At 32.7% G+C, this 144,179-nt stretch overlaps 1 protein-coding gene across 3 annotated transcripts; it reads left to right on the forward strand.

The window, feature by feature from the left end:
- Window positions 1-4,506: 4,506 nt before the first annotated feature.
- Window positions 4,507-111,283, forward strand: LOC124364469 (facilitated trehalose transporter Tret1-like). 3 transcript variants are annotated; one of them, XM_046819984.1, is made up of 7 exons: window positions 4,507-4,544; window positions 6,213-6,300; window positions 84,098-84,249; window positions 106,418-106,746; window positions 107,742-108,017; window positions 109,169-109,477; window positions 110,815-111,283. In XM_046819984.1, the coding sequence occupies exons 3-7, from the start codon at window positions 84,135-84,137 to the stop codon at window positions 110,965-110,967; spliced, it is 1,182 nt and encodes a 393-aa protein (XP_046675940.1). In that variant the 5' UTR covers window positions 4,507-4,544; window positions 6,213-6,300; window positions 84,098-84,134; the 3' UTR covers window positions 110,968-111,283. The 3 variants fall into 3 exon arrangements, with proteins under 3 accessions (XP_046675940.1, XP_046675942.1, XP_046675941.1); XM_046819986.1 differs by lacking the exons at window positions 4,507-4,544; window positions 6,213-6,300 and having other exon boundaries at window positions 84,020-84,249; XM_046819985.1 differs by lacking the exons at window positions 4,507-4,544; window positions 6,213-6,300; window positions 84,098-84,249 and adding an exon at window positions 100,353-101,128 and having other exon boundaries at window positions 110,815-111,282.
- The last annotated feature ends 32,896 nt before the right edge of the window (window positions 111,284-144,179 follow it).

Raw genomic sequence — 144,179 nt, forward strand, 5'->3', positions numbered from 1 at the left:
TAAAAAAATTGTATTACATTTTTATGTACGGAACTACCTTTAAAACTACACATTTACTACATGCAGTTATGTTTTTGACAGATTAAATGTACATATACAGTTTATACGTTCAGAATTATTATTGTATGAAACAATTCTAAATCTTATAAAACTATTTGTAACTTACAAATTATGATTTATTTTTACTGTAAATAAGCTTTAGTTTTTTCCTCACAAATTATTATCGAACGTGCGATATCTCATTGTTATCAGAACAAATTATTGTTACTGTCACTTTATTAGAAGGAGGGATAGCCACAGCCATTTTAACAGTCCATATTTAACCAGCAGCTATCCAGTTTAATCTACATGGCGAAGTGTTGCCACTGTCAGTTGTACAATCGGCCCTTTTTTAGATGTCTTCTGATAAAGTAGACTGCAGACTTCAGAATTAGATGATGTTACACGGTAAAATTTTAGATGCTGCATTAGGTTAGCCAAAGTGATTATACGTAATATTCGCACGAATAGTACATAATATAACCTGCAGTTCTGGAGATAGTATGAATATGCAAGTCCTAGTACTTTTCGTTAATTTATGAGTTCCAGAAATATCTGGTTTTAGATATCATAGAGAAGGTCCCCTTGAATTCGTATATTAAACTTACATATAAAATGTAATATGAATTATTTAAAATCATGACATTCAGTTATAAATTTCCTAAAATTCATTTCAAGAAGAAATGTTTAATTATATTTATTGGTTAACGTTAAATAGAGTAAAATGAATAATCTGCCCGATTCTATGGAATTTAGTGAAGAGTTTCCAAAATTTCTTTTTAACGCAATTCACTTTATCTATAAAAGGTTAAAAATACAACTAGTGTATTCAAACTTTACTTCAACTACTTTAAAATCCTAAGCTTAATGTTAAGATCTTTAATGCACATATTATTGATTGTTGTTCCTAATATTTTTAATTTAGATTTTAACCCAGTATATTTATATAATATATTTTTACTAGCCAAAAATTAAATTTTTATAAAAAACCAAATTTTATTCGATTAAAAACTGTACTTTTATAATTATCAATATAGCCTCGATCACAGACTGGATCGGAGTTTTTTTAATTAAGCCGGACGATGACGACAGCAATTTGCCTGTAACAATATAACACTCATAGAGAATTTAATTAGTGTGGATGTTGCTCGTGTTAAATTAAAATTCTGAAAAGTTTGGACAAGCTATTAAATAAAACTTTGTTTATTGCTGTTTTCCAGCTGCCAAGTTTTTATATGGTAAATAGTAAATTAGTAGTTAAACAATACTCTTCATGGATACAGTTTCATACTATAAGTTTCATAACCTAAAAAGGTACCGTATTATTTGGTTACAACTACTATACTGAATAAGTTTTTATCTAATAAAAATAAGAGTTTAAAAACTCAATTTAATTCAAATTTAATAACAAACAGAAATATCCTTTCCGGAAGAAACGTTGATTTTCTCGTATGGCTATGGTACCTACATTTAAAACCAAAGATACAATACAGTTTGGATATTTGATTTAGAAAACACTGATGGGACATTAATTCACAATGTACTTAATATGCAGGGTGAACCAAAGTCAAAACCACCCTCTATTTTGTTCTAAGATTTATATAATGAGATATCTTTGGGATAGTTGTGCAATGTGCATGGAAGTTTCTTTTGATGATTCTTAAAACTTTTGTGTCCTCAAAAAATTTGCGATTTTTGGAGTAATTCAAACATTTATAAGTAAACCCCTCGCAAGTGTTTCCTCATTTTGAACAACATAATACTAATGATTGAACTGTGAAAAATAGAGGTTTCTATCTCTTTCCCGTTCAAAATAATAGACAGAAATACATGAGCAATATTTTAAATAAGTCACCACTTTGCTAAGCCATTTCAATGTTCAGAGTGAAGTCCTATACTATTTGGCAGTGAGACAAGCGTAGGTAGACCTCCTCTCTGACATCTTGAAAAGTCAGAAGTTGTATTTGGTTTCAGGCCTTATCAATCCTGTTACTTAAATCTTCATCTTTGTTGCTTTTTATACTTTTTGATTTCATGTGACTCCATAATAAAAATCCCTCACATAGGTGTGTGTGTGTGTGTGTGTGTGTATGTTGGTTCAATAATACAATTGTCAATCATTTGTAAGGTACAATTATATCTCGCTATGTCATCATCATCATCTGACGTTTCCGTTATCACGGGTCGTCGTACACAGCCTCCTCCACTTTTGTATGTCATTCCAGGTGTCCTCTTCCTCCACCTGCATTTTCTGTAGTCCCCTTCTCTCTATGTCTTTCCACACTTGGTCCTCCCATCTTCCTCTCGGTCTTCCTCTTGGTTTTCTTCCTCTTTCCTCCTTCTCCTGTGCTATTCTAGGCATTCTATTATCTCCCATCCTCTTCACATGCCCCGTCCACTGTATTCTTCTTCTTTCCATTATCTCTTGCAGTGAAACTACCTTCAAACTTTCTCTGGTTATTTCGTTCCTTATTCTATCTCTTATTGTAGTCTTCTCTATCCCTCTTAAAAATCTCATTTCTGCAGCTTGCAATCTGCTTAAATCATTTTTAGTCCACGTCCACGTCTCTGCTCCATATAATAAAATTGGTTGGATATAAGATTTATACATCAATACTTTTGATTCTTTCCCAATGTTCCAACTCCACACAATCTTCTTCACCATACTGAAAAACTTTCCACTCTTCCATATTCTGTTTCCTATCTCTTCTCTTATTGTGCCCCTATCTGTTATGATACTTCCTAAATAACAGAAATTCTTCACCTTTTCAAGTCCTTTTCCTTCAACTAACACGTCTTTGTTATTTCCTTCCCTTCTCTCTATTTTCATTACTTTACATTTTTTTATGTTCATCTCTAAACCATATTTCTTCGCCACTTTTGCCCATTTGTTCAACTCTCGTTCTAACTCTTCTTCCCTACAATTATATCTCGCTATGTATTTATTTAAATCTTATCAGGTCAGATGGAGAAGTTCAGCATAGTTATTTACATTCGTAGTGAACAGTGACGAGAACAAAAAGGAATATATATATTTTAATTTATGAAACTGTTAATTTTGTTGTTAATCATGTCATAATACTACCCTCCACGGAAGTATTGTAGCCTAAGGTTTATGTAAATCGAAGTTTGCCTGCCGATGCCTAACAGTGTCGAATATATATCACGCCTTCCTTAACTAAACTGAATAAGGTAACGTACCGTTTTTCGATATTAATTGCAGATCACCCCTAAATGTATATCAAAGTTCTACTGCGGTTGTAAACAGAAAAAAAATTATCAATTATGCATTAAAAAAAGTTAGACTTTAGAATTCTCTGGTGTTTTATTGGTGAAGGGGATTTGCGTTAGTGGATATTGAGAAAACGAAGGTAGTTGAAGGATGACACTCATAGTTTGTAATTTTGTTTAGAATAAAATTTCTATTGCCTTGTTTAAGAGTGAACTAAATATTGATATATATAATTATATAATGAAAGTTAGTGTATGAAGGCTGAGACACTTTACCAGGCATAAAGTATTTGGGGCTATAGGCGCCATCGAAGCATTCTTTATCTGTAGTACCTTTATTTTTATAGATGTTTAATGTAATTGATGTACACACACTTAATGATTTTAGTTATTTAATTTGTACTTAAATATTTCATTAAAAAAATTTTTTCCGCTTCATCAGTTAGTTAGATTACTTGCTCTATTGTATTCATTCCTAAACAGATACTCGTGATACAGGTAAAGTTTGTTACTACCTTTAGTTTTTTTAGTGCCTATACATTTCAATGCAGATACTTCACATAAACACATGTATGAACAAGATAATATGTAGTAGATACAAGAAATTGCTTAAAATATTCTATACTATTGTAAAAAGTTCTTTTTATGTAAATTTTATTCACAGTACTCAGTGTATCAGTTCAGGAATCTGTCAGTTAAAATGCTTTTAATGATGTACTAAATTTCAGATACTGGATGATAAATTTAATCACATCACTTATTTACTAAGTTTAAAGTCTACGAGTATAATATCATTATATTATAATTTAAAATTGGACCATACAGTAAGTCCAGATTAACCCCTATTTATTTCTTGTTTAATAAAAGGTATTAGACTACAAATACGCTTTGTAAAACTATCACTTTTTTCCTATTGACAGAATGGTCTAATTATTGAATCGATAAAACCTTTTATTTTAAAATTAGTTAGGTCTTTTTAAATTTTGAATACCTAACTTAGATAAAATTATATTGAGCCGGTTCAATACCTATATCTCCCCGGCTCATGTGTGTTTTATATAGTGTATGTGTGTGTGGTTTATTGGCTGCAGAGGCCACTGACCATTTGAAGGCGTTTGGCCTTTCCGGTAGAGTGGCAAAGACTCCGAGCCGTGGTGTACAAGTTAGGAGTAGCTCCAAGTTAAAATTTTTGTTTAACTAAGTGTTTTATTTAGTTTTGCTGAGCTGTTCTCCTTCTAACATGTGCGGCTAAGTTTACGGCCCCTCACTGATGAGTAAGTTTTGCTTTCTTTTAAATTTTAGTGATTATTTTTATTTTTCAAACTGTGAAGGTTAAGAGCACATGGTTTTCCAAATTGTAGTTTTGCCTTTTATTATATTTTAGTACTTCTGGCTGTTAACTAATTTTTAAATTGGCTTTCAAATTATTTCTCTTACACTTTTATTAGTTTTCACCCTTTCTATTCGGCTTAAATTAATTTTCTGTCTCTCAGTGAGGACCAGTCCTAGGCTATATGTTACAGTTCATTTTTATTCTGCAGCCAATATTGTTTGTTATGTGTCACTTGTTATGTAGTTTTTGTAAACAAACCCAGAGAGACTGCTGAAGGTTCATTTTACTAAATTTTTAAGCCTTTCTGAGAGATGTAACGTTCTTCGGGTCTTTTAGCCCATAACTCCCCCTTATAGCCTACTTGGTTAATTTAAGGCCTTCTGCCATCAAATTTTAAATTTAGATTCCTGTTAATAGGCTGCTACTTTTGGCCATCAGTTTTTATTTCTAATAATTAAATTTTTTTTTACCAAGAGTAAAACGCTTAAATTTTTGTTCTGTGACAGAGGGGATTTTCATACTAACTTTCTTTGGGGTTGTTGTTTTGAGTTGGGAATTTTATTTTAAGTGCAGAATGCCCTTCCCCTGCTTTTCACCAATTTTGAGCCAATTCTGTCAATAAATGCCTGTTTTAAAAATGTTTGAACCAAATTGTTACGTATGGTAGGCTACTGCGTATACCTCAAATAAATTCCTTTATAACTTATTGTTTTAGTCTTTTAAATGGAATATCTTGTTTATTTATTGTTTTCTAATGTTACCAGCTTCTATATTAAGGTTTATTTTAATTTTTATCAGTAATTGATTGGTCTGTGATATTTTGAAATTTTGGTAATTTAACTTAACTTAAAATTCTTGATAGATAACTTTTGGCAACTTTACTTTTATTAAAATCTATATTGTTTGGCAACTATTTATTAATTATTATTAACTTTAAAAGGGTACTAGGCTGAAACCTGGTTTCAGGGTCCAGGAGATGAATTGATTTTCTGCTGTCATCTCTCCATCATGCGTGGTCGCAGAGAACCTTCGATTTTGCGCTCTGCTGAAGGACGGCCACCATGATGGACATTTCTACTAGTCAACATCTGTGATACCCTGCTCATATTCTTTATTTATTTGTTATTGTTATTGTTGCCATTTATATAGTTTATATTTTGTTATTTAATTTTAAGTTAGTTTTAGATATTATTTAGTTATTTCTTGGATTTCATTAGGAGCCCGCCCTTAGCCGAAGGATACCGGGTGGAATTGGCATTTCTTGTTTCAAATTATGGCGTTTCTAATTTTTGTATGCAGGTGCACCTGATAAGGATTGTTTGAGGTATATACTACTGCAGGCACTTTTTATTTTTTTTTTATTTTTTTTTTATTTATAGTATATATACTTATATATTTATATTGACTAGATAGGCCTATATTGTGTCTTAGTAAATGAACCTGAGTATGCTGACCACGGTGTTCTTTTTTTTTACCTAGTTTAGTTTTGATCCGGCATCCCGTTCGCCACCATGGGCGCGCGCTTCCCTGATGGTTTGCTGTGGGTGTGCGAGCGGCGATGTACGGTTTCAATATACATAAATGAATTAGTTTATTATTTGGTTTTCAGGATTTCGCTAGCATTGGCCTTCTGGCCATCAATGACCCACATCGGCTATTTGTACAGTCGGCACAAGCAATTCTGGCCCTCATCGAAGGTAAAATGTAAATAAGTGTTTATAGATGTAAACCATCCTAGTGATTTTAAATGCAAATGATAAATATATACGCCAAACATAGCTAACAACATATTTACTCTAAACACACGTTTATCGATTTAAAATTGCTGGCATAATCCAAGGTGAAAATTGGGTAAATCAGATCAAAATATAACCTACTTAGGGTTATTAAAGAGATTAGGTATAAATTTATCATTTCATAGTTATGAATGGACATATAAGAAGACAAAGACCAAACAACTTTTTTTTGTAAAACCGCAAAGCAGAAAACGTTTATCATCAGCAACCTACAGTACAGAATTTTGTACCACGTAGATAGAGCCTTAAGTGGACCAGCAAAACTAAGTACTCACAATCGTCAACAGCCACAACTTAGAATTTGGATCTTAGTAGATGTAGTCCTGAGTGCAGCTGCAAATATGACTTCCAAAATGAACAACCATCTTGAAATTTGACAGCAAGAGTTGTGTAGTCCATTCAGTTTTGAATCAGGCGTATTACATTTTATGAATCTTGTTATTTAAAGTTGTTACTTTCAATCTTCAAAATTGTAAAATCAATTTAAATAAAAATGTTAGAATTACTATCTCACTTGATAACAAAAATTTCCTTTTACTCAGGAGTTTCTATTTTGTAATTTAAAATGATTATTCATAAGTTTATTACCATGACTACAACACTACATTATCTAATTGTTCTCTTAAAAGCGGAATATCAATTTTACTTATTTAGTTGTAACACTCTACTACACCCGCAAAATCTTGGTAAGGGTATACTTCCATTTATTTTAAATAAAGAAAGATGCAAGGCCCTGAAAGTTTTAAACATAATTTGTAGCTCAAAAATTCCCTGATGACGTTAAAATAAGTTTTAAATATACACCATGAAAACACCATGTACAAACTTTTTGGTGTATACACACTGCAAAGTTTGTCTTTAAGAACATAATTGTGTAATTTAAATATAACAAAGGACCAAGTTTTTCAATTAGAGTATGGCCATAGTATAAACTATATTTGAGACTTTTTCATTAACTTTAATCTGCAATATTATACTTCCTGTGCTCACGATGATTTATTTTATTTATTCTATATAGTATAATGTAAAATTAATGTAGTCCTCTAAATTGGTTGAACAGGAAGGTTTCCGGTTTAAGATAATTGTGCTGTGTGTAAGTGACGTCTGGAGCTATACTGTAGAGCGAGTGTGTAGTTGTCTCACCCTCCCCTCAACCAGTAAATTTACTCCAGTACACCTTCAGACCAGTGTAGTGGCCATGTCTTGAATTTTTTATTTGTTTGTTATACCCGACCTTACACTATAAGGTTTTACATCTGAAGAAGAGGCTAGGTACTCGAAGTTCTCGAAGACTCAAGTTTCTATTGCTGCACCTCATAATATTTTTAAATGTTTGTAAAATAAACATCCCTTTGGACTCCTTCATCGTTAATTATGATATCAAAACTGAGAGATTTCATCTGTCTATAAGGTAATAGGGATATTGTAACGTTCGCAGATGAAAACAATGTAACCACCGTTGCAATGATTTGGAAATTGAATTATATGTTGTAATTTATTTTTAGTTAATGCGTTATTAAAGAATGATTAATTATTTGTTTGTTAGTTTAAAAAGATTTAAAGTATTTAAGTTACTACACAACATAAATACTAATACAGTGTTTGACAATATTTACACTACTACTTTTTTGTTTACATATTGTAAACATAAACATACATTTGACATTTCACAAATTAGACATGCAAACACAAAACACCTGATTACTTAGCGCTGAAGATAATGTATATGTACTCTATGTTTTATTGATTATAGTTTTACATAATATTATTATATACTAGCTGTTGCCCCCGGTTTTGCATGCAATCTTTAGAACCGAAGTCCTTATATTACTTAGTAGAAGCAACTATGATGTAATATGATGGAAGTCCTACAATTATTTTAAAACGTAAGTAGGCATACATCAGGCACATATTATTTAAGTTCATGGTAAATAGTATCATAGTTTAACTCAATTATTATATCATGTTTAACACATCCAGGAGCATTTTTGGTTGTAATTAATTATATACGTAACGTCACAGTGAATCTGCCTTGTCATCCCGATTAAAAAAACACAAATCTCGGATTACACAGGTCTCGGAAACTTACTTCAGTCAAAAAGCGTAAATTTCCAGTCATTGTCATATATTTCAGGTCCAAGATATTTCCAGCACCATAGTAGTGTTTCCCATGTTGTACTGACGAAGGAAATATATATACTTACGTAGGACCGAGATGCATACTTCGGTTGAAAAGTGAACACTCAAGACCATTTAAATTCACTTACCTACTCTGTCACAGTTTAGCTTCCAATATTGCCTGGATCAAAATAATATATACGTTCAGTTATATAGTTCTCGGAAATGTATTTTGGTCAAAATCGTGTTGACATAGTTGGGTTTTGCCTTGTCCTGATGAAGAAATTACACACAGAAGTAGGACTGAAAAACCGTTTACGACCTAGGAACAAGTCCTATCTACTTCTTATGGTTTTCCGGTATAAGGGGGAAATTCTTATTAAGGTTATGCAACATTCCAAAATAATCGTTATTAAAGTTTTGCGTTACACCAGTCTTACTTTTTGGACTGTAGCCAGAGAACCATTGAATAGAGGCATTTTAGTGTTCATTTATCTGTTTTCAATAATCCACTGTTAAAATGAAATATCACAATGTCAGGAAAGCCCACCAGTTCAAAGTAACTTATGTGAAAACATTCAAATTTCGCTCATTAAGGTTGGTTACATAACAGTGTTTAAATAATATTTAAAATGCATTAGATTATTTAAATCCATCACTGTCGCAATCTGGATTACAATTTATATATTAACTTCATATTTATTATCTGCATTACACTACTGATCAATCACTCTTTACTTAATATTTTATCAAATTTAAATGTAAACAGATGTTTCAGCCAATTTGTCGACGTAAAACTGAAGGTTTGATTAGCCGTTTAGTGCCAGTTTAATTTCGATTATGAAACGTTGAAACTACATTTTGTCTGAATTTCAAAATATTCAAGGTAACTTTTCTTATATTTTGCTTCATAAGAACTCCATGGATTTCAATGAACATTTTCAAAAGGAATTAACCGAATTGGTCCAGTCGCTCTCAAGATTTGCGCTTAGCAACACATTTTTTATTCAATTTTATTTATAATATTAAATTTCCTGAATTTAATTATTATACTGTAAAATGTTTATAAATGAATCCCCATTAAGTTGAACAAACTCTATATTCTAAAAATATTGCATTAATTTATGTTTCTACTACGTCCCCGAAATATAATATACTCCGGAATCATTTGATTTCAAATAAATATATGAAGATCTAAAACGGCAAATCAAACTGTCAAAATTATATTTACTTCATTATTCCACTTACAAACTTTAAAGCCTAGAGTTTGTAAAAAATATATCAAGGTCAGCAAGAAGGAATCACATTATGGACATAGAATGAAATTATGGACATTTATTTTCTTTATTATTCCATTTTCTGACATTGAAGTCTAACGTTCATATCTATAAAACCACAAATTCAATAATAACACTCGATAAAATTAAACATAATGTATTTAACATTTCATCTGGTTTGAGAATATACTACACAAAAACAAAAAAGTAAAATACAAGTTCAATATTACATTTAGTTTTATATAAAAAAGATAGTGGGAACGCAGACCATATAAAGACAGACACCGCAGAAGCCCTAACTAAACCTGATTCGTCCTTTATACACTTTATCTTTTGGTATTTCGGATTTTCAAATGATACTTGGCTTCGTCCTTGTGACATAAAACTTATTTACTTACTTGCAAATAGCGCAGTGTAGCGGATATGACGGTTATCGCAAGAAAACCAAATCAAGCATGTTGAGCGTGGCTGCTACTTGGACGAGTGACTGCTAAGCGATCCTATCCTTGCAAGCAGTCCGTATGTCCGGCCATTGGTGGTGGTTCGAAAGTCACGTTTAAGCCGTTGGTCCTCAGGTTGTATTAGAGTTGGCTTCATAGCCTTAACTTAGCTTGTTAATACATTATTCGTATATATAATTTAACTTGAGTTTCCCTGTCTCATTTATAAATTACTTCTACCCATTACTGTGTTTCATTCAGAATAACGAGTATTAGGTAGACGAAAATAAAATTTGATCAATAAACCGGCAAGTATTATAACGGTATATTAGTATAAATGTTGATATTAATGTAAATTCTCAGTAATTTTTGTTTAAAACATAACCTCCATCATAAAATTATGATTGTTAAATAAAAAAAAATTTGATACATATAAATACAATATATTTTCTTGTATTGCAGATAGACAGATTTCTATAAAATTTACCTTTAAGGCTAAAGTTATGCAAAGAACATAAAACTTTTTATTGCAATCATTTTATACCAATAGTAAAACTTTACAGAAGTCATTCAACATTCACAATTACTGGTTTGAATAACAGTAATACCGGTATATACAAACCATATACCATACCATATGGTTTGCATGTTTACCCTATCTATAAAAATAAATATTATTAGCACATAGCATTTCATGGAACAGCTTTGACAATTTAATGTTTATCAACAATATTGCTTCTATCAGTCAAAATCCTCCTAAAAAATTACAAATATCCACTTTTGTTACAGGTAATGTATATAACAAATTTAACAGTGACAGTATAGTTTACTTAATTAAATCAGATTGTGGAGCTATAAGTAATTCTAGTGTACTGAGTGCGACCACAATAATTGTGTTTACTACATAATATTAAACATGATAACGTGTAATGACCCACAGTGCTTGTCACTAAAAGTACACTTACTAGGCATCCACAATGGTGGAGTTCTTATATTTTCGTTTGTCTTTGCACACTGTGTTTACTAAGCTCTACTGTAAGCAACAGAGGTAGGTCGCAACATCTGTTGCCTCATTTAGTGACTGTTACTCCACGTAACTTACACAATATTCCTGTGTGATGCATTGTATGTTCAACATAAAGTCCAGCACGACATTTTACGAAATATATGTATTTTATATTACTGACCTGTATGAACTAAGCTGTCTCTCATACACAAAAAGAGACTTTGGTATACAACTTTTATTCATTTATTACATAATATCACAAATTTATGTTTCAAACAATATATAATTCGTAATATGTTGTCGTTATATATTCACAATTTATGCTTTAAATTCAATGACAACTTGTAATTTGTATTTATCATCTCGTTGTGCCTGTTAAGAATATTAGCAGACTCCTGCCATTTGTCGTAATATTCTCATATGGCTTGTGTATATTGTTCTCACCGTTGAATAAATTAATATATCCGCCTTTATTATTTTTACCAATTAAAATTTTGCCATATGAAACCCATTTAAGTATATTTCCAGATGTAGCCAGAGAAACGCTGTGTCAAAATTTTATAAATATTTATGTCTTATTGTTATACAACGTAGGAATGTCTCTACCCCGTGTTAGTTAGGTGAGGTTGGATAACAAATTTTAAGTCTATAGCTAAATGTCTTACTATGTCACTTGTTGAGATATATCATTTTTGTACTCGGTTTCTTTAAATAAGTATTATTCAGTAATTTTCTTGTTGCCAAAATGCATCATCATTGGACTTGATACTGCCTGTATAGTGACGAAGTTTATGCAAAATTTTGGGTTCAATTGAAAGTCTATTCATAAGTTTGTTCTCGTAAAATCGTGAGGAAAGATAGACATACGGACAAAGATACAATTATTAGAGCCCTCGATTAATGAGTTTTGGTAACGCTCAGCCAAATCTATATATGTTTACTAAATGTACTGTCAGGAAAAGAGGTACCGGTACCGGTAGCTCACAACTTACATTGTCTCATTTAGTGACTTAAATTTTTCAATCAACTCGTTCTTAACATTAACTTTTCAATTATCAGGATTTACGAAGCAATATCTTTATTTTTTATGAGATATTAAAAATGTTCCCTCACTACATGCTAAATTTAATATTCATGCCAATGTCACACAAGATGTAATTTTTAGAACCATTAGTTTCCAGTACTAGTCGTATTTTTGAACAGCTGTTTTGATTCTTTAGTCAGTCCACGACATTATTGTCTTTCGTTACTAACAGGGTAATTTATATCAAATAAGACATTTCCTTGCAGACCTGTTATACACGAGCGAAACGTTGTGTCAAAATTTGATAGACTTTCCATTAAATTTGAAATATTAGCAAAATTATTCAGTATTTTACGATAGTCAGGCAGTATTTATTTACACATTCAAGGCTGGTTCAATTGTTTAATTCAATTAAGTGGAATCACTTTAATGTAACATATTATTTAGCATATTATTGCACTCAGTTTCCGGCGAGCACTAAAATACGGATACCGTAAATATTTACCGTAAATACGTAACGTAGTTGGGTCTTAACTCGGGCTTCTCAGCTGACAGAACTTATAAAGCACAAGCCTTTGAGAATAAACCTGCTACAACTAAGACAAAATGTAATAATCCTTCATCTCTGAAAAGCATCTAACTTTCTCAGCCACAGTAGAATGTAATTAGCTTACATGGCAAGTTTATGAACAAAAATAGCAAGTTTATGCCAATAATACTGGTATTTTTTGCAAAAATGTGGCTTTAGAAAATTAATTTACTAATTGTATCTAAAAATTTAGGGAAAATTTTGTCAATATCAGTTGTTGATTAGTTTAAAATTTGTATTCTCATCAGTATAAAAACTCTATTCAAGGTTGTGTATCTAAATCCTGTACTTTTACAAATAAAGAATTAGATCCTTTTGATAGAATGCTACCATGTATTTGGTGTCATCGTTTCTCATTGTGCTTATTAAACTTCTTTTCTCCAGCACTAATATTTCTAAAATAATAAACCTATATTATATTTAAAATATATTCAAACTTAATAGCTTGTTGGTAATCTGCATAATTTCCTTTTTATTATTGATAAATCCAATTGATGAATTAAATTATAACTGTAATATATACTTAACATAACTTTTAAGCAAAGTAATCTTTTAATTAATTATTTATATCTCTTCTTTTATGTGTTACAATACATAGTATAATATAATAGAAACTAGCAAAGTTCTAATATCTCTCTAACTTTAGCTACTGGACTTAATACAGGATGGTGTGTTGAAGATAACACCGTTTTAAATGTTTAATGTTATGTAACATATAAATAAAAAAAAACTCATTAATTTTTTTCGATTAACCATAAAACACAGATGTTAGTAAATATAGATACTTGTATCCCTGATGGAGGCAATGTAAACTTCGTACTAGAGCAATGAGACAGGATTGAGTGTGGAGATCGGAATTTGTTTAATGATGTTATCTCAGAATTAATGTAGGTAGCACACCACTGACATTAGAGTTCAAAACGATGCTACTCTATTTATACTAATAAACGTAACTTGGAGCAACTAAATAATATTAATTTGTGCGATGTATTTTTATTTCATTGATTAAAAATAATTTACCTTACTGATACAATGTTTTGTATCAATATTCTGATTGTAGTCTTGTTTGGTGGTAGTGTACATTTTATCCTTGACCAATGAGGCAAGATTCATTAAGAGAACAGTGATTTAAGTTTCCAGAATACATAGCTTTCCTCAAAGGTACCGGAAGGAATTTCCTTATCAGCTGAGCTTTAGTGAGGACGCGAGATAAATTTAATATTTCTATCTGCCCGAGAGATATCTCAAAAAGGAAACTAACTTTGCATTATTGTGCTTATACAAAAGCTACTGTGGTTGCCAGAAATACGAGGACAGGAATTAAATGCTTTTTACCGGAAGTAGTCGTTTTTTGAGACGATTTTTAGGAACTTTTTATGATATATGTAATTTATAGGGTTAAAGATACATACACGACTAAAATCAGGCCTTGAAAATACGTTAGACCAGAAGTACATCAATATTCCAGGAAGTAGACCGTTTTTATTGAAATAGAATTTTCTGGTTAACGTATGAATTCGTGTATGTATTTTCTTAATTGGAGCAACAATTCAATCAGTACTGAGGCACTGTAACTATTTTAGGGAGGAAAAATATTACAAAGAACAAAGATGTTAAATTCAGTAGGCCTCTTGGAACAAATATCTAAATTTGTTTTTCATCGTGACAACTAAACAATTCTTTCATAGCGTCTAAAAGAAATAATTTTAACCAGAAATGCTTCTGTAAAGTTATAGCCAGAGCAATGTATATTTGACTTTCAAACCTCCTCAAACAGTGAAAGAAAAATTAAAGGATAGATATCGTAAAAATGCTTCAAAATTCATATAAAATTCTATTATATTACGTCATAAGTACTCTCACTAAGATTTCTGTAGACTTAGTATTCCTCCAATCAGACCTCAAATAGTGTAACTGTATGTAATTGTTGGAGATAATCATTCCTATATTATAGAATTATGTTCAGAAATAGATGCATTTAAATGGTGCACACAAAAACCTTTTTTAGTCTCCGAAATCAAGGTCCAAACAAATTTGTCAATAAACTAAAAGACTAATTATATCTTGAAATAGATCAGGATTTTGCTATGTCTACCAGTAATAATAATTTATTTTCAATTGTGTGAACTAAAGACTTTAAAACGGATATGCCTAGAAGGAACCTGTATTACATAGTACTTAACGTGGAAAGCCAATGCTGTTAGTCTCAATAAAAATGACATTTCAAGATCAAACAAAAGTGACTGAGTTAGAGTGATAAGTTAAAATTAAACATATTTTCAATTTTCACCTTCAGATGAATTTACTGTATTCTCGTTAAAATGCTTTTGCAGAGTGACCACGAATAATTTAAATAGCCTCTTTGACATTTTGTAATATTTGTCTAATAATATTAGAGGAAAAATATGCATTAATCGTCAGATATGACGTATTGGAATTCTAAATGAAAAAGTCATTGAAAGAAAAAAATGCAAGTATAACACATTGTTATATTAGTACGTGTTGTAATTTAGACTTGAACTTGAAATAAGAGAAAAAGTTCGGAATTTTATGATAAAGGAAAGGATACGACAGTGTAAGATACGATTGGATTACATGTGATTTCAGTAGAAAGGAATGTGAGTGAATCAATCATGTACAGAAGAGTTGGCAGCACAGACATTCCGCTAATGGATTGAACTAAGTGAATATTGAATATTGATAATGTTTATGGGAAAACAATTATCCTTTTTTAACACGAGTACAATTATTAATTATGTGTTATAATTTAAATGTTAATAAACTTTCAGACGGTAATACATAGTTATAACTAAACCTGCAATTGCCTATGGTTGACTTACCTGTACTTAGCAGACTAAAACTATACTGTATTATTTGTGGTAATATGTGCTTCGGATATAGGTTTGGTTCTTTTACAATGATTACGAAGTTGTAGCCTATAAATGTATGTTACCATACAATTTTATTTAATAGGACTTTTTGTGCATACTAATAAGCACGTTCCTTTATTTTATCCAAGTTTCTAATCTATTCAATTTGATTGTCACAAAGGTTTTTTATATTTGTATAAATAAGATAGACTTACAATAAAATGTAATATAACATACAGCTACGCAGGGCTAAAAATTAATTAGCAGTCGTAAATCATGCTTTAAAAAGGACGTTTTTTAAATTTCTTCTTATTAATAAATCTGTTGTAGAATCAAATTATGTTGGTCCCATTACATTTTATGGAATGAGAGGCTAACTGACTTTTTAAATTGTAAATGCGTTCTCTTATATATTGCAGGATTAAACAAGAATATACAGATAATTCCTATTAATAACACTGATACTAAGAAAAACCATTTACAATTTTACTACCAGCTACTCATGGTGTTACCCGCAATTTAATAATGGGTTCCACAAGCGTCATATACAAATGTTTTTAATATCATAAAAACACTCCAAAGGTAACTGTTAGTCACCGAAAGATATACCAAACTCCGAATGTCTAATATATTTAAGAATAAATGAAGTTTAAATTAAAAGAAGAGTATTTTGGAGCTCTGAGTTCACAATTTAATATTTTAACTGAAATTGAATTGTAATCCGCATACTAAGTAACATATACTACTAACTATAGAAAGTTTTAAAATGATTTCTAAATTATTCATTGTGAGAGTCTGCAATATCCATGTTAATGAATGTTTTTAATTTATTTTAAAATTACCTCGTCATTGATATAATTGCAGAGCATGCGATATATTTAAGTATTATTAATTTTTGTTCCTAAATTTAAAAGCAATGGCATCTTTAAGTTAATGATAACTGAGAACGTGAGTTTAAATTTTCGTTGCCACAAATAACCTTTTGCGTAGTTGGAATATCTGTAAAATCTAATTCACCAATGCTCGCATATTAAAATAATCTAAAATTTCCTTCTGTACAATATTGCAACTACTCATTTAAACATATAAATATAAAGGATGATTTAAATGAATAATTATATAAATTTATTTCAGCGAGTCCTTGGTCACAAAATGTTTAGAAATAGCAGAGAAATTATATCAAGAATTAAACTTGGCATCTCATCTAATGTATGTTCTGCCCCCGTTATCTTTAAGGTTTTCTCTGTTTTCCAAATATATAACTCGACTGTGGATGTGAATATAATTAATTATTATGTATATTATTTATCATTCAGTGTATTTTCCATTAGGTTCATGATGTATCTGGCAGAGAGAGAGAGAGAGAGAGAGAGAGACAACAATTTTTTTATTTCTCCTGCCCTGGTTTAGACCTCAGGTCCACTCTACCACCAGGACAGGCCCAAAACGTTTCACACATTATTATACATACAATTGTGGCTTAGTACGTTATCACTACAACAGATGCAGTTACATTCTCTTTGCACCAAAAACTAAGGAAATACAATTATTTACACTCTTAAATGCTAAGTTGTGTATATATATATATATATATATATATATATATATATATATATATATATATATATATATATATATATATAAAAACATACATTATGTTATGTTTTGTACTTACAATGCGAAAAAAAACAAGTATACAGAGATACTTTGTTTACCATTCGTTTGATTTATGACACATAACAACACTAACTATAAACTATATTATAATACTATTTGTTGTCTACATAAAAGAAAATGCATTGCTCTTTAGTAAATAAAACTGCTTTCTCTTTCTAAACGATTATTAACTTATAAAAATATGTACATACTATCTGCCATTACAGTTATGTGTTTACAATATCATATCTTTCTAGTAGTATTTTTTTCAACTGTTTCTTAAATTGTAATTGATTGCTTTCTTTAATTGAATTGTCTAACATGTTCATCAGCCTAATTGATTGTACGTGGAAAGATTTTGTATAAATAACAGTACGATGAATTGGGAACTGAATCATTAAATTACTAAATCTGGTTATTCTTAGATGCACATCGTACATTCGTGTGTATCTCTCATACAGGTATGTAGGTTTTTTACTATCTAACACTTTGTACATCATTGACAATATGCTATATTCCTTGCGCTCTCTCATTTTTAGCCAGCCCAGTTCCCTATAATATCTAGTAACATGATCATCTAATCTAAGGTTAAAAATATATCTAATGCAAGCGTTCTGAGCTCTTTGTAATTTATTTGTCATTTCTACATTTATATCACAGTAAGCAGCAATTACATAATCTAACAGGGGAAATACCAAGGATGTTACCAGCATCTTTCTGATATGAAACGGAGGTTTTAAAACAGAGATTTCTAAATTGATACAAACATTTATAAACTTTCTTATGTATATAATTAACCTGGTCAGACCAAGTGAGGGAGGAGTTCATTCTAAGGCCAAGATTTGTTATTTTATGTACATATTCTACTACTACACCATTTATTATTATAGGTAGAACTGCATTATAATCTAGTTTGTTTAATATACGTGGTGTTCCAAAAATAATGGGTTTACATTTTGAAGTGTTTAGGCTTAATCCATGGTCTTTACACCAATCGAAAATATTTGAGAGGTCTGCATTCAAAGAATTTATTGCATTGTTTATATTCTTAATATCACACTTAATGTACAGCTGTAAATCGTCTGCATAGAGCATTGTGTCACAAAATACAATATTATCGGTAATCCTATTTATATACAGTGAGAACAATAATGCAGAGAGAGTCGAACCTTGAGGCACACCTACTGGGTTAATATCCCATTCTGATAAGGAACCGTTTGTTGTTTTTACACACGGATAACGATCACTCAAGTAAGAATCAAACCAGTGAATGACTCTCTGACTAAAATTATAGGATTCTAATATTGATAATAATAGTCCGTGATCGACGCAATCAAAGGCTCGGCTAAAATCTAATAACATTAAGATTGTCACTTGTCCCTTGTCCATAGCAGCCCTGACATCGTCTGTTATCCTTATCAGTGCTGTATGAGTGCTATAATTAGTTCTATATCCAGACTGAAATTTACATAATATATTATTATTCTCTATGAATGTACAAATTTGTCTATATACAAGCTTATCTAGAATCTTACCTAGAACACACAGTATATTTATGGCTCTATAATGTTTACATTCTAATGGATTGGCTACTTTTGGTAAAGGCAAAATCATTGCTTTTTTCCATTGCTCAGGGTATATACAGTTCGATAAAGATTTATTAAAAATATGACATAAGACATCTTTTATTTCATGAAAAATTAATTTAATAAATTTTAGCTGAATTCCATCATGCCCAACAGCATTTGATGAAATTGTAATTAATTCCCTGTGTATCATATCATTATTTACACTGTGAAATGAAAAAACATTATGTACATCCAAATTTAATCTTAATTGCTTATAATAATTTATTAATCCAACATTGATCTGATTATCTATACCACAAAAATACTTACTTAATTCATTAAGATTTATAACAGGATCAGACAAACATTTAGGTGCTTTTCCTGCACCCTGACTCTTTACTACCTTCCATAAATCCTTATTAGTTTTATTAGGATCCAACAAAGATCCAAAATGCCTATTTCTGGCGTCTCTCAACATACGCTTAATTCTATTTCGTAATAGTCTATAATTATTCCAAACCATAGGTTCTTTAGTTCTTAAATACCTTTTATATACAATATCTCTGTCTTTCATAAGATTTTTCAATTCATCATTTATCCACGGGCAAGAATTTCTTTTTTTTGATATTTTTCTTTCAGGCACATATTTAATATACAGTTTGTCTAACATACTACATAATAATTCAACTTTAGTGTTAACAGATTCACTAAGATAAACTTGATCAAAATTCAGCTGTGAACATTCATGCTTTAATTCGTTTACATTAATGTTTTTAAAATCTCTTATAACTATAACATCATTATTTTTATACAGTTTAACTTTTAGATTTAGTTCAATAAATACCAAGTCATGATACAAGATTCCAGATACAGGTACCTGACCAAATGTTTTAACTCTATTGCAGTCATTAACAATTAATAAATCTAACAAGGTGTCTGAATCAGGTAGGTGGTACGTTGAATCCAATGGTAAAACAGATAAATTTAAATTGTTCAACAAATTTAACAATACAGTTTTTTCAGGAAATATTCTGTCTGTATTTAAATTTACATTAAAATCTCCTACAACTAACAAATTATTATATACAGGTAATAAGTTTGCCAAACATTCAAAACATTCATTAATAAAGCCCAATTTCGGAGGTTTATATACAGCACATAACAAAAGTTTCCATCCCATGGATATTTCTAAAATAATAAATTCTGGCTTTTTACAATAGACAGGATTAGACATTTTTATTAATTTGTAACTTAACACATTTTTTAAGTAAATGGCCAGACCACCACCTTCCTTTTCTTCCCTGTCATGCCTTATCATATTGTAACAATTAATTTCATATGGTGGAGATGGTATTTCTGGTTTTAAAAACGTTTCTGAGGCAACTATGATATCAAAAAGGCTATCTTTAAATAAATTAAAACAGGATTCTTTATGTACCCTCAAATTTTCAACATTTATATGCGCTACTCTCAAAAAACCTCCTAGACTGATCAAAATTATCTCTTAGATCAGGTATTCCATAAACTCTCAACTTACTGGTAATTATGTTATCGACCATGATAAGTAGAAAAAATTAATCAAAACAAACCAAAAATCATTCCTTATTGACAACAAAAATATGCACTCTAGCATCATATATTCAATAAAACTAAACAACGCAACACAAAAATGATTCCTGCACTGTAAGTAAACGAATGTCATTCAAGCTTACCGAGGTCCTTCTCACTGTCGATGATGACAAAGAGTGAGAGAGAGAGAGAGAGAGAGAGAGAGAGAGAGAGAGAGAGAGAGAGAGAGAGAGAGAGAGAGAGAGAGAGAGAGAGAGAGAGAGAGAGAGAGAGAGAGAGAGAGAGAGAGAGAGAGAGAGAGAGAGAGAGAGAGAGAGAGAGAGAGAGAGAGAGAGAGAGAGAGAGAGAGAGAGAGAGAGAGAGAGAGAGAGAGAGAGAGAGAGAGAGAGAGAGAGAGAGAGAGAGAGAGAGAGAGAGAGAGAGAGAGAGAGAGAGAGAGAGAGAGAGAGAGAGAGAGAGAGAGAGAGAGAGAGAGAGAGAGAGAGAGAGAGAGAGAGAGAGAGAGAGAGAGAGAGAGAGAGAGAGAGAGAGAGAGAGAGAGAGAGAGAGAGAGAGAGAGAGAGAGAGAAGAGAGAGAGAGAGAGAGAGAGAGAGAGAGAGAGAGAGAGAGAGAGAGAGAGAGAGAGAGAGAGAGAGAGAGAGAGAGAGAGAGAGAGAGAGAGAGAGAGAGAGAGAGAGAGAGAGAGAGAGAGAGAGAGAGAGAGAGAGAGAGAGAGAGAGAGAGAGAGAGAGAGAGAGAGAGAGAGAGAGATGAGAGAGAGAGAGAGAGAGAGAGAGAGAGAGAGAGAGAGAGAGAGAGAGAGAGAGAGAGAGAGAGAGAGAGAGAGAGAGAGAGAGAGAGAGAGAGAGAGAGAGAGAGAGAGAGAGAGAGAGAGAGAGAGAGAGAGAGAGAGAGAGAGAATTTGACAATATCTTTATTTACCCTGTCCTGATTCGGTCCATTGTTCCGCTCTTCCATCAGGACAGGCACAACATTTACAACTCATTTACAAATTGAGCAGTGGCTAAGGCTAACAGAGTTCCAACAAAACACTGCACACAAAAAACATTACACTACATTACATACATACATTAAATATAAAAAATGTTAAATACAAAATATAACAATGCACACAAAACTGCACAAAAAACTAAAACTAATAAAAATACCACACAACTACAATTTTTCAATATAGTTATAAAAGAATTGTATTTAATATATCAATGATATAAATTTATGATTCACTTATAAATGATATATTATCAACTATAATAATATTATAAGATCTTGGTTCAGGCTGTTTTAGTTATACCTTAATAAAGATTTTTGTTTAAGTCTTTTGTGAAAGATACTTTCACCAGATGCTTGTTTAATATCATTATATAGGGTATTCATTAATCTAATTGACTTAACATGAAAAGAATTCGTATAAAACACAGTTCTATGTATAGGATATTGTAAAGTTATATTTCCAAGTCTAGTCTGCCTAGAATATACATTTTGCATGGTTATGTATTTTTCAAACAGATATTCAGGTTTTCTTTTAGCTAACAATTTATACATTAAAGACAAGACACTGTATTCTAACCTTTCATTGATTTTTAACCATCCTAACAATTTATAATATGGTGTAAAATGTTCATCTATTTTTAAATTAAAAATATACCGTATGCACGCATTTTGTGCTCTTTGAAGTTCGTTTATTTCATTATTCTTTAAATCGCACATGGCTGCACAAATATAATCTATAAATGGAAAAACCAATGTTGAAATCAGCCGCTTTTTTATTTCAATTGACGGCTTGAAACACATATTTTTAAATTGGTATATACATTGGAAAACTTTTTTAATTATATAATTAACTTAATCAGACCACTTAAAATTATTACTTAATCTTAAACCTAAATTAACAACACATTTCTCATAATTTAATGATTCCTCATTAATTTTTACTGACACTATATTATTAAAATCAATGTTATTTAAAATTCGTGAATATCCAATAATTATAGGTTTACATTTTGATACATTAAGATGTAAACCATGATTCATACACCATCTATACAAAACTTTTAAATCTTCGTTAATTAATTCAAGAGCATTATTAATATTGTCACAATTACAATGAATATAAAGCTGCATATCATCAGCGTACAACATGGTTTTACTAAACACTACTGAATCTCCTATTCTATTAATATAAATGGAAAACAACATTGCTGATAAAGTAGACCCTTGGGGTACACCGACACTATTCAATTTCCAATCCGAAAAATTGCCTTCAGCTGTTTTGACCCTTTGGTATCTGTCACTAAGATAAGCACCAAACCACTTTATTTCATCAAAACTAAAATTATATGACTCTAATATTGACCGTAAAAGTTCATGATTTACAGTATCAAAGGCTCTAGAAAAAATCAAGTAACATTAACACAGTCAATTGCCTTTGATCCATTGCTCTTCTTATGTCATCGGTTACTCTAATCAAAGCTGTTTGTGTGCTAAATAAGGCTCTATATCCAGACTGATATTTATATAAAATATTATTATCATTTAAAAACTTATATACTTGTTGATACACTAACTTATCTAATACTTTACCTAAAACACATAATAAGTTTATTGGTCTATAATGCTTACACTCTACTGGATTTTTTATTTTAAGAAGTGGTAGGACTAAGGAATATTTCCACTGACTAGGATATACACATTTCTCCAATGGATAATTAAAAATATGACACAATACGAGTTTTATCTCTTCAAAAATTAATTTGATAAACCTTACTTGAATACCATCATTACCAACGGCATTAGATGATATATCCATTAAAGCTTTGTATATAACTTCACTATTAACTTGGTCAAACTTAAAACTACCACAATTAGCACTATTTCTTTCTGATTTGTAATAATCTATTAGATCAATATCAATGTCATTGTTTATACCACAGAAATACTCATTAAGGCTATTTAAATCAACTACAGGACTTGGATTACTTTTTGGTTCTTTGCTACTTCCAAAGTTTTTTAAGGCACCCCACACTTTTTTACTACTCTTATCTGGCCCCAACACACTTGAGAAATATTGATTTCTAGCATCTCTCATTACAGTCTTTACTCTATTTCTAATAATTTTATAATTTTCCCATATTTGATAATCTTTAGTTTGTACATATCTTTTATAAATTACGTTCCTTTCTTTCATCAAATTTTTTATTCTATCATTTAGCCATGGGCATGGATTCCTTTTATTTGACACATTTCTAACACATATATGTTTATTAAATAAGTTATTGAGATTATTTTCCAAATATAGTACTTTATCATCTATGAATTCACTCGTAAAAACATCATTCCACTCTAGAGAATTACAATCTTGTTTCAACTGTTCTAAATTTACATTTTTAAAATCTCTTATAGCAATACTACCCTTACTAGCTAACAGTTTGTTCTTTAAATTTATCTCAACATATATGACATCGTGATAAGACATTCCAGATACATGTAACTGACCAAATTTCATTATTCTAGATTCATTATTTGTTATTATCAAGTCTAATAAAGAATCAGTATCAGGTCTATGGTAAGTCGAATTCAATGGCAAAATATACAAACTTAAATTATTTACAAAGTTTAACATTTTTTCTCTTTCTGAAAAAGATCTATCAGTCTTCAAATCAATATTGAAATCTCCTATCAAAATAACATTATCATAAGAGGGTAACAAATTTCCTACTAATTGATAAAATTCACACATATAACCTGCTTTAGGTTGCCGGTACATAACTCACAATAACAACCTCCAATTACAACACAATTCAATTAGTATAAACTCAGTTTTCTTACTATATTTTTTCTCAGATGAGGCAACAACTTTATAACTAATATGATTTTTTATATAAACAGCTACACCTCCTCCTTCCTTATCCTCCCTATCATGACGTATTAATGTGTAGTCATCCATCAAGTAAGAGAGAGAGAGAGAGAGAGAGACAGAGAGAGAGAAAGAGACCAATTTGACACCAATTTTTTTATTTTACGTCTTGCATTCTAACAAATTTTTCATACAAATAGTCTGGCGTTTTATATTTCAAAGTCTTAAAAGCTAAACTCAATATACTTAACTCCCTCCGTTCTTTAATCTTTAGCCAATTCAACTCTTTATAATACCTAGTTACATGATCATCCAATCGTAGATTGAAAATATACCTCATGCAAGCATTTTGTGCAACTTGTAACCTATTACTTAGTTCCTCATTTCATCACAATATGCTGACATAGCGTAATCAAAATGTGGGAAAATCAATGACATCACAAGCTGTTTTTTTGTATGAGTTGGTGGCTTGAAACATAAACGTTTGAATTGATACAAACTTTGGAAAACCTTTTTACAAACATAATTTACTTGCTTTTCCCATGACAAGTTACCCATAATTCTAAGTCCTAAATTTACAACTGAATTTTCAAACTTAACAGTCTGCCCATTGATTTCTATAGGCGTAATATTGTCTTCAGTAATAGTATTCAACAATCTAGAGGTTCCTAATATTATCGGCTTACACTTCAATATATTTAATTGTAACCCATGATCACTACACCAAGAGAAAACATTAGTTAAATCTACGTTTAATTGATTAACAGCATCATTTATTTTATCAGGTGTACATTGAACATATAACTGTATGTCATCCGCATACAACATAATATTACTAAAAATAACACATTCATTAATTCGATTAATGTACAAAGAAAACAATAATGACGTCAAAGTTGAACCTTGTTGTACACCTAGAGGATTAAGTCTCCAGTCAGATTTCTTACCTTCGACAGTTCTAATTTGCTGTAGCCTCCCTTCCAAATACGACTAAAACCATTGAACAACATTATCACTAAAATTATAAGATTTAAGAATTGAAACTAACAACTTATGATTTACACTATCGAAGGCACGGCTAAAGTCAAGTAACATTAGTACAGTAAGGCACCCTTTATCCATACCTAGTCTTACATCATCAGTTATTTTTACTAAAGCAGACTGTGTACTAAAATGTGTTCTATAACCTGACTGATATTTATTTAGTATATTATTGTCATTAACATACTCAATAACCTGCTTATACACCAATTTGTCTAATACCTTTCCCAAAACACATAATATATTTATAGGTCTATAATTCTTACATTCTATAGGATTTACAACTTTAGGTAATGGTAAAATCATTGAACTTTTCCACTGATCAGGATATTTAGCACACTGCAGAGAGAAGTTAAAAATATGCGAAATTACAGGTTTTATATTTTCAAACACCAACTTCACATCCCTCAATGAAATACCATCACTACCTACTGCATTGGAAGATATCTCATTTAACACTTCAGATATATTTTTATAACTAACATTTGAAAATTTCAGAAAAGTACGATTATTATCATCAACGTCTCTCAGAGCTTCATAATAATCTACTAAATCCCTATTAATTACATTATCTATACCACAAAAATAATATTTAAATCATTTAAATCTACAACAGGTTCACTTAATTTAGTACATTGCTTTCCCGCTCCTTGATTTTTTATAACTTTCCACACATCTTTGCTAGGCTTATCTACTCGTAACAACTTATCAAAGTACCTGTTTCTACCATCTCTAGTCAATCTCTTCACCCTATTTCTTATCAATCTATAAGATTCCCAAATAAATACATCTTTTGTTCTTATATATTGTTTATATAACCTATCTCTTTCTTTCATTTGAGTTTTAATTTCAGAATTAATCCATGGACATGGATTTCTATTTTTTTGAAATCTTTCTTTCTGGAAAATATTTATTAAGTAATTGTAATACTTTATCTGAAACAATATCAACTTTTTCATCTATAGTAGTTTTCAAATACATTTCATTAAATTCTAAATTACACTCATTATTAAGTTCATCTATTGCAATATTTTTATAATCTTTAATCACTATTAATTTCTTATTATTAGCTAATCGTACCTTCAAATTCAATTCAACATTTATCATGTCATGATATGAGATTCCTGGTACTGGTATTTGACCAAAATCTTAACTCTATTAAGCTCATTACATATTATCAAATCCAGCCATGTGTCTGACTGTGGTAAATGAAAAGTAGGTCTTAAAAGGTAAAATAGACAAATTCAAATTACTAACTAAATTTACAAGTTCATTTTTATCAGCAATAACTCTGTTTGTTGCTAGATCTGTACTGAAATCACCAATAATTAAAATATTAGTGTATAAAGGCAATAAATTAGCAATAATCTCAAAAAACTCATTAATAAAACCAATTTTAGGTGGCCGATATACCACACAAAGAAGAAGTTTCCACCCTAATGACATTTCTATAATCAAAAACTCAGGTTTTCTGCAGTAAGAAGCCTGCGAAAACGCTACTACCCTAGTATTAAAACTTTTCTTAAAATAAATAGCTACCCCTCCTCCTTCCTTATTTTGTCTATCGTGTCTTAAAATATCATAACCGTTTAACATATATGGCTCTGAGGAAACCACAGGCTTCAAAAAGGTTTCTGTTACTGCAATGACATCGAATACACCGTCATTAAACACATTAAAAAAAGATTCTCTATGAACCTGAAGATTCTCCACATTTACATGTGCTATTTTTAAAACTTTTCTAGAACTATTCTGATTAGCAATATTAAAAGTACTATTTGTCATTAATTTTAACAATTTTGCAAAACACAATACATTTTCCATAATGACAGTTACAAAATTTATCCACTACAATACATGTTGAAAACAAATAGTTAAACCTACACACAATATCGAAAAAGACCTTTTCCTTGAGATTCGTATGAAAAACCAATAAAACAACAAAACACAGGGGTATAATTAATTTAACATTTAACACATATCCCTTTTAAGTACGTTTTCTTGACTGCTTGATAAAACACTTTTCCCCATGACATTTCTCACTCTTCATACAAGTTTATCAATTTCATCTTGACTGTTGATAATCACATACCGATCACCTTGATTTTTCCTCATGTAGATTCGACTATTTCGAACCCACAAATAAGTGTATTGTTTCTCATTCTTCACAGCACGTGCTGCATTCAATAACTTTCTTCTTTCCATCGTCAAGCTATCATTGAAGTAAATGACGGTCGCCTCTCCTTCCATAAATCCAATGTCACGAGAATTAAGGTTCCTTTTTTCTCCGCGTTTTGTCACCATTGCTTCCTTGTCCAACTTGCGAATCGAACAACAATACTTCCAAGTTTTGTACCGGCTCCTTTGTATCTGAACACATTATCAATCATGTTTTCATTAAAAGTGAAGCCAATAACTTCTGAGATTCTACTGATCAATCCAATGAGATTCTCTCTTTCCATAAAAGGAACTCCACTAATTTCCAAATCTTTATCTCTATTTGCCTGTTCCATTGCATTTAATTTTACTGTCAAATCTTGCACAATTTTTTTAAATTTGCATTTTTCTCTAAATTACAGAAATATCCGCTACAACTTTTTCCATACTCTTCCCAATATCATCAATTTTCTTTCCATTCTCAATTATCCATTCAGAATATTTTTCCATCTGATTAGCAAACCCACTATTTGTTTTCCTGACCTCTGATCTAAATTCTCTCATTTCATTCAACAGAGCAAGGATCGTTACGTCAGGCCGCTCGACCGTTATCTTATCTTCGGTCAGCTGTGTAACTATTTCTGTATTAGTCAAACCCGACTCCTCACAATCTGTACAAGTCCACGATCGAGACTTCCCTGTATACTCCTCCTTCGACATCCCAATACATTTGAAATGAAAACTTTTGTCACACTTAACGCAAATTGCTCTATCCGAATTATAGGAAAACCCTTTTTTACATGTAAAGCAAATTGATTTCTTTGTCGTACCTGTAACAATTGTAGTACTGGTGTCTGAATCAGCTTCCGATCGACTTTTCAATTTAAAACCAGACATTTTCTCACTCAGCGCTGTTACAGGAGTGTTGTCACCACGACAAGGCTTCACACGGTTGCAGTTTGAACATTTCCAATTAACTTGTGAATCAAGAATGTATTCATAATCGGATTCCTTCAAATGCTGAACACATTTCAAATGGAAATAACCATTATATTCTATACATACTAAATGTTTAGAGTCTTTTTGCACAATTAAATTACACTTTTGACAGTTCATTGTAAACAGCAAAATCCACGAAGCAATAAAAAATTAACTGAAAGAATAAAAATAAATAAAAACCAATAAAAGCACAGTATAAATCACTAGCTAGCAGCAGCTAACCTCAAAATACTCGGAGCAGCTACGGCGAGCTGTGTACTGTACCGCGTCCGTCCCACGAGAGAGAGAGAGAGAGAGAGAGAGAAGAGAGAGAGAGAGAGAGGAGAGAGAGAGAGAGAGAGAGAGAGAGAGAGAGAGGAGAGAGAGAGAGAGACCATGAATGTACAACTGCAGATCATCTGCATATGCCATGGATTTACAAAACATCAAAGAATCACACATTCTATTTATATACAAAGAAAACAGCAAAGCTGATAAGGTTGAGCCTTGCGGTATACCGACTGTGTTACTCTTCCAGTGTGAGTATCGGCCACTTCCGGTTTTAATCTGTTGCAACCTACCATTTAAATATGAACTAAACCATGTTACTACATTATCACTAAAACAATAGGAACGCAATATTGCTAACATTAACTGATGATGAACACAATCAAAAGCACGAGAAAAATCTAGTAATATTAACACCGTTAATTGCCTATTGTCCATTGCTCGTCTTATATCATCTGTTACATTTATAAGGGCCGTTTGAGTACTAAAATTAGGTCTATAACCAGACTGATATTTGTACAATAAATTGTTATCACACACAAATTTACACATTTGTTGGTACACTATCTTATCAATTATTTTTCCAAATACACACAGGATATTTATAGCTCTATAGTTCTTACATTCTCTTGGGTCTGGTATCTTAGGCAAAGGCAATATAAGAGAAAGTTTCCATTGCTGAGGGTATACACTATTCATTAAAGAAAAATTAAACACATGGCATATGACATCTTTAACTTCGTTAAAAATCAACTTTACAAACTTCAAGTGTATCCCATCACTTCCAATGGCATTTGAAGATATTTGTGAAATAACCTTACATATAATATTTGTGTTAACCTGACTAAAACTAAAATAATAATCAATTCTCATATCAAATTCTCTTAAACCATTATAAGAATCAATCATTTTAACATCAATATCATTATTAATTCCACAAAAAAACTAATTTAATTCATTAATATCAACAACAGGATCACTCAATTGTTTAGACTCTTTACCCGCACTCTGTTCTCTAATTGTTTTCCACAGAACTCTACTCGAAACGTCTGTTTTGAAAAAGTCATCAAAGTGTTTATTTCGAGCGTCTCTGACTTGTCTCTTAATACTATTTCGTAACACTCTGTAATGCTCCCATGTAATAGGATCTTTAGTACGTACATAGCGCTTGTACAGAGAGTTTCGTTGGTTCATTAATGTTTTTAAATTTCCATCAATCCAATCCATCTCTTTGTACAAATACGCCGTTCTGGAATATACCTATTATACAAAGATAACAACCTTTCACATAAAATATTAACTTTATCTTCAATTGAATCGTTATTATAAAGGTCCTCCCATTTTAATGCTAAACATTCATCTTTGAGCTTATCCTTATCAATATTTTTAAAATCTCTTAACATTAAACAGCTTTTTTCATTTCCTCGCTTAAATTTTAAGTTTAATTCTACATATATTAAGTCATGATATGAAAGCCCTGACACAGAAAATTGACCATAATCAATAACTTTAGACAAATCATTACACAGAATTAAATCTAGTAACGTGTCCGATGTTGGTAAATGATACGTTGTCTCTAGTGGCAACAAATGTAGGCTCAAGTCATTAACACAACCCAAGAACTGAGTTTTGTCATAAAACACCTTGTCACTACTTAAATCAATATTAAAATCACCTAAAATTAAAACATTATCATAAATTGGTAAAAGATTAGATAATACATCAAACAATTCTACAAGAAAGCCCACTTTTGGTGGACGATAAACAACACATAACAAAAGCTTCCAGCCTGAACCCACTTCTAAAACAATGAACTCCGGTTTTTTACAGTAAATCGCCTGAGAGAGGGCAAGCACTTTGTAATTGAAAAAATTTCTTAGATAGACTACAACACCTCCTCCCTCTTTGTTCTCTCTATCATGTCTGATGAGGGAATAAGCTACTAACTGATATGGCTGAGACAATATTTCTGGTTTCAAGAAGCTTTCCGTTACCCCTATAATATCATATAAGCCATTCTGAAAATATGTAATAAAACTTTCACGATGAACTCTAAGGTTTTCTACGTTAACGTGTGCTACTTTTAAACCAATAATTAAATTACCTCGTCTTTGACCATTATCAATCGCAACATGTTGAGAATGATTAAAGTTATCATTGGAGGCCATCACTTATATATATGTATACAAATAACGAAATGGAAACTACAACAAGTATTAACAATAAGCCAATTAAGAACACCACTAATAAAATTTAAACGCCATGAGAGTAACACATTAATATTTAACAATTGGCAATTATCAAACACTTTTACAATAAAAATACAAATTGAGACTTTCAGTGAGATATGTAGACTTAACCTTATATTACTTCCGTAGCTAATAATAGATCGAAACCATACTCCTTCGTTGACTGCGCATCCTCAGGCCAGTTTGTTGACATCCTCAATGCTGTCAATTGTAACAAAACGGTCACCTTGATTTTTTTTTTAGAGAGAGAGAGAGAGAGAGAGAGAGAGAGAGAGAGAGAGAGAGAGAGAGAGAGAGAGAGAGAGAGAGAGGTTCATTCTAAATAATGCATACTTCTTATCCACAATAGAAAAATACTATTGTGTACTCTATATATCTACAAAGTGTTTTAAACATGTTTCCATTATTTTTTCAGAATTGATTTTAACGTTACATTAATAACTGATTAGGAAGTTTTTAACATTACTTAATCAACTAACGCGGATCATTGCTAGTTATAATGACTTTTGATCATTGTAAATATATATGATTATATAATTTAGTCAACATATAGTGGCTTTAAATAACTTGTTTCTTTTAGAATCTTTCTGTGTGGTTCAAAGAAGAGATGTTAGCTAATATAGAGCTATCATGGTACCAATATGAAAATAAATAAAAGGAATGTTAAAAATGTAATCAATGTAAACAGGAAATCTATTAAAAATCAATAATATGCCAACAATTATTTCTGCTTTTAACTGTTTTCTGTTTTAATTTGTGAAAACTTAGAAATTGTGTAATGAGATTTTAATAATTATATGAGATGGTAAACTCGCGTAATATTATGAATTATTCAATATTGCATATATCTTACATATCAAATTTAATTGTGTTCATATGAATTCCTTATCAACAATTTTTGTCTCAATCATAACTATAAACTACATATCTCCTTTACACAAATTATAATTTAACTTTTTGAAATACAATGCTGGCATACACAAAGGTAGACAAGATTTTTTTTAATATTTACTCTCTATAGTAACGGCCATAATATTTTATTTAATACATATACACTATTTGGATACATAATTGTCTTATGTCTTACATAAAGTATTATTTTATATAAAGAAAAACAGGCTTTTAATTGAAAAATGGTTTATTTAACGATGTGACACAGCCGTTCATGGGCGTTAGCTGTAAAGAGAGGGCAACATTTACGTTTAATATTATACCCTTTGTAAACTTACACTTTAATAAAGTAAACTAACCCTTAAATTGACATTTAATTAACTTATATAAAATACTTTTATTTATAAAACTCCTCAAAATAAATTATTATGTATAAAATTACTATTTAAAAATAGATTTTATATTTTTAATAAAATTAAATACAAGCTTTATGTAATTGCTACGAAAGAGATTGATATTTACCGAATGGACAATACACATGGGGTTGGATACCGCTGAGGTCGTAGTAAAGAATACTCGAAATTCAAAGTTTACGTATAGGTTTAATATATGAAAATGAACATAAAAGCATCACTTCTAGTTGGTAAATTAATATAAATTATTGCCACGTTGCTGCCAAATAGAGCATGTATAAACTAAAATATGATACCATGGGATAGGCCTAAATATTCCAATTTTCTATGGATTGTACCTTCGAAATTATTAATTACAAAACTGTAATAATAACTTCCCTTCACTATGAACTTGTCTTACAAAAGCGGGCGTCAGCATTCTTGGCTCGACAATGCAGCTGTAGTCGGAAAAAAGGAAGATTAGTAGACTGGAAGTCTAAAACATGAAGTAATTGTGCTTGATCCCAATAATGTGAGGTCAAAGACCGAACTGTAATTCGCTTAAAACAAATTCGCGACGGTATTAGCCAGCCATTTATCGAGACTTATAATCACGACAACGTGGTATCGTTAGAAGGACATCGCTACAAATGTTATCCAAGTTGATCTGCAAATAAAACACATTAAAGTTAAGTTACTTTACATTACATTCGAACTAGATGCCTAGCATGAGAGGTCTAACTTATGATACGAAAATATAAATTTTTACTTACGGGTAAGGCGCGCGAGGTTGCTTCGGTAGCGAGGTTTGGAAGGTAACTTTAAATATCATAGCTGAGGGAGATAATTTATTATGCTTGTAAATTCAAACGATAAATACATTTTGTTTGCTCAATATTTGTTTTATATATTAAGATGATGGTTTATGTTTAAAAAGAAAAAGCTTTTAGCCATACAAGAACGTATATGTAGATTCATGACATGCATTACTCTGGACTAAGTCAGACCCACAGCCAGAGAGAGGATATTGGAATTCCAGCGTCGGCTGTCTGATCAGAAGTATACGTAGTTTTATTGTGTTTGTATTTACGTGAGATTATTCAGTCTGTAGACAGTACAGTAATATTAATGTTACTTTGGACGGTGATATTGTTATCTGCCAGTTGACGTCAATTATTACATGAACTGTTTGTAATGTGAGACATTAGTTACAGGATTTTTACTGACAGCTTGATGGGTCATATTAATGAGTTGTGTTATTGCATTGTGTCAGTGATGCAGACCAAATAACTTTTGGATTTTCAGAAATGGAGACCATAATATATATGTTGGTTTTGTATTTTATAATTCAAGATTTAATCACTCTCGGCTACCCCATATTCATGTGACTTAATACTCTTATCTCATGGTTTTATGAGTACTAAACATCCATTTGTCTTTTGCTTTCTATTAAAAGTGTGATCAAATCAAATAACGTATTGTTAGTGACCTGCATCTTTGAGGTTTGTTATCAGCACAACACTAACACACACAGGTCGTCATCATGCATTGAGAACAATTAATTATTTTTTTCAATCTGTCATTACAAAAACAGACGTAAATATTTTCATGCTATTCATTGCATTTTATATATTTTTTATTGATAGCCCAAGCATAATGTAAACAAAATAACACATGCATAATGGAGCACAATTTACAAACGGTTTCTGGTAAGTTATATTATTTATTTTCACCGTCATGTTAAAATATTTCCAAAACGCAAACCAATGAATTTATGGCGAGAATGATTAAATGAATTTTTGCATAATTATACCACATTTTTCTAACCGCTTCAATTTATAGTCAATATTTTCACAAATATTGCATAAGAAGATGTAAAGATTAAATCTAAAAATAATCTAAAATATTAAATATGATTGTAAAAAGATTGAAAATAGTGATTGATGTATTTGAATAGAATATTATAAAATATATACATCTACGTATTGACGAGATAGTAAATAAATTTAAGCAACTGACTTTTATATGTAAAAAAAAAACACCATTTTGTAATATTAGTCTTTTTACGTTTAAATCATTGTATTTTCGGGGTTATTTTACTAACACAAGGGGACTTGAACGCTCCATATAAACCCATGTTAAATTAGGTACTTTTGTGTCCCATTATCTTAGAAAGTAATAAAGATACCAACCTGATATTTTTATCACTTACTATGTGGTCCTATAAAAAACTACTGATCTATTTTTATGAACTTATAACTCTGTTTGGCCAAGTTATGATTTTTTTTATCTAGCGAGTTCAAAATAACCCTGAAATATAGACTATTTTTCAGTAAAATGAGGCCTAATAAGTCAATACTTGTTATAATTGTTTCTTTGTAGATCAGTAGCATCATAGATAAGTACTAAACATCCTGTAAAAATTTCAGCTTGTTATCTTTAGTACTTTCAGAGAAAACGGGTCATTTGTGTGAAAAATCAAAATTTTCGGGAAAACGCAAAAAAAAACCAAAAAATTTAGATAAAAAGTATATTTTTCACAATACTTGAGCTCTAAAACCCTCCAGAAACATAATGTTCATCATTCTCCTTTTCCTCTACAAGAGCTCTCCTTCTTTTCTTCACTCGACTTTCCTTGGTCATCACTACTACCTAATTTCTTCTCAGAAGAACTGGGTGGCACTACAAGTTTTGGAGTAGTAGGCCGAGGCCTAACTGTTGAGTCTTCTTCTGGTGAAACTGAAGGTAACCTTTTATAAAACCTATTACCTTTATTGGTACGTTTTTTAAAGATTCCTTTAGGTCTAGTCATTATATTATGAAAGATCACTTTGAAATAAAAGTCTATAAACACTGAGTCAACTTCCAATAATAACAAAATATTGTCAGAACAACAAAGTTTCTAGGTTACAAACAATTGACAATAACAAAACAAGCAGACATCTGTCAAAACTGCTAAGGTCATAGAGAAACAAAACCTAAGAATAAGTAAATAATAAATCAGTAAAATCAGCACTATAAGAAAGCTCAACACTGGATACAGCCGTCATTGGCGTTGCAGAGGCAACTTCAAAAATTTATTTGAAGCATTTAGAAATTTTTGTGAGTGATAATATTAATATCATTGTATTCCGAAAATGTCAAACTACAATAAAAAAAATATGTTAAAAATAATTTTTTTTTGTCCAAGTCCCCTTATGTATAATTATAAATAATTTATATATATATATATATATATATATATATATATATATATATCAAAATTTATATATATTTATAAAATATATCAAACTTATCTATAATTTTATGATATTAGTAATAAGTAAATAATCTGGATTCTAGTTTTAGACGTAATTGCTTTGTAATACCATATTAGCGTTTATTTATAAGCTCAAACTGCATTGGCCAATTTAGAAATTCTCAAATTTCGAAATGGCTGTTTATAAAGAAAACGGAATTAAAAAAGTGTGGTCATAAGCCATATTTAGGTGATAGGCTGTTAACTCTATGCACGATGAAAGAAAATATGTGCTCATGACTAATAAATTGTGAATGTATACATTGCGTTTTGAGTGCCAATTCATTCGAATTTTAATGGAGTTGCAGGATGTAAAACATTTGTGTTAGAATTTGGCTAAACAAAACATGCCAACCACAAATTACAATACACCACTTTTGGATTTTCAGAAATGGAGACCATATATATGTTGGATTTGTATTTTATAATTCAAGATTTAATCACAACGGAACAACTGAATCAGGATAAACAATTGATATTTTTCAATTACTAGGTGTAATAATGTAAAAGTACAAAGTTGCATATTAGTTGCACAGTAAAATTTTATGTCATATACTTATTTTATTTTGTAAACATTTATAGTTTAGCTTTTTTAAGTTTTTCTATTTTTATTTGTTACATCACATTTTCTCCAGTCTCTTTTATCCATATAAAACTATTACGATTTGTAAAGAGATTTTATATATTATTTATGTATGTACGAATATAAGTATACGATCTAAATAAGTAGACCCATCATCGTACAAATCGTTAGTTATCTTGACCAACGAGCTGTGGTCAAGATGGTGAGGGCTGTGGTGAGGGCTGGTTATACCTATCGCCATTACCACCAACACAAGTACGGTAGAGGTGTCACTGCTTGTGTTAAGTCTCACCCTCCTAAGAACATCTTACAATCATGAGAAACCACGAGAGAAGGGCGGAAGGAGTATCTGCTTCTGGACGTCAGTATCAACGGATCACACAATCTTAATTGCAATGTGTTATAAAACTCCTAATTGAGGTTTTCTTGCTGAATTCGAATGTGCTTCTGGGCTACGTGGCCGTTACATTCGTGTCATGTTTATGAGGGATTTGAACACAGACTTACTCGATCCTGCTACTTACGACCAAACTTACTATGTTTAAATCTTGAAATATGACTTTGCTACGACTGAAAGTCACACACCGTACTACAACTTCACTTGTAATCATTGTTGCTACTGACCCGAACCATGTCGCATACCACCGATAACTTCCTGTCTCCAGCCATTCTAGCACAATATGATGTTTTGTTCCTATAAACTCCTCTCAACTAAAGCAAAAGCTAAATTTAATAAGTATAGAAGTTATAGGGACATGGATCATGCTTGGCATAAGATAATCTCAGCTGCCAACATAAATAATATGGTTATTATATTAAATTCATTTCTTATCCTTTGATTCAATCGACGAGCACCAGTATCACAAAATTAGTTAATAAAGCTTTTGCTTCATGGAATAATAATTTTATCAAACGGCTTCAGAAATAAAGAGACTCTGCTTTTCAAGTAGCTAAGCGCTCTAAGGCCGCTCTTGATTGGGCTGTTTACAAACAGCTAAGGCCCCAGGTCCGAGCGTCAATATGCTAAATCATTATGGATTACGGTAAAAGACATTGGTATTGGAAAATCTCAAGATAGTACACCTGTACACTTTGATTTAAAAATAAAATGATTACTTTGTGAATTGCTCAGTTGATTCTGAAGCTTTTACCTATACGTCCTAATTTGACTAAGTCACCTAATAATAAGAATCCTGATCTCCGGCCGATCAGTATCCAAGAATTTCCGGACTCTATTTCAATCTGGATTTCGTTAAAATTATAGCAACACCACCGCTTTATTTAAATTAATGATTATACAAGTTTAGTAATGGACAATAGGGAAGCAAAAATTTCATCTCTTTTTAAAAAATTTTTCAAGACCTCTGACTGTATTAATAATCATTAAATTAGGGAATTATGGTTTTTCCGATGGTTGCATTGCCTTGGTTGACTACTATCTTACTGGTGAACAACATATTAAGGAGAGGAATAAAACAACTAACTAGTGGGTTTTTACTCGTTGCTTTCCACAAGATTCTGTTCTAGGACTCTGTTTTCTCTTTACATTGACAACGTAACGTCAATAGTTACTCATACAAATTTCCATTTTTGCCGACGAGTAACAAATAAGTGCATTGAGGCAAATTATGATAAAGTGAAAGGATAGTCTAGAGTAGCAAGAAAGAATAGACTCTAAATATAAATACATTATATTTTTATAGCACCTCGTTTGGAGTACCTGAGGAATATATATCATGATTAAGTAACGAGATTTGATTACATAAGTACTCTTCAATCTCACCAATCTTTTAGGAATTTCTCATTTTTAAAGAATATTCAGTACCTATATATTATGGACTGTTTCAAATTCTAATTGACTAAACATTAATAATGAAGCACAAATTAAATGTGATTCAATTTGAATATATAACGCAAATATGCAAAACAAGTTTAAAATAATATAACTATCTTGTTAGGTTTATAACGAATAATTCCAACCAAAATGGCTTTCTTAGAATCGTGTTGTGATTTATCCCTCCGTACGATGTAACTCTTAATAGAAAGTTCTTATTGACTGGAAACTTAGTTCCTCTTGGTCCTTGAAAGTGCTCATTTGATTTTGGGTAATATATAAATATTGAAGCGAAAACTGAAATAGGACATTAATTATAGGACCAATTTACATTTGTCGTTGTTAAGGGTTATTCATGATAGCAACAAGAAAGTCGCAGAATAAACCAAGTTTCGTCAGGTTGCATGGCTTATCAATTATCAATGGCTTACAGATATAGGTACTAGTATATTGGATTAATTGTACTATATATATATATATATATATATATATATATATATATATATATATATATATATATATAATTAAGATAATAATAGAAAAGCGTAACATATAATCTAAAGTAATATAAAAATACTCCTAAATTTAAAATATCACGAGATTATTACGTACTCCTTAAAATATTTCCATATTTATGAAATCTTAAACACGTAATTTTGTACGATTATTTAAACAATAAAATGATGAAAAAATTATTTTCTTTCATACCACTAGAATAAAAATATCTTAGATAGCATACATAAGCTACCCAGCTATGATACACTTGGCATCACTGAATCGCATATTGTGCTCCAGATATGGGAATTCCCGTCTCGTCTCTTTGCCCCGACCTAATATTAAACCATGTCCTGCAGCCGTTCTTGTCTCTTTACTTTGGTAATGTCAGAGGTATACTGTTATTCTTAGTATTTTTATAAACGGTATTATAAATGTTGACATTTTGGGAATTACAAACATCTTCTCCATTTTATATGGAATCACTTCTTTTGAAGCCGAAAGATTGCCAACCACTGTTACGGTCGTAGAACATGTGAGTTGCAAAGGTAGTGAAATTTTTTAGTACGCATTTTAATAGTTTCTTCATGACTTTACAATGATATTTACCCTGAAAGAACTAACTTTATGTATATAAAACTAATAAATATAGCCTACCAATCCAATATAATTTCTGTACAAAAAGTACAATTATATAATAATTACAAAATTATTATTAAATACAATTTTTATAGTAAAATAAAAATAAAATAATAATGACATCTTTCCGCACTGACGAAACACGGACGTCACCAATTGAAACAACCCCAAACCAATATTTCCTATCTACTAAAAATTAGTGGTTAAAAGGGATTTTAATCTGTGCTATTTATTAACGTTACCTTTTACCTTGCTTGAAAAATTTGTTTCTTCCGAGATTGTAGTTAGAATATTAAGATAGATAAATTCCAAATTATCTATTTCAATACAAACGCTAAGTTATTATTGGTTTTACAAAACCATAAGTTTATGATATAGCTCCAATCTTAATAAAAACTCATATCTATATTGTTCCAAATAAAAATGATATACTCCCAGAACAATTTTGTAAAACAAATTGTAAAAAATATTATCAAAAAAGTCACATACCGTATAGGAACAGTACTTCCATATGCATTTGATTCGCTAGATATATATTAACTATTTTCATGTTAAATAAAGCGATATTCCAACTTGTATTACATTTTGTTCTTAAAAATTAGGCAAAATATATCTTGAAATTCTATTCAGTATATTTTGTTAAATTACATGCTAAATACACAACAATTCATTTACAGCATTCGGTATGCAGTTTGTTCTCAATATATTAGTAAGGAACAACAGAAATTAAAAGAATGTTTACATATTTCCAATTTTGTATAAAATGATTGCCTATATGCCAATATTTACAAATATTTTCAGAAGATACTGGTCGTTTTCATTTATTTAAAGTTATCTTTAGTATACAGAATTTTATTTTTAATTGTATGGGTGGTTTTACAAACTGAATTATGTTTACTATAAAAAAATCGTGCAGGCATGTATTTATCATTCAACTTTTATGCAGGCAGAGGTTTAAAAGTAAGATGTCTGAACTTTTTTACGAAATTAGTTATGTTTTGCGTAGAAGGAGTTGTGGGAGGAAATAAAAAAATATGTTTATTTTACATACAATTAACATAAATTTTGCTATAGTTCTCTCCCTTTTGGTCACTTTTGTACCTTTAATTATTTCCAAATTTTTTAATCGTGCTACCAATAAAAGAGCAAAATATATTTATAAAGTTACCCCTACTACTAACAAGTATGGGTGCGCTAGATTACGTGTCACGTCACAGGCTTCACTGCGGTGCAATGCGCAATTTTTAGTCTATAATTAATTACTTTAGTGACAGATTTCATAACGACTGACATAGGGGGTACAAAAATTTAAATCACCCCGATTTGCCATCTCTCCTATACAAACTATACATAAAAGTTGCATTTGCACTTAGTAAATATCCTATTTTTATAGTTTTGTTCACGCATTACTTTTATTTACTCTTTTATTTTCACTGGAATCTTTCTACGTATTGGAATTCTTAAATTATATCCATAATTTATTCTACGTCAGATTACTTATTTCATTTAAAATTGTATAACATTACTCTACACACTGCTCAAGATATAAAATCTGAAACATTAACACATGCACTAATAAAATACGACTATTAAGAATTATACACATTTGAAGTCCCAATTTTATGAAAAGTAAAACTTTTATAGTTATTCCTTGAAAATGTAACAAAATATATGAATGTGGAAACTCCAGGATTCGTAGATCTCTCATCCACCAAAATCATCCTGCCTTGTAAATACCCGGCGTTTGATAAGGAGCTATATAGGTTGTCCTTTGAAAGTTCTGCGTGTATCATTAATTAAAAAATATGAAGCTTTGATCAATGGCAGTTTAAAAAAATAATAACTGCCGTTATTTATTAATATGGAATTATGCCTTTCCAAACTGAAACATTACTTCATATACAAGAGTACCTAGTTCTATAAACTAAATTATGATACTTTAAAGTAAAAATCAAATTCATAATATTACTATTATATAAATATTATACATGGCTATGTTTTATTAATTGAAACAATATCACAGTACGTCATAGTATAATGCACTGGAATTTAGGATTTATTTACTTTGATGAATCACTATTAACACAAAAATAGCTATACGTAGGATGATAGTTGGAAGGTTGGAAATTAACACAGATGTATTAAAATAAATTAAAACATTACTGAACGGGATAGTTTTATTATGTTGATAAATACATTGCATTATAATGGATAGAATTTGACACTTGGAAAAGAGCGTTACAACGAGATAAACTATTCCAAGTTCAACTAATACAAAACTTAGCCTAACTCTAACCAAATTCAAAACTAATCAAAGCAGTTCCTGTATCTCAAGCAGTTTCATGTTAGTTACGAATTATATTGAAACAACTGTCTCTATCAGGTATTGCAGCTGTGGTTTATTTTACAAAACTAACAGCTACTATTTGGAATCTAAATAACTAAATAGGTCTACGTAAATCAGAGCTCTGGGGATGAAGACTGAAAGAAACCATAAAATTTTTTTTTAAATATTGAATAAATTATCTAATGTTGACACATAAGTTTACGTACATAAGCTAAATCAGTTCCGTCCCATCCTAGAACTGCTTAACGGGGGCCCCCACCCGGTGATTCCTTGATATTTTAGAATTCCATAACTAATAATCCCTCAAAAAGTAATATATAAAAAACTGTTTTCACTATTTTATCTTGTTTTATAGCGTTCGTTTACTAATCCTCATAAGGTTAAATTATAAGCTTCCAATCAATAATGAAATCTCTAACCTTGTAAAAATTTAGAAAATACCAAAATACATACAGGTAAATGTCTGATGTGAGCAATAAATATAAACGTAACTTATTTTAGTGTACTGGCCTAAACTATTAAAATGATCTATAGCAAATAATGAAATGTAAGAAGCTACGCAACTAAATATCATTAAAGTGTGCATTGATATTTGTGTGGTGTGTTATATATTGATTAAGATTCGTAATATTAACCCACCAAACTAATGGCTCCTTGATACCGCCTTTACAAATGTCATTCAAATTTAGAAGTAGTGTCCGAAATAATTGTCTTGCATATTTTTGTTAAGGCAACACCAAACTGTAACTTGCAATACTTCAGTAAGGAACTGTTAGAAAACACATCTTAATTAGATCAAATCCATCCATACAGAATGATTCATATAACATTTAGTGCTACATAGGAACACTTTGCTTTAGTCATTACTATGTCTTTAGTTTAACAGCTTTTTTAAGATAAGCTTTGCTGTATGGACAACCTGAATGAAAATGCTCAAGAAATCACGAAACCCAATGTTCTTTATGATTGATTTCTATGAACTTATTCTATAAATGCTAAATACCGCATCAGAATATAACGATCCAGTCAGAAATGGCAGCACATAATGTACTTCACAATGTGTACCTAAAACAACCCGCCATTTCTGATTGGATAAACCTTTTGAGATGCGGTTTGCGGCATTCAACTCTACTAAGTGAGCTCTTTCAAATGAGGTATCACTCGACCCATGCTTTCATTTAAGATTTCCATGTTTTCCTCTGTGGGCCGTCACCCCATGGTTGGCATGTCATGGTAATAGCAAGGAAAAATAGTTTACATAGCCATATGACACTGTGCAAAGTTTATAGATGTTATCTGCTATGGTTTGTAAAATATTAAGCCGTACCCAGACTTTTCAAACACCTTGTATATATAATAACTTTTTCACAGGTCACAACTTTCTAAATATATGATTCTCAAGGAGTCAATCACCTTTTAAAGCCCAAACGACTGAAACATTCCAGCGACAGGGTCGTTCCGGGAGATGGATCCCTCCAGAATTTTGATATGATCACAGAGAATTACTGTACATTAAATCTCAAGTTAAAACTTGTTTTGCACATTAAAAAGTAAAACGAGCATCTAATGTTAAAACTATTATATTTATCCAAAAGCAAATAGCTGCAACACGGTGCCGCATATTTGTTTGGGATCAGAAAACAAAACGCTAACCATACTTTATACAGCAATGTGTTCCTTATGTAACACCGGATGTTGCAATGTAGCCTATATCTTGCTTGCTGGCATTGTTGCTCGTACATCTCATTTCATAAAGGCAACGTATGTTACTAATATTCACAAGTTAGTATCTTATGTCTCTTTCACAATTTGGCCTTGGAATGAATTATTATTTTAACAAATAGCACTGGCGTATATATGAATTTAAATGGATAGATAATAACTAACTAATTATTTAGGGTTAAAATATAAGATCTTAAACCGATCAGATTTCATTTACACGCATAAAATGTATTTACTATTATTGCTATATAACAGTATTATAAATCGTTTATATTTTACAATAGGAAATAATAATAAGGGAATTCTATTTTTATAAAAAAGTAACGTAATTGTTTTGACAGAAGACAAAACATTTTAAAAATAAATAAGATGTTTTACTATTATCAGTTTATTACTTGCACACAAGTTTAAAAATGTTATTGTTTGTTAATATAAAGTAGAACAATATAAATAACATAAGAAGAAACAGTATTTAAATATAACCAAAAAAAAGAGTTCAAGGTAGTTTTATGATAATAAATACATTTAAGTGACTTATAAATACATATTTATTCCTTCTACAATACGAATATTGCTGCTAGCCTAAGAATAGTCGTTGAAATTCCTATAATATTATATTATATAGGCACCTGAATAGCTATAATTATTACATAGCTTCAAAGTAAGTACTAGAGTAGTTTGTCGCAATTTTTTGTATTCTTATTTATTCATCAAAACCATTAAATTTATTTTACAACTAATATAAAACGATGCAGAGTTTTCTTTTATTAGCGCGTCTTGTTCAGTTCCACTTTAGTTTCTAACGTGTACCACATGGAAATGAAAAGAAGTAATAAAACCTAAAACGTCTGTCAAACTCTCCAGATAAAAATGTACAATTTCATATAGGAATAGTTTTATTTCGGGAAGTCAAAGACAGTTAGAAGTTCACAAAATATCCTTACGTTGAGACGCGAGATAGATCAGGAAAAGCATGTAGATAACCTTTTTTTAGAGAAAGCCAAGGAATTGGTCTCCTCTCATGGGTGATCTACGCAACATCCGTATGACTCCTAATCGAGCCTCATTAGCTACGTTTATGGACTATGGTGACCCTTTCTCTATAAAAGACTTTTCAACATTCATTAATTGAAATAAATTCACGAATACGTTTCCGCTATGACGGATTTTAGAGCTCTTATTAAAGTCTCCTTAGTAGAGAATTATTATCCGACTTCCTATCCATCTATCCGCCTGACGGTGTAAGATGTAGCCGCCCGTACGTGTGATAACTCTTGGTAGAAAGGTTCTCGAGACTTGAAACTTGGTATATAGATTTCTCTCAGTAGAACTGTATTATTTTAGGTTTGAGATAAACGAGACGTCCGTCCACCTGTCTCTTTGTACGATAAACCTTTGTGTGAAAATGACGGAGATTTGGAAACTAGATCTATTCCTGGCCCAAAGAATAACTTAATTGGTGTTAGAAAAAGATCAAATAGAAGTAAATCTGAGCGGGACTCCTGATAGAACATTTCTAAACACTTAAAATTTAGTAAATAGATTTCTCTTGGTCCAAGAACGAACTGCATTAATTTTGAGATAAAACGTTTTTTCTCAATCCGAGCGTGTGAAGACTCTTTTGTTACGTTTTATCCGGTCGTTCAGCACTCCATTTTCTTTCAGTTCCAAGGAGTAATAAATCATTTTTGTATTATTATATATCCGGAAATGGCACATGATTTATAGCAATTTGAGGCAATTTACGTTGGTGCCATAGATTAATGCTTATTTATGAATACAGATGTCAAGGGCATGGATATCCCATTGTTAAAATTGATTACGTTACGAAATTAAGTTTTTTCTTCTAGAAAGAATCAGAATGAAAATGGAGTATAAAAATATTATAAACATATGTATATATGCTTTTTATAAACATATGTATATACAAGGATTTAACGTTTCTTTAAATGTTTCGTATAGAGTACCGTGTTCTCAAATGAGTGCTAGAACCTAATAATGAAAATTTATGTAATGGAATATTCTGATAGTTTTACCACGTGTATGTAGTTAATAACGAAACGGGTTTCTTAGTGATTTAACAGTTTGCAATTTGTTTTGAATTCTGTGAACTACTAAAAGTCGTGGATTATTATGCACACATTGGTCGCAGGGTCATCCAGATTACCATATAATAATTTCTTAACCTAGGAGTCTAGCATTAGTGTTTGCTGTGTCTCTTGCGTATATTAAGTACCGCTTATCTATACAGACTGTCAGAAATGAGGTTTATCCATCCCCTCTTGTAGTATACTTCCCTAACGCTAACCCAACAAATTACAATATAAAAATATTAATTTATTGTTATTTCAATGTTCTTAAAAATCGTGGTAAAAGACATAGTTGTGCAATTAATTGAACATCAGGAGAAATATTAAGTACTTATTCGCCAGGTGCACTTTACAACACTTCTTGATTTATCGAAACTACCTTTAAAGTGTCGCAGTTTAGAGTGCAACATTAATCACAGCTTTATATTGTAGAAGCTTTTATAGCAACATGTTGGCTTAAAGACAACGTTTTATGAGCAATGTCTTCGCTGTGAAAAACAACTTCTGGCAGTTTTGTATTAAGATTCGTACTACGTGGTTTCTATTGATTAGAAGGAGTTGTTATTAGAAAATACTTCGTACTATTTACACTGTATAACTGGTAGTAGACACTATCATTCCTATATAATATGCGTATTAAAAGATTCCTGTCTCCCTACTACACGACATAGCCACAATGTCGTGCTATTTTAAACTCTTTCATTGTATTCGCCATACCGTCTTTAGGAGAAAAAAAATGAATACTATGATAAACGTTACCTACTCGAGTTTTGACTAAATATAGGATAGGTAGCGTAGTTGTTAGTTAAAACCCAACATATGCTGTTAAGATATTTTATATTACTTCACAAACATTAGTAAAAAAATCAATTCGTATACCTATGTATTTAATACATAATAATATCACGTGTCACGTAACATACTTTACTGGCGTTACTTGAAAAGATTAAGTATATGGCTAATTTCATTCTCGAGATGACATGCTTACAGACATGAAATCGGACAGAAAATACAATTTTTCACCCCCTAGGAAGGCATAATAAAAGACTGAAATGACGCAGAAAAATCCTTAGATAGAGATTCATCTGTACTGTTTCTCGTATACAGAGAAATGAAGTGGTATGCAAAATTCTAAGTCTATGGATATAATCGTTCTTGAGATAACTTGCATATAGTTGAGCTAAATAAAAGGTCAGTCAAATTCCATAGAGGAACTTGTGTATAATCAAACACCTTGCGTCGTTCCCCAAGTAGATAAATGACGTTTTGCATTAAAAGTCCATAACTCTTTTAGTTCTTGAGACATGCATTTTAAACAGACACATAGGCAGATAGATAGACAGATGGAAGACAAATTTGACTTGTAGTTCTAGAAATAACTATATAACATTTTAATTTTATAGTTAAATTCGTTCTTAATATATTACTCTAAATTATTCATTTTTCAGATTCTTAGCCAATTTCCATGGAGAAATATGGAACCCTATCATGTATTTAAAAAAATATATACAAAAATGCAACAAAGTATCAAAGTTTCCGATAAATTATAGCGAAAGTCGTAAGAAAATAACCTAACATGTTATAATGCACTCAATTCTGTTTAAAGGCTTTGTATATTCTTTGATTTCATAACTAAATGTGTGTCATATACAATTAATTTAGCAAAATTTCAAGTCGTTATCCCTGTTCACCATCGATAAATCGTGCAAACTCATATACAGACCTATATTGTCAGGTTTTTATAATGATCAGCCGATAAGTATACCGTGACATTTATAAGCATTCCTTAGCCTACATTGATGGGGTGGAGGGTATGTCATAAAGATTGAATGGGAAAATTCAGTTGACCTGTTACAGTGAGTGTCGAATGATTATGGACAGATATTGATGTACCTACTGACATTGACAATTCATCGCTAATTCATTTTAAGTTAAATTTTATTTAAGTTCATTCCAATAATTGTTAGTACGGGCAACTTTTTATTAAAAAAATTTTAACAATAAAACACATCAAAGGACTTAGTAGGAACATTTAAAACGATAACATCAAAACAATACCTTATATGATAGTATTCATCCACGTAAATAAATATTTACGTACACCTTAAAATGAAGTGTAGAGTACCAAGCTGATAACATTGTTTCAAAGTAGAACATAAGTTTGGCATTTATAAGGGATTATAATATTAAAAAAGAGGAAATCCAATAAAATTTACCGCTAATGAAACAGTCTTCTTTCTACTCACGTAAGGGCTATTATGATATACCAACATCTCATGAATGTAGATACCATTTATCGTAGTAGTTTCTTCATTCACGTTAACAACTAAATATATTAACTATCATTACACTGATCACGTATCACTGACATTTATAATAATTATGATTAATAATTCTTTCCAAATCGTATATGATATCAGTAATATCTCATCAAGATTACATTCTTTGAAAGGTTCTTCTAGAAGTTGTATTAAATGCTGCAAAGTTATTATTAAAATATATTACTTAGGTTTTAATTACCTATTTTCAGAACAAGCAAAGTTAATTTTAATAGTAAGGCTAATAAAATTTATCGACGGTTTACTGGAGTATAGCTTGTATACAATAATTACGAAATAACTATATCTATTTAGAATTAGAAGTGTCATTTAGTGAGAGTGGTTCTCACGGGAATGTTTGATTAGTTACTTCTTTGAATATCTTCGGTTATAAAATTCAAAAAGAACAAGTTATAAAAAAGTAGCTCTATGGAAACTTCCAAAATTGTTATTGTTACCGTTTGAAAGTAAGAATAATATTCATATAATGTTATAAATCTTTATTTAAATTTATTTATAATATTTATTTCTCTATTAATATATTATTATATTATATTATATTATTATATAATATATTATTATATTATATAATATATTAATATATTTATTTATATTAATAATATATTTAAATTTATATCTTATTAAATTTATTCTTATTCTTTATTCTTATTCTTAAATAACTATGCTTATGTATAGTTGATAATAGGTAAACATTAACATATGTTATCATAAATAATAGGCTAAGTTATTAAATAAATAAATAAGATAGGTTGTTTGTATGAGTCAGTGATCATGCAAAAATCTGTGTATAATCCTCCAGCATTCACAATCCCAGGGTATTGGAGATTAAAGAAAACCCAGAATAATAACAGATCCTGCTCTCCACCAGCTTGAGAATCCTGATACAGCCGGATTATTATTTTACTGAATTCAAAACAAATTAAACTTTTTAACGGCTATGCAAACTGTGTCATCATTTAGTATTTACAAACTTCATTAATGAACGGAAATGTAAAACATACTTATCGTATAATTCTGTTTAGTAATTTATTTGAGCAGACATTAGGTGAAGTAATTATGTCTATAAGCCATAGAAATATACTATGTTAATGCGATTAATTTAAAATGTGAAGTTCGTAAATGTAGTTAACTGAAACAAAGTAATATCTATGCTTTTCAGATCTGTAATTATGAAAATGCCATAATCTATGCCGCAACTTTAATACAAGACGTTGCATCAAATCGTAAAGCGTACGGTATACAAACCACAGACGAAATAGCAATAATATGCTATAACCAGTATTTTCAAGTATTTTTTTATAATTAAATTCTTTTTTACTAGCATAAATAAAATAATTTTGAAAAACGACAAAGATCTAAAAATATATTAAGACCTAGACTAATGTTTTATGTACATATACACACATACACACACACACACACACACACACACACACACACACACACACACACACACACACACACACACACACACACACACACATATATATATATATATATATATATATATATATATATATATATATATATATATTTAAATGGACCTCGTTTAACTTTCCATCCCCAACGGTCATATTACTATATTTATTAGGACCTGACAGGGATTTGTTCAAATCGTGGCGTAGTCCATCTGTCTGTGAGATATCACCTGATCGAAAGATCCTAGAGGAATAATGCTGGGAAATAGCATTTTTAAATATTGTATGACTAAGAGTATCCTCAAAATACAGTATTGAAATGCTAATGGAACGTTTGTATATTTAAAACCAAACCATTATATACTTACAATCCTAAATGTATTTGATGCTATTTGTAATTAATTATATATAGTCCGTATAAATTCATGTATAAAATAAAATAATGCCTCACAAATTTATTAATAAAAAAACGTTTAATTATAGTAAGTTTTAATGCTGTAAAATTTCAAAAATAATTAAATATGTTTAATTTAAGGATTGAGTTTAATCGTACTTTCCGGCCTGAAACTGAAAAATAAAGTTACTGACGTTATTGCAGTAGAAATAGTGTGGGAAAAGAACATTTCTGAATGGTCGTTTTTCTTGTGAAAGACGAGGAAACACGTTGGGCTTTTATAAGGTAAGAGGAAAGAATAAGAGTACGTTTATATGACATTTATTGAGTAGTTCCTATAATATTGATTTGAGCGCTTCAAGAAAAATCAAACAGTTTTTTATCTTCGCTTTAATCATTTCAGTAAATTTACTGGAATGGGATACGCTGATGAATAACTGTCTCACTTACACAAGTTGAGCCAAAGCGGCGCAGCAAAATGCTTATTTTATTTTAGAAAAATGCCTGTATATTTTATTGTCATTAACAAATCTATTTCAAATCTCTTATAAAACTGTTATTAGTAATATCCAAGATAACACTGGCCACAACACGTGTCGAAAAGCAGGATACAATAAGGTCGCATGCTAAATGAATTGATATAGGATATTTGATTTTTTAAACGCTCTGCAGACTTTTAGGCAGACATTCAATGATTCAGAAAATAAATGTTTACATCTCTCTGGTAGACAAGAAGGAAGTTGTGCCCGCATAATGAGCCGCTGTCAGCCTTCAATGCCGCTCAGCCAAATTCCTTTAACGACGACAGATTAAATGTTGCTTGATATATATTGTCAGATGATACATTCAGATTATAGTTCAGATATTCAGGTTTCTAGCAGTGTTCAAATAATTGTTCCAGTAAGCCAGTAAGAGTTATACAACGTAAGAATGTGGTGAAGTAAAATATTGTTACCGTCTCTTAACATTGACTCTGGTCTATTATATTTACTTTACATTCTTCGAATAAACGTAGTACTTATTAAAATTTCATATGATTAAACACAGGTTGTTTAAAAAATTTATTTATTCAGCTATTGTTCCGTTCCAGTTATGGTAATCCATAAGACTAATGAAATATATTCGCTAACGCTCAGCCAAATCCCATGGACAGACATGCACCATCATCTAACTCAGTGTATCTCATACATAATTGAGGATTTTTCCAAAACTTTAACTCTGGTATAGGTAAGTTTTCGAGATATCGTAATGACAGGTAGACAGACAGAAATGAATCTTTTCCTCTACCACAAGTGATAAACTTTGCTAACACTCAGATAATTGATGAGAGTTTGAAATTTTTATTTATAATTTAATACGTGACGAAATACTTAATTATTTAATTATAATACGTCAAGTGCACTCAAGGATCAAATACCCGTGGTAATGGGTAATGATCCATGTAATAGGATTGAGATACCTAATAGTCTGCTATGCAGGCTTACTCTGTTCCTGTTCTTGAATCTAATGGTGTGCTCCATGAATAGTTTAGATATGAGGTTTAATAACTACTTATATTTGAAATTAGCTTGTGTTATTTTTAAGAAAATAATTTTATATAAATTTAACTCACGATATAAATTAGTTTTAATAAAGGTAAGTACTAAACCTTGCAATTTGTGTTCGTGTATCACTTTCAATAAAATGATTATGTCACTAAATTTTTAAATGAGGTACGTATTATATCCATCCCATACTACATGGGTGTGGTTGACATTTTAAATAAATAGATTAAAAAGAATAAGAATGAGAATAAGAATAAGAATGTATTTATTCCACCATCAAATAACAAAGGTAAACATATGTAAACAAACTTGGAATGACTAGTCACCGCATCAAGTAAAGGTGACTAGCACAATGAAAATAAACAAGAACTTCTTACATCAAACAGTCTAAATATTACTTATAACCTAGCGGTCCGCTGCAGTGTCAGCACTTATTTATTTAACTGAACCAAAGTACACTTTACATTAATACGAGTAAGTAAAATAAACTAAGTAAACTATTCATTTCACTAAGTAACCTCGTCAGTAGGTGAACTAAAAACATCCAATACATTAAATAAAGCCAAACAATTGAATACTTAAAAATATTTACACAAACGCATATAAACTCTATTCCATATATCTACAATAGGAATTCCTTTTTAAATTTCATAATTATAGCTAATGTAATATTTCTACCAGGTCATTAATGTTGTCTTTATCAAACAGCCATGATTTTAATTTAATCTGAAATAGCCTTATGTTTTGACTGTTTTTTATGTCTGTCGGTAAAATATTAAAAATTTTTGGGCCTAAAAATATAAATGTTTTACTGAATATAGTTTTATTCACTTTTGGTCTAATGTATGTTACTTTAGAAGCTGCCCTGGTATAGAAGCGAAATTGTTTTGAACATTTATTTCCACTACGTATGTATAACATTTTTAATACTTTAAAAATAAAAAGGTATTTCAGAGGCAGAATTTTTAGGAGGCGAAATAGAGGCAAGGACGGTTCGTGTTTGGATTTAAATGTTATGATCCTTATAAAGTGTTTTTGTATGATTTCTAATGGATTTAGTGTGGTATTGTTTGCTGCACCCCACACTTCTATACCATAAGTCAGTCTTGAGTGGATTAAGGCAAAAATATAGCATACGTAAAAGGTCATCGGTTAAAAGATTTCTTAAATAATAGAACGTTCTTATATTTTTTCTTAATTGGGTCTGTAGATGATAGATGTGTTGCTTCCATGAAGCGTTTTCGTCTAGAATTACGCCCAGATATTTTATATGAGTTACTTGACTAATAATCGGGCAGGGGGACAGTTATCATTGATTGAGCAATTTAAATTAATCGTGATATTTTAAAGTATTAGGGAAAAAGTATTGTTTTAGGTCAAAATTAATAAAGTTTGTCTTTTCAGCATTTATTTTTATTCTGTTTTTAATACACCAGGTTCCCAAGGACTGCAAATCTTCATTAATGTTGACCCATATGTTTTCCCAACTTTTCTTGGAGTAAGGATGGCAACGTTATCGGGCAAATGCTATTATTTTACCCTTGAATGAAACATTCATTAAATAATTTATGAAAATTAAAAATAGTGTTGCAGACAGTACCGATCCCTGGGGTACACCTTTCACAATAGATTTTGCGTGACTGAGACAGTTTTGAATTTTTACTTGCTGGGTTCTTTCTTTTAGAAAACTACTAAAACCAGTTTAGCAAAGGTCCTCTTATTCCAGCGAGTTCTAATTTGTCTAGAAGTATGTCAATGTCAACAAGGTCGAAGGCCTTTGAAAAATCTATAAATAATCCTGTACATTTATGACTATTATTTATGCTGTTTAAAATTCCCTCCATAAAAGTTGCAATAGCCGATTCTGTACTTTTACCTTTAGTAAAGCCAAATTGTTTAGATGAAAAAAAGTTGTTGTTATTTAAAAAATGAAAGTAGCCTAGATTTAATGCACCTCTCTAGAATTTTAGATATAATAGGCAATAGATCAATCGGTCTGTGGTTTTGTTTCATTTCGGGGCTGCCTTTCTTAAAAAATAGGTACAATTATAGTTTGTTTTAATTGAGAAGGAAATTTGCCTGTTTCAAAACTTAAGTTGACAATATATGATAATACTTCAGATATAAGCAGTTTCAATATGTTTTATTAATTGGACTGATATATTGTCAATTCCAGTAGATCTTTTATTATTTAGGGATTTAATGGTATTTGCTATTTCTAGCGGAGTGACAGGACTCAGGAACATGGAATGCGGTTGACGGCAACAGTGTGCGAGGGCTGCCTCGCGAGGGGGGGAGGGGCCGGCTATCAGCTGTTGAGATACTGATACAAAGTATTCATTGAATATGTCGGCTAATGATTCTGGCTTATCGATTATGGTGCCGTCCTCCAGTCTTATCTTAGTAGTTAGTTTTTTATCAGTTCTATCAATTAGACTGTTGATTGTTTTCCATTGATATGCTGAATTACCTGCATTGCGATGAATTAAATTGTGGTAGTAGTGTTTTCTTTGTACAACTTATCTCGGTTTGAAGATTGTCTTTAAATTTATTAAAGTAATTGCAAAAAATTTGTCATACGGTCTATTTTTCAAAATTTTTACTAATTTGTTCCTCTTATTTATTTTTTTAACAGTGATTCCGTTTATCCACGGACTTTTGAATTTTAGCTTTGCTGAATTTCGGCAGAAATACTTTTTCATTGGTATTTGAAATTATACTTTCATGTAATGTATCATAAAACATTCTAGTGACAGGTCAACTTCTGTCGTATGATAGATTGCATCCCAGGAGGAAGCTAATAAATAATGTTTAAACTCCCTCAAAGTTAATTTTTTTAATTGCCACTTCTTTTTTGCGCTGCAAATTGTGTACATTAAAGTTATTTAGAGTTAATGCTGTTTAAACTGTGGTCGGTAATGTTAATGTAAAAAATTCCTGTTTTGAAGTTTGTTTAGATTTTGTGCCTGACGAAAATGTGATCCAGACATGAAGCATGTTCTGTAGTTATTCTAGTGTTATCATTTATAAGCGAGTTAAAACTGTTATTTTGGAAACAGAGATAGATAGGCTTCAGATTCGGGACTATGTTTTCCTATATCTATATTAAAATCTCCAATAACTATAGAATTTGGTTTTAATTGTTTGAGAACAGGTTCTACTTCTTTTACAAACTCCAATTTTGAAAACTCATGCATTCTATAAACGCAAAGTAATGAAAATATTAGGTTGTCAAAATAGATTTGTAGTAGCAATACATCTGCAGTTGTCATCTTACATTCTATAACATTTGCCTTAATTCTATTATTGATGAAAACCACTATGCCACCTGATCTGTACGTCTCGTTACAGTTAGAGAAGGAGGTATTAATTAGGTATTTGGTAGTGTGTTATTTCATTATTAAAAATTCAAGTTTCAGTTAAGATCAAAACATCAATATTTCGTTCTAGCTTTTGCAAAATACATTAAAAGTGAATCAAATTTTTTCCTGGGGCTTCTAATATTTTGATGTATAAACGATATATGATTGAATTTGTTTACAGGGAAGAAAGACTGATCCAATGTATTAAATATACAACTCATTATAGTGTTAAAGAGTTAAATATGAATAGAAAATAGCTAAAAAATAACATACTTAGATCTAATTACGAGTAGCATAAAACTATTTACAACTTATCTAAAATCAGCGAAAGTGTCAACCTTCTTACATTTTTCTCCTTCGCCCTCTTCGCACGAAGATCTTGCCGTCCCTGGTCCACACGTATTTGTACCCCTTCGCTTTCGCAGCCTCTTTGGTCCTTGAGAGGAGTTGTTTATTTTCTGGCGAGAGATGTTCATTGATAAACACTTTATTCTGTAAGTTGAATCTCGGATTGATCTTATTGGCTGTCGTCAGTGGTCGCACGTTCCTGAAGCTGCTGATCCAGACGTCCTTTTCCTCGAAGGTAGAGAACCGGACAATGATAGGCGGGCGTCCTCTTCTTATTAAAGGAAGGTATGCGGTAAGCTGCTACCACTCTTTCTCTCTTCAGCTCGACTCCGATGGCTCTCCCAACGTCGTGGATGATGGCGTAAACATCTTCATTATTTGATTCAGGAACTCCGTCGATTTCTATATTTTGTTTCTGGGAGTATTGTTCTAGGTTTCTCACCCGTACCTCCAGATTGGAAACGTTGTTCCGCAGCTCCAAGTTCTCTTTCTGAAGCTTAAGGTTATCTTCCTGGGTTTTCTTTAATTCTTTCCTGACATTCTCCATTAGTTTGTTACTTTCCTCAACTGTGGTATTGAGGAAGCTCAACGAGGTGCTGAGGCTAACGTTCTCGGTGGCAATCTTCTTCAACTCTTTCAGCATTTCTTTCTTGAATGCCTCGATAGTGTTGACTAGAAACTCCTTGCTGATGGTCGTGGTTCCTGCTAATTTGCTACTGGCCACTGATGAGGACTCCGGTTTACAGGAATTACATATCCAATCTTTCTTGGAACTCCTTGTTTTCTGCGGAACACAGTTTAAGATGGCACACTGCTCCACAGTTCTCTGCACACACCTCACCAAGTTAGGTTCATCATCACACGCTGAGTTACAGACACTGCAGTTAACCGGCATTATTTGAAAATCGTCACTTCGCGATTTTTATAAAAATTATTAGTGTCGGAACACGATCGACCTACACGTGGCTCACTATGACCTTGAGCTCGGCGCACAGCGATAAGGTCCGCACTGCTCGGCTGACTGATAACGACTGCCTTAAAAAAGAAATATTACAATAAACATTTTTGTATATTTTTTTCACAATACACGTAATTTTTCTAATAAAGAATTAGAATTTATATCGCTTCAATGTAAGTGACTCTTACGAACTGTGTGAGCCAAATATAATGAAAATATCCCTAATGTCAGGCATGAGAATCAAACCCTTGACTACGAGTCAAACTCCTGGTTCACAGAGTACCACATTAGATTACATAGCCATCCTGACTTGACGTCTTTCATATCCAGACAGCTCACTTGGTACACCCGCTCTTGATATTCGATTCAATTAGATTGCATGCCAGTTCTAGGTTTGAGCCATGCAACTACGGGGACATATTTATACAGATGACCTAATCGCAAAAAAATATTTTGAAAAGTCAAAACTGGTTTAAATATGAAAAGTATCACAAATTTAGAAAAGAAATGGTTTATAACGAAATAAGTCTATCTATAAATGACTGTGTGATTGTGCAACGACTATTTTTAACACTTTCAGTTATTATAATATTATAATTATAAATTAAGAAACAACACATAAATACTAAATATTGAAACAATATAAATGCACATTAGTTGTAAATTAAATAACATGAGAAACAAACCAAACATCATTGCAACAATATAAATAGTTAGGGATCTTTTTGTTCTCAATAGTTCTTTTTTATTAATGTGGTTAACTATGAAATTATATATTAAAATAAATAAATTAATACCACGTAAATTACTATTAAACAAAGTTATATTGTAAATAAATAATTCATAGTACTGTAAAAACCCGAATTTAATTAAATATGAAATGTATGAAATTGAAACAAAGAAATAAAATGTCTCGTTAACGAATACTGAAAATCATAAAATAAAACCAAATATATAGTGGCGTAAAAACTGTGCACTGGTAATTGAAAAGGAAGGTTACTAACTTTTTAAAATTATATTTTTTTATTGAAGTTTGCCATCTAGGCTTTAAAATTGTAAGTAAAATTACTGAAACTGAACCAGATATCGATAAGTGTAGCTGTAGACTAATTAAATAAGGGAATTAGTGTGATAAATCGGTCAAGGAAAACATTATGGACATGGTGGTCGTCGAACTATATCAGCTTAGGATCGTTTTTAGTAATCCAGGTTTGTATACAGCCAATGTCGTTCATGCTGAACTTCGACAAGTAATAGGCAAATCGGTTTATAATTTGCATACTAATCGCAAACGCCTATTTACAATTTACCATCACAATAATGACGTACATTATGAAAATTAATAATCAAAATTCAATTAAAAAGATTATAAGTTTAATAATAATAAAGAATGTGGCTGCCTAAATACAATTTTCAATAACCAACGGAGATAATAACTAAGTGTAATAAATATAATAACAAGACTAACTAATCGCAAAAATTATAATAGTAAAAGTTTAGTAATAAATGCAAAGAGTTTAATAACAGTATAGATATGCAGATACGTATCGTACGAAGGTGTTTATGAACAAACTTGGATTAGGTCCCGGGTACCTATGAAATTTTCAAGGGTAATATAGAATCACAGGCAGTTTTAAAGGGCTTATGATGAAATGGGGAGAAATTTAATCCTTTCAACTTTGAAATGAGTTTTGGTAACAATTCTATGAATTTCCAGATGTACATAAAATGGTTCTTGAGAATAGAGTGTTTAATTTATTCATAGAAATTGACAACACGTTCAAATATTTTTATAACAATAATGTTAAATTTTTTTTCAATATTCTGTAAATAAATGAGGTTAAATATGATTGATATTGTTAGAGTAATATTTTTCACAATTTCCCTCATCATAAAATATGTTTTAATTGAAACAAATATAATAAAATAAAAATAAAATGAAGGGCAATAACGGAATAGCAAGGACTGCATGTGTTTCTCTTTGAATGTTCAGCCTTGTAAACAAGTAGAACATTAATAGCCAAAAACAGTCTGATAATCACATGAAGAACACAAATGGGTAATGTAAAGCTTTGTTTATTGCTTTAAGCTGAACGATTTATAACTTCATTTTTGTCGTTAACCATCTTATATTGCTTTAGAGCCCTCACCTTATCCTTCTTGTGCTGCTATTTATGCGTCTCATCTTCAGTTTAATATATCTTAAATGCGAATTGTACTAATTAGAAGTTAAAAGTGGTAAAGTTTGGACATAAATACTTTTAAATGAGCACAATATTAAAGAAGATTTTCTTAAATCCGAGTTACTTGCTATTTTTATAATAAAACTAATAAATAGCCAGTTAAAGTATCTAAATTATTGTATGAATGGTTTCATATTTCATTTATAACTGGTATTTTGAGAATTAGAATCAAATTTAATTTTGTAAGATGATTTTTATTACAGTTTGTGGTTCGGAAAGAAACTATAGAAGAATTTATGTAGGCTTCGATTTGTCGGGATCAGAAGTGGTTCTTGCAACTTCCGTATTTTTCCAAGGTAAGGAATCGACTGTTATGGTTGAATATTCGTATAATTTTCACTACACCTGGTTACATGCTTAGCAGGCTATAAATCTTGTATAAGTATTGAATGTAAGTACTTTTTTGAAGGTTAAAGAAGACTTAATTCCTTTCTTTGTTTTTTGGCGATAGCCAAACAAATGGCACATTAATTTTGTGTTGAAACATTAATAATTCCATCAACAATATGTTATGTGCTTGAAAGTTACAATTAAGTACGTACAAGTACCCAACGCAAAAGTTTTAATAATAGTTATTCTGTAAATAAATGATGTATTAATCAACAGTGTTTTGTGTAGGTTTAATAATAAATAAAAGTTACCGGCAAGGCATTGCTACAAAAACTCACTAGCGGAAGAAGTAGAAAGGATTAAATTTCGCCCCACTTCAACATAAGTCCTTAAACTGCCAGTGATTTTATATTCCTTTGACTTTAGTTTTATTCTCCAAGAATATATACAATAAAGAATAACTGAGCTAATCAATGAGATCTAAATTCTAAATTGCTTTCAAACATTAAATCCTTAGACAATTTAGCAACTATAAATGTAAACAAATAGAAAATAACTAACAATTTTTACACAAAACAGTTGATTACATTTGACAGGCTCAACCAATTATTTGTACATAGCTTCAGAGACCAACGTGGCATTTTATGCTGCTTTAAAGACCAGTGGGGCGTAGGCCTGTGGGATTTTCAAATTAAGAAAAGTATATATTAATTCCAGGAACCGTAAGAATGTCCATATAAAATATTAGTACAATCAGTTTGCACGATATATATATATATATATATATATATATATATATATATATATATCTTATATTCTCAGATAGATTTTTAATAACCATATAAATGTTTATTACTATTTCATTACAATTTTACGAATAAAATAAGTTTGTATATATCATTATAAATCTATGCAAGCTCGCTGGAAGCTACGGTATACGTGACAGGAGCAAGATAATGATAATAGGCTTACGCTGATCCAACATTGTGGGATTATCATAATGGTCTCCTGTAACCAAGCAGCTGCGGTGACATATTGGCACTGCTCCTTCTACCTGGGGAGGTAAATAATAACAAAGACAAAGGATCAGGATACGATGCAATCCTATAATACTTGGATTTAATTCGAGTGATTCAACCTATTGTAAAAAAGTTTCCCAATGCTCTTATTATAATGCAACAGAAAAAGCAGTGTCTTAAAATTAACAAATAATTTTCTTAACTTTTGGAAAATTATCCTATATAACACACAAAATATAACAAAGAACACGTAAAAGAATTAATGCCTAGTAACAGATAATTATTAACTTAACAATTATGTCATATCAAAGATTTGCAATACCCATTTTTATCTAATACAGTGTTCAAATTGTAACCATTCTAATATTTTAAATAAAACGGCTATATTTAAGCTATAAGGTGGTTTAAATAAAAAATTAATATGTTGCTTAACATTTGTTATTTACAGGTGTTCAGATATTAGAGCCATCCTAGTAAATTTTGAGAACTTTGCGATAAAACAAACAGCTATATGAGAGGAGATATTAAAAAAAATACTGTTGCGTGAAACCCAACCTTAAACTATTCAATTTATTGTGCCCTTTACGCTATATATTTAAGTTAACTTCCCCATAAATAACCTCATTTACAAAGGCTAATATTTTGTACTTAAACACTAAACATTATACACCAGTGTTAGGATACGTCCTGAGTGAACAATAAATCCACAGTAAGAGGACTTTAAATCTATCATCACTAACGTATGAAACAGTTTTCTTTTAAGAGTGAACTCAAATTGTTCATATATCACTGTCTACTACACACACCACTCATTTATTGTATTCAACGATGAAGGGTTTACACACTTCACAGCGTCTGACCTGGAAGCCGTCCCGTGGCTGTGCTACTACACAGTTGGTTTTAGTTTGAGTGCATATCTTATTTAATCACAGAGCAATATTTTTCCTTGGTTCTTAAATACAGTTCTCAAATATAAAATGTTTTGTTGAAAGATCAGTTAATACTTATTAATGCAATTCCTTTTACTATTTTTTTATTGTTTGCTTATTTAGTTCTCTTTTGATGTTTATTACCTGTAATTACATACTACTTTCTTGTAGTATATCTTAGCATCACTAGGAACGAATCATAATCAAGTTAGGAACTATTAGTATGTCACTCAAGGTAAAAAAATCATAGGCATGAATTAATTTTGTACAGGGTAACAAGAGTAACGATCGTTTCTTGTAGGACAATGTTCTGCTGAGACATTCGCGATAATTAGAAGAGCAAGTGTACAGAGTGTAATGATGTCTGGTGCCTTGACGGCTGATTAACGGATCAAATTACAACACAGCGAAAATCAACATTTGCAAGACGTCTGTTAGATTGTTTTGACAATATTCAGTGTCCTTATAGAGTTTTAATGTTCATTGGAAGCTGTTAATGTTAAAATAATGAAGAATACAAAAATCTAAACCTCGATAAAAGTAGAGTATGTCTATATAAAGTGATAGTAAAGAATTTGAAATCCAAGAAATAGATGACAATCTTTACCAATTAACTAATACTGCATGTGATAGCTGAACTATTGCATTATTCATAATATATGAAAGGAAAAATTACTTACAGTAATACCATTTTATAATTTTCTAAATGTGTGACTCACTGGACATCTATAATTTTACTTTTATAAATTGCTATTTAAAATATGTAAATAATCTTACTAATTTATTAATGGTAGTAATATTTAGTACATAAAAAGTAGTTGTATTCATTAAATATAATTCCTTATATCCACTGACCACCAATTTTGTTCTCGTGTTACCGATCTCAATTTCACAACTCACAGTTTTGGTATATTATAACAGGTAACAACTCTATTCAATTCGCTTTCAGTTACAAAACAGGTTTGTCCTAATGTTAGGTAAATAATGTGATTAAATAAAATATATAAACTTTGTACAATCTACGATATCACGTTTTTGGTAATAGCATGTTTCTGTCGTTCGAATAGCAAAAGATAATAAATATCTGGACTTAGCTTAAAATTTTGCATCCCATCATCGAAAAAGTAAATAAAAAAATTTACACTTTTTTACCTAAACAGTAGGCAATAAACATTAAATATTATTTTCAAAACATGATTTATACTCTCCGGTAGAAAGTTTCCTAACGTAATACTTTAATAAGTTTAAATATTATTGATAATGAATTAAACATGTGAGCATCACATAATATATATATTATGTGATGCAATAAAAGAAAAAGACTTCATTTAATCCTCTAATATTTCGACTAGTAGTCGTTTTCAAAAATGATACAAAAAGTGTATGTAAGCAAATAATTAAATATATATATATATATATATATATATATATATATATATATATATATATATATATACATATATATATATATATATATATATATATATATATATATATATATATATAATATATATATATATATATATTATTTAGAGATCATCAGTACGTTGAGTAATGCTCGCAGGTTTCATTCGGAATTAATAATAGTCCAAAGTCATTGAAAATATTACGTAAGTAAATTTCTGACGCAGAATATATAACCATTACCTTAGTGGTTGTCCACGGATTTGCAATTCTTTTATAACAAGAAATGAATGAATTATTTGTAAAAAATCCATTTGCATATGAAACCGAGAGAAACGTTATATCTCAAATATTTACCACACACTACATCTTAAATGCGCAGATTATCTTGTGTATATTTTCCATGCCTTTCCTTCGGTATGTTAAATTAACTGAAACATAATCCTCTATTCCTTTTAATAAGCGTGTTCAACGTTGATTCAACTATAGTTATTTAGGTCAATCTCAGTTTCTGCACACTATAGCTTGTACTTTTACACCCTAGTGTATGCAAGAGGAGTGTCAATGTTTCTCCTAATTACTGACTTACGTCATTATCGATGATGGAATCCCCCATTATTGCCTATATTTTTCAATCGAGACTTATTCACATTGCCCCTAGAGCCTACTATTCACAGGAAGGTGCCTACTAGAGCATCACCTGAAACCCAGGCCCTAAAATAAAAATGGAATTTTCTCAGAGCAAGCGAGATGTACGTTATGTTGTTTAGACACTCCCAATCTACATTCAGAGCTTTTTTGCTGCTCTCAGGATACGGATTGTCACATTGCATCATAGAGGGTTCCTTAAACATTGCGTAATATTTAGTGATGATTGGAAGTAAACTTAAAAAAGATTACAGAAATTTGTTCTGTAATAACGAAATAATTAGAAAGAAAAACTTTTGGTTGACGCATTTTAATCAGACGAAATTAACATAATTTGATATATGATTAGATCGTTAACCATCTCATAAAAATAAGGGACGAAACCTTTTGGAGTACTTAATTTACAAAATACCAAATACATCTCTCTATCCTGCATGCAAAACTAAAAATGACATTTTAAGTAACTTACAAATTAGTTTTGGAAATATCGTAATTTGTTTTATTTCATAATAAATAAAACTCTTGAAAAAATAAAAGTGTTAACTAATTCTTTTTTGTTTCTATAAATGATAAAAGCTGTGATTCGTCAATTTACACATTTCAGAATTAACTAATCTTATCTGCGCTCCCAGTCGAATCTGTTAATTAATTGCACCACGTAGTCCTTTAGAAAACAATGAACCAAGTCTGCCCTGTCCAGTTAATTAATAAAGAACTTGCAAAAGCCAATTAGTGGTGTCCATGTATCTCTCAGTCCAATCACCGCCTTAAGTTATTTATACCACGTGATTGTACACTACCTGAGGGGAGGACATACACTCAATATTTCGAAGCTAATTTATAACGTGCTCTTATTTAAATTCATTTGCTCATTTAAAATTTTGTTTGTGGAAAATATTTGAGGAATAACGCTTTTCTCGGTTTCATATACAAACGCCTTTTATACAAATATTACATTCATTTCTATATTTAAAACTATTTCAAAGACGTAGACAACCACATGTGTATTGGTTTTTATAAATTTCGATACTTATAATACGTTGTCAAGTAAAAGTACCACTGTGCAGAATATTTTATCTTTGCTCACTGTTATTACGTGTAGTGTAATTAGTTATTTATAACTTGATACTGATGGTAAATTATATATAATGTACAAAAACCATTATAAAATACTGTGTATGTTCTTTAAGAGCAATGTATTTGATGCATTGTAGTTTACATAAATCTGAGAATTGCTTTGCTATTTATTTAAAATCTTCACTGGACTTATAGATATTTAACTAATTCTAGCTGTTAACTGTGCTTCTCATTCAATATCATCCTGAACAACAGTGACATCATGGGTATATTTGTTTTATATTACATTCTCAACACTCCTGATTTAGTTGATAATCTCTGATAATTTTATATTTAATTTTGATAAACAGTGTTTTGGGCTTTTCGAGTCGGAGAATGAAACAGATTATATATATATATACGTGAATAACACGAATATAAAATACGTGAATTAATACAAATGTATTTCATGATAAACGATTTCAGGAGCAATTAAATTATTTTCGATCAGAAGGAATCTCAAAGTCGAAGTTCTTACCTTTTTAGTAATTACACTTATAATGTAATGAATAATGGGGCTATGTCCCATTTTGAAACGGAAGTTCGAAACGGAAACGCACGCAAAAAATATTTTTGTAAAAAGTGCATACCTATGGCCACTGTATTTCTTTATCGATCTAAGGTATTTCTGGTACCGTAGATGAGGTTGTCTGAATGCCTTGCTTAACTTAAAAATATTAAGATAAGTTTATAGTAATCTTGTATTTGGTAACTAATTGAAACTAGAATTAATTATCTAAAATTAGTTAAAATTTGTACATAAAAGTATATTTGTAGAATAACTTGCTATTTATTATCTGGATAACCTCTGCTCTCATCAGTGATAACGGAGAAGGTTAAAATAAGGAGTTTGTTACTTTTAATAGGCTATTATTTTAACAATATAAATATAAAGAAAGTTAAAGTTTTACTTTCATTAAAAATAACGCATGATTGAGTTGTTACATTGCAATGTTTTAAAGGAAAAATAAAATATGCATAAAAAATCGTTAACCAAAAATGAAAATGATACGACCAGTGAGGCATAGAACGTGTTTAAGTGTTTTAGAAATAGGAATAAACATATATTAACCAGAGTCCATAAGAAAGTCCATTTACAGTTTTGAATTTAAGCAGTCCAGTAACTTTTATATCATTGAGTAAGATACACACGATTACACATACAAGCACACAGATCGACCCCACTAGATTTGTATATAATAGTACAGGTATAATATACACCACACGATTTTGCTACTAGCAGCTAATTTGTGTCGGTTTTTGCTGCCCTATAATTAGAGGATTGTAGTGCCATGGGCAACAGTGTAACAATTTACTTTTCATTTAAATAAATCCTTAGGCAATGCACTTGAAAAATACTACTTATTTTGCTAACGTTAGCGAAGGCTAACACCCATGGGATTGGAAAAAAAACATATCTGTCGGTCTGTATATAAGTCCCCAGGATATGTACAAACTAACAGACCAATATACTTTAAAATATATTCAAATTCTTCACGAAGCTCAAATTCTGCGCAGGAAAAACTAATTTAGATGATAGTGAATATCACCCCAAGAGATGTCGCTTAGCATCAGGAAGTTCTTTTATATTGTTCTTATGAATAATCATGACGGCAACGAGAAAATAGAAAATAATACATATGAGTATACCTAAATTCTATATTATTATGTCCTAACATCTTTATTTTTAACGTTTAAACAGACTTTTCCCTCTGTCATTATAACCTTTATTATGGCAACACTGTTAAGAAATATAGCTTAATGAACAAGCATGAGAATACATCATGTGAAAAGATACATCGAAAAGAATTTAATTTTTACACTTGAACTATTAATTTAAAATTCATTTCTACATAGACTGAAAGCTAGAGTTATATGATGGTGTTTGTTCCTCCACTGCGTGATTTTCATTGAAGCCTACATGTCATTAGGGTGGCACAATATGTATTTGGTCTGGTGGGTGGATAAATTCATTTATATTTTACACCATTTACTGCTCATCTATTCGTCCGTAAAATATATGGCGAATGAAATGAACTATTACCGTGATATTTTGCAAACAATCTCAGACAGGCCACGGATGTGATATGTAGTGCAGTGTACTTCTAATTTGTCATGTCAATACATATGCCATTGGAAGTTGTAATTTTAGCTTCCTGAAAAAAGTTGGAGTAAACCTTTTAGTAGAAACCGTTAATATTTTTTGGTCAAGAATCTACATACAATTGACGACGATGTTATAGTAACAAAACATCACACAAACACTATACATTGAACTATTCACACTGTAATTGTAAAAGTAATTAAAAATATGTATTTTTAATGCTTTAAATGACACATGTTAAATTCAAGTTGACATATTAGACATGCTTAATACAGCATAATTCGCAAATATTGTACATTAAAATGCTCATCTCCCAATAAAAGGTTTGTTTATAGGCTTTTGTAGCATACAGCATTTCATTGTGATGGCGGGTCAGACCGATTAGCGCTTCCACCGACACCGCCCTAGTGTAAATGATCCCATTTATGCTACTTAAATACCGGGCGATGACGCGACGTAACGCTACCACTACCATCCGTACATTGAACGGACCTTCGTTAAGTTTGGACTTTAAATGGAAACATATGTGTGAAATAACTGCAAAAGTATTGAAATATGAAATCAATATATATATATATATATATATATATATATATATATATATATATATATATATATATGAGATTTGATCTTAAATTACATAAATTCTTCGTTCTCAAATTTTCCTGAAATGTCATTAATTTGATAAATTCTTAACAGTTTTTAAAAATATTAGGAAAAGAATGTTTATAATAAACGTTACTTAGTGAGACAAAGAACTATTATTTTCTTCTATTGGTATAACATACCATATCTGATACAAAAAAAAAAAAAAAAAAAAAAAAAAAACAGTGAAAGATAAACTTTTACAATTAAGGTTTTTATTACAATATTGTTAGTTAATATATAATATATAATATATATATATATATAATAGTTTCAAAAGCATACTACGGTAAGTTTGAAATTCAATGAACTATTTAGTTTAAGACCAATCATGTTAAATCTGATATGAAGGAGTACTCTTCTACATGCAAGATGAGAGCATTTTTAACTCTATATCGATCCAACTAGTTAATATATTCATTTTCAGTAAATTAATTTTCTTGAAATCATGACATGCGATAAATAAGCACTTCATGTTTATTAATATAACATACTCTATTAGTGTTAACTTTTGTTACATTCAGCTGAACACAATGAACCATCCATATTAATCTCTAGTTCATTAGTAACCAAATCTCAAATTCAATTAGCGGTCCGTGTATATCACTCTCGCTAATCACTGACAAGTATTGTTTATGTTTTCAAGCCATGCTGCTATTTATCGTCCCTTGGGCAGAATATATCTCTGATAGCGTAAATATGGTTTATAGCCTTGTGCTACGTCAACTTTAGCTACATAGCTTCTCATGGTGATCACATTGCTTAATAATATTATCGTACAGCATCGTAGAAATTGTGGTCTTATACATAGTAGCGTTGTCTTTGTTGTATTCCGGAAAATTGTAAATAATATAAAAACATATACACAGCTGTATACGAAGAGGTGTATATGAAACTCCTTTTAAAATGAGTCTTTTAGGGTACTTGCCCAATTTTGTGTTTAAATGGATATATTTTCGGACACAGAAATGATTTTTGGTACTAAAGATTTTTTTGTGTTTTCTGAATGTAAGAATCTAAAAGGAAACATTACTTGCAGTTAAGTCAACAGGGAATGTATACATTGATATTAATGCACAATTATAAGTATTTATTATTTTTAAGATACACATAATAAAGGATCAAAAGACTTTTATCTTTTCCGTAAAAGAACTTCACTGAGGTTGATTGCAAAATAATAAAATAGTAATGCCGGAAGTAAATTAAAATGGTCATAATATGCACTTTATGACATATCCTCTTGACATTTTCAACAAGATAAAACCAGCATTGAAGTTAGATAAATATATAGTTCAATTGAACGCGAAGTGCTCATACACGTATAATGCCTACGAAATTACGTGTGAAGCCGCGGGTAGCTGCTACTGCTGTTATAAAAGCATACTGCTTGTTACCTGTTCCAGATAATAATGACAAATCTTTGCATGCCAAATACAGATTCCTTCATAATTGGCAGACACACTGCCTCTTCACTCTCTTTGAAATTCGTCGAGCTTCTGGTTCTGGTAATGTGAAAGACGAGCTAAAGCTGTCAATCGCAGACTAATCTACAGTATTTTACATTACTGTTATCAATCAACAGCTATCATGTGTCACTGTAACAAAGGCCACTCTATGATATCTAGTTTCTGATTCCAGTAAAACCAGTAAAGTAAGAGACGAGCAAAAGCTGTCAGTCACAGACTAATGTACAGTCTTTTACATTACTGTAATCAATCAACAGCCATCATGTGTCACCACACTATGCAATCTAACTTCTGATTCCAGTAAAATGGGAGACGAGCAGAAGCTGTCAACCACAGTCAAAACCTCAGTCTATTACGTTTCGGTGATCAATCAATTAGACTACTACAAGTTGAGGATTATTAGTCATGGCTACAAGTGTTTAGCCATGACTAATAAAAGTTTGACCAAGAGCACTGCTCTACGCAGTTTACTAGCAAGCAATCAACAACTAAAAAGCATTTTTAATTCGTTATTATTTCATTTAGTATCTTACTATTTTAAATAAATGAAACTTATTTATAAACAAGTTTATGCATTAGTAATGGTATAAATGTAGGGTAATTCTAACTTATATTGATATTGACGGTATGTCAATTTATTACAGCTTAATATAAATAAAACAATCGTTTTCGTTTTATTTTATTATTTTTTTAACTCTTTCAAGCCTCAGCTCTTGGCTATGCTGGTTTTTTGGGTCACTTTGGCTTTTATTTCTATCACATCATGATAGGACCTCCCCGGAATTTGAATCAGTGATCTCTCAATTAGAGAGCCGTGACTATATGTACTAGTCTACGGAGGAGGACAATCATGTTAGTTAAATTTTATTTTATTTTGTTCAAAAAACTTGCTTAAGAAACTAGAAGATAATTGTTTAAATAATACAAATGTCCTTAATGGGATAACTGGGCTTACATATTAGACACCAAAGTTTCTATATATATATAACTTTTTGATGCAAATGTCTATCAGTAAGCCTCAAGCGAGTTGCTAATTTAATCTCTTTCTTATGAGAAAACCTTTTTCAGCTGTGTTAAGCACTATGAATGACTTTCGTACAATAACTTAGACTTGGTTTTGTTGAACGAGTCTTTCTTTGTGTCACTAGCCTCTAGCTCTATAAATTCAATTTACCAAACGCTCCTTTATGTTATTAGCCTACATTTATATGTACATGAAGTGTCCACCGATCTGGCGGACATTTCACTTTTTCGAGGTAAAAACGTGATCGTAAAATTCTTTGCTGGGCCGATCGGCCAAACGTAGTTTAGGTAATTGGAACTGTGATATTTAGGTATGTAACGGTGGCAATTCTATAAAATGCATAGTTTGTAAGCTTCAAATAGCATTCTATTGTAATACAAATGCATTCATTACAATTTGACTAACACTTATTACATGTGGTTTATTATTATTATTTCTTAATCAAATGGTTGCAACACTTTCATGCCAATCTGAACGACAAAAACATTAATTAGATTTGTTGCCACGCAGCTTATTTACGAAGTACAGTGTCCAATAGAGTAAAACGGTTGCAGCTATAACAAAGAATTATAATTTGATCTCTCCCCTCCAACTTAAATACAGGGAATCTATTTAAAATATTTCATCCAATTTAAGGAAAAAGATGTGCCATATCTGGAATCCTGAGTTGGAATCTCAACATTTATTATAGATTGTTATGTTATACAGTATGGTCTTTTACTTTACTTATAACGTAAGAACATAGAAAGAGGGGACTTTTTTAAATCCCAATAATATTTATGACATATTAACCTGGGACATAGTAATTTATGTAACTATAAAATGTAAATACAGACTGCATAATATACAAAGTTGTTTGTTCATTATTTTATAGCTAAGTTTTACAGCTTTTTATAACCTTAGATACCAGCAAATGCCAACATTTACATTAAAATAAACTAGGCGACACATTTAGGAGGTAATAGTAGCACCACAGGCCACTGTGATCAATCATATGGTTCCTAAACTCTGCAATCATTTCCAAATTACATTAGACCCTTGAATTTACTGATTATTGGTAACTGGAAACTGGTAAATGTTAACTACGTGACTATACGTGTGAGATTGTTTCTACACTGCGGTTCGATTATTTAATATTCGCAATTTGATTACGACTGGAATATTTTAAAACACTTAAAACAACAAATTTCTATAACCAGGTATTAAGAATATTTGTAAGTTTCGATAAAGAAATAACATTTGAGAAGAACGCATTAAACCTTCGTTTGGTTCCATAGAAGTCGATTAATGTTTTCAAAATTTATTATTTAAGTTTATTGAAATGAAAGCAGCCTCAGAATATGGTTAAAATGAAACGTTTTGTTTAAGTTTAAGAAATTCTCGAAATATTTTTATTAACGTTAGATCAAATATAAAGGGTTTATAATTTTGGGCGGGTAGATATTGAGATGAAATTTATTAAGTTATTTATGATATAGTTATGACATTTATTTTTCATATGAAAGGCCCATGTATGCCATATGTATAGAATATTACATCGTTCAAATGTCCACCGTGGTTTCTTTTAATGGTACGGATTCCATTGGTGTAATTTTCAACTACTCTACCGTATACATCCGATTGAATTTGAGCGATGGTCTGGGTTTTGTTTATCTTAAGTTCATAGGTTGATTGTGGCCTATTAGCATAAACCCGCGAGTTCAGAAAATCCCATAAAAATATCTAGGGGCGTCAAATCGTACGATCTTGGTGGCCAATTCACGTCACTTTTGCGAGAGATAACCACACCCTCAAAAAGTTCATGCAAAATGTTCATGGTTTCGTTCGCTGTGTGGCACGTAGCGCCGTCCTGCTGAAACGGCAGGGGATATTTTGTCATAGTGATACAAAATACGTCAACAACACGTTTCCCGGTGAGATACAGCCCGAGCATAAGTAATAAGTAATTCGTTGTAAAATGTAAAACGTTTAAAGCCTATTGTCTTTTAGTTAACACCAGCAGTGTTCAGAATGTAGTGAATATTAAAAAAAAAACATTTAATTGTTTTAGGAACAATAAACTCATTTAAAACAATAAGATTTTATGAGAATCAAAACCTAACCCATTGTAAACGCCGTTGAGAGATTCTATTGAAACAGTAAAGAATATTGATGCTTGATGTTTTTGCTGCCTTGGGCGACAAGTTCTTAGTGTATTCCACAATATAAACTTTTACTGTATTACCGAGAAACTGAGCTGTAATTAAACTAATCCAAAAAAAGCGTGCATGGCTTCTCAATAAATGATATTATTAACTTAAAAACGTATTTTACCAAATGTTTATTTCTAGTATTTAGTTTTATTGCTTATACTTACTGTATTCTGCTTTAAAATGTGGCTGGTTAAAATGTTTGCCCTTGAAATTTATATAAAATAACCAAATGCCAACGTTACAATAAATGCTGAAATCTATTATTTGTAGACCATACTGAAATTCATGAAAATTTTTATATGATTTGTATTGTAATATAAATATCACATGTATGTTAAAGTTGTACTTACTTTGATATTTAAAAAAAAACGTGACAAGTTATGTATAATTGATGTTTTCTTCATTAACATCTCTAACTTTATTATAAATATAATTAAAGCGTACATCACATAACTCAGTGATTGCCACAAATTTTATAAAAATAAATACTAAATTTAACTTTATATAGCATATAGATAACGTTCATTTATCAAGCAGTAAATTTAAGTTCACGCAGTAACAAATGACACCTTACTTAAAACAATGTAATATGTAGTAGACTTATGGAAGAGCGTAAAATATTTCAGTTTGTTACTGTCATCTTGAATTATTACAGTCGGTCGGATTTGGTTGAATCACTTTAGAAATGTCCATCAAGCTGTGTTAGCCTAAGACAGATTTATTATCACAATTCGACAGTTCTCCATCTTTAATTTGTCAAGGTATTATAAAAAATCAAACGTTCATATAAATTCTCAAACAAATAATTAAAAACAATAATGCGAAGGAAGGAATAGTAGAATTTCTTTTATTACATTAGCATGTTAGATAATTAGACATAAGCATTTGAATATGACTGATCAACCACTTCAATTCCTTTAAATATTAAATGAGCGATAAATAAAATTTGTTTTATATTTTTAATTATATATTCAACACAGGTATTCCCTATCCTATTATTTAGTAAATTAAAGTCTATTAATGTATAAACAAATGTATTTAAAACGCAATTAAATATTTATATGTAGTTATTAGTAGTCCAACCAAATCAAGGCTGCTTTACTTGCGAAAAGCAATTTCTTCAGTTTTAATCATTCAACTTTTTAAAAACATAAGTTAAACTAGTTTAAGGAATATTGGTAAATCACTGTGGCTGAGTACCTGAAAATGGGATTTAAATATTTAATTATGTTTCAATTAAGTTTGTAATATTGCAGTCTAATAACTACGACATCAAAAATCAAAATGACCAATACATACATAAGTTCCACTAGGTAAAGGACATTTAATAGCCTCATCATATAATTTCTTGAAGAGTAAATCACATGCTTTTCTACAAAGTCATCTATGTATTAAAATTAGAATACCTTAGTACACATAATTTTTATTTTGAAACTTGTGATTAATTAATATGTGTTATTTAGTGATCAGATACAAATTCCCAACAGATCAAGAGATTTAGAGGTAGAGAGATCTTGTTACTTCTAAATTCGCCTTTAATAAAGTAATTTTTCATGCCATTTAATTAGTTATTCTGGTAACAACTCTTGTGATAAAGTAAGATCTTACACCTATTCTGTACTAAAAACGTTATGTTACTTTTAGTAAAAGGGAGATATTTGATTAAAATTCTGAGATATTACACTTACTCTATAATCATTATTGGAATGTAAATTTATAGATAACATTTTAACTTAACCAAATAGTTTAAACTTTATGAACTTTATGGGGAGATGGACGTCAAAAATAAAAAAAATAAATTTTTTTATTGCATATTATTATTATTTGGAGTTTTCTGAACAATTTGGTATGCTAATTGTGTATGTATGTATTTATTTTGAATCCAAAATCGTGCATAACATAACTCACTACAAGAAAATTTTATTGGATCTTGATCCTTGCAAACCTAAGTTGATTCACTGGTTATAGTACACAATTCTGTTGTAACAGCATTTATATTTTGTAGGTCTGTGACTTTTTTCTGTAGTTGTTATTGACAGCTGTTATTAGCAGACCAAATAAACTTTGTTTTGGTGATTCATTTACATTGTTTGTTTGTTTTGGTTATTTTTGAAAGTTAGTAAGTTATAGCTCATTAAAGATGACCAAAAGTAAGAAACTGTGGAGAAAACGAAGTTTCCGTGGCAACCAGTTTTTAAAATCAAACCGTGTTGTAGGCTTAGATTGTGTAGCACACACAAGTGATAATCCTAGGCCTAGTACTAGTGACAGTGACAGAGTTTCTGCAGATGCTAATTGCTCTAAATTAGACAGTGAAGTAGGCCTAGTTAGCAATCCTATTTCAGTATCTAAACGGAAACTTGCAGAGACTGTTTTAGATGATAGTGAGGGTGATAGTAATGTTATAGTAAGTATAAACCTTTTGTCTTCTGCTACAATGCAATGTTGTGTCTGCAAAAATTGTAAAAATTTAAAAACTCTTTACGTGGAAGAAAATGTTTCTTTTAGGAAGGGTCTGGCATGCAATTTAGTTATCTCTTGTAATTTTTGTGGCTCTAAGTTTCCTTTTTACACTTCAGACAGTACAAATAAATTCTTTGACATAAACATTAGATGTGTATACGGCCTCAGAGCCATAGGCAAAGGGAGTGTTAGTAGTGAACCGTTGTTCGGGCTGCTAAATCTACCTAACCCACCAGAAAAATGTTTAAGATACAATGATGTACTACTGAAACCTCTAAAAGAAGTAGCCACTGAAACAATGATTTCAGCAACTAAGGAGTTTGTAAGCCTAAATCTTTGCACAGAAAATGAAGATGAAGTAGGCCTACCTAGTCGTGATCTTAGCGTAGGGATTGACGGAACATGGCAAAAAGGGGGCATACGTCACTCAATGGAGTTATTTCTGTTTCAAGTATAGATACCAGTAAGATAATAGATGTAGAAGTACTTACAAAATACTGTCATTCATGTGCTACAAAAAGTAAATCTCCCCATAAATGTAAGAATTTTACTGGAGCGAGTGGAAGCATGGAAGTAGCAGGTGCCCTCAAAGTTTTCGCCCGATCTGAGGCCTCGAGGAATGTCCGATATAAATATTACTTGGGGGACGGTGATTCGAAGGGGTTTCATAAAGTCTTAGAATCAAAGCCTTATGGTGATGATTTTATAATTGGAAAATTGGAATGCGTTGGCCATGTCCAAAAGAGGATGGGGTCTTCGCTGAGAAAATTGCGACGTGATTATCGGGGAAAAAAACTTGAAGATGGCAAAGCTTTGGGTGGAAGGAAAGGTAGGTTGAATGATTCGGCAATTGAATCTTTACAAAATTACTATGGACAAGCAATAAGAAGGAATAAAAACAATTAAGATAGCATGAAAAGAGATGTGTGGGCGACATTCTTCCATAAAGCTTATACAAATGCAAAACCGCAACACAACCTCCGTGATAAATCGTGGTGTAAGTATTTGCAAGCACTTGACGTACCTAACCTAACCTATGACCACAACAATTCCTTGGACCCAGCAGTGATTGATGTAATCAAGCCAACTTATCAGCATCTAGCTAACCCTCAGCTTCTGAAGAAATGTCTTCATGGGAAGACTGAAAATGTCAACGAGAGTTTCAATTCAGTTTTATGGACGAGAATTCCGAAGGCAAAGTTTGTAGGGTTGAAAACTCTAGAGTGTGGCACATATGATGCTGTGATGACTTACAATGAAGGAAATAAGGCTAGGGTTAAGGTGTTAGAGAAAATGGGTATTTAAACAAATGACCTATAAATAAACAGTTAAAATGAAACTTTGGTTGTTATCTCAGTGCTGAACAAAAACCGTGAAGAATAGAGATATGACATTCGGTTTATATCTTCGTTTAAATCAGAGATATCCATAGGTTTACCTAGATTCATAGAGGCGCAATAAGTAAGGATGTCTCTCTATTACATTAAGGCTCCACCCCTGGTCTCTACAGTTGTGAAATTCTCACAATCAATATACTGGAACAAACATAAGGTATAAATGTAAAGTGCTTGTTACAATGTAATCAAATATTGTAGGCACACATACCACAATCATATGCTAATTAAGTTCAGACAATTTTGAATTGATTTACATTTATAGTTTTTAAAGCATGAAGTAAAGTTAAAAGTAACATTACTGTTTATTTCAAACTTTTTAAATCATTGTTGATCACAGAGTTTATCCAAATAACAACATTAAAAGTTTTATTAAAAATACTTTTTAAATATAAATTTTTTAGTATGCAATGCTTTATGAATAGTATATACTGATAAAAATGTAACATGACATTTCTCGAAATTATTTTCAAACAGGAATGTTGTGAACTTTTTAATTTAAACTTTATGCCTTAGTTCACTTTAAAGTTATAACGTTTTCCTACAAACACTGGCAGACACACAGGCAGTGAACTAAGTAAGACTATAATTTATATTACATTTATTACTTATTTTTACCTGAAAAATCAAGTAGTGAATTCTTATAGATTTAATAGTGGACACCATATTATATAGGCGCAGGATATTAATGCTGGCATATAGGATATGCACTACAAACCTTAAATTTGGACATAAATTGCAATTCTTCACAACTTTAAACACAATTTAATTAGTATCCAACCGTTTAAAATGTGTAAATCAGTATTATTAAATTAAAACTTTTAAGGAAATTATAAGATTCTGTTTATTTAAGTATTGCATTTATTGCAATATCACATCCTCGAGACAGATTAGATCTAAGTATTAACTTCTCCTCGGTTGAAGCAGGTATAGGTAACAATGTCTGTTGATTGTAAATACCGGCAGGAGGACTCATTGCCTTGATTCTGAAAATGATATTGTTCAGTTAAAATTGTTTATGACGAATATTAAACGAATTATTAAAGCATTAAATAATACAATAATAATATAAATACATTTATAAAAACTAGAAGGACATAATTTTTCATATGATACATGTATATAATTTTAAACTTTTAATGCTCTCTGATGATCAATGATATATTATTAAATACTCGTTATATCTATGAATTACACAGCTTTTCTTTAAGGATGATGACGGAAAATATCTATAAGATTATTAATTACGTGTAAATCTAAATCTAAGTTTACTTGCCCGGTTTTGAATGTCCCTGCACTCCGCAGTATCACGAGCAGAAACCGATGTTTATGGAACATTTCCTCACTCTTATTTCCCGCTCCACTGGTGTGACAAAAGCTCAATGCAAGAGAAATGCTTTTCCAGCGTCGAAACGCGACACATTTTGTAAGCGGTAGTGTCGCATTCTCATTTACTCCATATTATATGCAAATTATCTGTAGTTAGAAATCTACGTATAAAGATAAAAGCAGGATTATGAAAGAATGTTAGGTTTCAGGTTTTTCATAGCTATGAAAATATGTACAATTGTTCATCATATAGCGTCATTAGGTTTTCATCTCCAAAAAATGTACTTTACTCTTTTAAATTGATCCATCTGTACACATGGCGTATACTATCTATTAGAACCTATAGGTTCTGTATTTTATATCTTTGGAAAACTATATTGAATGTGTTAGAAGTATTTGAACTAGAATACGCATAGCGATTAAAATGTGCTAATTCTTTTACCATACATAAAAATACGATTTTATAAACTTTTCCAAGACTGGCAGTTTTTAAATAGCAATATTAGAATCCTTGCTATCTCAATAAAATTCCATTAGTTCATTAATATAGACTCAAACATAGAGGAAAGATAGTTTTAACGGTTCTGAAAGACATTCATAAACTCTAGGCAATCTTTTTACGAGACTAAGACAATTCTTGCTACTTATTCAATATAAAGTAAACTAAACAAGAACTTTTAAAGAGTATTAGTATTGTATTAGAATCTGTATAACTACTCGTCTCTCTAAAATTAGGTTAATAATGTTTGCAAATGAATTTTTACTTTTCTATCGATATCAGGAGTAATATATACTTTCTATCGATATCCATTAACTAGTGAGGAATTATTTTAACATTTAATTTCTGTTATATAATGAAATCCTCTTGTACAATGACGGGTCTGCATTAAGGACATGATTTTAAAAGATAATTCAACAACTACTTTATTATCACGATTTATAAAAGGAGTAGGTTTGGTTTGAAATATAAAAAAGTATGAAAATCAGTGCACTTTGTCAAATTAAACTAAACGTAATAAAAATCCGACATGGCTGTACATATAGGATAAAAAAGTGGATTTTTAAGATCATCAAACAACAAGAACAAAGCGTAACAGTAGTAATCGGTGAAGTGGGACAGATGCAAACATAGCGAGTGCTTTTCAAACAAGTTGAACTAGACGTGCTGTACTTGAGAATCAATCAATGTTCAAACGACTAATATTTTTGACCATTAAAAACACCACAACTATGTTTTGACCACTTGCAATCATTGTGACAAAACAGTTTTCAATTCCCATTGATATCAAAGCATATGCTCTCTATCAAGATTTATATTAATTCGAATATCAATAAATAACAATTCAATTTAATCAGTTGCTTTTCCTTCCTTAACCTGAGAAGGTCATACTTTTAACCTCACGTATTCCAAAACTGTACCTTTTATCTTAATAATACATTTCACGTTATAATAAATCCTATGTTAGGTTTTCATATTTAGTTATAATAATTAATCAAATTTTACGCATTAATATAGTCTTTTTACTAATAACCAGAATTGTATGTTATTTAGAACTGCTCTTTGCCCAACATTGTTCGATACAATTTTTATTATAAGCCATCTATTTCAACTTATCTTTGTACACACACACACACACACACCACACACACACACACACACACACACACACACACACACACACACACACACACACACACACACACACGCACACACACACACACGCACGCACGCACGCACACACACACACACACGCACACACACACACACACACACACACACACACACACACACACACACACACACACACACACACCACACACACACACACACACACACACACCTGCATTCAAAATCTATAGTGGTCCGATTTTCACGTGGTATGAGGTGACTTCTGTCGACCAATCAGGCGTCCAGGACGCCGGACAAGAAAAGCTCCCCAAGGCATCTCTCCAGTTCTTCTAAAGATTCCGTTTCGCTAGGTTGTACGTCAACACCAGCTCTAACCAAGTTCGGGCCGTGCCCCTTTGTCTTGTCTCTTGTGAACCGCAAGCCGTTCTATGGCAAGTAACAGTCCCCTTGCCGGACATTATTTGGTTAACGAGCCAAAAGTAACTTTGTCTCAACGTTCGTGAGTGAACCGAAAACAGTGTCAAGTGAAGGTGGAATCTTCATCCATCAACAAGGACTCCCCCTGCTCAACGTTCCTTGGAAGCAACCCAGGTCGAACTACAATCAACCCAACTTCATGTGTGTCGAGGTGTCAGACAATGGACGGTGCAAGGTAACAGTGTTTCATCATTCTTATCATGGTCCTTCACAACTAAAGACAATTCTATTCTTAACCAAGATTTAAAAATCCTCAACTAATTCGGACATTTTTGGACATTTTAATAGAAAACGAAAATCATTTTAAAACCTGTATTTTTCAAATCATTTTAAATGATTTTATATCGGACTAGACTACCTGTTCCTGTCATGCGCTTTCTTCTGTTGTGTCAGCGGCGTGTTCTTACTGTTTGCCGTTATGGACACCAGTGGGATGTCCTTTGTGGAGATCTAGAAGATGCTGAACGGACACAGGCTTTGTCAATCAGTGTAAGATTGAACAGTAGGGGTATCCTATATTATTTAAAGATGATATTCATCTGATTTTGTACAGCCCAAATGTTCAATTAATATGAAAGATAAAGAGGTATATATTATAAGCTAATAAGCTATATAATAATAAGTTGCCTTCAAAATAATATCTTATTAACGAGGTCTTATATAAACCACACATTTTATTAATCTTAATAAACTAATAATCTTAACTAATATATTACCAGTAAAAATACTGCTAAATTATGGTTTGTTTGAAGTACTGCAGTACTTAGGTCCTTTTAATTATTTTATTTTAACTTAATGTACGCCACGCAAATAAAATTCAAACCTATCATGAGTTTGTATAACTCACTTTAAAGTGTCTCGTGTTTCGTATTTTATAAAGTTTGTTTGCACTAAATATTTTTGAAATATTTCTAACTCACTCTTGCTTGGATAATTGAAGTTTTACTAAACCTTAAACTGTTGTAAATATTCTCCTTCGTTTTTGTGATGCATTAATAATTGCTAGAATTTTTCAGTGTTAATTTATACATCAAGTGATTTTATTAACTTATTGACGGTTTAGATAGTTCATATTCAATAATCTACTATATTATTGAAATTTTACCACAACGTTTTTCGATGGTCTCTTTATACGCATGTCTCTGAAATACTTACGCTACAATAGCTGCTTCACCTAAAACACTTGTAATTGTTGGTCCTCACTGATATAGACAACTAACCGTTGGGAATCTCCAGACATGAATTCACGTCATGAATTAAACAAAGCACGCCTGCATACGAGTACTATTAAACATTGCCTTGTTTAGTAGCATACTGTTAGTTAAAATAAATCACATTATTGTATATCCTGATTTTAAATAGTGTGGTTTGTATCTAGTTAATATTAATTTTTTATACTGTATTTTCGTATTAAGGTTCGCTCTCTTAGAGAAAAGCTTTAGTTCAGGAATTTGCAGAATTTTTATGCTAATCTTACAAACGTAATTAGCAGTGTCGTAAGCATCGAGTAGGGAAATATGTTCCACCGCTGTTATTTATTTCTTTTTCAATTATGAAAATAATAAAAATCCTGTAAGTATTATACTATTTGTAAATGTATTCAGTGGCGTAGCTATCTTGGGTGGCACCCTGTTTGGAAGATGGTGGTGTCATCACATCGAAAGTAAAAAGTAATACATTTAATATGATAAAGGTCATGGATATAATATTTTTTCCGTTTTATTATATATCACTATAGAATAATACACGTTTGAAAATTCACGCCAGCCAAACACAACACATTTCACGAAACAAATAATAAATGTTGCAACTGAAAAGTCAAAGATCGCGAGTACGGGACGGGGAATCCTCCACGACAGCGTCAGGCTTTTTTGCGGAAATCCCCGAATTATACATAGAGCTGAGCTAGTGCTAGTGGAGGAATCCCCGAAAAAGATATTTTTGTGCTAGCGATTTATTTTTTATTTGTTTATACATTGCTCTTAAAGTTGAGAGACCATGTGGGTGTCACCCCAAAAAAGGTGACACCCGGTGCGGCCCGCCCCCGAAACGCCCTTTGCTACGCCACTGAATGTATTATATGTAAATAATATTGTGTTTAGGGTTGTATGGTTTTATTTAATGATTATAAAAGAGAGTTGCATTTTGTAATTTTGAGTTGCCTTTCACCCAGTTTGTGAAAGGACAATTTCAAAATGTTATTTATAAACAAATTCCATAATAAGTAATTTCCATATTTCCTTTAAAAGAGTGTGGAGAAGGCATGTTGTTTCCCCTTGCACAGACCATATTCTCAAGAAGACTTTAGGTTCTAATTTTTAATCTAGGTGAAACAATAACCTCATCCTCCCATTTTTATAAATTTCCTGCGAATTAAATTCGGTTTAATAAATAAGCGTAAATAGTGTAAATGAGTGTAATTAAAAGTGTTTAAGGCAAAGAAATTAAGACAAATAAATATTGATATAACAAATTATTTACCAATTTTCCACTGATTCTAGGAGGTCCGTAGGGGATTCTTCTGTTACATTCAAAATATCCTGCGTTTGATTTAAATATGCCATTATTATATTCATAATAGCTATATTTACATATAGTATACAATGTTTCTAGATTTAAATAAGAAATCGAACACATTGTAACTACAAGAGATGTTTTCTCGCCTTATATAATTTAAGAGATGCTTTTAGTTACTACCTCTTCTTTTAATTTATGTTTTTACTTTCAATTTTTGATAGTTAATTATAGGGCTTTATTAGTTTAAAACAATAAACATCACGATGTCATGATAAATTATTGTTCATGTTGAATTATATATTTAATAAAATTATTAAAAAAATAACCCTTGGCCAATTATTATTTGCATATTTCAAGGAACACCCATTCCACAGATAAAACAAGAATAATGTCAGGATTAAATGCTGTTTCATATTTGAACAACAAGGAAATAGTTGGAATCTTGTTTAGAGAAAACGATAACCTACAAGCATGAATAAAGTGTACTGTAAACAGTGAGAGATGCAGCACAAAAACAAACAATGATAATGACAGCATTATGAAAATGAGAAATAACACGAACTATATAGTATATAGCTAAGAATAAGTGTATACGTAACAACAATACAATGCACCACAAAATATAATTATGATAACAGAAATTGTGATAAAGACAAATTACACTAACTAATACGAAACTAAGTATTAGTATATCAGTAACAACATAATATGCAGAACAGCAATTGAAATTGTCATAAATAACACTAAGTAACAGACAACTAAGAATAAATATGTAACAATAAGAATACATAACTCAGTAACATAAATCAATACATAGCATACAAGGAGCGAAGAAATCACCCAGAATTAAAGATGAGGATTATGAGTTAGCTGTTTCACAACTCTCTTGACACTGAGCAGGGAAGGAGTTGAGAAGTTCACACATTTAGAGATTCTAACATTCTTAAATCCGTCATATATATGTAATTCCTTGAAATTTGGTATGCATTTGATTGGTTTTAGTAACCTTTTTCCTTGAAACGTTTTCAGTATATCAGAGTTAATGCACACGTAGCACGAGTATATACAAAATGTTTATTGACCCTTTATGTAAGGGTTGGTAAAGTGGATTGGACCCATTACAGTATAAACAACATCAAAAACATTTACAGCTTCCAAAATAATTACTTCGTCAGTTTTATATGCTTCATGAGTTGTGTATCGAACTATTTACATATATAGCACTTTAAAGGTAAAGTAAAGTAATGATGTCTTATTTTACCAGGTAATGTTAGGACTAAGAAGCCCTCTCTAACACTTATCCTGAGTACCAACGGCTTTAAAGGTGAATTTCGAACCACCACCAACGGTCGGACAGGCGGACTGCTTGCAAGGACAGGATCGCTCATCGGTCACCCATCCAAGCAGCAGCCACGCTCGAAGTTGCTTGATCTGGTGATCTTGCGATGACCGCATTTTGTTTGTTTGTAGTATTCAAAATCTACCACACCTAATAGTTCAACTAATATATTTTTAAAATTTTCTATGAATCAATGTAAATAGTAGAAGCTAGAAAATCACGCTGCGGTAAATTTTTCATAATAATACACAATGTACTATAATACATTGCGCCTAGAACGTTAAAAATATTCTTAAAGTTGTTTAACATTACAATCTGGAAACCAGAGCAAATTTTATCCTCATTTCATACAAATAAAAGATGCCTGATGTTGCAGATGGTGAAAGGCTAGGTTAATTTCCGTTAGGTGAAATGAGTTCGTATTATTTGAAAGCTTTCTCAGGTATTTGCTATCTGACTCTACAGTTTTATTCTATTATCGCGAGATATATGTCTCTCTCGTCATATGACGCATCACAGGAGTGCGGTGATTCTCCACACCGATGCCCGGGCATCACAGGAGTGCCGTGATTCTCCACACCGACGCCCGGGCATCACAGGAGTGCCGTGATTCATTCCACACTGATGGCCGGGCATCACAGAAATGCGGTAATTCACTCCACACTGAAGACAGGAAGCATTAGTGCAGTCTGTTTGGAAACTTTATAATCTTTTTTCAAACTATCATAAGTGTTATTTGCTTGGTTTGCATTAGCATTTCATTACTAAAGTATCATACTAGAGTTTTGTGGCAACTTAAAAAAGCTTAACGCAAATGTAATCTCTATATAAAAGGGAAAGCCCTGATCCACTCACTTAATAATCCTCCAACTTGCAGGTATCTCAGAAAGTTGTTTTACTTAATTAGAAAAACTTAAGCATTTTTAAAAATTTATAAAAGTTGAATTGTGGTTTCAACTTATAGAAGAACTGTATATTGTTTCCCAACTTCTAGTCCTACAAAACTGAAATTTGATACACAGTTGTTTTATTCTCTAAAAAGAATAATCTTAGATTTTTCACGATGATCTACCACCAATATGGGTTGAAATAAGATTGCAGCTCTAGAAGATCTATATTATTCTTTCTCAAATTCCCGACGTTTAGAACATCAGTGAAATATGACACACATGTATCTTTGATGTTTAAAATTTGACACAAATGCGTCAGGATATTATAATAAGTTTCATTGACCGCAACAACCCAGCAGGGATCACTTCTGGCTGGTTTATACCTACCAGTTGAACCCACCACTGGGCACAGCAAAAACCGATGTGCCACTTGAATCTGGGCAACCTTATGAATGTCCAGTAGCAGCACATCACTAACCGCAAATGTTGAGATTCTGGGGTTCATGGGCAATTTGATAGGTCTAGTCTACTGTGGAAGATGACTGTTGGAGTTGGTGGGGTTTGTTCCCTTACCTCAGAGGTTCTTGTTAACCTCAACAAGGGTGTGCCACTCCCTGCCTACTTTGACTGGAGAGGCTGGTTCAGAGCTGGCCTCCTCTTCTTCCGGGATGACTTTGAGAAGTAGTGCCCTAATTCTTCCTCATGGATCTCGATAGGAGGCGGCCCCTACTCCCTAACCTTACCCATCCTGAATATCCTATCACTCAGGAAGCAGCGCAAAGGTTCTTACAGGACTAAGTGTAATTTATAAGCTTCTTGTCCTAAGAGAACAACAAAAATGACCGAAACGTACTTTCAGGAATGTTTGCTATACTATTGAAAGTGGGTATGCCCATATCGTAAAATATTCTCAATAGCGTGCAAAGCTACGGGCAACTGATAGTACCGATATATTGTGTTTACCATGTTGGTACGACCACATAAGAGATATCATAATGAACCAACTATTTAACATTTACTGTACAGAACTTCGGTTTAAACCAAATGACTTTGAAAAGTATTTGCTAGATTTGATATACTGTAGCAACAAGATAACGGGTGTGTAGAGAAATGCTCAGCTTAGAACAATATTTGCCGCAAGCAATGCCGCATGTGACATTAGCTAGGCTTTGTCAGTTTCATTCTGGTCTTCTTGATCTAGTTACCCTCTTCACGACTGAAGGAGAATAAGAAGAGAGATGGAGATGAAAAGAGAGGATGCCCAATACAGTCCTGTTGCCGGAGAACCTCCTTCTCTCGGTGAGCACGGGACAAAGCCGAGTCGCAAATATCTCTACATAAGTGTTGCTATATGTAAGTATCTATGCAGTTTAACTGATTTACTGATTTATCTTTATATGAGGAAGATTTTATTTTTTCTGATGCATACATTGCTGATTTCCATGATGTAACCCCGTAAAGTTTACAGTTTCCTGATCGTAAAATAGGTCATAGTAGTCTATTAACATTAAATTTACAATGGGAGAGAGACAAAGTTAAATCTAAAATAAAATTATATTTTGAAACTGAAAAGTAAGTGAAAGTTACCTTATAATGTTACCTTTAGTACATTCTAACATAACAAGAATGCATATAGCAATTCATCAGCATCAACTATAGCTTTATTAATAACCATAATTATTAAAGCAGAAACTAATCAACTTAATATTATTCAATACGAGATATAAAATATACATTATCCAGTATAAAGTCTTCTTTCACATAAAGTATTCCTTTTACATATTTAGCAATAAATGACTTTTATGATATTGTGAGTAATTTAAACTCGTAGATAATGTCAAAGTTATCTTAACAGATTTAAATATTATTTAATTTAATGTTCGTATTTACTATGGATGGTTTACGAAGATGGCATGAGTTGTTTTAGACATTTACCATCATTCAATAATATGAAAACAATTATAATAGCACTGCGTTTCGAGACCTGTAGGATAATCTAATCTCTTCATCATGTAGATCCAACTACATCAAACTGAAAATAACAAATCGTAGCAAACCGATATGACAAGCAAACCTGTATTTGAGTTTAAAATAGGACAGGGAGCTCGTGATATCCAATACTCCATGAGTTGAGAGCCAATGTCTATTGTTTAAGCACACAATATGCAAAACGGTCGCTCTTGAAGTTGACAGAAATGTGTGTTTTAAGAAAGAAACTGATTGTCAGCTACAATATAATTTTAGGGGAAGTCGAAATGGAGTGAGGGTAAAATATCCCCTGAAAAGGGGTAAAATAAGTAACAAAAAGTGTTATCCCAGATTAAATTTTAGCTTTACTCACTTAAAAATAAATGTTTAACACGCAGTTAAATGTTATATTAGTGTCATTTAGCAATATACAGACCCTTACCCTATATCAGAGAGGATAATAAAAATATAATATAAAGAGTCACAATATCACTGTTCCATACGGATACATTAGAGGTAAAATAAATTATGTACTAGCTATTAAAGTGGTGATTTTCGGTCTGAATGCAGGTGTTAAGTGTATAAAACTAAATGCACCCAGCAGGGATAACTTCTGGCTGGTCCATACCCCCAATTCAGAATATCTTGTCACTCCGGAAGCAGCGCAAAAGTCTTTATAGGACTAGGACTAGGTGCAGTATCTAAGCTTCTTATCCTAAGAGAACACACACACACACACACACACACACACACACACACACACACACACACACACACACAATATTTTGCGTGCTTACCGAATTAACCATGCTTTATGAAAAAAAGTTCAATGATCTCAACCTCCATCACATAATGCTTTTCGTATGATTTTTTTCAAAGTTCTTTATTTTTTGCAAAATAGTCTACTCTTAAACTTTAAATGCGACTTCTTCTTTGAAATCTAATGCATATAAGGAGTTTTTTTGCCTACAAACAAAGTTCATCAAAACAATTTTACCAGCGTGCTTGTTCCTGTCTTAACTGCCATGTTTAATGCTTGCATCCCTGATGGGGTTTTTCCCACGGATTTGAAAGTAAGTTAAAAATATTTTACCTAAAATATACTATGTACTCAGCCATATGTCTATTAAACCAATTTTCTGTAAGGGTTTCGAAAATATTGTTTTCAATAGTCTTATTGATTTTATGTTTAGAAAATATACTGTCCCCTTGTCAGTTTGGTTTTCGATCAGGTTAAATAAAATTCGATGCTACTACGTTTGCTTTGAGAAGAATACTTACTTATCTTGATTCTACGAGACCGCAAAGGCCTAGAAGGAATGATAATAAATAAACAGATAGCAGATTTAGATCAATGGAATTACCTTTGTAACAAAATAATGTTATAAGAGTTTAGCAGTCGTTGGGTTTTGATTTTCAGAGGTTTGTTTGGTTGAGCACATGTTCACTCGTCTAATTCCGAGGAAAGCATTCCGCTAACTTTTGGCGTGGCTTTAGATAGCGCAAGTTAACAAACAAATGAAACCTCTGACAAACAAACAAGATTGTGTTTACTCAAAAATTAGATATCATTATAGTTTTAAAATTCTGAGAACTTCTACAGAACTTCCACCTTCTTAGAATATGTAGTAATCATAAATTTTTAGTTGTTTATGCGCCAAAATAAATAAAAAAACAAGAGTTACAAAATACTACAATGTGTAAATTTAAAATACTTGTAACTTTAAAATAAATGTAACATACCAAATTTAATTGACCAACCTATGACCTATGATCAATATGCTCTATGATTAAGCAAAAATATTGAAGCCTAGTCAGATGTCAAAATGTATTTTTCAATATATGTGACACTACTATATTCTCACTGAATACGAAGTACCGCAGCAGGACGGCGAACGAATGGTATGAAATCATGTGATATTGTGATATGGTCTTGTCGTTCGATCACATAGCCCGGTACAAGACCATGCATACTCTTATGGTTGTCAAGAAGTCCGGAGATAAGGTTGGTCAGGGAATTAATAGCAGAGCGTAGTTTGTTTAATGTTCTGGATTTAACCAAGGTTTTGACTTTAAAAGTGGTTTGTGGCTCAACCGTTGACTTACGACATTAAGCAACTTAAAAGGAGGTATGGAACATATGTTGTTCATTCTAGGGGCTGGGCTTATCTCGTGTTTGAGTCAAACGGGGATTACAATAATTTAGTTAATATAATTACTGCTGGGGATGCAATTACATCACAAGTCGACGAAATTAGGTGAAAGTAATTAAGAAAGAAACTCTCAGTATGAATACGTTTTGTAATTATACGAGTATATGAATGCTACATGTATCACTCTTTGATCGGAACGTTAAGTTCATGATATAATTTGAATGACAAAAATTCTGGTGACCCAAACTGAAGAAAGTCCTCTGTTCCTATGTACTACGGCTTTAGTGGAGTAAAGTCTCACTGCCGTTATATATTAATACTGTACAAAGTAAATTGGGACCAATGGGAATAGTATATTACCACTTTTATACCTTCTGTATGTTTACTTTTCTAAAATCCTTTAGTCCCCTCTCTACTACGGCTGTATTGGAATAAATCTCACTGCTGTTTTTAGATCGCTAAATTTTCTCATTGACAGCAAAACTAAATTTGAGCTACTCCTGATCATTCAGCCGCTATCGGGCACAAATCATTAATTTTAACGTGAAAACCATAATAAATTGGTCAAAAATCCACAGGTCAGTTTTATACATTATATCAAGTTCTAATTTCCAAATAATAATTGAATTTGAGTTTCGGCCAACGGTTCGGGAACTGTCAGGTTTCGGACCACATAACAAAATTGTTACCTAAAAATTGCAAAATGTTTTAATTTAAATGCGTGTTGTTACTTAGCAAATAGAGATAAGGGAACCAGTTACCAGTCCTTTTCTGTAGATCACGTCATTTGCTAATTTAATGAGTAAATTAGATTTGAGCTACTACTAACTGTTCAGCCACTATGGGGTCAAACCATTATCTTTAACGTGAAAATCATTGGAATTCAATTATGCGAGCGGTTTGTCGCTTATCTACAGGAAATAAAAAAAGAAAGAAAAGTCACTTGTCCTTTTTGTAGTTAATTTAATTCCTGAATAACGATTTCGTCAGATTCGAGCTATGTCTGACGGTTCACCTGCTGTCGGGCTTAAAAAAGGCCGGAAAATGTGAAAAATTTCCGAATGTTTGCGAATATTATGAGGTGTTCCACAGTTGTTTTTTTTTTTTTTTTTTTTTTTTTTTTTTTTTTTTTTTTTTTTTTTTTTTTTTTTTGTCATAAGGCAAAAGGCACCTTTGTGCCAAATTTCAAGTTTCTATCACTATAAGTATGTTAGCATTTGTATCTATATGTCGGTGAGTGAGTGAGTATTTAGTACAACAAATATACAGACATAAGTTTAAAATTAGGATAACCGTTATTTATATTGCTAAAATCTGGCCATACAGTAATATCGCCAACAGCAATGGCTCGATTATTAACATCATTATCATCAATATTCTGTTTATTATAAGCAAACCTGTAGTCTTGAAATACCTAATATCAAACAGATAATCTTCTGTTATTTAATTAAACATTTACGCGTAGAGTCAAAGATAAAAATTTCGTTCAATAAAAAAAATTTGACTTTTACAACGTAATGTATTCCCGAAATTGGAATTTAAACAGTTCACTTACTTACAGTATATTTTTAAACTCGTTCTGTGGGAGATAGTTTTAAATATTATTAATGAACTTTTGCTTTGTTGTTCGTTTTATTCACTATGTTGAACATCCTTATAAACAGTAAAACCCTAATTTTAAGTAAAATATAGGTTCTCTCTACCAAATATTTCTAGGCGCGATTTTTTCAGAGGTGAATATGACCTAAGTTTATATATAATACCAGCAAGATTTAAAGAAATGTTCCTAGGTTTCTGGATCACTACAGGTAAATACCATGAAAATATTTTTAATACATTTTTGGGGTATGTTGTCGAGAAAAATCAGAGTTCTTAATTATTCTCAAAGAAAATGAACGTGTTTGATGGCCAAGGAGCGAAGATGACTAAGGAACTAACCTAGTCGGCTGCGGCAACATCAATACCTTTACATACCTTTTTAAAACTAGGGAATTGATTGTTGTTTAAATTAAAGGCTTTTTATAAAATATGAACATATTGATAGCAAAACTGAATGCAATTGTACTACAAAAATGTTAAAACTATTCTTTATGTATCTTTTAGGAAACTGTTCTTTCGCTTACCTTTTTCCTATAGGTTCTGAAAGATCATATGGCTAAACACGTGAATAAATAACTAATTGCTTCCTTGTTAAAGTTTGTTTTAACACGAAAGAATGTGAAGGAACAAAAGAGGATAAAATACGTTTGTAGAACTCGAAACATAGTGTTACTGATTTCATGTATTAATGAAGGATAATGTTCGCAAATTCCTGATTTATCTTATTTCTGCCTTTATAAAAACGCTACATTTTGAATAACTTTGCCATTTATTTTTATGTAAAATTTTTCCAAAATGTGTTTTTCCCACATTTAAAATTTCGAGTACTAATATTTAGAATGTTACAAGTTTTTTTAGATGTACGTAAGGCAAAATAAACTGAGTAATTGATAAAGATAAACACTATTATTTTTAGATAATTACGACATTTTTATGACAAATGTATGTTTTACTTTACGATCAAATTTGTTATTTTATATTTAGTTATATTGCCAATATGTTTAGGAATAAACAGGACCAAATTATGTTTAAATTGCCGATTTAATCATAACTCAAATACAAAATTAAACAATTAATTTTCGCACCTAATGAATACTAGTAACAATCTTTATTGCTCTCAAATAAATTGCAATTTAAGTTCCTGGGGATTGTAAATGAAATATTACAACTATCAGAACATCCACATTGTATAGAGTATCCACCAGTAATGACATTCTGCTGTTCGACTGTTACTATTGTCATTTATTGCCCACAGGTTGGATGACACCAAGAGCCACAGCAGCAGCAGTTACCTCGTTGCTTACTACTAGACGAGAAGGTCCAATTTGTGTTAATTCGTGTCACATGCGCATAAAAAAGATGATCCACTCCCCTCATTTATTGTTTTAAATTATTCTACCTGTTACGATGAAAGTAAATTTGCATTTGAAGGTAATAAGATCCATCCCATTAATTCTTTATCAGTAACCTCAGTCAATAAACTACAGTCTAAATCTCTTTTCTCAGATGAAAAACAATTTAGTACATGAAAATTGTTGTATTTTTTCATATGTTTGTTATAAAAGAGAAATATTTTTGTGAGGATCAGATGGTAAATAAGGGGTTTCGGTATGCCCTATCCTTCCCATGTTAATTTGGCCAATTTTATGTACCTTTTTCTCAGAAACCTTTAAAGCTATCATCATCAAACTTTAGGACACTTCTATTTAGACATTTGTTAACATTTAGAGCGGAACAAAGTTAAATAAAAGAAGTTTTTATTTAATTTGTTGTAAATAAAAAATTTATTAATTTTTTTAAAATAATTTATTATTATAATTTTTTTAATAAACATTTAAAATAGATTTTTATAATGTCTTCCGCTCTAAATGTGTGTACTGGTCTTAAGTACATGTGTATTTTTTTATGTTAATCTGATCAGTGGATCTTGAGAAAAAGGTACATAAGTGATAAAAAAGTTAATTTTCGGGAAATCACAGCTAAAGGCAACACACATCAAATAAGTGAATTCACTGACCTTTATTATAATATTAATGACATCCAGCTGCATAACTAGGGTTATCAGGATCCTCCAACTCTTCCCACTGATCTTCCAGCTTCCTCTTGGCACTTGAGCGAGCTTGCCTTGTACCGTAAATTAGTTAATTAAATTTTATACAATGTAAATTTCGCAACCTAATCAGCCAGTATAATATAATATTATTTTACATCCAATGTTCCGGAACTAAATTTATTGGGCGGAGTAACTACCTAATTGGCACGCGTATGAATTTTTCTTCTAACCCTTTGTAGCAGCCCAACTACTTAACCGATCAGACCTCGCGCGCTTTGTCCCGTAAGTAAAATTCATCTTTTCGTATTATTAAATTAGCCCTTTGATGCCAAACGTATAAAAATGAATGTAACGTAAAGTAAAGATGTGAATAGTAAAGTAACTTACCCTTGAAGATCTTTTAATTTGCTTGATTGAGATAGATAAAGGTTGTGGCGTCGTCCTTATGGCGACGAGCACGTTGTTATAAATTGTAATTTGTATCATTAAATGGCTAATACCGTCGCGAATTTGTTTTAGGCGAGTTTACGTAGCTGATGTATCTCACGTGTTGTTTGAATAGATGGCTACCACTTCCCAACATCTACTCCTCTTCTAGAAGTAAACCGTTCTTTAGACTACAGCTTCAATGTCCTCGTGCCAAGACGCCGATACCCGGGTTGTGAGTCTACCTATTGTGAAGGGAAGTGAAATATTATTGTTTTGTAAAAGTAAAACGTCGTACGCATAATTCAATAGAACATTGGATATTTTTAGGCCCACCTAGAAGATATACTTTTAGTTAATTACATTCTAATTGGCAGCAACGTGGCAATACATATTTTTCATTTACCATCTAAAAAAGTGATGCTTGTAAGTTTAGTAAATTGAACTTATAAGTAAACTTTGCATTTCTAGTATTTATTACTACGACCTCAGAAGTCACCACCCCCATGTGTTTATCGTCAAACGGTACACATATTTATTGCGCTAATTCTGCTATTGATGTGCCTACTCTGCCATCAACTGGGTGAAACTGAATGAAAACGCCACAATGCCTGCCATTAAAATAGAATATTTGTCTAAAGATGAGTTTGGTATTTGAACTGATATCTAGAGGTATTAAATTAAATAGTGACAGTACAGTAAATGAACTCAGAAAGTCCTTAAGACAGTGTTTGAGAAACAATATTTTTACCTACTGCTAGTAGCCTATTAAAAATAGACCACAATCAGGAAGTAAAACTTCTCAGTGAAAAAGTGATATTATTAGAACATGGGTGCAGTGAATTGAACAGTGCTAGTTCACCTTTAGAAATCACCAAATTCCAAGAAAAGTGTAAACATTTAATAAACCGTTTTATTTTTAGACAACCAGCTAGAACTAAGTTCTGTACATAGTGAAACTTTATCAGCTTTAAAAGTGTAGGCTAGTAAAATGTTGAACAACAGTTAGCTAAAAACTTGCTACCTACAGTGAACCTAGAACAGCTTAAAGTGTTAGAAGCCAATTTAAATGAATCATTAGAACAAGATGAGGCTATGGAACAGGCATTGAAAGAACAAATAGGCCCTATTTCTGTACAACCACCAACAATATCCACAGCCTAATGCCAGTACCCCCACTTTGCCTATAATGCCTATTTATAATGCAAACAATGATTGTATTAGTCAACCTATGTCTGTTTTAAATATGTTTAATAAGTTAAACAACCCTGTAGAATGTTATTTACAAAATTTTACAGTAACAAATGGCTTAGTAGTACCTGAAGCTAATAAACTTTTTGAAAACTTTGTTAAAACTAAAATGTGAAACTAGCCTATCAGAAAATGAAATTTTAGCATTGTTACCATGTTATGCAAAAGGTCCACTTTTAGCCAAAATAATACAGTGTAAGTCTATCATGCCCAATGTCAACTATCTACACAGGGAATTAATTAGTGCTTTTATCCCTGTAGGCCTAAATTGAAAGACTTAGACTAGATTTAGTTTATAGGCCACAAAGGTTTGATGAGCCACTGTATGAATACATCTATGACATCAAAGAGCTCAGTCAAGTTTTATTGTGTAACACATAAGTGAACAGGACTTGGTAACTTGTATAAAAAGAGGTATTAAGCCTACAGATAGAAATAAGTTGAATTTTGAAAACACATCCCATTTGTTTTACAGATTTGGAAAAATTGTGTATAGCTAGTAACAATATAACCTTTAATGATAACTTAAGGGACAATTTAAGTAAGACATATGTTAACAACATGTATCCACCACATGTTGAACCTAGGAATAGTAGGCCTACTATTAAAAACCCAAAGTTATGTTTCAATAGTAATAGGCCTAGCCCACTTAGCAAAAAAACTGTTTTAGGAATCCAAAAAACTAGTTTGGTAGGGGAGTGGTATTACACACAACACCTAAAAAATATCCCTCCCCGGTTTCATAAGTTTAAGAATAATAATTTTATAAATAATAATACAGCAAGAAAAGAAAAAACACTATTTTGTGAGAGTCTATGGTAAGGTAATTAAAAAATTGGAGTAAATTAAACTATAGAAAACCTAATTTAAGACTAAATTGTTAGACATGTAACAATAAGCCTTTAATTGAAGCTATAGTGGGTAAGAAATGTAAAAACAAACTGCTTATTAGATACTGGTGCTACAAGAGATATAATTAGTAAAGAATTTTAATGATAGCCTATTGGTTGAATAAAAATGTTTCTAAATTAATGAAGTCAGAGGATAGAATGTTTGCTGCAAATAACACTGAAATAAAATGTTTTTTGGTTACTGTTATGCTAAGATAAAAATTTCTAAATTTTGTTGGAAAGTAAAAAATTTATTGTATTGGATAATTTAAAATGGGACATTGTAATTGGGAAACCCATTTATATCTAATAGCAAATTAATTTTTTAGATCTTGATGGGGAATTCATGTTATTTTAAATTCAATTGTAATGAGAAAAATAACTATTGTCAGACAACAGCCTTTTGAACATGAAGTAAACAGCATTGATGTAAAAATAGGGTGCACTAGAGCTGAGGCTGAGATACAAAACCTTATAGGGGATTTTCCAAATGTTTTTTACTCCAAAATTAGGAGAGGCTCTAGATTTGGAAGTGAAATTAGTTTCTCAATGACCCCACACCTGTAAATATTAGGCCTTATTTTATGAGCCTCCTACTGTAAATAAGATGAAAACAATAATACAGGATTGGTTGGACCAAGGAATAATTGAACCCCAGTACTTCAGCCTACTCCAGTCCAGCCTTTTTAACCAAAAAGGACAGACTTGTAGTCAATTATACCGAATTAAATAAAAAGTTACAGAAAAATTGATTTCCCATTGGTGATTTAAATAATTATTATCAACATCTTAGTGGAGCCAAATATTTTTCAATAATAGATTTAAGAAAAAGTTTTTTTGCAATGTCCCATTATCACCTGATAGTCAAGATCTTACCTCATTTAGCACTATATTTGGTAAATATAAAATTTTAAACGAGTACCCTTTGGTTTACATGTTGGTAGTGCTGTATTGTCCGCCTATCTGGATAAAAGTCCTAGACAATTATAAAATTTAAATATGTGATAAATTTTTGTGATGATATCTTAGTTTACAGTAAAGACCTTGATTCGCATTTAGTACATGTCAGAGAGATTGTAAATAGACTAAGCAAACATGGCTTAATTAACGGCAAAACCTAGAGAAAGCAAAGTTTTGTTTTGAGGAAATCTCCTTTTGATGGGGAACTTAATAAAAAATAATACAGTAACTATAGATCCCGAGCGAACAAGGAGTATAAGAGAATTTATGCCGCCTAAGAACGCCAAACAAATTTCACAGTTTTTAGGTATGACCAATTTCTTTTCAAAATTTATAAATAATTATGCCGAATTATGTAATCCTTTAAAATCGTTTAAGAAGGAAAAAACGCTAATTTGTTTGGACAAGTGAATGTCAAGATTCGTTTGTAAAGTTAAAAGAAGCTATAATGAATCCTCCTGTACTCCAGTTAGCCGATTTTTCAAAGCAATTTATAGTAATGACAGATGCTAGTGGAAATAGCCGCAGGTGGTTGTTTTGTTACAGGAAAATGACCAAAATGAATTAATGCCAATAGCCTATTACTCTAGGAAATTTACTGATGCCGAATTAAAAATATACTGTTTATGAAAAAGAAGCTTTGAGTGCACTAATTTGCATAGAAAAATGGCACGAATTTTTAGAAGTAAGAACCTTTAAATTAATAACTGATAACCAAGCTTTATCCTATGTCCTCAATCACAAAAGGAAGGTAGGAACCTTGCCCGGTGATCCGAGAGGATTTTGAATTTGCCATTTGAGGTGAATTTAAAAGTTCCACCGATAATGCGCTGGCAGACGCCCTTTCACGTATGTTTGAGGGCGAGTCGACGGGAACAGCTGATCCGAGCCCCAGTGACTGCCGGAACGTTCCAGACCAGGATAAAAATAGATTATCGATTTCCTTCTGCCATTCAAACTCCTCCCGAAGGCAAACATGTAAACGAACATCTAATGCAAAGCCTAAAATGCAGATAAATAATAAGTGCAATAAAAAGGATAATTTGTGGTTTGTTAATTAATGATTTGCCATTAGCGTTTAAAGATTTAGAAAAATATCAACTTCAAGATAAAGAAACACAGCAAATCATTCAATCTGTAAAAAGCAATAGTAACAATTTATGTTATTTTATAAAAAACAATTTACTGATGTACAAAAGGAATGTAAAAAGTAAGAGTAAGATATTTTTGCCTGTACAGTTAATTGATTTAGTATAATGAATTCTTCCACAGTTCTTTAATAGGAGGTCATTTAGGCATTGCTAGAAACGCAAAGAAAAATTAATCAGTATTTTTTATAGACCTGATTTAGACGAAATTATAAAGGCAAAAGTGAAAACATGTAATGTTTGTAAAATGAGTAAAGTGTGCCAAAGAAAAATATGAAGGCGAATTAGTATCTGTGCCATTTAAGAACAATATGGATTGTTTATTCATAGATCTTTTAGGTCCCTTAGTGAGAACTAGAAACAGCAATGTATATTTACTTGTAGTTGTAGATGCTGCCAGTAAATTTCTATGGCTAATCCCTTTGAGGGAATGTAAGAGTGCTGAAATAATGTAATAAATTAGACCGCCATAATTTTTTAACAACTTTTCTGTACCTAAAATAATAGTGTCCAGAACAATGCCGCATATTTTACATCATCACTGTATTTTAAGAAGTTCTTATTTAAGAATTTTATGAACACCGTAGACTAGCGCCTACAGGGCTAATAGAAATCAATCAGAAAGGCATATTAGAAACATATCTACATTATTACGTAGTTTCTATCATAACTGTCCATAGTAATTGTGGATAATGACCTAGGCTATATACAATTAAGTTTAAACACCGCCCATAATGAAAGCACTGGTTTTGCTGCCTTTGATTTAATGTTTAATCATTCCTGTAATAATGTTTTATCTAATTTATGGAAGCTAAATGATCTAATTGGTGAGAATTTGTCCAAGGAAACTGTTGTAAACAATTTAAAGAGAGCTGTGGTCAATGTAAAAAGGAGTATAGCACATAACAGTAATAGACAAAAGTACTCAGAGCAAAATGTAAAACATCCCTTTAAGTTGCATTCCTTAGTATGGATAAGAACCCACTATTTAAGCAATAAGGTAGAAAAGTTTTGTGCAAAATTAGCACCAAAATATGTAGGATTTTATAGAATTCTATATTTTTTTAAGCCCTGTAACTTGTATTGTACAACACACTGAAAATGTTTTGAATGTAAAAAAGGTTCATATTGTAGATTTAAAATTAAATTAAGACCTGTTCTGTATAAAAGAAAAACTTTGTAGCATCCCTAGCTTAAGGAACCACTTGCTGCCAAATTTAAAAGATAAGATAAAATCCAGGAAGTTAAATTGTTTAGTGAATTCTTAACGAATGTTTCAGTGGAAATAAAAATATAGAAAAAGAGTTTGTAGGTAGACTTTGTATAAAGAAATGAGACAGAGTTTGATCCTGTTTGTAATATAGGAAACAAATATGAAAAGTTGTGTCTGTCTTTTGTATGTATGTCAAAATATTGAAGTTTGAATTTTGTGGATATATTTGAAGTGTTTAAAATTCATGTAGATGTAAGATGTATAGATGTTTTTATGTAAATATGTATATTAAGAGTGATGAGTAAGTAATAAGAAATGTGAGACTTAGCTTCTCGTGAGGGGACGTTCATTCCAAAGTATTCGATCCATATGATAACTTGTCCGCAAGTCTCAGGGTATTTAATGGCAAAAACACTATACACAAAACACTGTGTATGAATGCAAAAAAGAAGTATGAATGTGGCGCCTATATAACAAAACACTACACATACACTTGTTTACGATTTAATCGCCTTAAATTGCCCTTATTTTTGCAACGACCCTATAAATTCTAAAACGCTGCAACGTGCACTGCATGAAAATAGTTTTGCCTAAATTGATTTTTTCTATTTTTGGTCCCTAAGCGAGCAGTCATAGAACTGCTTTGGCATGCGATCTTAGCGGATTTCATAGGAAACTTTTTGAAACCCCGCGCTATCGTATTGTTTATGGTTGAATTTGAATTTATGTGATGAATAAAAGGTTGAATTAAGTTTGTTATTTAGAATATGTTTAAAGTAAAGCGACTAATTAGGTTGCGAAATCAAAACAGGGGGAAATTCTGTACCGTAAATTAGTTAATTAAATTTTATACAATGTAAATTTCGCAACCTAATCAGCCAGTATAATATAATATTATTTTACATCCAATGTTCCGGAACTAAATTATTGGGCGAGTAAACTACCTAATTGGCACGCGTATGAATTTATTCTTCTAACCCTTTGTAGCAGCCCAACTACTTAACCGATCAGACCTCGCGCGCTTTGTCCGTAAGTAAAATTCATCTTTTCGTATTATTAAATTAGCCTTTGATGCCAAACGTATAAAATGAATGTAACGTAAAGTAAAGAATGTGAATAGTAAAGTAACTTACCCTTGAAGATCTTTTATTTGCTTGATTGAGATAGATAAAGGTTGTGGCGTCGTCCTTATGGCGACGAGCACGTTGTTATAAATTGTAATTTGTATCATTAAATGGCTAATAACGTCGCGAATTTGTTTTTAGGCGAGTTACGTAGCTGATGTATCTCACGTGTTGTTTGAATAGATGGCTACCACTTCCAACATCTACTCCTCTTCTAGAAGTAACCGTTCTTAGACTACAGCTTCAAATGTCTCGTGCCAAGACGCCGATACCCGGTTGTGAGTCTACCTATTGTGAAGGGAAGTTGAAATATTATTGTTTTGTAAAGTAAAACGTTCGTACGCATAATTCAATAGAACGTTGGATATTTTAGGCCCACCTAGAAGATATACTTTTAGTTATTACATTCTAATTGGCAGCAACGTGGCAATACATATTTTTCATTTACCATCTAAAAAAGTGATGCTTGTAAGTTTAGTAAATTAAATTGAACTTATAAGTAAAACTTGCATTTCTAGTATTTATTACTACGACCTCAGAAGTCACCACCCCCCATGTGTTATCGTCAAACGGTACAGCCTTGATTTTTTTTCGACTTCGGTAGCCATGCGTTGAGCTTTTTGTAAGCGAGCTATGTCCAGCTTTTTCATTACTTCACAAAAATTATGCCCAAAAGTCATTCCAAGATGTTGTAAAACCATACATTTTGCCATATTTCCTTTATTGAAGGAACTTATGGCATCATACACTCCTAAGTGCAAGGTGTGTATGCCAACAAAGACAGTTTTTGGCAGGCGAGACCAGATTACTTGGTTTACGGAATCATTTGGGTGTTGTGACTTACCGTGGAGACATTTACGAAGCAAATCAGGTGCACTTAGGTCTGTAAAAATAGGCTTTATCTTGTTTATGATGACAGCAGGAAGGTGAAAATGTTTGGAATGGTCATAAGTTTCATTACAAGCCATAGCCTTTTGGTACTTGCACCAACCTTCACTCCCTATTAGGTAAAGTCCGTGTTGAGGATTTGTATTACTGGATAGCAAATGGTAATACTCAGCCCAAACAGCTTTTCGCATGTCTTCTAAATTGCTTGCATGTCTTCTAAATTGCTTGCATTTCTTCGAATTGCTAGACCATAATATTTTTGTATGGCTAATATGGCAGCTTCAGTCAGTCTGTTCCGACCGCCTATTGTTTTTCCATCGGTTTGTTTGTTTTTTTCCTCTTTTAATTTTAAATTCTTTAGGCGAGTCCCCATGCGCTTCTGCACATGCCCAATGCATTCTAGTTTTTTCACCAGGCACTCTTCACCATAGGGCTTGCTTTCCACAACACTAAAACACCCTTTCGAATCCCCATCACCTAAGTATTCAACGTAGCGAACATTGTAAGTGGGTAGGGACCGATGGAAAATCGCACGAGCTCCGACAACTTCCATGCCTCCACTTACTCCCAGATAGTTTGCACTGCACTTATCACTATGTTGTCCAATTAATTTGTCTTTACAACGACAATACTTAGATAAAATCTCTGCATCAATTACCTTACCGGTATCCACAGATGTTGCAGTTATTATACCATTTTGTGATGTATGGCCTCGCTTTTGCCATGTCCCGTCTATGGCTACTGTCAAATCCCTCCTACCTTCATTTATAATCACTGATTCTTCTACTGCTTCCTTCATAATCTTAAAACAAACATCGTCAGTCACAGACCCTAACAGTTGTGTGTAATTCATAAACCGTGATGGAGGAGAGGGCAGATTTTGTACGCCACATAGTGTAGCGGCAGCCGTCTGGCCTCTGCCAATCGTACGCATGCCACACACCAATCTTACATTTATGTCATATAATTTTGTATCATCATTAGGTCTATTTTGCAAGACTAAGGAGTTTTCATAAGAGGCCAGTGTCTTTTCATTGCAACCTTCACATGAAATGTTCCCCGAGAAAAAAAGGCCTACACGATACTTGATTTTAAAATCGATCGGTTGATGACACTGTTTGCATACTGCTATTTGAGAAGTTACAATTATAAGTTTTTTAAAATCAACAATATCATTTTGGAAATTAGGCTCCTTATCAGTTATGTTTTTATAATTTTGACTGATATTACCTAGTTTCACTTTTGAAGCACTAACAACATCATCTGTGCCCTCATTATTCGGCGTAGGACTAGGCTCAGTTTCACTCTCAACTAACCTATCTTCCACAGTTTCTTCCAAAACAACACCACTACTACCACTGCTTTCACACTCTACAACTACTTTCTTTTTGTAAAACTCACTTTTTCTCTTCTTAAAAATTCTATTACTTCTAGGCATTTTAGAAATCAAATGCGTTCTACAAACAAAATAACAGTAACTACAATCCACCAAACAGAACTTGTTTTGTTTACAAACACAAAATTTGTTTATTGTAACTGAAGACAGTTATAGACAGCTGTATTTTTGTTAGTAGACAAGGCAGGTGTACCAACCCATAAATCTAAATCATAGTTTGGAAGAATACAAGTGTGTTACTATAACAAATACTTCAGTTGAAATGAAAACACTAAATTGTTGGCATGTAGTATATTTTTCAAAATAAAAATAAAAATAGTTCCCATCATCGGATTTTAATAGTTTTTGCATTAAAATGTCAGGAATTAGTCATAGAATAATAAAATATTAAAACACGAAAATTTATAAAAAATTCATTTTTTGGATACCGAACCCCCTTAACTGCGAAAGAGAATTGTTTCTAATTATTAAATACAGATATCTTATAATGCCTTTGGATAAATAATAACAATTCAGTTATTTGTAATAAAGCCATAATGTTATTGTCTTAAGAGGTTTAATAACCATGCATTATTAGAACAAGAACAAGTTCAAACATTTATAACACAGAATTGAGAATTACAGCTGTTTATAAAAGTAATAAAAAACATACACGCACATCGGGTAATATACTATATTGTTTTTTCACTCCGTCAAATGATAAAACCAAAATGCTGTGTGACGTATTTTGCGTTTTGTGATCCCATGTAAAAAATACATTTCACAGTTGTACTGTACTGTACGCTTTTCAATAAAAAATTTAACTTAGTAATGTTTTTGTCATTTTGAGTACGAAAAGGAATGAAAGTATTAATTATGGATAGACAAAGCATTTATATAAATTGATCGACAAGATATTGTTTCTCTCTGCCAATTATGCGGAACAGATTACACAATAAAGTATTATTAGTGCTGGTATGTATAACGTGTATCGCTGTACGAATCTTACTACAGTCATAGTTCACAAGTTATCTCTTCTCTACTCCCTAAAGCTTATTTACTTAACCTAATGAGTTCCGAGAACCAGTTATCGGTGTTGGAGCCCTCCCCAGCACCGAGCAGCAAACACCACGACATGGATCCCCAGCCCGACCGTACTCACTTGTACCTCAGCGTAGCTATCTGTAAGTTATACTCGAGAGTTACGAGTAGTTGGGAAAAGAACACTTCTTTAACAGCTATCATATAGAAATATCAGAAGTAATGTGTACCACGTGGAAATATCAGAAAGAATGTGCATTAATTAATTTAAAGTACATATTATAGCAAATTGGTGGGAAAGCTCCACTATATTAGAATCTTCAAATAATAATAATTATTTATATAGCACAATTGATTTTTACAATATTATTTTTTACTAACTATTTCATAGTTTTTGCTTAATATAAGATGTTACTTTGTATACAATTCTGTACAAAAGTAAAATCCTGTCATTTTAATAAGTATGATATAATAATACTATACCACATATTAGTGCTGTTAAACACTCTTCAAAAGAAAATAGAAATTAAAAAAGAGTAAAAAGATTAAACACTACGATAGAACAAAAATGTAACGGTGAAGAATATTTTTTTAAGAACGCAAAGTAAATACAACAAAATTGAGTCACATACAGCAACTCGTTCTAAAATCACGAACAACAAAATGGCCTCAATATTGGGTCAATTTAATTACTCTATGTTGTTCAGCAGCTGTTGTAACTCAAATGGTAATTGTTTAATATTATTATTTGTACTTTTGATGTTTTATATTTATAATTTGGTTTTATATTATTGCTATAAAATATTTTAATTCAACAAAATATTGTAATTCAATTTATGTATATATATATATATATATATATATATATATAAAGAAATTAATATATATATATATATATATATATATATATATATATATATATATATATATTGTGAATTAAATCCTGATACGCCCGGATATATTCCAAAAAGTTTGAGATATTAATGTATAATCTTCACCATACCTATTAAAATATTTTTTTTTAGTTTTTAGAGAGTAAAAAATATTTTATCACCCGCCGCCTTTTTAAAAGCAGAGGGTAGAGGAGGATTACTTTAAATTTTCAAATTGCAACCCCATCTTGTGACATTTCATTTAAAAGGTAAATTCAAAAGCAACCAAATTATGTGAAAAAACCTCTCTACGATGATCCTAGCAAAAGTTATCGGAAGACAACCCCTTACATCTAAGAGTGTAAATTAAGTCATGATGCGCCTAGATATATTGAGATATCGATGTACAATCGTCACCATACTTATTAAATTACTGTTTTAGATTTTTTAGAGGATAAAAATATCCCCCCTCCCTCCTTTTTAAAGGGGGTTAGTAGGTAGACTACAAAAAAACAATTAATAAGGCGGGATTGAAACTGCACCCCCTATCTGCATAAACCCACAATCGATATAATGTTTTACATAAAAGTTAAAATCAAATTGATAAATAAGGTTTTTAGTGTCACAGTTGATATTTCCTTTGATAGGATATAATTGATTGGTTATATTATTTTTTAAATTGTTCATTTGTTGATACATACATACAGATTGTTGTCAGGATGTTTCATATAAATATTGGTTAAGAAAAGAAATCTATCGTTAAGCCGCTAGCCAACATTTTGCATTTTTTATCAAACAATTATCATCTTTAAACCTAGTAAAGCTACAGATCCGGTACTATACTTTGGAGATAGGTTATGAAAAATCAGAGGAAAACTCATAAACACCATTATGGTATTTGTTTTAATATAAAAAAATAGTCCTTGTCGAAAACTGTAAAGTCAAATAACAAAAACCCAGTATAGCTATAAAGAAACTTACACGATACCAACTATTTTCAAAATTGTATTACAATTCTAACGGTACTTTTTTAATGAAATTATTAAAAGCAAAAGTGGGCACGACGACTTTACAGGTATGATTGCACAAACCGGGAGCAACAAACATTTCAGAACAGCTGATGCCTCTCAGCTGACAACAATTGCGATGCATGCAATGAATGTGTGTACATATTAAAATTGTTTGGCCAATCCGGTAAGATACTTGCTTTAATTCACAAAAATCCACGTTAGTATCAAGGCCCAACTTTTCCAGCGATCTTGAAGCTGTGATTAATATATAATAGTAATTCCAATAGTAATTCCAAAATTACGTTGTAGTCCAAAAAAGATGAAAATATCCAATAAAACCTCGACTACAAGGTTCAAGACATGAATTATAGGTAAACCGCTAACAAAAAAACCTTGGTTGATTTGAGTTCACGCAGGGTGGGGTAAATACCCTTCCGCCGCCACTATATTTGATCAGCTGACTAATCCGGCTCAGTCGGTATCGGTCACTGCTGCGACCCGTTCAGTTGAACCGGTCAGTACAGAGTTACTAAGCCTTCCCGCTAGAGCGTGTTTTACCGGTAATCGTGTTCAACAAAATGAAACACTGAACGGAATGACCAGGTGAACGAAAGGATCCGCTTGCAAGCAAGTGTTTGAATAGAGGAAGAAGCAACATATCTTACAGTGAATGGATAGATATATATAACAATAAATGTATTGTTTGATTGAAACAATAATTGTATGTTGCTATATATATTACTACATATTTTAAATGTTAATACTTATGGCCAATGGACATGGTTGATTGATATGCATTTGATTTATCATAGGGTTATTTCACTACAAATGTTTCAATAAATTACTAAAAATCAAACAGACACATTGCTCGTTTGAAAATAATTTACTTTTATAAATAACTCGTTTTATACATTTAACCGATTAAGTTCCCACCACTTTTCATAATACCCAGGCTGACTATAAGTTTTAACAATTCATTAAAATAATATTACGCACACTACTGCACAAAACGCCTCCTCTAAGATCGAACCTGCACATCGTACCTATATCGACCATGTGTTACCACATGATAGCCTTTTAAATGCTAATTGGCAATCAATTATTAACAGCAGTAATGTAAATGTTTTTGCACTACAACTTCAGAATATTATTATTACAATTTCAATAGCCAGTCGAATAAATTTAAAACTAGGTAAAAAAAACTAAAACCTGGATTACTTCAGATTTAGTCCAAGCTATATGAGAAAGAAATAAATTAAAGAAATTGGTGGAAAAGCAATCATTTAATGTGGAACTTAAACCCCGCTATGTAAAATTACAGGAACATGTTAAGCACAAATTTAAAGGAACTAAAAAATATTATTTTTGTGATAAATTCGAACGAGCTAATGGGGATTAAATTTTTTTTCTTTTCTGGGGGGGGGGTTGTAAATAAATTGAGTGGTAAAGAAGTCAACAACGTTTCTTTCCAGCTAAATAAATATTTGCCAAATACCAAATTATTCAATGACAAAATTAAGATTGAAGCAGCCAACTAATTTAATGAATTCTTTACTAATGTGGGTCAGAACTTGGCGAACTCTAATGGCTCAAATATAACAATTTTTTTATGACCGATCTTAAAGGCTTAATTCGACGTTCAACTTGTGCAATATTACAAAAGGTTATACGATACGTATCCAGTTTGAGAGGAAATTCCGCTCCTGGACATGATTCAATACCTGCAAATATATTTTTTTTAATTACATCATAATGTGAATGTGTCACAACACATTAATTTTGTGAAAAATAGAACCCGCAAGTACATTTTTGCCTTCAGAAAATTACGAAAAGTACTCACAGATAAGGAAATTAAAGTGGCCTATTTTGCTTTCGTTCAATCACAACTTTTATTTAGTATTATAGTAAGTATTAAACAAAAAATAATACTAAAAATAATGTTCTTTAAGAGTACAACATATTTTTCAGAATTACTTTTTTCGAAGCAAAACTAAAGACTATAAGACGTTTGTTTATCAAAGCGATTCTTATTTACTTACACTAATTTTCATAATCTTTTTTGCGTTGACAACTTAAACTCATAACACACGATACTCGCATCAAGTCGGTATTACAGTTTCTATATTAAAAACATTCAGCTTAACAAATTTGTATTATATTTCTCATGTTTTGTGCCGTAACGTGTGTTTGAGTTACAACTTCGCTTATGTGTTTCAATTACCTAATCTTTACTGGTTTAAAAACGCGTGAAGGATTGGTTACTATCTTTAGATGGCGAAGAATTATATAGACTTGTTGTCCCTTATTATCGCTGAACTTCTAACCCTTCCTCACTATTTATTGTTATTCTGTTTGTCCTTCACTATAATTACCATAACTAATTCTTCATACGACAGTGCAGCAAAACTAGATTTATACTCGGTTACGTATCATTATCAATGTGACTTATCAATTGCCTGCGTGGTCACTGTTGTCATTGCCATCGAGCCGGAGTAAAAATACATTCTATAACCATTTCCTAATCTCAAAAATTACAAAACTACTATTTCTTTTTACTAATAATATCATTTGTTCCATTATTAGTTTTGAGTTCCAATATTCACGACCAGAGCCTAGCACAGGCCCTAGGCCCATGTAGGCTCTTCCCAGTTAATACTACTCTTCTTTTTTCAAATTTTAATTGAATTAAATAGAATATACAAGGTTTATATAATAAGATATCACAAACAACGTATAAGTTCCGTATTATTACATTCTGATACATGGTTTTAAACATTGTATTTACGCGTATACGTTTGTTGCACTACGTGTAGGCCTACATGTACTAGTATATGTGTTTTATTGTATTATTTTTGGGAAAATAAACAATTTTCATTTAATTTCATATACTTGATTTGGAAAAAAGTATCAAATTTATTCAGTTGTCAGGCAAAATTGGACAAAACTTTCAAAGTGAACAGGTCTTTTGAAACACTCTGATCCGGATCACTCGTTCACCTAACTGACCCGTTCGAATTGAACGACACATCTCTAATAGCCACTGCCACTGCACGGCTAATCTCAAAACAACAATGCTTCCTGGATACTTCTATGGTTACATTAATCTGTTGAATTAATATTTTACGCTTATCTTCGACACTTGTATATGCCTACACACAAAAATATATAGTTATATAACTGGTAATGTAGCTGCAGTGTAAACAAAACTGTAAGAACGAGATACGATCCACACAGCTGATAAACAGATACAAGAAGGTGCTGGTCCCACTCCCCACCACAACTCACCGCCGGAGGGGGCCCCTCCTGCGCGGTACTGCTCAGTAATATGCTTCTGCCCAGGTTTCTTTAATAGCGGTTGACCTATACATCTGTACCTTCAGAATCATACTCGACATAAGTAACTCAAAGTATTGAGTTGGTATTGAGTTGCTCCGTACCAAGTATGGTACACGATTTCAATGAACATCGTGCAAATATAATTGCAAATATATGTGTTGCGTCTTTCATTTGGTATAAATCTGGTAGACACTAAATGTTTTCATGTTTTTAGTGAATGTTTTATACGTGATGTGCGGGACCACGTTCGTGTGGTCTTCTCCGGTGTTGGTGAAGTTGACGCTGACTGACACCGAGGGCAGCACCGTCGCCTCCATGCTGTCTCTGGGCAGCGTGCTGGGGCCCTTCGTGTCCGGGGCCGTCCTCGACTCCCTGGGCCGCAAGTACACCGTGGGCCTCGCCATGGCGCTAGAGACGACGTCCTACCTCACTCTAGCCGAGGGCAGCGGAGTCATCATATTGTCTGTGGGCAGGTTTTTGGGAGGTGTGGCCAGCGGTATTGCCTTCTCTGCAGTGCCCATGTACATCGCGGAGATCTCTGAGGTAAGGCGAGTCGTCATACAAAACATCCACTTTTTAATATGTGATCACATAATACAATTTTCCATATTTAAACTATATTAAAATAACAAATGTATTGTTCAATATTTAAAATTTATACTATTTCGAGTAGTCTATACGAGGGTTGATGATTTTTTTCCCACTGAGGGACAACACTGAGTGTATTAGATTTCATGATTGTCCAATAATAGATTTACAAAAAACAAACAAGATACGGGCGAAATAATAATAACCCTCGGTTGAGTGCAAGCTGTTCCCGTAATGAAATATTTCCAATATCCAGGACTCTGTGCGAGGGCTGCTGAACACGCTGAGTCAGCTGTCGATCTGCTCCTCGGTTGATTGCAACCTGTTTCCCGTAATGAAATATTTCCAATGTCCAGGACTCTGTGCGAGGGTTGCTGAACACGTTGAGTCAGCTGTCGATCTGCTCCTCGGTTGATTGCAACATGTTCCCGTAATGAAATATTTCCAATGTCCAGGACTCTGTGCGAGGGCTGCTGAACACGCTGAGTCAGTTGTCGATCTGCTCCTCGGTTGATTGCAACATGTTCCCGTAATGAAATATTTCCAATGTCCAGGACTCTGTGCGAGGGCTGCTGAACACGTTGAGTTAGCTGTCGATCTGCTCCTCGGTTGATTGCAACATGTTCCCGTAATGAAATATTTCCAATGTCCAGGACTCTGTGCGAGGGCTGCTGAACACGCTGAGTCAGTTGTCGATCTGCTCCTCGGTTGATTGCAACTTGTTCCCGTAATTAAATATTTCCAATGTCCAGGATTCTGTGCGAGGGCTGCTGAACACGCTGAGTCAGTTGTCGATCTGCTCCTCGGTTGATTGCAACCTGTTCCCGTAATTAAATATTTCCAATGTCCAGGATTCTGTGCGAGGGCCGCTGAACACGCTGAACCAGCTGTCGATCTGCTCCTCGGTTGATTGCATCCTGTTCCCGTAATGAAATATTTCCAATGTCCAGGACTCTGTACGAGGGCTGCTGAACACGCTGAGTCAGCTGTCGATCTGCTCCGGGTCACTGCTGATGTACGTGGTTGGTCCGTACACCAGCTATGCTGTTCTGCACTACATAATGCTCGGACTGTGCGCTATGTTCTTCCTGCTGTTCCCTCTGCTGCCTCGCTCCCCGTACGAACTTGTCATGAGCAATCAGATCGCCCAAGCAGAGAAAACACTCTTGTGGCTTAGAAAGAATGTGCCACGATCTTTTGTCGTGAAGGAGCTACAACTTATACAGGTTGGTTTTGTCTGTTCTATATTTTTTGATAACGCGTTATTATGATTGCTGCAAGAAACTGTTGGTAACATCAACAACGGTTAATGGTGTGTCCAGTAAATTACTAAGTATTTCTAGAAATTATTCTCTTAAAATGTAAAACAAACTGTAAATTCTGTTTGTTAATAATATGAAATGTTTTAAATAAAATCTCAAAGCTGAAACTACATTGTAACAACAACTTCACATGGAAGATTGATCAAATGTTTCTGGAGAGCCAGATGAAATCGGTGCCTATTCTAAGCATACATTCGACTTTGACGCGGCTCAACGGCAAACAATATCATTGTGAGTGCTTATTATTTATAATGTATAACATAATTACTCACGTTTGCCATCGCTATGAGTCAAAACCGGAACTAAATGCTAAGATATATTAGCGTTATATGAACATCTTAGCCAAAAAGTATTATGTAATCAAAGCTTTTCGATATATTATAAAAAATATTAGCTAAGCATCCAATTTTCAAATGTTTGCACCGTTATTTAGTTATACTACACACATTTTCGCAACCCCGTTTCTCGTCACTGGTTTGCATTATTTTTCTCCGATGTTCTTGGAACAAAATACTTGCTGTAATAATAACCGACTAAATTGACACGAGCCTAATCTCTTGAACTTTGTAGCCGATTACCAGCTTATCAAGAACAGCTATCGCGCCTTGTCCGAGAGTTTGATTCCTATTTGAGTACTTTTATTGTTTCTTCCCTTTTGCGACTATAACTGCAAGAATGCAAACGCCGCGGTATGCAAATCGACGCCAATGTTAAGGAACGTTAGTTTTAAAGTTTTATTAAATAATTAAGTTTCCTTGGGAAAATTCCAAAGAATACTGGAACCACTACGACCAGACTGTTTCTTTGGTTAACTATTACTCAATGTTGGTAGCAACAGGGCAAATCTATACTTTTATTTTACTTTTGCATGTGAGTTTTATGTCCGCAATTAAACTTATATGTAAACTTTTGCGATCTCGAGTATTTATTACTACGACCTCATACATCTCCACCCCCTTGCGTTTCGTCTATTCAGTACATATTATACCAAATAATCAGAAGTTTTTATAGTTTTTTGTTCTTCTTATTTCTCATCTTAACAAAAATGGTTTCAGAACACCGTACGTGAGTACGAGGCAGAGTCGAGCTCAGTGAAGGAACTTTTCACCTGCAGAGGTAACAGACGGGCACTGATCATCTGCTGCACTCTTCTCATGCTGCAGCAAATCTCCGGAGTCACCATACTGTTATTCTACTCAGAGAAGATCTTCAGGATGTCAGGATCTAGCCTCTCGAGCAGTGCTTCTTCCATCATCGTGGGCGCCGTCATGGCAGGATCCGCCGTCATTTGTCCTGTAGCAGTCAAAAAGTTCGGTTACAAAAAACCTCTCCTCACGTCTGCTGCCGGCATGGCTGTAGGAATGGTGAGTGAGGTCGATCTATCTAAACATAAATAGCTGGGGATACTTCAAAGTTATTGAACTAACACCTTCATTAGAAAATTTTCACTTGGGTACGTTAATTTTCTAATAAAAATGTCTTATGGAATTATTTTAATCTTTCTAATAAAATTATCAAACTGATGTCCACAGATTGCGCTTATACAGGTTTTCATGTATTGTTTTGCGTCTATGAGCATCACATATTCATCATCCCACGGACTTTATATATATTATGTGGGTTCAGTTTTAATCAGGATATGACTTAGAAAAGTACAAATTAAAGATTTCGTATAGTTAATTCTAAACCCGATGAACATTAATCGCGTATCTGGAGACGCCTCGCATGGAAACTCCCAGGCTTGTTGCAGCTGCTAGAGATTCACTTTATTAGGTGCCACAGCCAAGCAGTTGTACTAAGCATTGTTTAAAACAAGGGTAACATGTGGTTTCATACTTTTGGCATATGTCTACTCCCTCTGCTGCGATAAGTGATTTTAGGGATGTCAGAGAAGATTTATCTTGAGTGTGAGCCCAAATAAGGCACTGGAGTTGGTACAAAAGCCTGCCAATATATAGAACTTAAATTTGATTTTATTTTAATTTTTAGGTTGTTACCTATCTGTTGACTAAGAAGTTGGCGAGAATAATAAGGGATGATTGCAACTCTATTAACAGATCTTTACCTCCAGGGATGCGGCAAACCTCTTTAAAAGTAGAAAGTACGTGTTCGCTGACAATAAGGGACTACGATACAACTTTCATTAAAAAGCACCTTCAAAATATGCTGAGAGTGGAGGGAAAACAAGAATACTGATCCTCTTTTTATGGGGTTTCACAATCTGGCAGTTTATAGGTTACCGAATTTCCTTGAGTACATTCGATGACTCCTGATGCTCGATGATGATAATATAAATTCTTTCTTTGATAAACTCCATTCTGTTTTCACAAGTGTGCATGGTGTGGTGAAGCAATGCCTTCACTGAATGTACACCGGAGTAGCTGTAATGCTGAATCCAGGTGAGGTGCTTAGTGCACACAGTTTCCCAATGTACCACGAACTATCTTCCTGGTACTAGAAGCTATTATTTTTTTCAACAGCCTTTTGAGAAACCAAGTTAAATTTGAAGAAGAAATAAGATCTTCCATAGAAACTTCACCGGAATCAAGACTCAAATGGCCCATTTCAACTTGTCCGCAGACATCAAGAGTGCCGTGATAGGAATTGATCATATCGGCTGCCACTAGTTGACACTGAAACTTTATACATAATTGGAATTAAAACTATTGTATTATATAATATATTTTTTCTTGGTTTTCAGGGTGGCCTTGCGATGTTTTTCATACTGAAGGTTAACCATTTCGAAGTGGATTCTATAGGTTGGCTTCCACTGTTCAGCATCGTTGTTTACATCCTTTTCTTCAACGCAGGCAAGTCACATAACACGATTTATACAGTCCCACTAGCAGTTTAAATTCTGCCTCGGTCTAACGTATTTACGGTTCCACAGTGGAATTATGCTGTTTCACAGACCAAGACAATTATCACATTTGTTGATTTTGGAATTCAACTTAGATTAATATATTGTGCTGAAGTGATTTTGACGTTCTCACTGATCAATAAATATGTATAAGGGCATATGCTTCTGGTAAAAGGGGAAGAGGGTGATATTCATTTGAATTTATTTAAATACTGTAAAAATGCAATACACGATGTCAAAGGAGCTGACGAGATTCGATTATCTTATGTACATTTACAGCTTTGTACAATAAGATATTTTTATAACAGCGTTTAAATAGTATTGCCTTTGCATGTAGATGATTAATGATCATCGGGTTGGCAGGCCTGACCTGCCGTGGTTGCCACGAAAGTTTTTACGCTCGTCGTAATATTGAAATATAAGTGATATTAATGAATTGTGAGTAATTTTTACTGTTACACAATATATTTTATGGAATATTGACATATTGCTGCAGTGATGACGATGCTGAACAACTTAGCAAAGTTAAATTGTGACATGAGGGACAAAGTGGAGACACTGCGTGATGACCTGATGACTTGACAGTTACAAGGGGAAGGCTGTTGAGTGCTGCGAGATGGAGGAGCAGACTGACGCAGATATCCGCAAACTCACTAGACAGCTGGCTCAGTGCAGGGAGGAGAATGCGAGGTTGCAGCGGAGAGTCGTCAACAGTGAGTTGGTGGACACCAACAGGCTGATCCTGGAGAGTCGGGAGAAGATTGCCACGCTGACAGCAGAACGCCAGGGCCTCCTAACTTCATTAGAGGTGCGGGAGGCAGAAGTCAAGTGTCTTCGGGTCGAGTTGAGACAAGCAGAGTCGCGGGCGAAGCAATGGCAGACTTCTGTAAATGAAAGCCTCTTGGCGGAACTGACCTTGGCAGATGCGAGCCAAGATGCAGAAGTCAAGACCCCTATGCCGAAAATCTCCCCTCCGACTGTTGTCCATTGCAGCCTCCCTGACACCCCCACACCTTCTGCCAACCCACCCTGAGATGGCAGTACAAAATTTGGACATGTGTTGATGATAGGTGATTCTCATCTACGACACTCGATCAGGAAATGTGTAAATAGAGGTGCCTATCTCGAATTTTGCCCTGGAGGGAAAATATTAGACATTAAGGCTAGACTTCTAAGTTATGTAGGTGTAAGTTTGTCTGTTATTTATATCCATTTTGGTGCTAATAACTAAAGAATGGGTTATCGGGGGATCCAGGCTACAATTACGGGCAGGGTAAGCGTGAGGCTCTCCATGACATGGCGGATCTTCTGTACACTGTCAAGACCAACTTTCCAAATTCACAAATTTTCTTGGACAGTGTTTTAATCAGGCAAGATATTAGCTACAAAGCTCTCTACGATTACAACGACCAACTTGACCTCATGTGTAATATCTTTGGCGTTGAATTTGTGGAGGCAAACACTTGTGTCACCAGACGGGACCTCGTCCGGGATGGGGTGCACTTCAACAAAAGAGCTGTCTCTCGTTTGGGGTCAATGTTTATGAAAGCTATTGCAGCAGCCTTGCAGTCTCTGGAAGTAGAGCCAGCCTCTGTTCCTGGGGGTTCGGGTGAAGTCATGTCTGTTACCAGTCAGTCTCCCAGGGTCGGGAATTTCGTCGATGGCAACCATGGCCCAGGTGGAAGCTTCGATGGTTATGGACTGTCGGCCCCCCCCCCCCCCCACCCCCCCCCCCCCCCACCCCCCCCCCCCCCCACCCCCCCCCCCCCCCACCCCCCCCCCCCCCCACCCCCCCCCCCCCCCACCCCAACGCATGATTGAGAGATGGACAAGTCTAGAAAATCAATTCATCTCCTGGACCCTGAAAAGCCAGGGTTTCAGGGCCTAGTACCACACTTTTAAAGTTAATAATAATTAATAAATAGTTGCCAAACAATATAGATTTTTAATACAAAGGTAAAGTTGCCAAAAGTTATCTATCACAAGAATTTTAAGTTTTAAGTTAAATTACCAAAACATTTCAAAATATCCAACAGAAACCAATCAATTACTGATTAAAAAATTAAAATAAAACCTTAATATATGAAGCTGGTAACATTAGAAAACAATAAAATAAACAAAGAATATTTCCATTTTGTTCCCAATCATTTAATTTAATAATAGAATAAGCATAATCCAGCCCAGACGCCATTTAAGGTATAAAGAGAGAGAGGGAGCGTCTAGGTCCCAAATCACGGTCGATCCCGCTGTTTCCAATCAGGCGCCACACCCCCTGATAATCTTAAAGGGTCCTGTCCCTTAGAAGTATTCTGGGCGCTTCTTGCCGCTTTGCGACTGCTGCCCGTTTCTGTGCGAAATAGCAGGGAATACCCTACCCCCTCTAACCAACCAGGGCGATAGGCGTCCCCTGGAGCGAGCCGCTTCCCGGCATGTCTGAAGTGGGAATCCCAATCGGCCGGCAGACGAGGACATGTAGCTCTACAGTTTCGTGGGTCACTCTTTGTGCTCCGAAACCCTTTCGTATTAGACTTTGTTTTTCAAGGTGTTTTTTTTCTTTATATGTGGCATTTACCAGTCCTCCTCCCACCACTCCCTTTTGGTAGGGTGAATATTCAGGGTATTAGTGGAGAAGAATACCATGTGTCCAGTTGCGGATTATTACGTCCGTTCTACCACCGCGGCAGCCAGCGGTGACTGCCCGTTCGCATACGCGCCAATTACGTTCGCGCCTAAGCAACTCCTGTCCGTTGCTGTCGCTTCCCCCTGTGGATCTCTACACAACCAGCGTAGTTTTCCAAGGTAACTGTACTCTCTTAATAACTCCATCCACGTTGTGTTTGAGTATTCTCCTCTCACCTCTTTTTTTTGGGTTTTTACCTGCCCACCTTTCCCGCCCATTCTGCCACATTTGTTTTTATTATTTATTTTTCATAATTGGGTCCTCCGATTATTAAATTTTAAACGTTCTGCCCCGTACATTTTTGGTCCCCGCCGGCCGGATTGGATTGTGAATCAGTACCCTGTACGATTACAGTAAATTTGTGTCCTTGTAATTAATATAAATTGTAAACAGGCGTCGTTACGTCCATTTTGAAATCTGCCCGTACCGACGCTACCGGCCGCTTGTTATGGTGGCGCTGTGGCGAACGTTGTTTTGTAAACTCGGGTAACATTGTTTCTTATCTCTCCACGCGCAACTGGATCGTTGGACGTCAACAACTATTACGATAATTGTCCGTAGGCAGTCTAATTTTTTAAAGCGACCGCCCCTCAAACAGCTGATGGGCCCCGATCGGATAACTTGAATGCCAACGGCCTTTCCGCTGCAGTCAGCTTGTACCGGTTTTTGATACTGCATCTCTCTCGCCGATCAACCGAGAACTCTGGTTTATATCTCTGGAATAGAGACTCGGACAACGAGATCTCAAACCCATACTCTCTCTCCCATTAGTAATATACTAGTAAATGTATTTAGTTAACACACCAGGGCAATATCTGGTTTAGATTAATATGACCCACTCTTTACTTTGATAGTATTAATATAATCTTCACAATAATTCTCCATTCCATTAATGGTAAACTTTGTGCTAAGTGGAAATCTTGAATTGTTCCTTTGGTAAATTGTTTCTAAAGCAAGTATATTGCTCACTATTCAATTTTGCTAATTGGAATAACATTTTCGCTTTGTTCCATTGTAATTTAAGCTTGTTAAATAAAAAGCAAACAAGACCAATTATATTGCCATTCGCTAAGTTTTCTCATGTCCAATTTAAGATTTAACTTGAAAACTTGATTTGCTCCTCCTCTTTCATTTCAATTATATCATTTTTGTTATCCATGGTTCTTTAGCGTAAATTAGTTTAAGAAGGTGTTAGATTAAACTCTCTGAATCGATGAGTATTGGTTGATTGTAAAGGGGTCAAATTCTATGGGTGTATGTACTCTTTGCCAAATTATTTGAAAGCAACATTTTCTTTATCTCTAACACTATACATCATTAAGCTAACTTATTTCTCTTACACACTTCCCATTGTATATTTTGTCAATTTTAATTTTAAAAAGGTTCATTCACCGTTCTCTACAATTGTGTCTCTTTATCAACCTGAATTAATCTTAGGGATATCTCTCACGGGTGTACTTAATTGTTTTAAATAACAATTATCACTGTCTCTCTTTATATTATTTTATACCTAATAATTGCTCCATTTAAAATTATTTTCTCGCCCTTAGGGTTACATAACATTGGGTACTTAGATTAGCTATTAAGGTTAGCTTAGGTGGGACATACCGGCACTTAATGTAATGTCTAATTTTGTCTTAATCTCAACTTAACATGTGTTCCCCCCCTATTCAGCCTTACATTGATTTGTTTACAATATACGGTATCCCTACCATTGGGTTTTTTAAATTTAATCTCTTGTTAATTGTCCTCATTCTTATTAAAGTTTTGTGGCATCTATCGGGAAACCTTTGGTGTGTAATTCTCATTTGTAAAACTGCTTTGCCCCTTTCGAATATGCACAATGGGCTCCTTCCCAAGGAATTTCAAATACGAAACTTATGCCGTAAATTCAACAGATTCTTTATCAAATCTCGGATTTTGCTTCTCTTAACGAAACCGTCACGAAAATCACTACCCAGCGCTCCACCTTTTGACACCAGTTCAAATCAGACAATTAAACACAGTGTTTCGCGGAACTAAAGAAAAACGCGCGGACTTTGAACTTAACCTTCAACGTGTCAGCGAAGGTGACAGTGAAGCAGCGGATCAAGATACTCTTTCCAAAGATCAGGATGAGGTTAACGACCTATATGTCGCTATTTCTAGCTTGATCGAGGTTCATCTTGTCACTGAACCCACAACTCCCGCGTCCTCATCACATTCTGATCATCCCGCGTTGTTCCCCACGACGGTAACTGGAGTCAAGTTGCACTAAATTAAACTTACAGGACGTTTGATGGTTCTCCTATGAAATGGATTTCATTTATCAACCTGTTTGACACTACAGTACACCGCAGTGCTTCACTCTCTAACGTCGCTAAGTTCCAGTATTTACTGAGCATATTTGGAAGGCGAACCTCTGAACTTAGTGAAGTCGCTCAATCTCACCCCCGCCAATTACCTCATTGCTTATCAGTTGTTGCGGACAGATATCATAACATACGCCGCCTCACTACTCTCCATCTAAATTATATACTTGACATGCCCGCAGTCCGCTAGCAAACAATGCTAAAAACAACTTAGAGCGTTCATAACAACATTTTCATGAACATTCAGAGTCCTTGAAAGCCTGGACTGTGATATCGCCTCTGATAATCCTCTATTGTCAGCTCACTTGTTGCGCAAAACTTGACAGCAAAACTGTCCAGAAATTGGAACAGCATCGTGAGGAGTCCCAAAGAGAGCCTGGCGCCGCTCCGCATTCCCTCCCCAAGGTCACGGAGATTATAACATTTTAAAATCTGGAATGCTCCCAGATTGAAAGACGCTAGCCTTCACACCCACTCTGAGACGAAAATACTGTCTACCTCTTCCAGACCGAGGGTTGAAAAGCGTGTTCAGTTCGCCTCCCCCAAGCAAATGAATTTGTTAGCTACTGACGCTAAAAATTAATTCAAACTACGAAGCTCTTTGTTTTTGTTGCCGGAAATCTGGGGCACAAAATTTACCAATGTCCTCTGTTTAAGGACAAGTCCTCCTAATGAGCGGTACAACCCTCGTTAAAGGTAACCAGCGGTGCATTTCATGCTTGGGAAATCATCCGATTAAAGAGTGCAGATCCAAGAACACATGTTCGACTTGCCACAGGAAACACCATTCGCTTCTGCACTTTAATAACAGCGCCGATAGGCCTAGCTCTTCCGCCACTGCGCCTCTACCCCCCCCCCCCTAGCTGTCAACACAACACTGACTTGTGCCGCGCGCTCCACCACTCTCTCACTGAAACAAGCACCGTGCTGCTCTGTACAGCACTGGTCAAACTCACTGCCCACAATGGCCCCAGTCATATATTTTCCGCGCCTTATTGGATTCTGGCAGTATGTCCGACTTTGTTTCTGAGCGTGCTGCTCAGCTGTTAGGCTCACGTCGCCAGCCTTCTAAACCTCACTGTCATTGGTTTAGCCCAAAACATGACTAACACCAGAGGGTCACTAGATCTCAATCTTGAAACATTATCGGGACACTTAATTGCCCAAAAACCATTCCTTCCATGTACTCGGAAAAAAATCTCTCTCGAACTTCCGCGGGGTAGAACTTAACCCGGAAGTACTCATGCGAACAAAATCTTTTGTTCTCGCGGACCCGACCTTTGGCAAGCCTGGTCCAATCGATGTCCTCATCGGCAACTCTCTCTTCCCTCAACTGCTTACCAATGAGCGACACTCTCTCGGGGCGAATATGCCTTCTGCTCTTGGCACTATTTTTTGGATATGTGATTGTTGGAAGTGCGCCGTGTCTCCTCTACCGCGCAAAGAACCTCTAATCTCGCCATCTCTCTCCTCTCGACCACAGATACTGACCTCCACTCCTCCCTTCAACGATTTTGGACACAGGAAGAACTTCCGATCTGTAGTAAAAAATCGGAAGAAGAAATCGCGTGTGATAAACTGTTTGAGACATCGCAATACACGTGACTCGGAAGGTCGCTATGTAGTCAAGCTTCCCTTTGTTGACAACCTCGCCCACACTAAATTGGGAACGTCAAGGTCAACCGCCGCTCATCGCCTGGAGTCTATGGAGAGGCGGATCCACGCCAGAAATAACTCCCCCCTGAAGGCGCTCTATATCGAGTTCATGACCGAGTACGAGGCGCTCGGACACATGAAATGTCTTCCCCATCCTGATTTATCTGCTCCGCATTATTTTCTCCCACATCATGGGGTAGTGGAAAGAGTATAGTAGCACTACCAAGCTTCGTGTTTGTTTTTTGACGCCAGTGCCAAGACCGGCTCAGGCCTATCCCTCAACGACGTACTTCTCACCGGTCCAAAGTTACAAAATAATATTTGTGATATCCTTCCCACTTCCGGCTGAAAAATTTTGTTTTTTCGTGCGACATCCGGCAGATTTACCGCCAAATTAAGATTCATCCAGACGACCAAAGGTTTCAGCTCATCCTTTGGCGTGAAAACCCCTCCCTTCCGCACTCTACTTACCAGCTGACCACGGTGACGTATGGTATGAACTGTTCACCCTACCTCGCCATAAAAACTCTCCGACAATTGACACAAGATGAAGGTTTCCAATTTCCCTCAGGCAGCTCACATTCTGAAACACCATAGCTATGTGGACGATTTGATAGCCGGAGCGTCCACTGAAGACGAAGCTCTCCAACTTCAACATCAGCTGATCGAGCTTCTCCGCTTAGGCGGCTTTGAACTGAGGAAATGGGTTTTCTAATTGCCCAAAATTTACTTCAACCATGTGGGCCTGCCTCTCATCAAGAATCCCCTGTGTTTTCTTCAACCTTCGTCGGGACCCTCTGTTCTCCATCTTAGGTATCCATTGGTCACCTGTGACAGACTGTTTTAAATATAACCTCAACTTCACATGTGATGCCCCGACTAAGCGGAAAGTGCTAAGTCTGATCGCTCGGATTTACGACCCGTGCGGTTTTTTGTCCCCTTGCATAATGATAGCAAAGCGCTTTCATGCAAGTGTTGTGACTTCCGGTGTATCTTGGGATGAACCCTTGTCTCCGGACCTCGCGCTAAAATGGCGAGACTTTGTGATCGACTTAAAAACATTGTTGAAGTGTCGATCCCTCGGCCGATAATGGCCACCCCCTCTAGCTCATGTGAACTACATGGTTTCTCGGACGCATCCGAGACCGGTTACGCCGCTGTTGTGTATATAAGGTGCATAAACACTGATAGTGAAGTGAGTGTGACCCAAATAAATTTCAAAAAACTCGTGCTGCCCCCGCTAAAACGAGTAACTTTGCCGCGATTAGAGTTGTGCGCGGCTCACCTCCTGGCTAATTTAGTTCATTAATGTACATCTCAGTATTCCAGTGTATTAAGTATTGACTCTACAACTTTGTGGTGTGATTCGACTGCTGTGACTCTGTCCTGGATACCATACTCTCCCTTACCGCCTCAAAACGTATGTAGCGTAATCGTGTAGCTCAAATCCAAGAGCTCATTCCTCCCTCTTCTTGCGTCCATGTGTCCTAGTGCTGACAACCCTGCAGACTGTGCTTCTCGTGGGATCCTCCCTTCGGAAACTTGTTCATCACACTCTTTGGTGGCACGGACCCTTGTGGCTGCAACTACCTTCCTCCAGATTGGCCCACTTCCAGTTTTTCTTCCGCTCGAATGATTCTTCCTTGGACGAGTTGAAGCCCGTTTCCGCTGTCCGTCTTCGTTGCAGCCTCCCAGCCTCCTTGGGATCTACTCACTCGTTTCTCCTCCTGGACCAAGCTGCTCCATGTGTTGGCGTATCTCCTCCGGTTCGTCTCTCATAGCCGCCGGCAAGAACATCATGTGGTCCTCTTTCTGTCGTCGAGGTGCGAGCTGCTCAACTTCGCCCTCTTCCAATTTAGTTCAACGAGAATCTTTTCCTGATGACCTGGCAGCCCTTCGAGACAACAAGAACTGCTCCATCAAGCTACAGCGCCTTGCTCCCTTCATTGATGCTGAAGGACTCCTCCGTGTTGGTGGTCGACTAAAGCTTGCTGACTTTGACGGAAGAAGTTGCGCCACCCCTGTATTTTTGCCTAAATCTCACCATGTTGTTAACTTACTAATAGACCACACTCACCTACAAAACTTACATTCAGGGGTTCAATTAACCATGTCCCTTTTAGCCCAGCATGTCTGGATTCCTCTCTGCTCGTAGTGTGGTGCGCTCGCGCATTTTCAATGCCTCCCTTGCTTTAAACAAAGACCCAAGCCTTTGTTCCCTCTCATGGGTGATCTTACCCAAAGCCCTGCATAATTCCCGCTCGACCTTTCTTGTCGACAGGCATTGACTATGGTGGTCCCTTCAACGTCAAGATTCACAACCTCCGCTCTATCCGACACACTAAAGCTTACATCTGTCTCTCTTGTGTGCCTAGTGACTAAGTCTGTACATATAGAAGTCGCCACTGATCTGTCCACGGACGCATTTATAGCCGCACTCACAACGTTTTGTTTCACGTAGAGGCCTATGTACCGACATCTATAGTGACTGTGGTACAAACTTTGTTGGTGCGAGAAACTCTTTACAGCAACTAATCACTTCCTCTGGCAAGCTCCAAATTCACCAATTTTCCCTCGGCCAGAAAATTAACTTTCATTTTAACCCCCCTGCAGCTCCCCACCATGGCGGCCTCTGGAAAGCGCCATTAAGAGCGCCAAATTTCACTTGAAAAGAGTTCTGGGCACCTATGTTCCCACTCTTGCCCAATTTACCACCCTCACTTGCCAGGTGGAAGCAATGTTGAATTCCCGCCCGCTTACTGCGCTCTCCAGTGACCCCAACGATTTACAACCTCTCACTCCGGGGCACTTCCTGATTGGAGCGCCGCTAGTGGCTGTGCCCGAACGCAACCTTGCAGATTTGCCGGATAACAGGCTGGCTTCATTGGCAGCTAGTGCAGGCTTTCTCCCAGCGAGTGTGGAAACGCTGGAGCAGGGAGTACCTCCATTCCCTCCAGCAAAGACTTAAGTGGGAGCGGCCCTCCCGAAATTTACAAGTTGGCGATCTAGTATTGGTCCAACAAGACTCTCCCTCGCTGTGTTGGCCCCTCGCTAGAATAACTAAGCTTTTCCCTGGACGTGACAGTGTAGTGCGTGTGGTAGAACTCAAGACCCCCCAAGGTACCTTCACACGCCCGGCATTCAAAGTGTTCCTGCTGCCGTTCTTGTCACCAATAGCTTAAGTCTATCTCAACACTTTAGGATAGATAGTTAAGACCTAGTTTTAAGATGTTAGTTCTTTAGCTTTATTTCTCATGTTCTTTCTCGATCATGCCACTTTGATTTGTTGAATCCTGATGATTCAAAGCCGCCGGTATGTTCAATATTTAATTTAATATAGATAAGCATAATCCAGCCCAGACGCATTTAGGTATAAGAGAGAGAGGGAGCGTGGTCCCAAATCAGTCGTCCGCTGTTCCAATCAGCGCCACACCCCCCTGATATCTTAAAGGGTCCCTGTCCTTGAAGTATTCTGGGCGCTCTTCTTCCGCTTTGCGACTGCTGCCCGTTCGGCGAATAGCAGATACCCCTTTAACCAACCAGGGCGATAGCGTCCCCTGGAGCGAGCCGCTTCCCGGCATTCTGAGTGGAATCATCGGCCGGAGACCAATGTAGCTCTACAGTTCGTGGGTCAACTCTTTGTTGCTCGACCCTTTCGTATTGACTTTGTTTTCAAGTGTTTTTCTTTAATGGTGCATTACCATCCTCCTCCCACACTCCTTTGGAGGTAATTTCAGGGTATTAGTGGAGAAGACAGTGTCCAGTGCGGATATTCGTCGTTCTAAAACCGCGGCCGCCAGCGGTGACGCCCGTTCGCTACGCGCCAATTACGTCGCGCCTAAGCACTCCTGTCGTTGCTGCTTCCCCCTGTGGATCTCTACACACAGCGAGTTTTCCAAGGTACTGTTAAAACTCCATCACTTGTGTTGTATTCTTCTCCTCTCACCTCTTGTTACCTGCCCACCTTTCCCGCCCATTCTGCACATTGTTTTATTTTTATTTTCATAATTGGTCCTCCGATTATTAATTTTTAACTTCTGCCCCGTACACCATTTAAAAGACTAAAACAATAAGTTATAAAGGAATTTATTTGAGGTATACGCCAGTAGCCTACCATACGTAACAATTTGGTTCAAACATTTTTAAAACAGGCATTTATTGACAGAATTGGCTCAAAATTGGTGAAAAGCAGGGGAAGGGCATTCTGCACTTAAAATAAAATTCCCAACTCAAAACAACAACCCCAAAGAAAGTTAGTATGAAAATCCCCTCTGTCACAGAACAAAAATTTTAAGCGTTTTACTCTTGGTAAAAAAAAAAATTAATTATTAGAAATAAAAACTGATGGCCAAAAGTAGCAGCCTATTAACAGGAATCTAAATTTAAAATTTGATGGCAGAAGGCCTTAAATTAACCAAGTAGGCTATAAGGGGGAGTTATGGGCTAAAAGACCCGAAGAACGTTACAATCTCTCAGAAAGGCTTAAAAAATTTAGTAAAATGAACCTTCAGCAGTCTCTCTCTGGGTTTGTTTACAAAAACTACATAACAAGTGACACATAACAAACAATATTGGCTGCAGAATAAAAATGAACTATAACATATAGCCTAGGACTTGGTCCTCACTGAGAGACAGAAAATTAATTTAAGCCGAATAGAAAGGGTGAAAACTAATAAAAGTGTAAGAGAAATAATTTGAAAGCCAATTTAAAAATTAGTTAACAGCCAGAAGTACTAAAATATAATAAAAGGCAAAACTACAATTTGGAAAACCATGTGCTCTTAACCTTCACAGTTTGAAAAATAAAAATAATCACTAAAATTTAAAAGAAAGCAAAAACTTACTCATCAGTGAGGGGCCGTAAACTTTAGCCGCACATGTTCGAAAGGAGAACAGCTCAGCAAAACTAAATAAAACACTTAGTTAAACAAAAATTTTAACTTGGAGCTACTCCTAACTTGTACACCACGGCTCGGAGTCCTTTGCCACTCTACCGGAAAACGAGCTCCTCACGTGTGAGATTTAACGGGGTGATCAACCGAGGCGGTGAGAAAGAGTGGGGACAGAGCCGAGCAGAGCCGAGCAGGTACCGATAAATCCCGAAAATTCCTGACAAACTCTGTACATGCGGCTAATAGCGACCTCAGTTCGGAACGGTTCTGATTTCTATTATCTTACGAATTAATGAGTCGTTTTATATCCGAATTAATGAGTCTTCAATAAATTTGTGTAATTGTAATTGTATCATAAATCTTTTATATTCGTAGCATTAGAGATCAGTAGGACTAAATTATTACATAAAATTTCTGTAATATAAGTGTAATATTTCTTACATAAATATAAATGTTTAAAATTGTAAACCAAAAATATACTCATATATGATCTTAAACTGAATTTGTCAGTTACAGTAATATAATATAATTAGCAAAATTTTGTATTTATTAATGATGTCACGTGCTATGTTAGGTATTTAAGTCAGGTAGTTGTCATTGGTTTTGTCATATTTCTATTATTATGTTTTTGGTTGAATATTTACTCGCAAGTTTCTTTTTTAAATCTTTTTAATAACCCTTAGTTTATTACAGCTATTACATAACTCTTATTACAGATTTTGTAGTGTAATTATTAATTTATTTACTACCAATTAAGGACTCCACATTATAATATGTTGCTTTTGCCCTATTTAATTTGAATATATTCCAATAGCACAAAAAGATTATGACATTTTATTCAATGTGCACCATCTCACATTTTGTAAAGTGTCTTTGGAGTTATAAAGAAAGTTCAATATTAATATAATTAATTCGATATAATTTCTATGTTTTTGCAGATATGTTCGTGTAAAGTGTCTTTGGAGTTATAAAGAAAGTTCTATATTAATATAATTAATTCCAATTTAGAAGTAAGTAAAAAGAATACGAGTAAAGAAACTCTAAAACAATTGTGGTTAGAAAAAATGTCACTATCACATTTAGGTTATTTTTATGTTTATACTGATGGATCCAAAACTGACACGAGCTCCTCACACGGGCTATCTGTAGTTGGCAGGAGGGGCCCCTCCATCCCCACTTTTTCTCTCCGCCTCGGTCACGATCACCCCGTTAAATCTCACACGGGAGGAGCTCGTTAACTTGTACACCACGGCTCGGAGTCTTTGCCACTCTACCGGAAAGGCCAAACGCCTTCAAATGGTCAGTGGCCTCTGCAGCCAATAAACCACACACACATACACTATATAAAACACACATGAGCCGGGGAGATATAGGTATTGAACCGGCTCAATATAATTTTATCTAAGTTAGGTATTCAAAATTTAAAAAGACCTAACTAATTTTAAAATAAAAGGTTTTATCGATTCAATAATTAGACCATTCTGTCAATAGGAAAAAAGTGATAGTTTTACAAAGCGTATTTGTAGTCTAATACCTTTTATTAAACAAGAAATAAATAGGGGTTAATCTGGACTTACTGTATGGTCCAATTTTTAAATTATAATATAATGATATTATACTCGTAGACTTTAAACTTAGTAAATAAGTGATGTGATTAAATTTATCATCCAGTATCTGAAATTTAGTACATCATTAAAAGCATTTTAACTGACAGATTCCTGAACTGATACACTGAGTACTGTGAATAAAATTTACATAAAAAGAACTTTTTACAATAGTATAGAATATTTTAAGCAATTTCTTGTATCTACTACATATTATCTTGTTCATACATGTGTTTATGTGAAGTATCTGCATTGAAATGTATAGGCACTAAAAAAACTAAAGGTAGTAACAAACTTTACCTGTATCACGAGTATCTGTTTAGGAATGAATACAATAGAGCAAGTAATCTAACTAACTGATGAAGCGGAAAAAATTTTTTAATGAAATATTTAAGTACAAATTAAATAACTAAAATCATTAAGTGTGTGTACATCAATTACATTAAACATCTATAAAAATAAAGGTACTACAGATAAAGAATGCTTCGATGGCGCCTATAGCCCCAAATACTTTATGCCTGGTAAAGTGTCTCAGCCTTCATACACTAACTTTCATTATATAATTATATATCAATATTTAGTTCACTCTTAAACAAGGCAATAGAAATTTTATTCTAAACAAAATTACAAACTATGAGTGTCATCCTTCAACTACCTTCGTTTTCTCAATATCCACTAACGCAAATCCCCTTCACCAATAAAACACCAGAGAATTCTAAAGTCTAACTTTTTTTAATGCATAATTGATAATTTTTTTCTGTTTACAACCGCAGTAGAACTTTGATATACATTTAGGGGTGATCTGCAATTAATATCGAAAAACGGTACGTTACCTTATTCAGTTTAGTTAAGGAAGGCGTGATATATATTCGACACTGTTAGGCATCGGCAGGCAAACTTCGATTTACATAAACCTTAGGCTACAATACTTCCGTGGAGGGTAGTATTATGACATGATTAACAACAAAATTAACAGTTTCATAAATTAAAATATATATATTCCTTTTTGTTCTCGTCACTGTTCACTACGAATGTAAATAACTATGCTGAACTTCTCCATCTGACCTGATAAGATTTAAATAAATACATAGCGAGATATAATTGTAGGGAAGAAGAGTTAGAACGAGAGTTGAACAAATGGGCAAAAGTGGCGAAGAAATATGGTTTAGAGATGAACATAAAAAAATGTAAAGTAATGAAAATAGAGAGAAGGGAAGGAAATAACAAAGACGTGTTAGTTGAAGGAAAAGGACTTGAAAAGGTGAAGAATTTCTGTTATTTAGGAAGTATCATAACAGATAGGGGCACAATAAGAGAAGAGATAGGAAACAGAATATGGAAGAGTGGAAAGTTTTTCAGTATGGTGAAGAAGATTGTGTGGAGTTGGAACATTGGGAAAGAATCAAAAGTATTGATGTATAAATCTTATATCCAACCAATTTTATTATATGGAGCAGAGACGTGGACGTGGACTAAAAATGATTTAAGCAGATTGCAAGCTGCAGAAATGAGATTTTTAAGAGGGATAGAGAAGACTACAATAAGAGATAGAATAAGGAACGAAATAACCAGAGAAAGTTTGAAGGTAGTTTCACTGCAAGAGATAATGGAAAGAAGAAGAATACAGTGGACGGGGCATGTGAAGAGGATGGGAGATAATAGAATGCCTAGAATAGCACAGGAGAAGGAGGAAAGAGGAAGAAAACCAAGAGGAAGACCGAGAGGAAGATGGGAGGACCAAGTGTGGAAAGACATAGAGAGAAGGGGACTACAGAAAATGCAGGTGGAGGAAGAGGACACCTGGAATGACATACAAAAGTGGAGGAGGCTGTGTACGACGACCCGTGATAACGGAAACGTCAGATGATGATGATGACATAGCGAGATATAATTGTACCTTACAAATGATTGACAATTGTATTATTGAACCAACGTACACACACACACACACACACACACCTATGTGAGGGATTTTTATTATGGAGTCACATGAAATCAAAAGTATAAAAAGCAACAAAGATGAAGATTTAAGTAACAGGATTGATAAGGCCTGAAACCAAATACAACTTCTGACTTTTCAAGATGTCAGAGAGGAGGTCTACCTACGCTTGTCTCACTGCCAAATAGTATAGGACTTCACTCTGAACATTGAAATGGCTTAGCAAAGTGGTGACTTATTTAAAATATTGCTCATGTATTTCTGTCTATTATTTTGAACGGGAAAGAGATAGAAACCTCTATTTTTCACAGTTCAATCATTAGTATTATGTTGTTCAAAATGAGGAAACACTTGCGAGGGGTTTACTTATAAATGTTTGAATTACTCCAAAAATCGCAAATTTTTTGAGGACACAAAAGTTTTAAGAATCATCAAAAGAAACTTCCATGCACATTGCACAACTATCCCAAAGATATCTCATTATATAAATCTTAGAACAAAATAGAGGGTGGTTTTGACTTTGGTTCACCCTGCATATTAAGTACATTGTGAATTAATGTCCCATCAGTGTTTTCTAAATCAAATATCCAAACTGTATTGTATCTTTGGTTTTAAATGTAGGTACCACAGCCATACGAGAAATCAACGTTTCTTACGGAAAGGATATTTCTGTTTGTTATTAAATTTGAATTAAATTGAGTTTTAAACTCTTATTTTTTATTAGATAAAAAACTTATTCAGTATAGTAGTTGTAACCAAATAATACGGTACCTTTTTAGGTTATGAAACTTATAGTATGAAACTGTATCCATGAAGAGTATTGTTTTAACTACTAATTTACTATTTACCATATAAAAACTTGGCAGCTGGAAAACAGCAATAAACAAAGTTTTATTTAATAGCTTGTCCAAACTTTTCAGAATTTTAATTTAACACGAGCAACATCCACACTAATTAAATTCTCTATGAGTGTTATATTGTTACAGGCAAATTGCTGTCGTCATCGTCCGGCTTAATTAAAAAAACTCCGATCCAGTCTGTGATCGAGGCTATATTGATAATTATAAAAGTACAGTTTTTAATCGAATAAAATTTGGTTTTTTATAAAAATTTAATTTTTGGCTAGTAAAAATATATTATATAAATATACTGGGTTAAAATCTAAATTAAAAATATTAGGAACAACAATCAATAATATGTGCATTAAAGATCTTAACATTAAGCTTAGGATTTTAAAGTAGTTGAAGTAAAGTTTGAATACACTAGTTGTATTTTTAACCTTTTATAGATAAAGTGAATTGCGTTAAAAAGAAATTTTGGAAACTCTTCACTAAATTCCATAGAATCGGAAGAGTTTCTATGGAATTTAGATAGGCAGATTATTCATTTTACTCTATTTAACGTTAACCAATAAATATAATTAAACATTTCTTCTTGAAATGAATTTTAGGAAATTTATAACTGAATGTCATGATTTTAAATAATTCATATTACATTTTATATGTAAGTTTAATATACGAATTCAAGGGGACCTTCTCTATGATATCTAAAACCAGATATTTCTGGAACTCATAAATTAACGAAAAGTACTAGGACTTGCATATTCATACTATCTCCAGAACTGCAGGTTATATTATGTACTATTCGTGCGAATATTACGTATAATCACTTTGGCTAACCTAATGCAGCATCTAAAATTTTACCGTGTAACATCATCTAATTCTGAAGTCTGCAGTCTACTTTATCAGAAGACATCTAAAAAAGGGCCGATTGTACAACTGACAGTGGCAACACTTCGCCATGTAGATTAAACTGGATAGCTGCTGGTTAAATATGGACTGTTAAAATGGCTGTGGCTATCCCTCCTTCTAATAAAGTGACAGTAACAATAATTTGTTCTGATAACAATGAGATATCGCACGTTCGATAATAATTTGTGAGGAAAAAACTAAAGCTTATTTACAGTAAAAATAAATCATAATTTGTAAGTTACAAATAGTTTTATAAGATTTAGAATTGTTTCATACAATAATAATTCTGAACGTATAAACTGTATATGTACATTTAATCTGTCAAAAACATAACTGCATGTAGTAAATGTGTAGTTTTAAAGGTAGTTCCGTACATAAAAATGTAATACAATGTTTTTAAACTAACTGTGTATGGAAGGAAAGTAGCCAACTTCGTTGACTTAGTATTACATCAATCCTAGTACAAGGCACAAAGTATCATCAATAAACCATGTGACTTCGATAGGCATCATGTACGCTCGGACTATCTAAGCTATTATTTGTCATCATTCAACATTGAAAAATAGTACAGCTTAAATCGTTTTATATCGTAAATTTATAAAACGTTTCTATGATTTTTAAACTGTATAAAATGATGCACCCAATGTTAGAATCTGATTCTAATCCGTAAGGTGGGGATTGTGTGATATCATATGGGACACATCAGAAACAGTAATAAGAAAGATATAAACACTGTATTGAATATTGTGTATAAAAAATACAAACAAAATAAATGTAGAAATGTATTACTAAATAATGTATTATATCAGTATAAACAAATATAAAAATATCCGAGACACTAGAATGGAATTTAAGGAAACAGTCTAATGTGGATATTCACGACAACTCTATATTCCTGTAAATGTTTTTCGCCCAATAATTAGCGTGTCGGTACCGTATGTATTGTAGAGTGACACTCAATACTATATTTATGCTCGTTCTCATAACCAATATTGAGAAATCGTGGAAACCGCGATATCAGTCACCTGTAAAAGTGTAGATATGCTTCGTAAATATTGTATACCGAGGCTTGAAAATGTTTGCTTAATGTGATAAAGGTAATGATTTCCTATAATGCCCACGTTGAAACCAACGATAACATTAGTCCGGTGCATGGGTAGAGTTACGGTGAAAAAACGGAAACCTCTTTTTTCTTATTAAGAATATCAGTTAAACGCTTCAAATATAATATATATACATCCATAACTCAGTGTAAGCTGGAAATAATTTTTATTAATAATTTAAGTTAATGGTAATAAGAATTTATTTTTATTTTATGTCAGTGATCCAAGTATCTTAATTCCTGAAAATATTTGGACCGAGCCTTTGACTAACGAGACAAAGGTTCCAAGATTATATTTTCTGTAGGATGGTAATAATTACAATGTACCTTAAGAAACACTATCATTATGTGTAGAGTTAACATCTTCACTTACTTTATGTCTCTTATAGGTTTTCACATCAGATGCCCAATTGATTAGACAATGAAAATACCTCTATAACTAGATTACGATATATCTTACAGTCTGTGTGTCTCCGATGTTGAAATTATAATACGCGTTCATTTTGAGCTTATTAGTTACTGGATTAGTTACTGGCAAATTAGGATATCTTCAGTCAAACATGACCAGATTCTAGGAGTCAAGCCTGTGATAGCGTCAGATTTCAATCTTTCCTACCACAGTTACGTTACGTGTAAGATATTAACTTTCTGTCTTTTCGCATATTTCTTTGATATGAGTTGTACAGAAGGTAATTATGAAGGTATTGACTAACTGAAACATAGGAGTATTATTATACGTATTTTTTTCAAGAATTTTACTAGCAAAAGAAAGCCCATTTTCATAAAAAGTTACAAATTTATCATTTATTGTAAAAGATTTGGTTTGGTACGATTGGATTTATTAGACTCTGGCGTGTGTGTAAATTTTATGATGCATTTATATAAGATGTCATAATATCAGTAGCTAATTATATGTATCTCTTCACTGTATTATCCACTTAAGATTTACCCAGGAAGTTTATTATGTAGTTTATAGAGTTAACATGGTTTGTTATTCGCAGTAACGTGTGAATATATCAGCTAGTTACGTCAATAATAAGCGTACTGCGATAAGCCTATTCAATAGGTCAGAGTTGGTAAAGTTCAGATAATTATCGTCAGTTTGCAGTAACAGCATTGAGCTTGTAAGACATTCACTGGAACTATTGTGCTTCACAATAAGACTTGGCAGTATTGTTGTTGGTGGTCTAGTCTCAACTGGCTATCCTGCTTTAGATACTAAAAGGTGTGCTCTATCAAAGTTAAAAGTGTATTGAAAGTAATAATATACATCGTATGAATCTTGAACTATATTTTTAAGTGATCTAAATTCTATATATTTGCACTGTATACTAGTATGATTTAATGCATAGGTACTAAGTGTGGACTTAAATCAACTGCTGTTATGATTCATTATAAGCAAGAATGTGTAATTTCTTTCCAAAAGCAATTTCTCAATATGATGCATTTACTGTGCCAGAAAACGGAGGGATTATGTTCCCTCTTGTGGACTTTTTAGATTGTAGTTTGACTGGTAGTTAAATTTGTAAGATGATATAAATATATATATATATATATATATATATTTTTTTTAGACAACAATAACATTTTACCTATTACAAATGACACAGCATTCAAAATGTTAACATAAAAAAAATATTTTTATATTAATTTATAAAATAATTTCACCATGAATCCAGAAATACCATATACTTAAACGAATATATATATATATATGTGTGTGTGTGTGTGTGTGTGTGTGTGTGTGTGTGTGTGTGTGTGTGTGTGTGTGTGTGTGTGTGTGTGTGTGTGTATCAACATTCTTTTGACAACTTATCTTAAGAATATTTCGGTGATTCCGAATTGATTTTGATTAATATAGGGGAATGTATCAGGCTTTTTAAGCTATAACCACTCCTTTGTATTTCTATATACCATATTACTTTTGTATCTGAATATAATTGGCTTAAGATTAAGGTAAAATTTACTGAAACCTTGAAAGACAATTAATTATGTTTTACTTTATATTGATTGTTATATAAGTGTACAGACTTTGTAAAATTATCAAATAATACCAAACGTACAGTTAAACACATTGCATTTGTGAGTTAATAGCAATAAAGGAATTATAATTATTTAGGTACCAAGACATCAACTAACTATTCGTACGAAAGTTGCAGTATTAATACTGTAAAAGGATTACATGTGTATTTATAACCCGTTTATGAGTATTTAATACGAAACAAAGTACCTTACATTGGTTATTGGTTATCATTCAATAACCCCTAACCACTTTGTTTGAGTTTGATACAAATATAACTGTTTTAAGCTAAAGTAAATAATTACATAACTCGTTAAAAGTTAACAAAACTATCTGTTTTAAGAAATTGTTATGACTTTATGATATGTTGAAAGTATACAACTAATAAAGAAAACCATGATTTACTAGTGCTTATAAACTATTTAGGATTTAATATTTTTTACTTGCTAACAAATTTATTATCCTTAAAATACCAGCAATATTCATATCTGAAAAGGAATAAACATGTATTTTAACCTTATTGGTTGTGTTTATCATCATGAAAAAATCCTTAAATTCTTAAGCGCTTATAAATAAATACCATTTTCTAAGTTTGTGTAGTTAATATTGTTCTAAATTTGAGTAAAAAACAGCAAATTTTGTGAACTTGTGCGCAATCAATAATCCGATGACATCGACACAGTTATTTAATTTTAACACTGTTGTGGCTGTCATAACAACAATTGCGGTAAACGAACATGTTGGTAGCAATATGTGTTTGCTATTATTATTAAACACTGTAAGGGGTTAACGATATTTAATACTTCTATATATATATATATATATATATATATATATATATATATATATATATATATATACGTAACAATAATAGTAAATACATTTTATATGTGTGACCATAATCTTTCTGATTTAAACACTTATTGTTTACCGAAACAGTGCTATTTGGAATATTAAAATCCACCTCAGCTTTGTAATAGCTTATAAATGGATTTTAAAATATTTTCGACTTTATAGAGTTAAAAAATGCATTGTAAAAGTTACCTAACATATTAAAAGACTACTTACCATTATTAAACTATTCATAAGTAAATTAGTACGTTAAAATTATAATTGTAATAGAAAACAGGTAAGAAAATTAACTTAAATTACAAACTATTTACGTAGCTAAGCCAGTGGTATTGTTAAAACCATAATCCATTCTATCCCCAAAGTGTAAAATAGCCATAAAATATAAAAGGGTGAACGTTAATACAACTCGAATGGGATATACGAGCAACAATGTCGACAAAATATAAGTTGTAACATCCTGTTTTACATAAGGAACACATTATTGTATAAGTTATGGTTAGCGTTTTGTTTTCTGATCTCAAAGAAATAAACGGCAACATTTTGCAGCTATTAGTTTGTTTATTCGTTTAATATTCCTACAAAATGCTAACACTATATAAAATGTGGTCAATTATTGGTGATTGTATATATATATATATATATATATATATATATATATATATATATATATATATATATATCTCCTGCATTTAGGACTATACAAATGCACTGTAATAATCTCTAATTTCCATAACGTATTAGCGACCCTTAAAAATTTAACTAGGTTGTATTAGTCGATACAAGAGATGCACGGAAACAGATTAATATTTTATAAATCTAAATTGCATATAAATACAATGTTATATGATTTATAGAACAACGAGATACATTGTAACTGACAGTTATAAAACTTGTTCAATATGACTGAATTTCCACAAATTTTGAAAATCTTTGATAACGATGGCTATTTAAGAATACACGTTGACAAAACAACGTCCAAGCGTAAGGAACAGGGAGATCCTTCTCTAAATCGTATTTTCGCGTCAGACTGTCCATTCGCTGTGCGATAACTCTTAGTAAAAAGGACCTAGAGACGTAAAATTTAGGTCCATGTCCTGGTTCATGTTCATCTTGATCAAAGGAAAAAAACCTATTTATTTTGGGTCCTTACCCTCAAAGGGTAGTCCACATGTCAAACTGTGTAATAACTTGTGGTGAAATAGTTCTAGACACTTGAAAATTTGTTCATAATTTCCTCTTAGTCCAAAGAAAATTGTATTATATTGAGGTCAAAAGATTAAAGCTAAGTATGTTTGATAACATTTCCTTGCATTTATGGATACCTCTGTACTTCTTTGTATTAGGTTTGTTGACCTTGGTGAATATTCTTATGATCTGGAGTTTATACAAGTCACTTTAAGCTTACATACCATTGTCCATGCCTTTATCTATAAACTGTTGAATTTATTAGCTTCAAAGTATAGCAAAAACTATATATTTACGTCACTTCTTTGTAAAAAGGAAACATCTCAGGGACTATAAATCTCTTTAAGGATACTTAAGGATATCTCGCCCAAAGTAGGTTTTTATTTAAATGACCCTTGTGTTGAATTGCAGGGTGATCTTAGTAACATACAAAAAGACAAACTGTGGTTGAATTCGAGGATAGTCTTTCCAAATAGTGATAAGTCAATTTGTTCCCTTTTGTTAACGCTCATCAGATGATATATCTAAATGTACAAAGAAAACAGCAGCAGCATTATTGTTCATTTTAATTAAAATACCTTTGGAAACAAGGTTAACATATCAGTTAGGTATTCTACTTGGTTTTCATACTTGGGATAGTATGAATTGATTTTCTACACATTGTTATCTTGGGAACGAAAACTGTATTTGACACCACAGAGAAATGCAAGGAGCGATGATTCTATTATTCATAAGAGTAGATGATGCCGTTTCCATATTCCATCCCACATAACAGTGAAAATAGAATTATTTCTTACCTCTTAAAATTCTTTTCAATGCTTTCAGCATTTTCATAATTTTACTATAGTAATTATAAACTAAGTCTGAGTTGCGTTACACCTCTTTTTGCACTGACTTGTAAAACCTTCACACTCCCATTATGTTTACGCCTGTATGTTTATCAAATGAGTTCAAAAAGTTGCGGCTCAGTGGAACCTCTTGTGTGAAAATTGACTTGAAATCACTTCAGTTCGGTACGTTCTACTTTGATACCAAATCTTCTACCAATACATCATAGTGTTAAAGTTTGACAGTGTTTTAAATATATTTTGAATAAATAAGTTTTTATGTTACCTTCACCTATGCACGTTTCATTTTTTAATGGGTAATTAGGAAAAACTAAACTTGAGATTATACCTATATGTATTACTGTTGTTTACGCCATGAAAACAAAACAGGATATATAATTTAATATAAAAATTAAAACCTTAAAGGTTTGTAACTTCTTACAAATAAAATTTAAAATACGTTATATAATTAAAAGCAGAATATTAGACAGCTAAATGTATACCTTTTAACTTACTAGAATATAGAATATATGGCTACGGAGTTTTGCGTTGCTAAAAATTCTAGGCCACAAGAAGATCTATATTTTTATATATTATCTTATAAAATCTCTCGGATTCTGGAAGCTACTGGACTTTGAGACCTCTGAAATCTGAAAGCTTCTGTAAGCACCTGCTGCCTTTGATAATAATTACACTTATTTTCTCTGAATCACAGCAAAATGAGCCCACCAGAGGACTGTTAAATTAGCACTTATACTCTTTCAAGCAATGCGTTTCAATTTACATCCTCCAATCAAATGTAAAATATGTAGCATCTCTGCCATCTTCAAAAAAAATTTTTCCCTCAAGTATTACTAGTTTTAGTGGTGATTCTAGTTACAGGGTAAGCCCATAATCGTTTCCTTCCCTTATTCTAGACACTACCCTACAAAGCTGCTAGCAATAAGATTCCTTTTCTCAAAACATGCTCAGACTATGGGGTAATTTTGTTGCACTATATACTCTTTAGTTGGAATTTGTCAGTAGTCAGCAGACTTTTGTACTTATTATTATTTACCTTACCCACTTCACATTATTTGTCAAAATATCAACTTAAAATTAAAAAACATATTTTTTCAGAAAGAATTTTTCCCTCAAGTATTACTAGTTTTAGTAGTGATTCTAGTTACAGGGTAAGCCCATATTCCTTTCCTTCCCTTATTCTAGACACTACCCTACAAAGCTGCTAGCAATAAGATTCCTTTTTCAAAACATGCTCAGACTATGAGGTAATCTTGTTGCACTATATACTCTTTAGTTGGAATTTGTCAGTAGACAGCAGACTTTTGTACTTATTATTATTTACCTTACCCACTTCACATTATTTGTCAAAATATCAACTTAAAATTAAAAAACAAATGTTTAGGATGTCAGTAAAATAGATATAAACGCGAGGCTTTTGCTGAAAGCAAAAGAAAAACAACCTCGGAATGGTGCCGAAATTCGAGCTCCTATCACGTGAGAAAGGCTAAACAGAATTACCCCTTTGGCACCAACCCGTACTCCTGTCAAAAAGAACATCCTCGATACAGTACATGAACTCGCGCTTAGTTCACGTGAGTGCCCATTTCCGTCCAACCAAAAATTCCTTAGTCATAATCCGACGTTATACCTGGAGTACCTGGAGGCAAGACCTCTAACACAATAATTAAATTAATAAAATTACAAAGATAATAAAAATTTTAATATATACATTAATACAATAAAAATAACAAAAACCAACCAAATATGAAATGTAGAGGAGGATACAGCTCATCGGCTATTCTGGGACACTTATGTGTAACAAGACAACTAAATAATAGTGTATTCTCAGCTAGAGGATTATGGAAAACCAGCCACCAAGAGTGTATTCTTAGCTAGAGTGTACCGTTATTATAGTACATATATTGAATTTGTATGGAGCTAATACTTTATAAATTAGAACAACTTTTCGGAAATACTTGATTTATTCCGAAATTTAAGTTCACCAAAAGGTTAACAAAGTTTACAAACTTGTGATTCGATTTTCTTCAAAATGTCACTCAATCGAACAAATCTAATTAAGAGTCTGATAAAAAGGAATTAAAATTTAAATTAAACTAAAAATGTATACTTCTCCAAAAATGGTTTAAATTAAAAAAACAAAATAAAAGGTTCTCTTCTCAAAATACTCAAAATTAATATAACACAAAACTTGATATTTACTTTATCACCAAAATTTAATTCACAATACTTCAAAAAAATTGAATTAAATTTTCAGACTCTGAAATATGGGAAACTTTAGAAATTTTAATTACAGTATTATAAAAATAAAAGATATTAACTATACGCTGGTACGGGACTTACTACTTTGAAGATTACGGAGGCAGATCGGAAACTAAAACGCACTAAAGAAATTAAATACTTGAAATTGAATTTACACGCGATAAAATAATTACTCTAAATCCCAACTATAGGGTTAGAGAAAGAACTTCAGCTTCTTAACTGGACCGGTACACCTTCTCGTGGAAACTCCAAGACTCGACTGACCCCCTCTCTCTCTCCAGCGAGCCGGGTCGGAACGTATCACCGTAGCTCGATCAGCTGATTGACCGGTCTAACTGAACAAACAATGTCCACGCACCGCGTCTAGTTAACAAGAGCCTACTTCCTACCGCGATTCAGCATAAATAATTAGAACTATGGTACAAGAGGATAATGGCCGCCAATATAATACAAGGAAAATCCGTTTAAAACTTCATGTCCCACTATAATTTCCGAACTGTTCATTGCAGTGATGTCAAACAACTTAAGAGAACACTCACTATACTTTTTTATATACTATATCACTATACTATATGTATACGCACCCACTGTTTCTATTCCTTCACCACTTGTAGAAGGTAAACCCATTGTTGTTCAGAGAACCACGAAAACCAAATTTCTCTGAAGAAAACGCGAACAACATGGCTAATGGCGACGGCAAAACACAAAACATAAAGTCTTTATTTTGGAATATAAAACGCAGAAAGTCTGATCAATCACGAAAAAGGTAAAACTAACTATTCAATAACGAGATGTATAAGATAGATGTGCATTGTTATAAAATAACAGACTAAGACAGAGTAATATGATAACCAGACAATAATATTAAATATTAGAAACATCCAATTAACAAAACAGTAAAAATATATAAATCAATAATAAACGATAAACTGAAAAAGTAAATTACGAAGTATAATAATTAAATAAACTATGTATGCTATAACAATTATAATAAATAAACTAAAAAAAGGCAACAGTGATGTATAGTTACAATATAAACTATTAATATCATAACAAGAATAATAAATATTAAAACTAGACGAAATAGCAACAACAAAATATAGTAGCGATATGAGCCAAAACTTATATAACAAAAATAATGAATAATAAACCTTAAGAAACTGAAACATTAAATCATGCCTTAATACAATTGTTATAGGATTCTGCAGCAACATAATAGATGGCTTGAAAACTGGAGGAAAAGAAATTCATCTATGAACAAATCTGATTCACAGATTTGTTAGCTAGTCCTAACATAAATAATTCTGACAATTTAAACTTTACTTTGCGAACGACATCACAACTGAGTTCTAACCTATGACTCTCCTTTCCCACATTAACTTTGAAGGCGGTATTACTGCATCTTAATACTTGAACTACATCTCAAATAAGACACACTTAATTTTTATATCACATATTTGATGCATTGCTTGTTAGAATGCCTGCATATATTTCATGAGTTTCTTTGCAAATAATAAACGGTACTAAAGATATTTTCCAACTATGTCAACTATACTTAGTACCATGACAGGTAACACATACATACCTATAACTAAGTGACTGTTAGATACAGAGCATATGCGTTCGAAAATAAGTTCTATGCGTAATAAATAATTTAGTATGGTAAAGATTATCAAATTTAAAAATAAAATTTTTTTAATAAATCAAACGTTCTTCTCACTTCGTTACGGTATTAGCAATGAGTGGAAATTTATAATATTGGAAACTTTGAAACACTTTTCTATGAAATAACTTAAATCAAACCGAGTAGAAATCAGTATGAAAGGAACGCTTAGCTCAGTGATTAATGTTACTAGACACTTATTATATACTTATATATTGTAATATAATCAGCTTAAATTGTTGTTATAATAATTATAAAGATACATTTTAACCGAGTATTATACATAAGCTAAATAGTCATAGAATATTAGCTCATCCCTGCCGTTTAAACCGCCGACTAAAGCGCTAATCATGTGTGCACGTCTCATACACATGAACATGTAAGCGCGGCTTTAGGATTATCCCACTTGATTAATTGTTATACAGTAACAAGGATTATTTTCAGTTTTTCAGCGTATCAGATTAGTATTGAATAGCTTTAGTTAAATCTTGTTTTCCAAAGGGAAAAATCTATTAATATATCCCGCTATAACTAAATTAATAGTTATATAGTCGCCCATTACTGTAATCTGACTTTTACAATATAACACAATACAAATATGAAATATATACAATATAAAAATATATACAACAATTTTATATAACAGTGCTGAAAATCCTCCAAACTTTTTAAAATATAGTAAGGCTAGATTATTAAATTTATACAGAAGAATTACTTAGATTACTTCACCTAAAATGAAATAGTATTACTGTCTGATGATGTCTAAAATTATTGCCCTATAAAATTTCGTATGCATTTATCGCGTAAGAGGTATTTATATATTTAAACTTGAAATATTTATGATTGTGTCAATTTTAAATAAGTGGTTGCGTAAGCCTGTTGCACAGTATAAGAAGGATACTCGAGAAAATAACACATTTTCTATGTGTTTGCTATGTAACCATAAGTTTTATTTAAAATTTTTATATTTTACTACCAAAATATACTGTATATACGATATAAAAGTACTTCATAATAGTCTGATATTCCTTTCAGCCTTTAGACAGTTTGACTATTGAAATCGCTTTCAAAACATTATATCCAGGAGACATTTTAAATTTTAGCCGATCATAATCCAAAGAAACAAAAAAATCCTACAACCCAAAAATGTATTATTTCTATATAGGCCTATACAGTTAGGTACTCGTCTTCGGCTTCGAGGCCCCCAAAGTAACTGCTTGAAATTCGGCGATAAGAGGGATTTGGTTATTGATTAAATTAAGACATGAGGAAGTTTCGTGTTCCCTACTGTATCCTTTTTCGTGGGTTGTAATGCTTCGCTAACGCTCAGCCAAATAGTGTGTGATATATAAAAATAATCAATATATTTCGTCGAAAAACTAAGTGACGTCATAGCAAATTTAGGAGAATAAGAATTGGGTGATAACTAAAGTCTGAGATTAGGTTTGCCATAAAGAGAAAAGTAGAGTGTTTAATTTTAACCAAACTTTTGAGTATGAGGGCGTCTTGTGCCTTAACCGTTGGAGATAAGAGAAAATGTCACTGAACCTTTCCTGTCGGAAATTTAAATTAATTTAATAATCTTGCAATTGTGACCTCACATTTGAGCTACAAGCTCTGGTTTAGGAGGTACAGAGCATGGTAGAAAAATTTGCACTGGTCAACTATTGTAAATTGTTGAGTGTAAATGTAATGAAAAAAACCTACTCTAAGTCAATATTTTAAAGTTTTTTAGGGGGTTTAATTTGCTCAGGAATTTATGTAGTCATGCCAGGAAATTCCCAGGGGAGGGTTAATGTTACTGGGGTTAGGTCAAAAGGGGGTTTAATTTACTCAGAAGATTATACCATACCAGAAGATCATACCAGGCAATTCCGGGGGGAGGTTAATGTTACCGGAAGAATCTACAATTATGACAAATTTCAAGTTTCTAGTACACCATGAAGTAGGCTTGACTTTGATATGAGTAAGTCAGTACAACAAGGGTTTTGTCTGGGCTACAATAATATGTGCACAGTAGTTTTTGTCAAAAGAATAAGTTAATCAGGAGGTTTTAGTAACTCAGGAGATTATCATTTTACGCCAGAGTGTTGATAATGAACCACTATTACATGAAAAAAAAAAAAACACTCTGTCCCTATCTACTATTGACGCTTCACTAACGCTCAGCCATTCCCGATAGAGAGGGGGGTTTTAGTCACTCGTTAACATAATAATACAAGGTAAATCTGGAACCAGCATGAGCTGCACTAATTATAGTTAAAAAATGTAAAACCCCTAAAATTGACGAAAGAGAATTTGCCATTTAGAGCATTTATCAGGCTTAGAAAAGATAAACGACAGAAAGCTGCTGGACCTTTTTTGTAGATTTTATCAATGGCTAGTTATATACAATTTTAAATTTTAGCCAGGGACAACGGTTCGGCTACTATCGAGGCCGGAAGTTAAATTTTTGAGTGGAATTTACGAAAAGTTCCTACATAATCACGTTTTACGTCTAAACCAATGAAGATAGAGTAAAAAGTCAAAATACCTTTTTTGTATAACTCATTTATTATTTTCAGGTTTTATTCACAATAAAGCTCAAAAAACAAAATCTCATGTAAAACTTAAAAAAGAAATTTTCTAAAATCGCGTTTTGCGGCTAAACCATTAAGGATAGGGCAAAAAATACAAGACCTTTATTGTAGATCCGAGCAACTTTTTAGCTGTTATCAAACCCGGAAAGTAATCTTTTTCGCAAACATTTTCACTTATTCACTTATTATTTCACTTTTGCGGCCAAACCAATGGAGATAGAGTAAAAAGTCACTTACACTTTTTTGTAGATCGCATTGTTTTGTATTAAATTCACATTTTATTTTGTGCTAAACTTAAACTGCTGGCTGCAATGTAGCTCAAAATCACAATTTTCACATAAAACTTAAAATAGTCATGCAAGTAAACGCGTTTTCCGGCTAAACCATTGAGGATAGGGCAAAATGTTACAAGACCTATTTTTTTGTCATGCTGTTTCCTAAATCCTGTTGAAACTTTTTTTGAGCTATGACCAACGGTTGGGCCACTATCGAGCCTGGAAGGTAAATGCTTAAGTGAAAATTGTGAAACCTTTACACATAATTGCGTTTTGCGGCCAAAGCAATAGAGATATAGTAAAAATTCACTTGACCTTTTTTGTAGATAACTTCATTGCGGATTGGAAATTTTTTCTCAGATCCGAGATAGCTCTAAAGGTTTGCCCGATATCGGGCTTCAAAGAAATGCCTGCAATAGTGAAACATGCGATAGTTTGCGAATGTTTTTGAAGGGCTTAAAAGTAAAAAAACTTCCGGGTTTCAGACTTTTCCCGGTTGTTTGGAAAGGTAAAAGCTACTTGCGTACCAAATTTCGTGTTTCCAGCACATCTAGAAGTGGGTTAGAAAGTCGTATACCCTACCAGTGAGTTAATGCGGCTGTATATAAATATAGGGACGGCTGCATATGTATATATATATATATATATATATATATATATATATATATATATATATATATATATATTGGGATGCATGGGATTACGCCATATAAGCGAGCATTTGAACACGATAAATCCCAAGAATTAAAAAATATCCAGACTCAACTTTGGTCTAAGGTAGTAACTTGCACACAGCTGTGTTGTGTTTGGTAATCAGTCAAAATAATTCAAGATGGCAGCCATACGCGTTTGTAAAAAATTATAGTCGTAGATAACAATGGGTTTGTATGTACGAGATATCTATACATTTAGTTTTATTTTTCAATATCTAGACCAGTTTTCAAGATGTTTGCCATGTTGCCAAAAATTTAGTAGTATTGCAGAATAACTCTTAAATGATAAGAGCCGTAGTTTTTAATCGATTTAGACTAAACTTGGTACAGAGGAAATATTTGTATGTAGCTTGGAAGAGATTGTTAGCCAGTGTTAAGCAATAAAAACGTTAAAGATGGCGGCCATTCACATTTGAGCAAAATTTGTTATCTCGGGTGTTGCATTACATAAGTTAACATTAAACATTGTTGTAATATTCCCAAACACTTTTAAGCAACAATTATTCTTAATTTCTTAATTTGTAATCAATTGTAATTCAAAGTTTTTAAACGAATGTTATAGAATTATAGAAGTATTTTTAATAGTTTCAATATGATCCGATCGCATGTTAGTTTTGTTATTTAAACACATATGTGACAAATATTGCGAAATACAAAATGATAAAAGGTAAGGGCTTTGTGGTGTATTGGTAGAACACTCACCCGGTAGGTGAGAGATATTCGAGTTCAAATCCCAGTGGAGCAAGTCCTTTTTGTGATTCAATGTTTATTGAAAAAATTAAATTAAGCTATTTCAATTTATAAAAATTTTAATTAGTGCAAATTATTGTGGTTTGACAGGTATTTGGTCTTCAGATCACACGTTAGTTTAGTTATTTGAACGCATGATACGGTCAAATAAAAAATTATTGAATCGTGAAAGGTAAGGGCTCAGTGGTGTAGTGGTAGCACACTCACCCGTCAATGCGAGATCCGGGTTTGATTCCCGGAGGTGTAAGTACTTTTAGAACTTTTAATAAATCCCTTCGTTAAATATACTTACTTTTAAGTCTATATAATAATAAATGTTACATCGAAAACAATCAATTAAAACATTTCACCACAATCAGATTAAAAGCTGATTAAATCTGAAAGCTTTTATTTGAAATGAATGTGCGAAATGAAGCAACTCTATTAAGATGTTTTTGTTTAATATTATACGTAAAAAAACAGGTTGTCACATGCAGTGTTGACGAGAGTATTTAGTAAACAATAGCTATGTTCAGCTTTTGTGTTAGTAAAAAATGTTTTGTATTGAAAACATTTACGTTGTTCGTACATATAGCAAATTATTATTGTTTAAATTTAAACATAATTCTTTAAGCTTTACGTACCCAAAGGGGTTCTAATGATATTAAAGTAAGCATATGAAGAAGTAATTGATTACTTTCCTTTATATTTATATAGTTTTCTTTAAGTAAAGTTGTATTAAATATATACACTAGATTAATAAATCAACAATGAAAATAAAACTGCTTCACCCGAAGAAAATCTTTTCCTGTAAATCGTATTCTTCTTGAATTCAATTGAAAGTGAATGAGCTGAGTATCTTTCCGATAAAGCATTCCAGAATAACTTTTAGGGACAGTTAAGATGTTGAGCCCATGACAGTGTAATTTTAAAATGTCTATGAAACTGTAAAGTGCTCATACCCATCTCTTGCCTGTCTTAATGATTTTAGTAAAGGGGTGTTCTCCACCGTCATGCTCAAGGGCGTCCCGAGGGGTAAATTTTGATGTTAAGTCAGAATGGAAAACTGTAACTTTACCTTGAAGTTTACAGCTAGGACGGCCATTTCTTAGAATTCTAAGCAATAAACGGATCTTCCTTGGAAGTGAAAGTTGAAAGTGTATACACATTCATCGTGCCATAGCTAGTAATCTAAGAGACACAAAACGGGCTTGAATACTCAAAATTACTACTTACTCTGTCTATACATATATTCGACATATAAATTTCGCATATACTGTCAAAATTAGTGCAGTCATTAAAAACCATCATGGAAACAATTGGTATTGTTATCATTATTGTATATCATTTCGCTAACATATAGTATTGATATAATATTCAACGAAACATAGTACAATTAGAGCCAAAAAAAGTTTCATTTCACTTAACCGTTTTCTATGTGGCTTACAAGTTCTTGACCTAACGATTGCATCTCTAAAGATAAAGGAACATTGGTTCATATAAAACTGGAAATCTACTGCAATCTCTACTATTCTATGTCAGAGACAGCAAATAATAGAATATTTGTATTGATATCAAACTGAACATCGACTGCAATCTATACTATTCATTGTCAGAGACAACAAAAAATGGAATATTTTGATTGATATTAAATTAAACACCGACTGAAATGTGTAATATTTACTGTCAGTGACAGCAAATACTGGAATACCAGTGTCAACTGTTTTTTCTTGGACTTGTTTTATTGTGTATGATTACTATACATCAAACAAACTACTATAAGAAAAACTATTATGTTTATTTTTATTCTTTACTTAAATTGCCGGGTATGTTTTAAAACTGAAGGTAGTTTGAATTTTAAACTTAATACAAAACAATAAAAAACAGACAAAATAAATTAAATACCTTTTTAAAATCACATTATTAAATTGATCTTAGGATCTTTATAGCATGATTAATGATACAGGAGCTAACAGCATAGTAATTTATGATGCAGCATTCAGGAATTTCGATAAACAAGTATTGCGCTATGGAGATTTAAGACCAATGACATTTTTTTAATTATGTTAATTATTAAATTATTTTGAGGAATAAAAAACAACGTT

The sequence above is a fragment of the Homalodisca vitripennis genome, chromosome 6, assembly GCF_021130785.1.
Source record: "Homalodisca vitripennis isolate AUS2020 chromosome 6, UT_GWSS_2.1, whole genome shotgun sequence".
Classification (NCBI taxonomy): Eukaryota; Metazoa; Arthropoda; class Insecta; order Hemiptera; family Cicadellidae; genus Homalodisca; species Homalodisca vitripennis.

Coding starts and splice junctions, on each gene's coding strand:
- LOC124364469 (XM_046819984.1), top strand. CDS start 84,135: ATGGAGATGAAAAGAGAGGATGCCCAATACAGTCCTGTTGCCGGAGAA. Junction 84,250..106,417: donor CTACATAAGTGTTGCTATAT/GTAAGTATCTAT, acceptor TCATGTTTTTAG/TGAATGTTTTATACGTGATG. Junction 106,747..107,741: donor ACATCGCGGAGATCTCTGAG/GTAAGGCGAGTC, acceptor TCCAATGTCCAG/GACTCTGTACGAGGGCTGCT.